Genomic DNA, 128,901 nt, shown 5'->3' with positions numbered 1-128,901 from the left:
TTCTAGAATCCATCTGGAATGTCTGTTTATAGAGCTGCTTGTGGTACCAAGTATTTTAACCTAGGTTCCCAAAGAAATGAGGCTGAGAAAAGTACTTGCCATCAAGAGTTTATTTTGGAATATGATTTCAAGGGAAAAGAATGGGATCTGGGGAGAATAAAACAAGGAAGGAGGACAATCCGATTCAAAGGGTGCTTTATTGAGTTCATCACTGCTGAGAGGAACTGGAGCTTTTTCTGGGGACTGAGGATTCATGTAGAATCAGCCACCTGAGGGTGACTTGAGTATTTTTCTACTGTTTCTCATGCCCTAGTAGGTAAGCTTGCCCTCTGCGATCTTACTGTGTTAAAATCTCTCATGATGATTGTGGATTTATATATTCCTCCTTGTAGAAGTATTGATTTTTGCTTCATGTGTTTTGAAGTCATATTAAATAGAAGCCAGAATTAGTGTATTTTGCTGGTGATATGAACTTTGACCTTCTTAGTGATGCTTTTTGCCTTAAATTCTATTTTATGTAATAATAGCTACCATGGTATAACTTAATTCCATTATTTCAATCTATTAGTATTCATATGTTGTACATGTGTCTCTTGTAAGTAGCATGCAGTTGGACTTTTTCATTTCACAATTCTTGTATTTTAATTGGAGCATTTACTCCATTTACATTTGATCTTAATGACATTTAGATTTAAATCCACTCTTCCTGTGTCTACTGTTTATCATGCCTCTGTCCCACCACCCTCTAGAGGTTTGTCTTTTTCAGTCATTCTATTTCTGATTCACTCTTAGTGAAAATAATACATTTTGATTCTTTTAATGGTCTCACAAAGCAAAACAGAGGCTTCCCGGGCGGCTCGGTGGTAACGAATCTGCCTGCCAAGCCAGAGACATGGGTTTAATCCCTGGGTTGGGAAGATCCCCTGGAGAAGGAAATGGCAAACCATTCTAGTATTCTTGCCTGGACAATCCCATGGACAAAGGGGCCTAGAGAGCTACAGTCCATGGGGTCGAAAGAGAGCTGGATATGACTTAGCGACTAAACAACGAAAGCAAAACATCCGCTGCTGACTTACCAGAGTCTAATGAGAATTGACACCCTTACTCTCTCCTCAGGCAGTGTGAGCACTTTAGCACACCTAAACGGAATTCACCTGCTTTGTGATTTGTATGCTAGTGTTAGAGTGTATTTTAGTTCTCGCTGCTGCTACTGCTGCTAAGTCACTTCAGTCGTGCCCAACTCTGTGCAACCCCATAGACGGCAGCCCTAAATATTTCTAACTCCACATTTATCACTTTCTTTACTCTCTAATCATTCTTGCCTCATTGAACTTTGATCAACTAGAGGATTGCCATTAGAATTTCTTTTGTGCAGGTTTATTGGTGATAAAGTGTGATTTTATCATCTGAAAATGTCTTTATTTATCTGGCTACACTGCACAGCATTCCGGATCTTAGTTCCCTGACCAGGGACAGAACCTGGGCCCTGGCAGTGAAAGTCTAAGCGCTGAGCTCCGACTTGGACCTTCCTTGAGCACATTTCTTCCCTGTCTTTGGCGTCTTCTCCCTCTGAGAAGTTTATTTCTCACTTTTTTAAAGGTAAGTGCCCTCCCCCACTTTTTTGGCCTGCCCTTAAGATTTTTCTCATTGTCTTTAGTTTTCTACTTTCATTACATTGTGGATTTCCATGTCTTTATCTTGCTTGACATTTGTATGGTCTGTTGAGTCTGTGGACTAAAGCTCTTCTCCGTTTCTGGAAAATTCTCAGGTATTATCCCACGCAAAACTGACTCCTCCCTATTCTCTCCTGTCCTTCTGGGACTCCAAGTAAACAGGTGGTAGGTCTTCTCACTGTATTCTTCAAAACACTTACTCTTTTGTTTATTCCCCGCTCCCCTGTATGTCTTTCCAGTCCTCATTCTGTATCACTCTTTCTAATCTATCTTCTCATTCACAAGCTCTCTTTAACTGGGTCTTTTACTGTCTCATCTGGGGCTAAACCCTCCCAGTGAATCCTAGACTTCTACTTAGAGCAGAGTTCACTTGTTTTCTCGCGTTTGGGGATACTAATATTTGAAACCTCTGTGGCTCTGTTTTGTGTTTCTGATTGTATGAAGTGTACTGTAATTGAAAATTTATAGAAATAATTTGAAGCCTAAGAGGATTTTTGTTTGCTTCTCATAGACACCTGGTGGGGGCCGGGTGCTTACAGATTTCAAGGTTTTCCATGTTCTCAATGACCCATGTGACATGAAGCCTGGTTAAATAGATTGACAGCTGGCTTAGTTCTGGTACCCTCTGGTTCCCAGGATATTAACCCTTCGGGTTCCAGACCCACGTGGTGATTTATGGGAAGGTTCCCGCCTGGGTAAGTCCTAAACATTGACTTTGTTCCTGTAGCCCAAATGCCGTGAATGTGCAGCCGTGACTCTTGGCTTCTTCCCTAGTTTGGCAAATTCTCTTGAGACAGAAATGTTGGTGGGGAATTCCCGGGAAGTCTAGTGGTCAGGACACTGCGCCTGCCCTGCAAAGGGTACAGGTTCCCTAAGATCCCGCATGTCACGCGACAAGGCGTGGCCAAAAAACAGAAAATTGGTTGTGGATGCTGCTGGCAGTTCTTCACTATATTAGTCGTTCTTCTTTGACTTAAAAGATTATTTGGTCCAGGCTTTTTGGTTGTCTTCTGTGGGAGGATTGGTATAAATTATTGAATATTCTCAGAGAAAGCAATCCACTCCAGTACTCTTGCCTGGAAAACCCCATGGATGGAGGAGCCTGGTGGGCTGCAGTGCATGGGGTCGCTAAGAGTCGGACATGACTGAGCAACTTCACTTTCACTTTTCACTTTCATACATTGGAGAAGGAAATGGCAACCTGCTCCAGTGTTCTTGCCTGGAGAATCCCAGTGATGGAGGAGCCTGGTGGGCTGCCGTCTATGGGGTTGCACAGAGTCGGACACGACTAAAGCGACTTAGCAGCAGCAGCAGCAGCAGCAGCTTTAAATATTCTATTATCAGAAGAAGAAAATCCCTCTGTTATCATTACTTCCTCCCAGAGCTCATGATGGTTAAAGCTCTCTGACAGGATAAAGAACTGTTTTTCTCTATTCTAGTAATACATCAAAACATGCATCTTCAATGTTGACAGTAACAAAGAAAAGTGAAAGGGAGATTTTAGATTCACCTCATTTTGCCTTCTTTATCATCATAATAAAACTGCAAAAGCTGTGATGTGAATAAAGCATTATGGTTAACAAATATTTTCTCGTGTTTACTTCAAAGTCCAATATTCCAAATAACTAACAAATACTTTCCAATAAAGATGGCAATCCCTAAACCACCCCCTTTTTTGGGTGTTAGTTCTAAAAGATCTTGTAGGTCTTCATAAAACTGTTCAACTTCAGTTTCTTCAGCGTTACTGGTTAGGGCATAGACTTGGATAACTGTGATCTTGAATGGTTTGCCTTGGAGATGAACAGAGATCATTCTGTCGTTTTTGAGATTGCATCCAAGTACTGCATTTCGAACTCTTTTGTTGACCATGATGGCTACTCCATTTCTTCTAGGGATTCCTGCCCGCAGTAGTAGATGTAATGGTCATCTGAGTTAAATTCACCCATTCCAGTCCATTTTAGTTTGCTGATTCCTAAAATGTTGACGGATGTCCTTTTCATTATAGGGGACTGGAATGCAAAAGTAGGAAGTCAAGAAACACCTGGAGTAATAGGCAAACTTAGCCTTGGAATGCGGAATGAAGCAGAGTAAAGACTAATAGAGTTTTGCCAAGAAAATGCACTGGTCATAGCAAACACCCTCTTCCAACAACACAAGAGAAGACTCTACACATGGACATCACCAGATGGTCAACACCGAAATCAGATTGATTATATTCTCTGCAGCCAAAGATGGAGAAGCTCTATACAGTCAACAAAAACAAGACCGGGAGCTGACTGTGGCTCAGATCATGAACTCCTTATTACCAAATTCAGACTTAAATTGAAGAAAGTAGGGAAAACCACTAGACCATTCAGGTATGACCTAAATCAAATCCCTTATGATTATACAGTGGAAGTGAGAAATAGATTTAAGGGTCTAGACCTGATAGATAGAATGCCTGATGAACTATGGAATGAGGTTCGTGACATTGTACAGGAGACAGGGATCAAGACCATCCCCATGGAAAAGAAATGCAAAAAAGTAAAATGGCTGTCTGGGGAGGCCTTACAAATAGCTGTGAAAAGAAGAGAGGCGAAAAGCAAAGGAGAAAAGGAAAGATATAAGCATCTGAATGCAGAGTTCCAAAGAATAGCAAGAAGAGATAAGAAAGCCTTCTTCAGTGATCAATGCAAAGAAATAGAGGAAAACAACAGAATGGGAAAGACTAGAGATCTCTTCAAGAAAATTAGAGATACCAAGGGGGACATTTCATGCAAAGATGGGCTCAATAAAGGACAGAAATGGTATGGACGTAACAGAAGCAGAAGATATTAAGAAGAAGTGGCAAGAATACACAGAAGAACTGGACAAAAAAGATCTTCACAACCCAGATAATCATGATGATGTGATCAGTCATCTAGAGCCAGACATCTTGGAATGTGAAGTCAAGTGGGCCTTAGAAAGCATCACTACGAACAAAGCTAGTGGAGGTGATGGAATTCCAGTTGAGCTCTTTCAAATCCTGAAAGATGATGCTGTGAAAGTGCTGCACTCAATATGACAGCAAGTTTGGAAAACTCAGCAGTGGCCACAGGACTGGAAAAGGTCAGTTTTCATTCCAATCCCAAAGAAAGGCAATGCAAAAGAATGCTCAAAGTACCGCACAATTGCACTCATCTCACATGCTAGTAAAGTAATGCTCAAAATTCTCCAAGCCAGGCTTCAGCAATATGTGAACCGTGAACTTCCAGATGTTCAAGGTGGTTTTAGAAAAGGCAGAGGAACCAGAGATCTAATTGCCAACATCTGCTGGATCATGGAAAAAGCAAGAGAGTTCCAGAAAAACATCTATTTCTGCTTTATTGACTGTGCCAAAGCCTTTGTCTGTGTGGATCACAACAAACTGTGGAAAATTCTGAAAGAGATGGGAATACCAGACCACCTGACCTGCCTCTTGAGAAATCTGTATGCAGGTCAGGAAGCAACAGTTAGAACTGGACATGGAACAACAGACTGGTTCCAAATAGGAAAAGCAGTACGTCAAGGCTGTATATTGTCACCCTGCTTATTTAACTTCTATAGCGAGTACATCATGAGAAACACTGGACTGGAAGAAACACAAGCTGGAATCAAGATTGCTGGGAGAAATCAATAACCTCAGATATGCAGATGACACCACCCTTCTGGCAGAAAGTGAAGAGGTGCTAAAAAGCCTCTTGATGAAAGTGAAAGAGGAGAGTGAAAAAGTTGGCTTAAAGCTCAACATTCAGAAAACGAAGATCATGGCATCTGGTCCCATCACTTCATGGCAAATAGATGGGGAAACAGTGGAAACAGTGTCAGACTTTATTTTTGGGGGCTCCAAAATCACTGCAGATGGTGAGTGCAGCCATGAAATTAAAAGACTCTTACTCCTTGGAAGAAAAGTTATGACCAACCTAGATAGCATATTCAAAAGCAGAGACATTACTTTGCCAACTAAGGTCTGTCTAGCCAAGGCTATGGTTTTTCCTGTGGTCATGTATGGATGTAAGAGTTGGACTGTGAAGAAGGCTGAGTGCCGAAGAATTGATGCTTTTGCACTGTGGTGTTGGAGAAGACTCTTGAGAGTCCCTTGGACTGCAAGGAGATCCAACCAGTCCATTCTGAAGGAGATCAACCCTGGGTGTTCTTTGGAAGGAATGATGCTAAAGCTGAAGCTCCAGTACTTTGGCCACCTCATGCGAAGAGTTGACTCATTGGAAAAGACTCTGATGCTGGGAGGGATTGGGGGCAGGAGGAGAAGGGGACGACCCAGGATAAGATGGCTGGATGGCATCACTGACTCGATGGATGCGAGTCTGAGTGAACCCCGGGAGTTGGTGATGGACAGGGAAGCCTGGCGTGCTGCGACTCATGGGGTCACAAAGAGTCGGACACGACTGAGCGACTGAACTGAACTGAACTGAAACCACCCCCTAGGCTTTATTAACAGTACCCCCCTTCTTTGCTCTAGATAGGTCAAAATCACACTTCCTGATCTTATTTATATACATGCTGTTACCAGCTATTTTTTCAAATTGTTACCCCTAAGTCTTCTTATGTATAAACACAAATTTCTCTATCCACATGCCATCTGACTTTAGACGGTCAACAGCATTGTGTGGCTTTATAATACTCATTTTATAGACACCAAAAGTGAGGTGTAAAGAAGCAGACTGCTCTCATTCCAGCTCCTGGATCCAAATCTAGGGTTCTTCCCATCCTGTCATTTCACCTGTTCACTGTGGGTAAATCAGCTCAAGGCCATCCCTCCTCCTCGTTTTCTTAAAGTCAAGTATGAAGGGACTTCTCTAGTGGTCTCCTGGTTAAGACTTCACCTTCCAGTGCAGAGGGTGAGTCTGACCTCGGCCAGAACACTAAGATCCCACATGCCTCCCACACACCTCCAGGACAAAAAATTAAACAAAAACAGAAGGAATATTGTAACAACTTCAATAAAGACCTTAAAAATGGTCCACAGCAAAGAAAAAAAAAAAAAGAAGAAATCTTTAAAGGAAAATGTGAAGGTGAGACCTTACAACCACTAGCGTCCCCCTTTTATTCTGATGTCTTTTGGGCTTGTTTAGCTGGTGGATTTTGTAGCAGTTACGTAAGAAGGCACAGGCAGAGGAGTGGGCGGGACTCTCTTTCAGTGGGCGGAATTCCAATCTGAGCCTTCTCTGCTGGGGCCGCCCTCATATCATTTGGAATAAATAATGATGGTTTAACCATTTACATGTTCTCTGCTACGCCCATTTGCGGAATGTTTTGTCATTTTTTGACAGAGAGTTAGTGTCTGCACATCCAGATAATGACAGCAGTATATGGAGCGGTTTGTCAGCGAGGTTTGTTATGTGGCTAATGCATTTCATGTCTTAGAGAGATAAGTTTTTCTTAAGATAAGAGAAGGAACAAGTGGAGCTCTGGAGAGTGCAATCTTCTTCATCCTTAGAAAACACTCGCACAGGTTCTCATTCGAGGAGGTGGTGGAAACAGTATCTGGCTTCAGAAATTCTGGACTGAGTTAAAGTCCTCTGCTATTAATTAGCTATGAGACTTTAGGAAAGTCGCAAACTTATTTGGAATTTAATTTTCTCTGTTGGACAATGAGGATGAAATGAGATGTTGCAGATTCTTTGTAAATTCCTGGAATACTATTCAAATGTAAATTATCAGCTTTTTATAACATCAATCTAGACACTGAATAGATTAGTGATGGAGGGCGGGGGCGGGGGAGCGTAATCAGGGGTGCAGCTTTGCTCATCTCCAAAGGAAGGAAAGAAGAGGTAGAGAAAGGAAATTAACGGTTTAGGGCACTTCTTTCGCCCCCTGTAATAGGTTTCCCAGGTGGTGCACTGGTAAAGACTCTGCCTGCCAGCGCAGGAGACACAAGAGACTTGGGTTCCATTCCTGGGTTGGGAAGTTCCCCTGGAGGAGGGCACGGCAACCCACTCCACGATTCTTTCCTGGGGAATCCCATGGACAGAAGAGCCTGAGGGCCTACAGTCCATGGGGTCGCAAAGAGTCAGACACGACTGAGTGACTTAGCGTGCAGGCACAGGCCTGGTCCAGCTCTATCTGTGCCACCGGCACAGAGACAGAAAACTGCCTAAGCAGTACTTCTTTGGGGTAATAGTGAAGATTTCCTGAGACATCTCATGAAAAAGTTAAGAGTATTTTGGATATTGCAGATGCTCAATAAATGCAAGTTCCAATCTTTCTTTCTAAGAAAGGAATTGCTGCATTTTTGAATTTAATTTTGTTAACCTTTTATCGAGGGTTCATTGATGGAATTCCATACGGAAAGGGAAAACTTAAGGAGAAAAATCTCTCCAGGACTTTTTTCTCTGTGATAATTAGCTGGGGGAAATAATGTGCCAATTAGGGTAAGAGGACAGTGAAGCTTAAATATTATCTGAGTAATTTTGAAAACTGTTTTGAACACAGCTTCCAGTTTGTTTCACAGTCTCTCTTCATCCTTGAGCACTCGAATGTAAAACATTCTTCCTTTCATGGATATGGTTTGCTGTTTAAGAGGAAAAAAAAAAAAAAAAAAGGCAAGCAAAATGATGTGTCACTGGCCTTCTTTCTGCCAGCTTCAAATTACCCCCATTTAACCCCAGAAGAACAATCCAAAGAGCAGCATCCTTCAGCTGAAATTTCAGCTTAAATGTTTTGATAGCTTTCCAGCTGAATTGTCATTCGTAAGCCTTTTAAAAATTAATTATTAAAACCATTTCCATTAGTCTTTTGCCTGGCCTTCATGCAATCATTTTTCTTGTGCTGTTTAACAAGTGACAAACCACCAGCATTAGCTATAAATACACGGCACCAGATATGGGAGAGAGGGCATATGACTCATGCTGGACTGTTCCCCAGGGCCACCCCAGTGATGACTGTATTCTGGGAAGTGGCGGCAGGTCCGCTCCTAACCTGCAGGCACATTCCAAGGCAGCCGGCCCTCTGAAAAGGATTCTCTTCTTTGTTCCGTCTGCTCCCCTGCTGGGTTCGAGGTCTTGGGACCCTTCATTCACCTGGTCTGCTGATAAATTCCTTCTTTTATCTGTCCATCTTCCTGCCCTTCCATCCATCCAGTAGACATTATTCATCACTTTATCAACCACCTGCCTAACACAGGAAGCAGAATATCAAATAACAATGTGTTTCTGCCTTGAAAAAGAGCATACTGCCACGTGGGTGAGTTGGACAAATAGGTGAACCATTACTGTGAAGTCACTTCTCTGGTAGAGGAACCAAATGAATGACCTGGAGGCCCAGACAAGGATGTCAGGGAAGGGTTCTAGGAAAAGTTCAGATCGAGGATAATTAAACGTCATCAACATAAAAAGTCTGGAACATGGGGAAGATTCCCAGTAGAATAATGTATGCAGAGGCACAGAACTGCAAAACAGAAGGACTCTGCAGAAGCAGACAAGGTTAGGTAGGAATGGCTAGACTGGAGAGTTCATTGAGGCCAGTGGCCAAAGATGAGGAGGGTAAGGAAGGCGGCCTTATGTTAGCGGCAGTCAAGTCAGGCTCCTCCCACGCTTCCAGGGATTAGATTCGGGGAGCAGCCTAGCTATTGGGCTCACAGGTGTGTGACTTATGTTGGGTTTTGATGAAAGATTTCTATTTCATTTATGTTTTGGCCATGTGGCATGCAGGATCTAAACTCCCTGACCAAGGATAGAACATACACCAAGAGCAGTGGGAGTGTGGAAACCTAACCACTGGACTGCCGGGGAAGTCCCTGAAAGTTTCCTTTGTTTGTCTGCTTTATTTTATTTTTAATTGAAGGATAATTGCTTTATAATATTGTGTTGGTTTCTGCCATACATCAACATGAATCAGCCACAGGTATACTTTATGTCCCCTCCCTCTTGAACCTCCCTCCCACCTCCCTCACCATCCCACTCCTCTAGGCTGAAGACTGGGCACTGGGTTTGAGCTCCAAGTGCATACAGCAAATTCCCACTGGCTCTCTGTTTTACATATGGTAATGTATACGTTTCAGTGTTACAAGATTTCTTTTTTTAAAGGATATGTTCCCTTATAAGAAATGTTTGAAAACCACCGGCCTAGATAATGAAGCATCTTGTGCTAAGTCGAGGGGCATGATCCTTGTCCTCCCGTGTTCAGAAGGTTGAATGATAAAGACTGTCTCATTTCTGCCTCGTTTTCCACAGGACAGTGACTCTCAACAGGAGGAGTGGGTCTCAACAGATGTTTAGATCAGGAAAAACCCATGGGCTGTTTTAACAATACACACTACAAGAATTGAAATCTGACAAAACTGGCTGGTAGAAGAAGCAAACAAACAGCAACAACAACAAATCAAAAATGCAAAGAAAACAGGCTGATAGAATGCAAGTTAGAATGTTACAAAGCACTGCTGGACAGGTAGGTGCAGGCAGGATGCAAGGCAGGTGCAGGAATCTATCTGCTTGGCAGCTCACGTGCCCTCCTGACTCTGGTAACCAGCAGAGAATGTGCAGCACAGGGGAATTTACCATCTGCACTTTCATTAGTCTTATGGAAACCATGAAAATTGAGCAGTTACAACACTCACAGTGCCTTACGTCCAGAATGAGGTTTCCCTTGGCTCAGAGTACCACTTTTACTTGGACAGTCGGGCTACCAGAACATGATTTAGTTCTCTTTAAAACCAGCGCTGAAAGAAATGAGAAATATACAGATATCTATTTTACAAGTCTTATAAACTTTGGCGGGGGGTGGGGGTGGGGAAGCCTTTAAAACCATATTAGAGCACATGTTATGATAAACTTCCTGTTTTCAACTTTATTACAGCTTTACAGTAGGAATGATGTTGGTGCTGCTGAAACATAAAACTCATCATCTACATCAGTCTTTACATTTCTCGAAGTATTCTCACATTGGTTGTTTTATACCCAAAACCCAAAAGGTAGGAAAGATGTAACTGGGGTTCAATACACTCATACAGTTTAAGAATGCGTAAGTGGACATCTCTGGTGGTCCGGTGGTTAAGAATCAGGGGACATGGGTTCGATCCCTGGTCCAGGAAGTCCCACGTGCTACAGGGCAACTAAGCCTGTGTGCCACAAATACTGAGCCCGTGCCCTAGAGCCTGAGTGCCACAGCCGCTGAGCCTGGGTGTTGCAGCTAATGAAGCCTGTATGCCTAGAGCCCGTGCTCTGCAACAAGAGAAGTCACCGCAGTGAGAAGCCTGGGACCCCAGCAAAGAGCAGCTCCCGCTCGCTGCAACTAGAGATGCAGCACAGCCAAAAATAAAAAGAAATTTAAAATAATGAAAATGCGTAAGTGCATATACAGTGCATTGTGTTAAGGGAAGAGGTTTACTGAATTCTACACCGCACCCAGGTCTATTGAATTCTACCCCCGTGTTTCAAAACCTCAACCCTTCTCCACCTTACATCAACAGCTATTTTATAAAGGATTTTCAAAAGGTACAGGCTTCCTGTTATAAGGTGAACAAATATTGAGGACATAATGTACAGCGTGCAGACTATAGCTAACACTGCTGTATGGCATATTTGAAAGTTGCTAAGACCGTAGATGCTAAAAGTTCTCATCACAAGGAAAAAATATGTGTTTCATCTATATGATACGATGGGTATTAAACAAACTGGTTGTGGTTATCATTTCACAGTATATGTTAATCACTATGCCATACACTGGGCTTCCCTAGTGGCTCAGTAGTAAAGAATCTGCCTGCAATGCAGGGGACGCAAGAGTCACAGGTTGACCCCTGGGTTGGGAAGATCCCCTGGAGAAGGAAATGGCAACCCAGGCCAGTATTCTTGCCTGGAGAATCCCACGAACGGAGGAGCCTGGTGAACTACAGTCCATGGGGTCCTAAGAATTGGACACGACTTGGCAACTGAACAGCAACAAATGTCAATTATATCTTAATACAACTGGAAGAAAAAATCGAAAAAAAAAAAAAGACTTAAGCAAACACACAAGTTGGTTGCCATCCCCATGGTTCTCTGATGTGGCATGTTGACCGCATGATGAGTGTTACAGTATAGGCTCTCTCCTGACCCTAGGGAAACGAGAAGAATCTTTTGCTTCCTGCTTGCTCAGTATCTTCCCCATCTACCCAAGCCCGTTTCTTGTCCTGGGATCAACTGACCACAGAGGCGGCGCACCTAGTGCATGCTGCCATTCCCAGGACACACTGCTGGCTCCACCTGGGAGGGAACCTGCTAACTGCTAACCATAGCTCCCACCTTCCCTTGCTGATAACGTTCATTCTTCTTCATCTTCTTAATTCCAGCTATCCTCCAGGGCCTCCTAAAAGTCCTGCCTGGTTCCAGAAGCCTCCCTGAACTGCTCCCCTGCCCCCTACACCAGTGTCTTCTTTCACTTACTTCCTCTACTGTTGCTTCTCTTCACCAGACTGCTTAACGTTTGGATCCTAGCTTTCTTGTATTGCAGGTGATTTCTGGAAGCATGTGTTTTGAAGCCAGAAACAACGGGTTTGAAGGTTAGCTCTGGATGAAACTGGGATTCAGTTTCCATGTGAGAAACAAGGAGAATACCTCATTAGACAAATCTGAGGACAATTAATACAGTGAGTTCTCAGCTGTCTGACCCCTACACCTAACACGCAGTGGGTGTTCAGTAAATGTTGAGAAAACGGCATAAGCTGTGTTGCACTCTTCTTTCATGTCTCGTGTAACCTTGTGTGAACAACAAAGGTAAAGCTAAATGAGTGTTCATTACTTTTCCTTATTCATAGCTGACAGCTCACCTCTGGTCTCAGAACCAAGAAAGCATGTTTTTCTTTCTTGTCCTTTCACAATTAAAATTAGCCCCCATCAGTGTCATCACAGTAATGATGGTAGTATTTTTATGACTCATCCACATAGTAGTTTACCATTTACATAGTATTATAAAAGATTTCTTTTTTTTCCTTTTAAAATGTTTATCTCATTTGATTCCCCCAGTAACTCCCTGAATGTAGGTAGGGAAGTGAAAGTGAAGTCACTCAGGCGTGTCCGATTCTTTGCAACCCCATGGCTACCAGGCTCTGCAGTCCATGGGATTTTCCAGGCAAGAATACTGGAGTGGGCTGCCATTTCCTTCTCCAGGGGATCTTCCTAACCGAGGGATCAAACCCAGGTCTCCTGCATTGCAGACAGACCCTTTACCATCTGAGCCACTAGGGAAGCCCTTAAGGTAGGTAGGGTAGGTATCATTAAATTTTATACACTAGAAGTCTGAATTCAGTATGGTTCACATTAGCACCACTTTACCCTAATTTACAAAGCATTTTAAAAACCATTTGCTTATTTGATGAGTACTTCAGATCCTACTAGTATTTAACTTTTAATACCTTTAAAATCATCTAGGTATCAGCAGACAATAAACTTGGCATGATCTCTATAACTGCTTCAAAGAGCAAAAATTTTTTAAAAGAAAACACGACTTACGTACATTAATTCAACTGTTAACCTAAATGGGCTCAGAATCCTGCTCCCAGCATAAAGGAAATTAACCCCCGAGAAGGACATGGCTTACTGTTTGTAAAAGAGCTTGTTTTATGAAGTCTCAGAATGTATGCTCCTCTCTCTCCTTACTCATCTAATTGCTCAATGTTAATTTATAGACTGACAAAACTGAAAGAGAACTTGGTATGTCTCTGGAATGTATACCACAGCCCTCATATCTTTATGAGAATCAGTTTCAAATTTCCACAGTTCAAAATAACTGACCCTACCAGCATGACCATACTCCCCACAGAGGGCCTGTTAAACAAGAATTTAGCATGACCCTGGGCAATTCATCTACCAAGGCCTGTTTCTTAACTGAGGACTTGAGGAATTTGAAGCAGCTGAGGTCTTTAGAACAATCATTCTAAAACTCCAAGATAAGCAGATTTGGTGAAACTTTATATATATATATATATTCGGGCTTCCCTGGTGGCTCAGAGGATAAAGCGTCTGCCTGCAATGCAGGAGACCTGGGTTCAATCCCTGGGTTGGAAAGATCCCCTGGAGAAGGAAATGGCAACCCACTCCAGTATTCTTGCCTGGCGGGCTACAGTCCATGGGGTCGCAAAGAGTTGGACAGGACTGAGCAACTTCACTTCATATATATATTAGTATCAATAAAGTAAAACCTTTTCATTTGTTTTACAAGACTCAGTCTGTACCATGCCCCATGAATGCGCCCGATCCTACCCGATCAGGGAAGCTAGCACTTGGATGGGAGACACCCATTTCCCACCCCTCGCCCCTTGAATCTCTCCTTTTAAGAATGAAAATCTGACAAACGAATCTTACCTTTCATTCCATTTGTTCTCAGACCTCACCACAATCCTAAAGTTCGAGATGTCCTCCATAGTAATCTTTTAGGTTTTACCTGTACTGTTGGGCTTCCCAGGGGGCTCAGTAGTAAACAATCCGCTTGCCAATGCAGGAGACACGGGTTCCATCCCTGGGTTGGGTAGATCCCCTGGAGGAGGAAACGGCAACCCACTCCAATATTCTTGCCTGGAGAATCCCCATGGACAGAGGAGCTTGATGGGCTACAGTCCGTGGGCTCACAAGAGTGGGACACGATATATCGAATAAACAAGCTGTACATTTACTCGTGTGTGTGTTAGTTGCCATTTCCTTTTCCAAGGGATCTCCCTGACCCAGGGATGGAACTCGGGTCTCCTGCATTGCAGGAAGATTCTTTACCATCTGAACTATAATCTTGATAGCTTGAGTTACACTAATAGTATCATTCTGTTTCATTCTTGCTATTTTTTTCACTTAAAACAGTTGGAGCTTTATTTATATCTCTATTCATTCATTTTAACTGATCTGATTTCAATGTATGAAAATAACATAGGTTATTTATTTGCTACATTTCTGCATGAGTTTGCAAGTTTTCTGTATAGGGCCAGACAGAAAATATTTTAAGCTTCACAGGACACATATGGTCTCTACGGTTCTTTACATTTTTTTCTTTAAATATGTTGTGTCAGGGTCCCCAAGATCACCCTCTAGTTCAGTGTCATAAAACTCAGAAAAGTGACTGACAGCTACAGTCTATAGCAAAAAGACAGTTTAAAATCAGTAAATGTAAAAGGCACATAGGGAAGAGTTCAGAAAACCAGGTACAAGCTTCCAGGTGTCCTCTCTAGAAAAGTCACATGGACAGCATTTAATTCTCCCCAGAGTGATGCGGGGCACACATGTAGACTTGTCAACCAGGGAAACCTGCCTAAGACTTCATGTCCAGGGCTGTCATTGAGGGTCAGTCCTCACAGGCATGGAGCACCCACATGGCTGACCTTAAGTCACTCAGCTCCTAAATCCTCTGGAGAGCAAACTGATCCAGCCATTCACAAGGCCCCTCCTGCCAGAAACTACTATTAGGATAAACTGTCTGATGTGATTCAGACCCCAGGCAGACACAGGTACTCAGGGAAGGTGGGTTATTTCAAGAGCTTAAAGGTTATCTCCCAGGGAAGCTGGCCAAGGGTCAGACTTACCTTTGGAATGTGCAGGATTGAGTAAGCCAGACTCACTAAGCCCTTCACTGCACACCTGTAAAGCCATTCTTAGCTTAGGGCTATAGACTGGATTTGACTGGAGCCTCAAGTGCTACATGTAAGTCACCTAGTTTTGCCCCTGTTACTTCAAACATTGCTGTTGAGAAACGTCCCTGTAGATGTCTTAAAGAATGAAAAAAAAAAAAAGAAAGGAAAGTGTTAGTCGCTCAGTCGTGTCCTACTCTTTGCGATCTCACGGACTGTAGCCTGCCAGGCTCCTGTCCATGGGATTCTCCAGGCAAGAATACTGCAGTGGGTAGCCATTCCCTTCTCTAGGGGATTTTGCCCACCCAGGGATCAAACAAACCTGGGTCTCCTGCATTGGTAGGTGATTCTTTATAGTCTGAGCCACCAGGGGAGCCCAAATAAGCACACAATATATTGTGGGAACAATAACATAAGTAACTTCCAGAAATAAAAATATGAAGTTAGAAATATGTGACTCTCTTTAGAAATCAATCTATAACGCTAGCCACTAGGATTTAAAAATTATGTGTTTATACGTAGGACTATAAAATCTCAGCCTTTCTTAATAAGGAAAGCGATTTTACAACTAGTGAACTAAATATAAAATCTGTTAGATACTAAGAGATTAATGCAAAGGTCTCAAAGAGATATTAAATTTGAGTCTATGTATTGTATCATAAGCAACAAGTTGCTCTGTTGTGTTTTTATGTGGATGTATGAACTATTTTGTTATTTTATTACATCTTTTTTTAAATTATTTATTTGGCTGCATAGGTGCAACGTGAGGGCTGTTTTCCCAAAGCAGGTGGAATCTTAGTTCCCCAACTGGGGGATTGAACTCATGTGGGATTGCTGGGTCATATGGTGGTTTTATTCTTTTTTTTTTTTCTCCTTAGTTTTCAAAGGAATCTCAATACCGTCTTCCATGGATGGTGGCTGTACCAAGTGGCAGTACCAATTTACATTCCCACCAACAGTGCAAGAGGGTTCTCTTTTCTCCACACCCTCTCCAGCATTTACTGCTTGTAGACTTTTTGATGATGGTCATTCTGACCGGTTTGTGGTGATACCTCATTGTGGTTTTGATTTTCATTTCTCTCAAAATGAGCAATGCTGAGCATCTTTTCATGTGTTTGTTAGCCATCTGTATGTCTTCTTTGGAGAAATGTCTGTTTAGGTCTTTTCCCCACTTTCTGATTGGGTTGTTTTTCTGGTATTGAGTTGTATGAGCTGTTTGTACATTTTGGAAATTAATCCTTTGTCAGTTGTTTCATTTGCTATTACTTTCTCCCATTCTGAGGGTTGTCTTTTCACCTTGTTTATAGTTTCCTTTGCTGTGCAAAAGCTTTTAACTAGGTCCCACTTGTTTACTTTTGTTTTTATTTCCATTACATTAGGAGGTGGGTCATACAGGATCTTGCTTTATGTCATTGAGTGTTCTACCTATCTTTTCCTCTAAGAGTTTTATAGTTTCTGGTCTTACATTTAGGGACCTGAAATATTTTTGCGTTAATTGACCTTTTGGGTCTTTCATGTATTACTTTTTTCCCCTTAATTCATCCTTTCTATAATCTGGACGCTTCCTTTGTCAGTTACTGGTAGACACATCGCAAGTTCACTGCAAGTTTGTGGATTGCTTTTTCATATTTAGTGTCTTTTGCAGGATTTAAGTTTCTACGTTTAATACAAACAGATGCATTTATCTTTCTATGCATCATTTTGTGTTACATTCAACTATTTCTTTGTAGTAGGTCATGATATTTTTCTATGTCTTTTTCTTTTCTGTCTTTCCAAAGTATTATTTTTTTCCCTTTTTTAAAAAATTATTTTTTTTTACTTTACAATATTGTATTGGTTTTTCCATACATCAACATGAATCTGCCACAGGTGTACATGTGCTCCCCATCCTGAACCCCATTCCCTCCTCCCTCCCCATACCATCCCTCTGGGTCATCCCAGTGCACCAGCCCCTAGCGTCCTGTATCCTGCATCGAATCTAGACTGGCGATTCGTTTCTTATATATTATACGTTTCAATGCCATTCTCCCAAATCATCCCACCCTCTCCCTCTCCCACAGAGTCCAAAAGACTGTTCTATACATCTGTGTCTCTTTTGCTGTCTTGCATACAGGGTTGTTACCACATTTCTAAATTCCATATATATGCGTTAGTATACTGTATTGGTGTTTTTCTTTCTGGCTTACTTCACTCTGTATAATCGGCTCCAGTTTCATCCACCTCATTAGAACTGATTCAAATGTATTCTTTTTAATAGCTGAGTAACAATCCATTGTGTACACGTACCACAGCTTTCTTATCCATTCATCTGCTGATGGACATCTAGGTTGCTTCCATGTCCTGGCTATTATAAACAGTGCTGCAATGAACATTGGGGTACACGTGTCTCTTTCAATTCTGGTTTCCTCGGTGTGTATGCCCAGCAGTGGGATTGCTGGGTCATAAGGCAGTTCTATTTCCAGTTTTTTAAGGAATCTCCACACTGTTCTCCATAGTAGCTGTACTAGTTTGCATTCCCACCAACAGTATAAGAGGATTCCCTTTTCTCCACACCCTCTCCAGCTTTTAGTTTGTAGACTTTAGAATGTTCTCAATCTACCGAATTTTTTTGTATATGGTGTGAGAAAGGTACATTAATTTTTTCCCACATGGACATGCAATTGTCCTAATGCCATTTATTGAAAACTCCTTTAAAACTATTGAGTCTGCACGCCTAGTGCTCTGTAATGAGAAGCCACTGCAGTGAGAAGCCCACTCCCCTTAATTAGAGAGTAGCCCCCACTCACAGCAACTAGAGAAAACTCGTGTGCAGTAGGGAAAACCCAGCAAATAAAGCCAAAAGAACTTTATTTTCCCACTTTGTCATATGAAGTTCTCATATATCTGGACCTTTATTCTACACAATAGATCTATACATCCCAAACTTGCACCACTAGGGCTGTTTAATCACCATGTCCTGTTGTCTTGCCTAAGATATAGGTGCCCCCCCTTATGATTCTCTTAAAAAAAAAACCCCAAAACTGTCTTGGCTCTTTGTCTTTCCATATTAAGTTAGGTAGGTTTATTGTATTCCATGAAAAATTTTGTTGAGAATTTTGCTTGGAACTTCAGTGAATTTCTAGATGACTTTGGCAAGAACTGACACTTTAATATATTAGCTTTTCCCATCCTGAAACATGGAATATTGCTTCATTTATTTTGGTTCTGCTTTTATATAATTCTTGCACATTTTTTACTAGGCATTTTACTAGCTGTATTATAGTTTTTACTGTGAATGAAACTCTTTTAAATATTACACTCTAAGTAGAGCACTAATTCTTGTATATTGCATATTCTAGCCCCGAATCCTCAACTTTCTTATTAGTTACAATACTTTTCAATTTTCCTAGGACTTTCAAATAAACAATTATATTGCCCACTAATAATAATTCTTACTTTACAATCCTTATGTCTATTTCTTCTAATCTTCCTGTGCTGGCCAGGCCCTCAGCGCAATGTGGAACAAGATGCACAAGTCATCCCTGTCTCACTGCTGACGTATCTAGTTACTAGTTACACCATTAACTCATCATGTTATTGTGGCACTCTAGATCAAGCTCCCTGACCAGATCGGAGCCCAGCCCCCTGCTTTGGTAATGCTGCAGTCTTTACCACTGGACCACCAGGGAAGCCCCAAACCATGTTTTTAGTGTGCACGTGTGTTATTAACTCGTGTCCAACTCTTTTGTGACTCCATGGACTGAACCTGAGGTGGGTTGCCATTTCCCTCTCCAGGGGATTTGCCCGACCCAGGGACTGAACCCTTGTCTCCTTCATCTCCTGCATTGCAGGCAGATTCTTTGCCCACTGAGCCAGTTACCATTTACCATATTAAGGAAGGGAAAGTTGCTCCGTTGTGTCCAACTCTTAGCGACCCCATAGACTATAATGGAACTCTCCAGGCCAGAATACTGGAGTGGGTACACTTTCCCTTCTCCAGGGGATCTTCCCAACCCAGGGATCAAACCCAGGTCTCCCAAATTGCAGGTGGATTCTTTACCAGCTAGGCCACGAGGGAAACCCATATCGAAACCATATTAAGGAAGCTTCTATTCATAATCCATCAAGAGAATGTTTCATTTGGCTGTTTCCCCCTATATTTTGGTCACGTCAAGTGGCATCTGGGATCTTAGTTTCCCAATCACGGATCCAACGTGTACCCCCTGCAGTGGAAGCACTTAGCCATGGGAATGCCAGGGAGGCCCTCATTTTGTTGATTTTTAAAATGAGTGCTGCGGCTTGTTTCCTCTTGCATTCATTGAGACGGTATTTTTCTTTATCCATGTGGCATGTTACATGGAAAGATTTTTCCAGTGTCTATCATTCTTCCATTCTGGCAATCAATTTTACTTTCCCACAGTGAGTGTGTTGTAATTGGTGAAAGTGAAATTCTACAATTTAACCATGTTCTTGAGAGACTGAACTGTATTACTTTTCCTTCACATACCCCATTTAACTTCAGCGTCACAGTTGAGCTTCCCCCTCCTTTAAAAAATTTTTCTACTACAGTATTTATAAAGGTGGTTTCTTGAATGTTTGACAGATCACATCATAAATCATCTGGTTCTGGTGGATTACTTGGGAGATTTCAAAAAACAGATTCGGTGTTATTTTACAATGATCCACATTTTAAAAAATATTTATAACTTCAAACTTATCTACAAATATTCACAGTAGCTTTGTCATTAAAAGAAAACACACACCTTAACCATGCGCGTGTGTGCTCAGTCTCTGTAGTCGTATTCGACTCTTAGTGACTACAGACTGTAGCCCGCCAAGCTACTCAGCCCATGGGATTCTCCAGGCAAGAATACTGGAGTGTGTTGTCATGCCTGCCTCCAGATCTTCCCAACCCAGGGATTGAACCCACATCTCCTGCTTTGCAGGTGAATTAACAGCTGAGCTACCAGGGAAGCCCCTATCTAGGTAACAACCTTAACTATATCCTTATTCATATCTTCTTTTGTATCAGCTTGTTTTACTGAAATTTGCCAGTATAAACTCTATCCTGGCCCCGTCACCACTGTTGTTTATCTACAAGTCATGTCCCACTCTTTTGTGTCCCCATGGACAGCAGCCTGCCAGCCTTCTTTGTCCACAGGATTTAGTTAGCTTTGAACTTTTTCCCCACGTTACGTGGCCTGTCAAATCTTTAAGAAACTTTCCTAAGTACTGTTGTGTTTCTCCTGACCAACATATAATGCTTTGTTAATTTACATACTAAATGTCAGAAGTTTTAATTGGTGAAATTAGTGGCCTGTAAGATTACATGGACTGGCCAAGAGTGGAGTTGCACACCTACCCTGCAAGAACAGGTCAAGAATCCAGCCTGGTCTGAACCCTCACCCTTTGGGAAGATGTCCTAATACAGGCCCCTGGAAGGTCCTCTGTCCAGCCACGAACAAGGTTTTGTTAAGGGTAACAGAATTCTGCTTCTTGAAGGGGATGTTTGGGTAAGGCAGTAGTTAGGGCATCTCAAAGGCAGAGAACAACTTCCTTAAGCCTACAGAAGAGGCAGTAAGAACTGTTTAATTAATCTGTGTTGGTGATGTAAGTTGCTAAGAAACTGTCTTCCTTATGACCTGGCTGTTAGGGGCTGATGGGAGGGCAGGAGAGTGTGTGTGGGGTGAGTGGGCATCTACCAAGGGTAGTACATGAATACACAGGTTTAGGTCAGCTCACAACTGCCACACCTATTTTCTCCTGCTTAAAACCCCTAAAATATATGTGTACTGGATCTTCCTTGTGTGAATCATTTTTTCCCACCTCTTTTAAGCTTATTCTTATTCCTGCCATTTCAAAGACTATCAGGTGTGTCTGATCTGTACAATAGTAAATTCCTTCCCAGTGGCATAGAAGAGAGGCCCCCAAGAGGGCAGACATCTGTTTTCTTCGGTGCTTCACCACCAGCACCCCACTGCACCCGCACATTAAGGGGGGGTGCACAGCAATTCCTGAGCTGAGCTTGGATGCTGGGAAAGCAAGACTGCACCGGACATTTCAGCTCTTCTCACCGGACCATTCCTTTCCCTCCCCCTAGTGTCAGGTTCAGAGGCTGCTGTGCAGAGCTCTGCACCCCGGTCCTGGAGGCTGCAGCACCAGCGGGGGTCTCAGGCCCCCTTCCCGCAACTGTCAGGCTCTGTCTCCCTATAAAAGCCCCACAGTTCAATGTCTCAGCCAAGATGATGATCCTGAAGGTCAGTGTCTCTTCCAGTTCCTCCGTGTACTGCTCTGTTCTCTCTTCACTTCTGGTAGTTGGGACTTCCTTTCCTTCCTTTTGCTGTTGGCTGTGCACAGGTTATATTTTATTTTGACATTTGAGTTTGGAGCTTTGGGATGGTTATCTTAGTTCAGTTGGCCTTTCCATTGAAATTCCTGGAAACAAACCACGGAAGAGGGTAGAACAGTAAACCGCCATCTTAAGCCACAATTCAGCAGTTTTCTATTACACTGCTGTAAAATTCACTCACTCACTGATGCATTCTGAAAAGCAGAACAAATGAAGAAAACAGAAACTGAAGTGTTAGGAGAAAATGTTTATTTAGTAAAACAGTACCAGTCGGGGATTTTAAGGGGTTCCTTTAAAACACGGCAACTGCAAAGTGATTTGGACAAAAATTTCATAGGTGACAAAGGTTCAGATACCATATGCACTATGCTGAAAGGCACCTAATAGCTTTATTTGTATCAGCAGTACTAAGAATAATTTTCCCTACACTTCCATCTTTTCTAAGGAGCATGCAATCAACAAAGACCTAGTCAGCTTTAATGTTTTGTGCGTGTCTCAAGTTACCACAATTAAACGTAAGAGTTACAGGATGGAGAGACCCGTATGTTTGTGTTGAGAAAATATTAACCTTTAATTGTACAACTTAATTCTCAGGTATGCCTTTGCTGTTCATTCTTCCCTACAACACTGGCATGATGGAAGAATAATTACTTGATCAACACTTACATCTTAGTTCTGTTTTTCAACATGGAACCAAGGGTACAATTAATTTAAACACCTTTAACAATAAAAAATTGTGTATTAGGTAAAATAAATAGGCTTTTTTTCCCCCAAGGGTATGGTATGAACTGAACTAACTCCGCTCCTGAAGTAACTGAGTGTGTTCTAGTAAGCAGGTCCAGGGTTGGCACTACATGACCATCGCCTCCGATTAGGTTATAACAACTCAGAAAAGACTTGAGACCAGAGTACCACCCGAGGACTCTAGCCCTGCACATCCCGGAGTCTATGTTTCTACCGTTACAAGTCACTGAAGCATGCCCACTTTGTAGAGTCAGACAGACAAAATAATTTGATCACTGTCATCTGGCGAGAAAGTGGCAGATGCTATAACGTGAACCCAGGGCCTTGATTCCAGGAGCAACTCTTTGGTGCTGCCATTGTGATGCTTTATTCACCAGGCAGTCATTTACTTACCTCAGTTTTTTTATAACGAAAACACTGTGAAGAATCAAAGTGAAAAAACTGATTAAATCCTTGGGAGTAGAGTGGCAATTAAATAACTTAAAAAAAGAAAGAAAGAAAGAAAGGTGTTTGGAGAATACGCCCAACTTTTTTTTTTTAATTTTGCTGCGCTGGGTCTTAGTAGCAGCATGTGAGAACTTTAGTTGTGGCATGGGAACTCTCTAATTCCCTGAGCAGGGATTGAACCCAAGCCCCCTGCACTGGAAGCACAGAGTCTTAACCCTTGGACCACCAAGGAAGTCCCCATGCCCAGGATTTTTGAGAATATTTCTACTGGACACCTTTGTTCCAACATTATCTTCTGAGAGAGGAGGGGACCTTATTTAAACAGGAATAAACTTTTTTCCCTCCAACAAAATTTATCATGCCAGACATAGAATTTATGAAGACAAATAAGCTTGTTTCTGTCCTCAAGGGGCTCATAATCTAAGTGGAACACTACACACGTAGATAAACTGGTGATGATTTTAGTACCAGTGCGAAATAGCACTACTAGCACCATAACGTGCTAAACGAGAAGACAGCGGAAGACATGTTTACGGCATGACGAGAACTCTCCCCCTTTCACCTGGGAGGCCCAAGATTCAGGTAACATTAGGACATTTGAACAGAGTTTTGAAGATCGAGTTATTTCCTGAGGGCTTAGTAGGGGCCAGATACTGTGCGCTAAGGGACTATCTGGATTATCTAATTAAATTACCGCTACCATTTAGGAGACAGGTAACCCCGTTTTACAGATGAATTCAGGTGGTTTAATCTAGGACTCAATCTGCTAAATATTAGCACTGTGAGCTGACACACACGAACGCACAGTGAAACAGGTCACCGGATGGAGTCACAGGGATACGGGGGTGTATACATCCAAATGTTCCCATTTACACAAACGGCTATGAACTCAGGATGCTGCAGGAGTTAGCCAAAGGTCACATGACACAGACAGAGATAACCCTTTTTCCTCTCAAGGGCTCTCCCATCCCCAGTATGATCACGTTTTCCTGGAAATGTTACTTTCTTCCTGCCTTTCCCTTTAGGTCCTTCCCTTTAGCTTTTCCCTTTTCCCATCACCAAAGGCCACCTCAAACCACGTGCCAACTTACCAAAGGGCGAAGCTGTTGAAGGACAAACGGTTGGACGGGGCTGGCCTACATCTAAAACAAGATATTTACTGTAAATACCAGTGTTTCATAAGCAATGATCTGCAAAGGTTGAGAAACAAGTAAAACAGGTTTGCCAACTTTTATGAGCACTGCTTCTCACACACTCAACCTGTTACACACAGAAGTAACTGCAAGGCATGGATTAAACCCCAGATAGCCACAGGACTCGAGAAGAGACTTGCACTCTACCCAGAGCTCTGCCTCCAGCCTGTACAGCCACAAATCCCTGTATGGCGTGGCGACAGCAGGTTTTCTAGGCACTTGAGTTCGCGTTCCTAACGTGAGCCCTGGGACTCCTCTACCTGCCCTGTCCAAGATGCCTGGGATCTGTTCAATCATTTTTTATACAAAAGCAAACAGTACGGACTGTTCATTCTGTTTGTTCAGTTTGAAACGAAAACTTTAAATGCTTGTGTGGAAATAAAAAGCTTAAATAACTTCCTTAGGGTCATAATAAAACTCTGCCAAGGGTCACAATAAAACTCTGCCATTCTTATTATGTATGCGGTTTTAAAAATATACTTTAAAGGTTCCAGGAGGATGACTATTGAGGCTGACTGTGATTCAAATGGGATGACTTTGTTCATGCTGGTGTGCAATTCTCATCTCCTGCTCTGGTTTAGGTTTAACATATAGATGGAGAGAGTGGTTATGCAGCATTGCTGGTACCACTGCATTTACTTCCCACATTCAAGTGAAGATCCAGTTATAAATCCTACTGATTTGAGAACTATAACAATATGAAGACCAACAAGAGCTGGAGTATCAGCAGGTTTATTAATAAGAGAAGGGCAAAAGTGAACATTTATCTGAAGGCACGGTTCTGAAAGGTATGAAAATTAGAATCACACATTTAATCACACACTCTACGTGCTCCATTCTAGACTGACTGTATACCTGAGGGTCAATTTCTCCCATGTATTTAGTTTTCCAATCTCTACAAATGTCTCAGACCCACAGCCTGCATCTCTGAACCACTTACGTACGGTACCCAGAGTGCCTGCTCTGAGCTCGGGAATCTCCATCACTTTAACTGTTTGTGATTACAAGCAACTTAACTTTTCTGAGTCCCAGTTTCCTCAACTGTAAAGTACACTAATAACACTTAAAGGGCTGCTGCAAGGGTTAGATGAGAACATTATGAAAGTATCTAATAAAATACTTGTATCATAAAAGGTGTTCCATATACATTATTACTGTCAGATGAATACTCAGACAGTAATAATGAAAGCTGTATTAAAATAAGGGACAACTTGAGGGGAACACCCAAGGTCAGGATTGCTGATACAAAGATAAAGAACTGACAGAACAGACGTTCCTTTTTACAAGAGTTTAAAAAAACTGATCGGAATAAATGTCTTAGAAGAAATCTTTACGTTAACTATAAATAAAATTTGAAATGATTAGAAAACATTCTGTGCATTCCTCAAGATTTGGTCCCCTCTCAGTATATAAAATACTGGGCCATGTAATCAACGATGGTATTTCTTAGCTTTGATGAAATACAGTTTCAAAAGATTAAACGATAATGTATTCAGCATAATGCATTTATAATATTGAGGGTGCAACAGGCCTTTCTAAGACAACAAAACCCAGAAGTTACCAAAGATTACGCAATGGTTTAAAATAAAGTTTTAAAAAACACATGACAGATTAGGAGGAAGTACTTGTAACACATATAGTAACCCAATCCAAAATATATAGCATTCCTAGAAAACAATGAGAACAAATTAACAAATCAAAAGAAATATGGGCTAAGGGGATGAACAATTAAACAAATAAAAACCAAAGAAAGAAAACCAACAGAAATGTGAAAAGATATTAACTTTGCTCTTAGACAAGGAAATGAAAATAAAGAGGTACTTTTTTGCAGCTATCAGATCAGCAAAAAACGAACAAGAATGGTAATGCCCCGGGGGCAAGCGTGTGAGGAAACAGGCACTCTTTTATACTACCAGCCCAAGGGTAACTTGGCACAGACTCCTGGGAGAACAATTCTGCAGTACCCTTAAGTATTTCAAATAGATGTGTTCCTTGACACAGCAATTATACCTTTACGAATGGTCTTGCAGAAATAATCACACAAAACATGCATCACAATACTGTGTATTTTGCAGGACAGCTTACAACAGTGAAGCACTGGAGCAACCTTTGCATCCACCAACAGGGAATCTGGTATATTTATATATGGAACTAAAAAAAAAAAAAATTACTTGAGACATAGATATGGAAAGTTTTCCAAAGCATGGAAAAAAGTACAAGATATGGTATGATTTCATGGTATAAGAAATCCCACATATATCACCAACATATTTGTGTGTAAAAACACAGGAGCTTGGAAGGATCACCATTATTAATACTGCAGGGTGTAAGAAAAAGGCAGCCAGTGGTATGTGACTGTGAAGAGAATATTTTTATACACTCTTCACGTTTAGTCTAAAGAATACAGAATGACCACATATTTAGAAAGTTATCTCAGAATGCAGGATTTACCAGTACCTATTTCCCAAACTCTGTTTCTCTTTCAAAGTCATACCTTTACTTGAAATAACCCAGTATTCTGGTTAATATGGTATTTTTTTGTGCTCCTATGTTACTACAAAATTTTAAACAATGATTATTATACATAAATAGGATATCTAAAACAATAATTTTCAGAAATATCTACAGAATAAGGGAAATTTATGTCAACATTAAGACAACTATATACCTTTAGCAACCTTTATACTTCTTCAGTCAAAGAAATCTTACAAAACCCTTATTTTTCCAGGGAATTTGAACTCCTATAAAAGTTTCATGAAGAACAAGTAGCAAAGAAATTTTTTCAAACTACTTTAAAAAAACAAAACAAATAGCCCCAATCCTATATTTAAGTAGCTTTAGACAGCACTTATGGACAAACACTGACCATATAGCTTAACAGTTCTAAAGAGTCACTTTGAAATAAGCAAGGAAAAAAGATTGGAACTTTTAAAAGCCAGTTATAATTGCATCTGGTTAATCCCAAAAAAGACAGCTAAGTAGATGAACAGGTTCTACTACTAAGATTTTAATTGATGGAACAGTTTTACTCAGCCTCACAGGAATAATATGCATAAAATTATACAAACATCCTCAGGACAGGTTCTCTTCCATAAAGTTAAAGGAAGTTAATGCTAATATTAATAAATAATCCTAATTTATATAGATATAAAAATCCTAAAAGTGAAACTGCTACTGGTTTCATAATGCCCTGGCAACTTAAAAGTTAAAAACAAAACAAACTAAATCCCGCCTTTCATTGAAAGCCAGAAAAAGCCAGAATTTGATACTATCATCTCTTTAGTTTAAAAACAAACAAACCTTAATATCAAGCCATTAATAATGAAAAGAGATCATTTAATTGCTTATTATAACTGTGCATAATATTTTCCACTGAATAATACTTTACCTTTATCAAAAGGTAAAACTGCTTTTTTTTTTAAAAAAAACAACAACTGAAATGAACAGACCTAAAAGGCAAACTCATGTGTATCAGATTCCCTATTATAAGTGACAGTCTTCAACTACTGAAGCCTATAGGAGACATTTGTTTGGAAGCATGGAATCCTACTATTGGGAACTGATGAGATAAGAAAGATGTAATGAAACCGGAAGAAGCTAAATAATTTAAGCCAAATGCATAGCAAATAATCATGAGGAGAGATAACAAATCTTTAAACTTGATAGAAAATAGCTGGAGTTTAATTTCAGAACATATCAAATATTATAAAAAATCCAACTGTATTATGTTCTCTATCAATCAATGAAATGAAAAATGACAACTGGAAAAACAATGGGGGAAAATGGGAACATTTTAACATTTACCCAGATTCTGTAACATTTGAAACTTATAAGCACATGTTCATCAGAAAAAATTCTAATAAATGTAGAGTTTTTAAAGAAATCAAGGCATGTATTATCTAAAAGGTGGGAGACAGCTCAGTATAACAGAATGCTTTATAGTATTAACTAAAACAAGATCAAGTGAAAAAAATTTTTTTGACTCAACTACAACTCAACTTTCACATAGAGCTTTTTCTAAGCGCTGAAGTGAGACAAAGCTGATAGCCCAAATTATATTACTATATAATCAGGAAAGTGTGTAATATAAAGATACAAACACAGGACTATCAAACAAAAGAAACAAGCAATAAATTAAAAAACTACAAATTAGGAATTTAACCTATAAGGCGTTTGGAAGCCTAAACCACAATGATATGCTAAATGAATGCTTTTTCATATTGGAGAATATGAAAGGAAAATTTTATATTTTATTCACTGAAGTTTAAAGATAAATTGATGGGGAACCTCCAAATATGCTTAACCTGAAAATATGAAAAAACACATTTCATAAAACTATCAGGTTATATGATGCTTCCATAATGCACTGTGATACTTCTCTTGAAGTATTATAAATTATTAAATAACTTAAGCATTTCACAAGTTTCAAATGAAAATGTGAAACTAACTGAAATATGTTTTACATCCAAGTACGTAACAGAGTAACTCTCACTTAATAAAAAGAAACTTTAAAACACACACACACACAAAACTTTCCTTTACTGAACAAATAGAACACAATTAGAAAGACAGCACTCACTTGTTCAAGAACAAGTCTCCCTGCCTGGACTTCATGGTTTTATTTAACTGTGACTTTTTCATAAACACAGGCATCTTCCTGAGTACAAGCGTCAAATGTGAACTGAAATTCTGAATGCAGGCATAGATAAGTTTATGGATACTTGCCAAGCTGTTGAAACAATATGTCCTTCTTCAGTACTTTTGATTCTGTGGCTGCTGTTTGCTTTGTTTTTCACCTATATAGAATGTGAATGTGTCGTCAAAAAATGAAAAGCAGAGGTAGTTTCACGCGGCTGAAAAACAAAGTTACAGAAAGTTAATTTTAAGTAGAGTGTTTTCAATAAGAGCATGAAATATGAGAGTATCATTTAAATCAAACAACATATATCTAGGACTAATTATCAGGTGTTAGCTTATCTTTATCTATAAATGTTTGGCACAACTATGCTCTGACAAAAAAGGATGACAAACATGTTTTTGAAATAACAATAATAATAGCTACCATTTATCAGGAGCTTAGTGTGTACCAGGAATTATTGTAACATTTGACTGCTATTAACTTATTTATAACATTAACCCATTTAATCTCATAACAATCCTACTAGGGACGTACTGTTATAATCCCAATTTAGCAGACTGAGGAAATGGAGAAATAATCTTCCCAAAGTAACACACCTAGTATGTGGTAGTACCAGGATATGAGTTCAAGAAGCTAGGCTTCAAAAAACTCTACCACTAAGTCACAGTGACTTCAAACCATTTCCATTAAATCGGAAAGCTGGTATCGTTTTTATTGCTAAAATAAAAATGAGTTTGATCTACTTTAAACAGAACAGCAATTATTCACTGAACACTTAAAATAGGCTATGTACTATTATTAGGCATTATGGCTGGCAGAACAACAGCTAGCGCGTTAGCATTTATCAGGACTTAATGTGACAGGCGCTGACTAATGAACCACTCTGCACTCATCACAGAGGTCTGTCCTTACAACGATCCTGTGAAGTGGATACCATACCTATTTTGCAGATGAGAAAAGCTCTGAGGTGTGAAGCAGTGCCTTTCCCTCCTCCAAATCACACAGCAAACTGTCCGGCACTGCCCAGGCGGCTCCAAGGGTCTGATGTCAGAGGCCCTGCTTGTCGGCGCACACCACAAGCTCCACACGGCCCGCACGCCACCACCCAAGTGAGGACATTCCTTGGCCCAATCCCCGAGTCTCCTGTCATGTTAGAGATACGAGAGCACAACTGCAAAGATATGACAGTAATGAAAGTTTACAGTAACTACATTAAAAGAAAGAAAATCAAGCCTCTGTGTACTATTTTTGCCAAATCCTCTATCCGTGTTAACGGTTGACAGTCCAAGTCAGCTGAAGTAAACATCCACCTCCCAGCCGACTCAAGTGTTACAGCTGAGTGTAGGATGTTTACATGAACTGGAAACTTGGTTTAAAGCAGGACTTACACAATCCTTTACCGTATTTGCACTGGTCCTTTCCTTGAGACTCAAATTTAAATTAAGGGATATATGACGAATAACTTATATGATTTTTTTAAAAAGATAATTTTGTAGAATCTTTTGAAAAAAGAACAGGAGGCACAAAGATTAACATGAATGAGGCAAAAGTCCAATCAAGAGGTATTTCTGAGACAAGGTTTAGAATCCAGGGGAAAAGGCACAAGTGATGTTCTTCTCGTAACTGGTGGCGATATAAGCAGACATCTCATGAATGTTCCAGACCTAAATGTGGCTGGGTTTACAGCCTTCCCTTTCAAACAAGCCAAACTGCATTTACAGGAACCTGCCTGATGGCTGGGATGGCGCATAGGGCATCCATTCTTCCTCAGGAAGGAGATTCCTGTTTCAAGTTGAAGACAAAGTTAGCAGCACACCTGTGAGGCGCTCAGGGCCCCGAAGCAGCCTTCTTGCCCCCAGCCTCTCCCCATCTCCTTCCCATGCTCCTGCCTCAGGATGTTCACCTCAGGAACACGTCTCCCACACCCTGACCGGGTCCTCCTCCTCCTGCCCGAGTGTTGCTAAGTCACCTCCCAGGAATCCGTCGTCTCTCTGGATTCCTCTGATTAAGAAAATACTACCACTGATACCTCTAGAAAGCACTTTAAGCAGCCCAATCAATATACTTGCCTCGAAGAGAAAAATCCTCAAACTTGGAAGTAAAATTAAATGACAGAATTATTGCCAGCAAACTCTAAAGTGATCTCTGGAATTTCGTATGCCTTCTGGGCCCTTTGGAACCTCCTGTCTCTTCAGGCCACTTTTCCTGATCCAAGATTAAATCAGGAGTTCTGATTAAATTCCCAAGTTCTTAAGATTAAACACACACATTTTTTTTTCCTCTACAAATATACTGTTTTTTGCTTCAAGTATTCCACCGCAACACTATTTTTTTTCCTTCTGCTTTTCTTTGCAAATATATTCAAACAGGTTTCGTGGGCTAGACAATGAATATGATGCTTTCTCTGGGAGAAAAGTGGGTCTCAGGTTTCCAACAAATCTTTTTCAAAACAAATTTTTGGATTACTATATGTTTTTAAGTTAGGGATTGTATGAGTATTTCTCTTCAATTGCTAATTGGGCATGGATACTGAACAGGGAGGGGTTCCCAGGTGGCTCAGTAGTAAAGAACCACCTGTCAGTGCAGGAGACACAAGAGACATGAGTTCCATCCCTGGGTCGGGAAGATCCCTTGGCAAAGGAAGGGGTAATCCACTTCAGTCTTCCTGCCTGGGAAGTCCCATAGACAGAGAGGAGCCTGGTGGGCTATAGTCCATGGGGTCACAAAGAGTCGGACATGACTGAACAGCCACCATACCACTGACCAGGGAGACGAACGGAAGATGAGCTCCGTGGTTCTGAAAGCCTAGACTTAGGACAGCAGCAATGGAGCACGTGGGCATTTAGGAGAAGCAAGCATCACCACAGACCTACTGAACGAGAAAGTCTCGCAAGGCCCAGCAATCAGTATTTTAATTAACAATCTCTCCCAAGTAATTCTGATACCTGCTATTATTTGAAAACCAACGCATTAATAACAGTGTTACCAAACATGCTGGAGAGCCAGAGCAAAGATAGCAGTGAACATCAAATTGTCAGGAAGTTTGTAATATGCTACAGAATGAAGAAAAAAGAAACCCACCCAACACCAAAACACCCACCACACTGTCCGCCCGTAAGGAACCAGGCTGGGGAAACTGGCAGAGACAACCTGAAACAGCATAGTTTTGAAAAGTGATTAAGTTCGGACTCACACTTGAAACTTTTTTCCTCCTGAATATGCACCGCAAATGTACCTCTGTTTATTCACTCAATGAATAAAGCTTTATCCAGAGCAATGGAGGGAGCCAGTCAGGGTAAAAGGGACTCCGGCACCAAGACCAATGAGGACCCGTCGAGCAGTGTGCTTTCAACAGAGAATATCTGCACACAAATGTGTCTAACTGGAAATGAACTTGCAGACACAATTTTTCAGTTTTGCTTTTAAAAAGTAATCCCTTAGAAATGTCAAAGCAAATGCTAAGGAAAAAAAAGCCTGTCATTTTCAGAATACTACTCAGCAACTAAAAATGTTTTACTTTCACTTTCAATCAAAATAATCTTCTTAGGACCTGTCAATAAAGACCACACACTTCTTCCTCAATACTAAGCTAAAATGTGGGGAGACAAGCTCTTACAGGTTTATTAGCAAACACTACTGCTCAAACATTTTAAAGCATTTGTCCTATACAGTCAATTGTTACACTGGCAGGTCATTTGGGAAGTCGGCAGTTCTTCCAAACTAAAACATAAAGAAGTCATCTGCAGACGACTTTTATAAGGTGGTATTCCAATACACAGAGGCAAGGGCATCCAGAATTAAAGCTGGCATGGCCTCTGATTCACCTCACCAGGGCAGAATAACATGGAACAAATGTTATATAGCACAGATTGTACACTAATCCTGCAGTCAGGGGTGAGGGGCTGGGCTGGGCAGAGGGTGACAGCTTTGTGCCAGACATGCATCCTCCTTTTAGCACACATCTGGGCTTTCATTTTAACAAGCCTCTCAAATCCAGCCAGGCAAATTATTAAACTGGGCAGTTTCTATCCATCTTACTGAATCTCAAGGCTGTGTAACACAACTTTTCATAGGAAACACTGTCCCTTGTCTAACAGAACAACCCTGTTAGCAGAGGACTCGTTCTACCCTTCGAGGGGACATGCCTCGGGCTCTCAGAGCCCAAATGGCCCCATCCGTTTGCTGCTATCTGGACTCTGAGGCCTACATTGGAGGGTCAAGGAGTACACAAGAAACCTGCTTTATTAAGAGCTCAGCAGGAAGGGACACTTGCTGCATGCGAATCATCAAGCTTGAAAATTATACTTCAAGTTGCAGAGCCACCTGTGTCTGAAGCAGCTCACCATCCTCCACCATCCTCCTCCCCCTCCTCCACGCTGGCCACGTCAGGCTTGTAAACTAGCACTCTGGCAAAGGCGTGTTTAAGAAGTGGGGCTGCTGTAGGAACACATCTGGGCAGCAACACGATGCCCCAAACTGTCACCTGCTCCTCTGCAGAAAGGTAAAAGGACATAGTAGCCCCTGCAGCAAAACAAAATCGCTGGCGCAGCTCTGTGCACGCAAGGTGCCCTACTTGGTGCTGATGGCCAGGAAAACAGATAATTATAAGGATATGATGTCCTCACTCTCAGAAAGCTTATGATCTAATCAAGGAAGATGTGCACGTAAAAAGTTACCAAGGGCTTTACCTTTTGGTTTAATTATGCACTGAGCCCTATACAGTAACATGTTCAGCAGTTTAATATTAATACATGATAAAAATACTAAAGCTTTACTGAAGAGAAAGGTTTCAATAAAACAGAAATGTTTCCCAGTGTCTACAAGACAAATAGAGGTAAGAAAGCAAATTTTCAAAACTCGGAGAAAGAGCTGTTGTAAAATTATACATTATCAACAGTGTGGATTGAATGTCGGCTGTGAGAAAAACCCTGTATTCTTCAGCTCTGTGGGGAAACCCCAAAAAATAGATTCAGTGCATCTGCTCACAAGGCAGCGACATGCGAATGAGGAAGAGAAAAGCCAAGCAGTGACCTGAGAATATGCAGGAAAACATACTCAATAAACGGAGACAAATATAACCAACGGTGAATGCTGTAAAAAGGCTGAGTAGTTTGAGGTCCTGCAAAAGTTTTTAGAGGACAGTTCTGACTAGGAGTTGTGACGTCACTCAGGGTGGAGAACAGGAAGCTAGGGTGGGGGGTTGTTGAGAGGCAAGAGACAAAGTTTATACACACATTTCTTCACTACAGAGAAAACTGAAAACTTCTAGGTTATATACTGCTGGGCGGTAGGGTGGGGCGGTGGTGATAAATTTACTCTCAAGAACGTCTACAGAATTTCTAAAGGAGGAAATCAGTCTTCTGAACTGCTGGGAAGTCAAACTCTAGCCTACTTGGAAAGGCAATAAAGAATGTGAGTTCACTGACAGGGTAAAAACAGAAATAAGAACCCATAGTGGAAAAAAAAAATTTTTTTTTTTTTTTAACAGAATTCTCTAAGGCCCAGCAGCAGCAGCAGCATCTTAAAGTCTGGAAGCTCGGCTGGCATCCGCTCCAGGATATCCTGTTTTGAGGAGAGCATCCCACACTACTCGGCATGAAACACGCATTCACACAGAGTACAGTGAAGGCAGAACCCCAAAGATTCCTGGTGTTCACCCACACACTTTACAGGCACCCCCAGCCCCGCTCCAATTCTACCTCTTAGATGTAATTACACTGAAATGACGTCTGCGAATAGCCGGTAGCAGCAAACATCTGACTGAAAGCTTAGCTGTGTGGTACAGCTTCCAGTCGGGGATGTTTACAACAACAGACTTTCTGCACAAGTTAACAGAAGGCATCGACACAAGTATTGCTGGTCACCATCTCTAAATGCTTGTTAGGCCTTTTAGTCCTGAATGCTATCTGTGACATTTGGGGACAAAAAAAATGATATGGTTAATGAAATTCATTAGCAAGAGATAAATGGTTTATCAACAGCAATTTTTCCTAAATAAATTAATTACAAAAGACAATATGCATTGTAAAGTTATCGTGGCAAATTAGTAACGTTAAAGATATGACCCAGTTATTCTACACGAAGATACACTTTCTATTTGATATGTGCAAAAAATGAAGTTTTCTCTCCCGGAACCCAGAGTTTCAGAATTAATAATAAACACACCAGAATGACAGTCCGAATAATCAGAGAGACCATACATGTGCCTGAAACAGTCTGAAGGTATGCCTGCTGCGCTGATGCTATCATTAAAAGGGACTCTTCCATTAACAAGAGCATCCTAATCTAGGTCGCTAATACAGTGGGTTCCACTGGCAGTGGATCTGTACTAAGACTAATACTTTCTTCGCCCGTCCCCAGCTGAGTTAGCTTAGAGATGCATATACAGTCCATGGAGATAACAAAGCAAGGTAGGTAATAAGAAAATGAACTCATGACCGTGGCTTTGTTTATAAAGCAGCAATACGTTAAAATCGTTTTGTAACCACACCACTTTCCTGAAAGACAGAATGAAGATTAGGTGACGTGAAAAAAATCGGCACTCCACCAAAACCAAGAGTTACTTTCATCTAAAGTATGTGAAGTTACTGTTTCTTAAAGAAAAAAAAAAACACCCCAGTTCAAACAATTATAGAGTATACAATTAAGTTTCAGTGATTTCCAAGAAATGAACAAACATACACAGACACCCTACAGGATAACTACTGAACACATCAATACACACAATTTTGAAAGGCTACTAATTTTCTAATTAATTTCTTTGAGAAACTATGGAGTAAGTGATTTCGGTCTTTGATATTTACTGTGGTAATATTTAACGTTGCTTTGTGAATTTTTTTTTTGCTTTAAATGTCATAAGTAACTACCCATTACAGAAACAATGCTAGAAATAATGAGGAAAGTGCATGTGGTCTCTATGGATACAAGATGACCTTCATTGTTTCTGAAGACAAATACTTAAAAAAAAGAACCCAATGGCTATTTCCAACAAAGGCTATTCAAGCTGTTCTACAACTGAAAATTTCCAGGTTTAAATTAGGAAAAAAAAAATTATTTCATGCCCAGGTAGGCACACGATACTTGACTAATTAGGATACTGCATACTGAGTTGCAATGAACCAGCGATTGCAAGTCTCTCCTTCAAACAATTTCCCTGTTTTTGTTTTTTTTTAAAGGTTGATCAAAAGACTGACATCTTTATCAGAGCTACCATATTTAATCCTCACATATAATATATAGAACTTTTCTTCAGGGTTGTTAGGGGATTTTGTCAAATGCTGTAATTTGTTTATGATGTGTTCTTGAAGACAGCTGAAAACTAAATGTACAGAAGTTGAATAATTAAGTATGTTATAATAAAATCAATTATGAAGTATTCTATAATTACAAAGTATCTAGACACACACTGTAATTACAATATGTAATCTATATTTCACAAATGTTCTTTTCGTTCTTGTATTCATCATTAAAAACAGAGTAAGCAGGTTGAATCTAATGAAGGTATAGCTGAGGCTAAAGATGAACACGTTTTGGTATGCATAACAACTTCCACGCTTGACACAAATCTATTTCATATTTGACAACAAACTGTTCTTACTCTTGGCATTAGCACAAAACAATACACTTCTTGTTCTATGAGGCTTATTTATTATTTACTCATTATTGCCAATTGCCATTGGGAACAGAGGCTTGAACGTGCTTTCACATGATTTCTCAAGTTAGCCGTATAACTAGAGTCCTGAGGTTAGTAGTAGAGCAGGTGTTTACAGATGAGGAAGACGGTACAAACTGGACAGGTGGTCTGAGCAAGCTCAGCCACTGACTCACTGACTGTGAGCCACTCTCAAGGAACCATCTACAAGGTGACCACCTCTGAGGACAGACCAGCCTGGCAAACTGAACACCAGACAACCAATGAGACGATGAAGAGGAGAGCACTGAAAAGCATGGAAATCGTCACCGTGACATCTGACGTCTGCATGGTGTGCTCACACCTCCCCTGTGGGTTTTCATGGTGAGCTCCGAGGGGCAAGCAGGGTGGGTATCATCATCTCTACTCCACTCAGCTTATATCGGTTCTGCTATAATAATGAATTATGTGTTCTCTGGAAGCAACTACCCATGTCAGATACTTTACGAGATTCAAACTGATTATCAAATGAAAGTTTACCTAGAAAACTTACTATAAAATATATATGTGTGTGTATATACTGATACATGTTTGTGTAAAAATGACCTGTTTTGACTTTTTTTTTAACTTTTCCCCCATTTCTGTCACTTCCAACAGGATGGGTTGTTTTTTGCACTGCATGATCACTGCTCAGACACACAAACACCCTTTGGGGTAGTCAGCGCTTAGGCTTACAAGGCAGAGAACCAGTTCCTTTCTCCACAAAGCTTAATAAAACATCATCAGATACTCACATGGTATATACACGGCTCAACCCCAAACCAGCAGCATCAGCACTACCCACAACACTGTAAGAAAAGTAGTTCTCAGGCTTCTACCCAAACCCACTAGATCAGGAATTAGGGGGAATCAGATGCAGAAATCAGTGTTTACAGGCCTTCCAAGTTGTTCTGAGGCACACTAAATTCTCCTAACCATGGATCTAGGTGGTACATAGTTCCAATAACATGGCCAAAGCCCACTGACAACACAGCCCTGTGTTAGGGCTTGTCTGGGACTGAAAGGGACTATCAGTTTTAATACCCAGACAGTCCTGGGCAGGCAAGGACTAATCTGTTACCTTAATCGCCATTACAGATCAAAGCCCAAAAAACTATTCATGTAAAAAATGGGGAAAAAAAAGGGGGGGGGGAGGGGAAAAAATGGATCAGTGATATTATGGACTGAACTCATGTTGCCTTTTGGGTGGAGAAAGGAGGTTACACTGAAATCCCAGGAAGTGTTAATGGCTAATTTAGTTTACCATTTCAGGGTAATTACGCATTTTCTCCATTACTGTTGTGAACAAAGAGAGCTTTCCATGAGAGGGGTGCCATATATCTACATATAACCACTGATTTGTTATGTACTTACTCGAAAAGAAAAGCTTGCCCAGGAATGCTTTGGACGGGAGGGACCTGGAGGTCCGGTGGTTAAGACTCTGCGCATCCGATGCAGGCAGTGCACGTTGGCTCCCTGGTCAGGGAACTGAGATTCCACACGTCCTGAAGCACAGGCAAACAAAACAGACGAAAAACCACCTGGGGGAGGGAGGGCAGGGCAGTGTTCTGGACAAAACGGTCAAACACTGTATTAAACTATAGGGCAGTCACAAGTTTGTATTTTTTTAATTTTTAAAAAGTTTTCAAAATTTCCTGGCTGCACCACATGGCATGTAGGATCTTAGTTCCCTGGCCAAACATCAAACCCCTACCTCCTGCAGTGGGCGCTCAAATTCCTAACCACTGGACTGCCAGGGAATTCCCTGTATTTTTTAAAATAAAATTCTCTGACCACTGACAGTGAACTGATGGCAGCCAGCTTCTTAGAGTCTCACGACTTTTAAGGATCTTTTTAGATTCTCAAAATACCATCCACTGAAGGTCCCAGGTCATAAACGGGGGCAAAAATCAGTCACCAGTGACACACGGCGCCAACCCCAAGCGTTAAGACCACTTGAATCAGGATAAGCTGAGCAGGTCTGTGGTTCCACAGCGCTTGGGTAAGTGCTGAAAGGCAGAGTCTCTTCAGCCAACAGGATGCAAGAGGCTCCGAACTCTGCTTTACAGACTTAGATAAACACCATGAACTGCACCCAAAACTGCTAACTTGCTTAGTCTGAGAGTGCTTTCCATGGCTCATGGATACCATCAGCCAAACTACAACACTGAAAATTTCCCATAATCCTGGATATGAATGCATCATGATGAGGCAGGTCACATTTCAACAAGTCGACTTTATTTTCAAAATCCACACCTGGAAGGACAATTGCCAACTTGGGCCTCGACATACAAGCAAAAGGAGATTTCAGCAAATAAGGATCTAAGACCCTAACTGTGAGCCTTAGCGACACAGAATATGTATACACACACACATATATCAGACATATCTCCACACGTGAAACCCAAGTGGGTGTCATGCATCTCACTGTGAATGTCTTAGTGTCAGAGCTGTTTCAGTCTTCGGAGATGATCCATGTATATCTACCAAGTTTTAAATTCTGTTTTCAGTTTTCCCTTTTCTAATAAGAAATCTACTTAAAGCTCTACTTGAGAAGAAGAGTCCTCTTCTAAGAACAAGAGGTATGAATGGCTCTCCCAGTCATTATCTTAAATAAGGTCTGCTTACATTGTGTCCTTACAGTCACACCTGCTCAGTCAAATCTTTGCACTTCTACTGATATACTGGCTGTGTGACTTTAAGTTACTTTACTCAGAACAAGTTTTTCAATCTGCAAAACTAGACAATCCTATAATGTGAAATTAAAAAAAAAACAACTCACAAAATGGTTGTGAAGTTTCAACAAAATTATGTGAGCATAAAAGCATATCTGAAATAATAAAGCACTGTACAGATGGTGACAGCAGTTTCAGGTTTGCATCCACATTTTCTTGCAAACCTTCCTCCCAAGTATGCATCTGAAAGACAGGACAGCCATGAGGATCATGGTCTGTGGGAACACGACAGGGTTCTACAGAATTCTCTTTGATGTGACATTCACTGGCCTGGGCAAAAAATAAAAACAAAAGAGCACCAACAACAGTGGCCTATTTCACACCAAACAGGGCTAACTGGGTCCATCCATCAGCCATCATAAGGACAATAATACTATAAACAATACTCTTAGTTTTCACGTTTAGGTTAGGAAAAGACTTCCTAAAGGTATAAAAGATAAGCCTGATTTTAATTATATTTTTCACGGCTAGTGGATTGGTCAGCCCGTGGCTAACCTGAATGCTACTAAATGGGAACAGCACCCACAGAAACACTGAAACGTATCCTGTGGGAGTGAAGACAGAGGAGACGCCCCTGACTGGCCTCCTGTGAGCCCACCCCTGCTTCTGAGTAGCAGCACCTCTGGCTGAGCTGCTCAGGCCCCTGGATCATAAACCCGCCAGCAGCCCCGGGCCCCTCACCCACAGCGGGATGCTCTGCAGCGGGCGGCTATCGTAGCTGTGCAGGTGGCAGAGCACCTCCTCGCCCGTGCTCGGCAGGTCACCGCCACTGTGCAGACTTGAGATTCCCATTACTCAGTTGAGTCCTGGCTGAGCCAGGCTCCACCTGGCCATCCCAAAGGTGGAGGGCACCGACCAGCACCTCTCAACAAACCTGTGACCTGTGAGGGGCAAACCTAGGACCTGTTTTGGGGAAGCCCCGGCCCAGTAAACTCAGGGCATGAGGGGCTGTTTCAGGCACTGATCTAGGTGTGGGGGGAACGGTGAATAAAATACCTGTTTCCATGGAGCACCCCTCTGAAGCAGGCTACAAGGCTGCATGAGGCATGTTAGGGATTTAAACACGAGCGCAGGCAAGGAGGGGCCAAAGGAGACTTTAAAGGCACGAGATTAGATCACTGTTTAAGAACCATCAGAATGCTGCTGACATGGATGACGACCTGGGGAGGTGGGAAGGATAGGGAACCAGCTGTTAAGACTGCTGCCACAGTCCAGACAAGCCATGAAGGCCTGTTTCATGATGATGAAAAGAAATAAGTAAAAGGTATAGACATGAAATTGACTTGTAAGTAAAAACCTTCATGGTTTCTTGGAGGCTATGTAACAGACGTTAATGGTTCACTGATAAATCCTGAATGTTTTTGCTTTTTCTTTTGAAATTTTCGGCTGAATCTCTGGTATTTGTTTTCAGAAAATGTTCTCTCTTTTTTTTCTATCCCTTAAAAGCGGAGGAAAAGATATAAATTCTAGGGAAAGATACTAGCTACCAGGATTCTAGTTCATTTTAGTCTGATTCTGGTTTTATAAAGCCTAGTCCTGAGTTGTTGGCTGTATCTTCTGGAAAGAGGAGTTTTAGACAAAAAAAAAAAGGCATGAACACTAAAGGGGGAAAAAAACAGCCATCAGCTAATTAATGGAAGGAAGTAGTACGTGGGGACAGAACAACTTAAAATTCAAATCAAGGCCAGTGAGCTATTTGAGAGGGAAGTCTGAGGATGAAATGACAGATTCCATTAAAGGTTCAAAAGACAGTGTGACAAAGTACAGTCAGGGGACGGAAGGAATAACAGTAACAGTTACGATCGTCTTCACTGTATTCCCAACAGACCTCATGGTGGGGCATGAAACCAAAAAGTGCTCCAGGCTGCGAAGCAGATGTAGGCAGGGAACTGAAAAGGGTGTTCAAACAGCCCTCAATCTGAGGCAACAAAAGGAAGTGAAGAGCACTCGAGTCCAAGGGGTCAATCGGGATGTCGCGGGGGAAACGTGTGCAATTTCTCATGAGAAAAATAATAAAGACCTCAACAACCCAATGCTGCCATTCTCAGCTGGGAGCAAACACGCACCTCCACGCTGCTGGAATGACGGGCACGGCGACGCAGGCAGCACGCGCGGGCACGCGAGCTTCTCGTCCATCTTCTGCGACGATCGCACACACGGTCTCCAGTCTCTCGCTGGGACAAAGGGATCACGTGCGCCCCTGACAGCACCACTCTGTGCTCCAACCACAGAGCACTCATCGTTTTATAAATATTTTCTGGAGTCGTCTTCTAATAGCCTGCTCTTAGGAAGTAAGGACTGGATAATAATTAAGAGCCTGAGCTTTACAGTCAGAACTAGGCCAGGTATTTAACCTGGTGACTTGACTTTTCTATGGCTACTCTCCCATCTGTAAAATGAGATTTTAAAACACCTATCTGGCAAGGGTTTTCACGAGGGCTGAATAAGATTACGTAACATTCATCAATGCTGAGCTCTGCAGCAGGTGTAAAATTAGTAAGCAATAAACGGGAGACAAAAAGGAGGGGAAAAGGCTTTTTACCTCCTCTTAGCATTCTTCCTCCCCCCCACCCACAGCTTTCCCCATTTTAAATTCTTTACATTTCATTTTTGGAAACCTTATTTATTCTTTCAGCCCAGTTCAAATGCCAAACTGTCTATGAAAACTGGCCACTTAAAATGTATGGCAGAAAAGCATCAATAATAGTTGATACCTCGTGCTCTAAGTGCCACACATATATTAACTCCTTTAATTCTCCTAGCACCCTGTGAGGGAAGTACTAGTATTATCCCCTTTTTGGAAAGAAGGAGTGTGAGACAGAAAGTAGTCTGCCCAGAGCAACACAGGAGCTTGGGGACCGGGCTCTGGACCCTGAAGCCCGGCTCCAGAGGCGGTTCTCCCCCAGCTACGTGCGGTTGCTGTCGCCGAGCAGGAGGAGTGATCACTGCAGAGAACTTCGGAGCTGACAGCGTTAGTGTTAGTATACCTGGGGACTGTTTTTCTGTACAGGCTAAAATCACTCACTACAAACAGCTTCTTCCAGTCATTAAAAATACCCCATAGCTCCGTTTCTCAATGTACACAAGATAGAGGAGGACAAACTACTATTCATACACAATTTGGTTTTACTGTTTTTTAGGCTGCTATTGTGGTTTAATCACTAAGTCACGTCTGACTCTTGTGACCCCATGGACTATAGCCCATCAGGCTCCTCTGTCCATGGGATTTTCCAGGCAAGAATACTGGAGGGGGCTGCCATTTCCTTCTCCAGGGGATCTTACCAAGTAAGGGATAGAACTTGGGTCTCCTTCACTGCAGGCAGCTTTTTTACCATCTGAGCTACCCAACTTGAGTTCCATTTTCTCAGTGCACACATCTAAAATTCTAGTTCCCATCTAGGGGACTAGGAGGATAATCGAGGAGATGGATAATAGAGATGGATCATTTTATCCCCATATGGAGAATGCCGTATCACCTACCACACTGGACTGTCAAAAATGGCTGTCATCTAACACCTGGGGCAAATACAATATAGTCATCAGGAGTTCATTAATACCCTCAACAACATATACCGTATTTGCAGGTTTTGATTTTATACACACACAGACACACACAAATACACACATATGATGGCAAAGATACTTTTTTGCAGATAAAAGATATTGACACTACTCTTCACACTAAGGCAAGCTCGGGGTATTTTTTTGTTTTCAGTTTTTTTGTCCACGCTGTGTGGCATATGGGATCCTAGTTCCCTGACTAGGGATCAAACCTGTGCCCTGCTGCAGTGGAAGCACAGAGTCTCAACCGCTGGACTGCCAAGGAAGTCCTGGTTCAGGAGAATGAAACTGAATCTTACCAAAAATAAAGACAAACAAGAACATTCTTTGTGTGGGAGACAAAAAGCTAATATCTTCCCTTTAAAATCAAACTTTCTAACACAGAATCAGAGCCAAGAATAAAACATACCCGCCCAAGGGATAATGTTTAGCTTTTACAGAAAATTATAAGCTCTTGAATGAGAAAGGCTTAACAGGAAACTACTGTTTCTTCACAATCAGAGAAGCACTGCTTTCTCTACCTGTTCTCTGAATGCATTTCTGGAGCCTTATTTTAAGACAGAGAGCATGGTGTAAGATGACAATGAACTTCATGTGCTAGTTTTCTTAGGAATGGCCACTCTCCCCACATAAAACACAGCAAAAAGGCAAATGAGCCAGAGTAAACCAAAAAAAAGAAAGTCATTGTTTCTGTTTAAGAATTTTTCAAAAATAAAGAACAAAATCTGCATCACTTGAGAGAGGAACTACATCAAGTTCAACTATTCTTAAATTAGTCTCTAAATAGGTTTCTATTTAAAATAAGACAAGCTGTCACTTACCACTGGCTGTGGGTCCATATTGAGCAAGTGGCAGGGGCAGAGCAGGGCTGTATCAAGACAAGTCTCACTGGTCAGATATGGACTGGTCAGACACAGCCTGACCTCGGAACTCACTACATTTAGCCCAGGGCTATGGATGGGAGGCAAGAAACCAGAAGAAAGGTCAAACAGCTAAGGCAATATAATGCTCACTGTATTAAAAGGTGGGCCGAAGCACCTCCAGCTCTGTAGGTGAACAGAGTCTGAACCTGGGGCCACACTTCACAGACGCGGCCATCGTAACAGGCTACGCTCCCATGGGCTAAGCTTGGCTTTACTGTGACATGTGACATGTATGGCAACTGCTTGTTTACTTGCCTGTTTCCCTATTTCCCCACTACGGAATGGCTATCTGATTCATTCCAATATCCTTAGTCCAGGGATAAGTGTAAAATAGCACAGGTATAAAATAAACGACCAACAGAGAAGGCGGCAGCAGACACTAAGAAAATTAATGTCTGCGTCTTTATGGCTCCATATTTTGTCTCAAGACTCTCTCACCTTAGATCAGGGGAGGATAACATAAACCAGGCTTATTTTTTTTTTATGTTTATGTAATGCGAACAATTTAACCTCTTTGGATGCAAGCTGTCTCTTCTATAAAAGGAAGGAATCGAGACCAACAAATTCTTAAGTTCACTGGTTCCATGATTCTACGCGGGAATCATATTCTAGTAATAAAGTCTGTTGATATTAATATTTGCCAAATGCGTCCATGTGGTCAATAATTATGCTGATATCTGACCCCAAGGTTGAGCCTTGACTACGATGCCAGTCAATTGCCACATGAGCTTGAAAGGGAAAAAAAAATCCCCAAAACACTATTTTTGAAAATACATGCAAGTATATAATAAATCTTAGTAAAATTGAGAAGATATAAAACAGAATTTGCTTTAGACAATACACACTTGGCTTTGACAGGGTCTGGCTGGGATCTTTATATCGGGGAAAATATGTAGTTTAATGTTTCTGAGGCAACTGGAAATCCAAGTCACACTGGAATATGCAGCAAGCTGGTGCCTCAGGGCTGGGCTCCTGTCCCCACAGGCCCATGGCAACAACGCCCCGATCAGGTCACTTCCCTTCTGAGAACCCGTCCAAGGCCTCCCCCATGCTTGGCGTGGAACGCGCGTCCCCTCTCTGATTCCCCCACTCCTCTGCACCAGCTTTTGGGGCTCCTCTCTCTTCCTCCCCCTGCAGAGGCTCTGCACTTTCTCTGCCATACCAGTTGTTACACCGCCCTTCACATGCCTGGTTCCTTCACACCCTCCTCAGGCGAGGTCTTGACTTCAATGTCATCTCCGCAGAGAGGTCTCCCCAGCCTGCCCACTTTGACGGGGCTGCCCCCACCCACGTCACTGCATCTCCCCCGCTGCTCTTCACAGTTCTTATCCCGACTTGAGATGCTGTCCTCTGCTCGTTCCTTTACTTGTTTATTGTCTACCTGTCCTGTCAGAGCCTGACGGGTTGAACCTTCATGAGAACAGGAACCCTGCTCATCCTTTTAACTCCTACAGTTCTAGAGCATCGAACAGTGTCTGCAAGCTTTTGGTGGAGAATCTGACAAACTTCTTGCAAAACTCATTCTAAAAAATGTAAATAGAAGTATCAAACATTTGCTGAATAAAATGCTAACAGTAATGGGAGCTATTATGTTTAAAAGCACGATTCCAGCCTCTTCACACAAAACTGCTCACTTAACTTCACAATGGCTCCATGGAAATCGATGTTATTATTCCATTTTACAGATGAGGACCTGAGGCTCAAAAAGTGAATCACAAAGCGAATGGCATAAAGGTGATGACTAAAATATGAGCCTGAATCTTCTCTCCCAAATTTTCTGTTTCCTTTCTGGGTATCAGTGCCTCTGCTCTGAAATTTTCTAGGTTCTAGACTTTAAATCCACCTACATTTTAAATCTTTAAAATATTTAAGAATTGTTATAATCCTATGATTAAAGAAAAATAAAAAGGATGACTCAAATAAGGTAAGACAAGATTATTAAAATGAACTTGCCATTCCTGTCAGATGATTCCAATAAATAAGAGAAGTGAGAAGTAATGACATTATGCAGTGTCTAAAATAATTTCTATTTTTATGTCTAAAAAGATGGAAGGTAATCCTAAACTAGAATGAAAAAACTGACACTTATCTGTTTAAGAGTAGTATAAAGGAGGCCAGTTAAAAGAAACAACAGGGAACTCCCAGGCAGTCCAGTTCTCTGTGCTTTAACTGCAGAGGCTCAGGTTCAATTCCTGGTTGAGGAACGAAGATCCCACAGGTTGTGTGGCATGGCCAAAAAATAAATTTTAAAAAAACAAAGAAGAAAACACCAACAGCATGCTAGTGAGCTAGCAACAATCGGAAACTGAATTTTTAAAAATATGAATAAAAATTTATAACGGCATTAAAAACATGAAATATTTAGGGACTGTAGTGGTTAAATTTTGTGTCAGCCTGGCTAGGCTTCGTGCCCAGGTGTTTGGTCAAACACTAGTTTAGGGGTTGCTGTGAAAGTATTCCACAGATGTGATTACCATGTACAATTAGCTGATGTTATGTAAAGAAGATTGCCTTCCACAATGTGGGTGGGCCACATCTAATCAGTTGAAGGCCTTCAAAGCAAAACACTGCAGCTTCCTGGGCAAGAAGGGATTCTGTGTCAAGACAGGGGCAGAAATCTTGCCTGAACTCCCAGACTCTGGGCCGGTCCTATAGATGCTGGACTCAGGACTGCAACAGCAACTTCCCTGCCAGCTGCAGCCTGCTGGCCCATCCCATGGATTTTGGACTTGCCAGCCCCCACAATCCTGTGAGCCAATTTCTTACAATAAACCTCTCTTGCTTTCTCAACCTCTTCTTCCCTGTCCCCCCCCAACCCCATATTATTCAGCCACTTCACTCCTACGAATTTATGTCCATGGATGTTCACAGCAGCTTTACTTGTAAAAGCCAAAAACTAGAACCACCACCCCCCTCATCAAGACGTGAACAGATACACAGATTATAGTATGTATCCTTCCAATAGAATATTTCTTAGCTAAAAAAGGAATAAACTATTAATACACACTACAAAATGGATGCATCTCAAAATAATCATGTTGAGTGAAAGAAGTTAAATTTAAAAAAAGAGTGCATCCTGTAGGACATGCTGACTAAACTAAAGAAAAAGAAAATAAACAGTAGTTGTCTGGGTAATAAAGTGGGGGGAGGTTACCAAGAGGGACTAAAAAAACTGAGGGGTGACAAATACGCTCAGTATCTTGACTACAGGTATGGTTTTATGGGTATAAACTAAGTCAAAGCTTATCAAATTATACACTTTTGATATGCGCAGTTAACTGTATAACAATATCTCAATACATTTTTTAAAGATATTTGTAATAAGTGTTAATTAAACTTAACAATGCCTTCCTCAGGAATTTCCTGGTAGTCTAGTTGTTAGAGGAGTCTGTGCTTTCAGTCCTGTGGCCCAGGGTTTGATCCCTGGCTGGGGAACTAAGATCCTGAGGTGGGGTGAGGTGGGGGAAGCCTTCCCAACAAGAAAGAATAACAAAGGCTATCTCCTGACTTGGGGTCAATTATCAACAGATAACCTAAGGAACAGTTTCTATCTTGAGTCAGCCTTCTTAAATAAGAATGATCTTTAATCTGAGAAGGGTAAATAAGGATTAAGGGGGGAGGGGGTAAAAAAGAATGAAAGAAAAAAATCAAAGCCAAAGATAGGAAGGAGATGGGAACAGAAGAAGGAACTGCTTTAAATTAATATTTATAGACTGAGAAAAATTATACCATAAAACATTATATGTATCCGAAAACTGGGTAATTTCCAAGGAATCACAAATAAGCGCTGTGAGAATGGAAGTAGAATCCTTGCAAAATCCTAGAACAGATTTGTAACAACCTGACTAATGAGGAACTGGCTTCTGAAACACTGTGTGTGTTCGCGGTCCTCAGCCCTGCTCCCTTTCCCTTCTCGGCCCTTCTCCTGGGTTCTGGCCCCCGTCCCTTACACACTCACGCCCTCTCAATCCTCGTTCCACTTCTCCTCTCACGCCACAACAGTGGCTGCAACCTTCTAAGGGGAATCATTAATTCTCTTTGATAATCTAATGAAAGCTACAGCTCAGAACAAGGTATATTTACAGAAAATTTTCTGCGTAATTTTTTCAAAGGTTTCAAGAGCTCCCCTGATCCCTGGCCATGCATCCCTGAGCTTCTCAGGTAAGGAAATTCCTCACAGAATCCCAGCCTGGGCTTCGTTTTTAAATGAAAACCCATGCAAAACCAGGTACACGCGGCAGTGGCAATGGAAAATCTGAATGCTGACAAATAAAATTCCAACAGGGCCGAGGATCTCATGATACTTTCATGGATACGTTGGGGAAATAGTTCAACTAGGCAGGTTCTTAGGTTACCTAGTGAATGCTAACTAATAAGACTTAGGAAGGAAGTTTCTAATGACTATTCTGTCAAAGCCCATCCTCTTGAACATTTGTGTTTAAAAAGGTGATTTGAACCAAGACACAGAAAGCATGCTTATCAAATTCTGGATAGAAGTTGTGACTGTGAGTAGCTGGACCTTAGACTCTGAATTTAAAACATATTGACTGATTCAGCCTAGAGATGAAGCAGAGTCAGGAAAGATCCCCAGCTTCAAAGACCTTTCCATACACATACTCTCCTCTTCCTCATCTACAGTAACTGATAGGAATTTACTGCACCCGCCAAGACTGCACATTCCTTGAGAACAAGGCTTAAGTCTTATTTATCATCAAACAGCGCCTTGAATGTCAGTATCACAGTCTGCTTGGGATACATGATGCCATGCTAACAAACAGCTCCAAAATCATGATGCCTCCAACACAAGGGTTCATTTCTCACTTACATTAGATGTCAACCATGAATCGGCTTCAGCTCTGCTCCATCACTCAGGAATTCTGTCTGAAGCTCCGTCATTCTGGGACCAGCCCCAGCTAAGGGAGGCTGGTTCCATGACAGAAGGAAAAGAGCCATTGGCAGAACCGCAAAACAGAATCTAAAACATCTGCTCAGACATGGGACATGCCACTTCCTCTAACACTGTATCAGTCTAGGAAAGCCAAGTGTCCAAACCTGATGTCAACAGAGTGTGAAATACAATCCTCTGATACAGAGGGCCCTAGGAGAGAGGCAACACACCCCGTGAACGACCACACAGTCCACCACAGCGCCCTCTGAAGGAGAAGGCGCTCGGGAACTGGCAGCACTAATTTACACAGCAAGCCTCATACACCACAGGGCGGATGCTGTCCTCGGTCCCGCTCACTAACGCGCCAGCCCCGCGTGGAGCCGGCCACATGGCAGGCAGTGCGTGAGTGAGTGACGCCGCTCAGTAGTGTCCCACTCTTTGCGACCCCGTGGACTGTAGCCCACCAGGCTCCTCCGTCCATGTGATTCTCCAGGCAAGAGTACTGGAGTGGGGTGCCATTTCCATCTCCACATGGCAGAGGACGCGCTAAATGCTCACTAAGTGAACAGTGGTTAAGATGAACGGGGGATCTGGAACCAAAACCCCTGCGACCAAGTACCACACCTGCCAATGACTGACTTAGCAGAAAGCCACTTTCCTGATTCTGGGATGGTTGCTGTAAAGATTAAATAAAAATATATGAGAGAGCACCATGAAAACTGTGCTCTTTTATACAAATGCTATATCTCTGGATAGTCAAAATGAGATAAAATTTGATTTAAAAAAATTCACTTAAACTTTCAGGGTAATGTAATACATTATATCCTGCATTTATTTTCAAAGCATCAACTTGCAAGTAAAAACTGAGAAAGCCAGACTTCAAGCAGTCCACATGAAAAAGAGATGACGTTTTAGTTGACCATAAGCTAAATATGATCAAAGGATAATGCTGCCGCCAAAAAATGTGATATGAATTTCAGGCTGTTTTAACAGAAGCACAGCATCCAGATAATAGCCTCATTGTCTTCAGCAATGGGCAGTCCACATCTGAGGCCGTCAGTCAGTTTTGGCCACTGTATTTTGAGAGGTTACTGACAAACAGACTTTGTCATGAGTTTAGCAATGTGCACGGAGAAAGGTCTTGTAAACCATGTCATGTGCGTATGGTTTGAGAATTAGGGCTTTTTTCCCCCCTTTGTGGCAAAAAGACTCAAGCAGGATTTAACAGTCACTTTCAATCATTTTAAGAGTTACTGTGTGTAAGAAGAGTTAAGTTTCATGTATATAGTGCCCTAGACAGGCAAAGACAAGTAAGTGAAACTTAAGAGGGGAACTAAATCAAGTTCAATAAGAAGTTATTTCTAACACTCAGAAACCTAAAACAAGGAAGGGTGCATGACACCACAGAGATGTTCTTGAGGTGATCCAACGGGAAGCCGTACAAATCTTACTCATTCCTCTAAGTAACCTAACAGTTTTGAGGCATTTGAAAATGTCCAAACAGTATTTCTCCTTCCTGATTAAATAATACTATCAATACTACTAACAACAAAGAACAAAAACTGAGGTAAGAAGTAAAACAAGAAGTTCTTTGGCCTGACAAATACAGAAAGGCATGCTGTTGAAGGAAATGAAATTTCAAGGCTAGATAACATTTAAACATGCACACAGCATCTAGGTCTGTACAGAAGAAATATGTTTAGTCAAAAACTGTATTTGTTTTAGAAGTTGGTTTTTCTTGTATGACCTAACTCACCAATTGCATGAAGGTGCAAGGGATTTGACAGTTCCTACAAAGGCCCTTGAGCAAAAATTTGCTAATGTTAAACTAGTGTTCAAATTACAAGACACTACTAGTGTTACTGACTGACTTGTATAAGGATTCAGACTTCCCAAGGCCAACAATCACACAGGATGCCACTGGCATTTAAAAATGGTCCCTCGTTAATGTCTTATTTTGTTTCCTTAATCTGTTCAAAACCCAGCACTTGTCCAATCTCATTCCCAGCTTCCAACTCCCAAGTACTCTGGTCTCTCTAATAGGTCATAAGTAGTAAAGATAAGTGCTCAACTTATCTTTATATCTTGGCCCCTCACCTTCAAATTACTCACAGTCAGCTCAAAATTACTGGTTAAATTTCTTTTTTTAATGAAATATTTAAAAAAAACTAATGAGGTTTTCATTATATTTTAATTGTTACACAAGAGAGGCAGTCACACTAGGCTGTAAGGATACACTGGATATTATGTTCTTGTTACAGTGAGAAGTGAATAAGCACTCTTTACCGAGTATCTTGCAAACAGATTTCTCTTTCCTTGGAAGTGTTCTTTGCATCATAAAAGGGCACACTGGACAGGATTTCGAGGCACACAGGATTTTCAGGGTACTGACACAAGTTACTAGCACCCCACTTCCTGTCCTCACTACAGGTACATGTGTGAACACTGAACTTAAAAAACAGGTTCACTGACTTATTAAATCTGTATGTGCCTTTCTGGGATATATGTGTTAGCTGCCCAGTGGTATTCTACTCTTTGCGCCCCCATGGACTGTGTCCACAGGCTTCCCTGGTGGCTCAGATGGTAAGTGAGTCTGCTTGCTATGCAAGAGACCTGGGTTTGATCCCTAGGTCAGGAGATCCCTTGGAGAAGGGAATGGCTATCCACTCCAATATTCCTGCCTGGAGAATTCCATGGACAGAGGAACCTGGCAGGCTACAGCCGAGGGTGTTGCAAAGAGTCAGACACAACTGAGCAACTAACACCAGTATGCATATATAAAGTCAGATTTTTAAAAAATCTATTCTTCCAAGACAAAAAAGTTAGGGCAAGTGTAAAGGAAAAAGCTGCATACCTATCATCCACCAAGAAGGGTGAAAGTTGAGGACTGACTAGGCACAGGTTAAGGCTGGTTAGGAACCTGCCACTGGGTTTCCTACAGTTGTTGCTCCTCCCCTCCTCTCCTGCCGGCACTGTCAGGAACCGCACAGGCCATGGGGACAAAATGCTCTGCTGCAGAAATCAGAAGAACAGTTTCGCATCTCATGTCAACCAGGGGACAGAAACAGCCTATACTCCACTGGGAAACGGGACAATGAGGCAGGAAGGAGAGAGTGAAAGTGAAAGTCGCTCAGTCCTGTCTGACTCTTTGTGAGCCCATGGACTATACAGTCCACGAAATTCTCTAGGCCAGAATACTGGAGTGGTAGCCTTTTCCTTCTCCAGAGGATCTTCTCAACCCAGGGATCGAACCCAGGTCTCCGGCACTGCAGGCAGATTCTTTACCAGCTGAGCCACAAGGGAAGGCCATAAGGAGACAGAACAGTAACTAACTAAAAGTGCTATTTTTATTTTAAATTAGATACTCACATATTAAAGAAATTGCCTTTAAACGATGGAAACGATGTACAATTTAAAAAACCGCTTAAGAAGCTGCTAGAAATTATAGCCAATATCTGTTGAATGTTTTCTGTGTATTGGGCATTCTTCTAACTGCTCAACATACATTAACTTGTGTTCACCCTTCATCACAGCCATATAAGGTAGTATGACTGAAATCCTCATTTTACAGATAAGAAAAAGGAGCCACAGATTAGACAGCTTGCACCGGATCACAAAGCTAGGAAAGGGATTGAGATTCAGGCAGGACAGCTCCAGGGCTCACTCTTACGGATAGGTTTCAGTATGTTAGAGGCTGCCCAAGTAGTGGTAAGAACACACCTGCCAATGGAGGAGAAGCAGGTTTGATTCCTGGGCCAGAAAGATCCCCTGAAGGAAATGGCAACCCACTCCAGCTTCTTTCCTGAGAAGCCCCATGGACAGAGGAACCTGGTAGGCTATAGTCCATGGGGTCACAGAGAGCCAGACATGACTTAGTGACTGCGCACACACATGCACAGCACTGTGTTAGACTTTGGCATCTGAGGGTCTTTTTGAATTTATTAGCATCAGTCACATAGAAAGAAACTTTTTCAAGACTGTATGGAATTATTATTAAAATGCTTCCACAACCAGCTTTCAGGATTAGATGACTGAAGCCAATACATTACTTCATTTAAATCACTACTACCTAATCTAATCTAACTTTCCATTTAATGTATCTTTTGGCTTCATTATACTTCTTGATAAGTGCATCTGGGTACTTCTTATATACTTAGCATTGTGCCTGACAAAATGTCACTAAGAGTACTTTTGCACAGACTAGATCTCTAATGTTTTACTCACATGAGTACGCGTTAAAGTAATTCTACTTCTCAAGTCCTGAATGCAATTATTCAAAAGACATTTGAATACTTAATGAACACCAAGCAGTATGGATATGAAGATAAATTAGATGGCTTCTGCTCTCAAGGAAAGCCACAGTTACAAAATAATGAAACAAGTGCTTTTGTGGAGCAATGACCAAAGCTCCAAGGAAACACAGTTCCTCAGCATGATGAGAATGAGGGTGGCTCCACGTGTTAAGACATGGAGATGGAAAAGAGCATTTCCTTCTTAGGGAATATCAAGCAATTTAAGTAGGACTACAATGCGAGGTTTCCAAGGAAAGCAAGGGAAACAGTGATAAGAGATGAAGGATGAAGCTGGAGCTAATAAATAAGCTGTGTAAGTCATAATAAAGACTCAAGCATTGCAAGGGTTTAAGCAGGACACTGATAAGGCCAAACATGCTAGCTATCACACTTTCTATTTTAAACAATAGCACCCCGATTTCATGAACTCTTACGCAAACGTCCACATTTAAAACTCATCAACATAAAACTGCGCTGGCTGAAATTGGAATGAATCTGCTTAGAATGAATCCTTTATAGAATATAGTTTCAAAACCACTGCTTTTCAGAAGAATTAATATAGCCACACAGCTATGTTTTATTTACTTCATGCCTCTCTTTACCAATGTGAATCTAACGTCTCAGGTGCCAGGATTCATTCTTAGTTTCTCTTCAATCATAGAATCTGAGGTTACATAACCTCAGATATGCATATGACACCACCCTAATGGCAGCAAGTGATAAGGAACTAAAGAGCCTCTTGATGAGGGTGAAAGAGGAGAGTAACAAAAGCTGGCTTAAAACTCAACATTCAAAAAACAAAGATCATGGCATCTGGTACCATCACTCATGGCAAACAGATGAGAAACAATGGAAACAGTGACAGACTTTATTTTCTTGGGCTCCAAAATCACTGCAGACGGTGACTACAGCCATGAAATTAAAAGACGCTTGGAAGAAAAGCTATGACCAACCTAGACAGCATATTAAAAAGCAGAGACGTTACTTTGCCGACCATCATACACATAGTCAAAGCTATGGTTTTTCCCGTAGTCATGTATGGATGTGAGAGCTAGACAGTAAAAAAGGTTGACATCAAAAAAGAATTGATGCCTTCGAACTGTGGTGCTGGAGAAGACCCTTGAGAGTCCTTTGGACAGCAAGGAGATCAAACCAGTCAATCCTAAAGTAAATCAACCCTGAATATTCATTGGAAAGACTGATGCTGAAGCTGAAGCTCCAACACTTATGGACACCTGATACGAAAAGCTGACTCATTAGAAAAGACCCTGATGCTGGGAAAGACTGAAGGCAGGAGAAGGGGATGACAGACGAGATGGTTGGATGGCATCACCAACTCAACAGACATGAGTTGGAGCAAACTGGCATGCTGCAGTCCATGGGGTCGCAAAGAGTAGGACACTACTGAGCAACTGAACAACATTAGGCCTTCAAAAATCAATAGCAAAGTTATAATATAGGAAAAGGAAGAAAAAAATGATCAGCTTTTTCATTTATGAGTTAAACTATAACGTAAGTGATTATCCTTTCTAACTTCAAAGTCAGGACTTATGGGTGGACAAATACTAGTGTATTTATGGCCACAGGATATTCAAAACTGGAACAGTTTTGGAAAATATAGGATATATGATTATAATTGGTACAATGTAATTTTTTAAATATCGGTACACTTGTTTTCTTAGTAGTGACTTTGTATCTGAAAATGCTTACATCCATCACTTGAGAATCTGCTCTCCCACCTTTTAAAATGTGGAGCTCCAAGTGAGAGCTCTGAAAATGATCTTCAGTGAAACTGCTTATCTTTCTCATGACCGTCTAAAATGTCCCCAGCAATAACATGTAAAACTGACTAATGATATGCATATGCCTCTCCTAGCAATTCACTACTCCTGACTCTTCACAGTGAGATATGCTCATTAAAAAAGCAAGATTACCATCCTACAGAAAAGGTATATAGTGATTAATGTTTTATATCAAAATAATTATATTCACTTTACACAATTTAATCAAATCCCTACAATCCTCTCTACCCTCTCCTTCCCCGCTGTGGGGAACATAACCACTTAAACAGTCTCGAGAATTTTTAAAGTATCATCCCCTTTATAAACAGACTGATTAAAAACAAATGTTCAAAACAACATTTAACACACATTAAAAGAAAGTTAAAGAATAAACTCACTTTTCTCTATAGGATATGACACTGGGAAGAAACCAACAACCATCCTCTATCTATCTATGGAGCATTAAAAGTTCCCTCCTAGCACCTGGCTCAAAGCCAACCAGTGACAATTAGTAAAAGGAGGAAGAGGGGACGGAAGTTCAGGATACCAACTAATTCTTCCATAAATCATTCGACCAACATGTACAGCACAGTCACTTCAAGCATATGTAAGATATAGTCCTTAAACAGAAATATAAACGTCTTTATAAGATAAACACCCTCTCCATATGATAAACTCAGTCCAAAACCTAGCATTCAATGCACCATTTCTGGGCACACTCAACACTCCCTAAATTTGCAAAAATAGCCAACTATTCTGCTATAAATTTGTTTGGGATGAAGATAACTCTCTTTGTTATAGTAAAATAAATGTTACCACATGCATTTTAGGGAAACAGTTTAATAAATTACTCACATATTTCTTTCAAATATAAAAGCTGGAGAATTTGTAATCATTAAGAACAAAATAACTTTTTTTTAAAAAAACAACAGCTTTTTACAAATGAAAACATACTTGAAAGTAATCCTACAAAAAGCTACAAAAAATCCTCACATGTAACTAACAATCAAAACAACACCCAATCTCAAACATTTAACTATATATTCAAGTAGAAAGTTTCAGAGTAAAATTTCCATCTCTTTCCCACTTAAGGGAAGTGTTTGAAAACTATCCCACAGACAAAATAGATATTTTTTAGAGACTGTACAACTACTATGTTGATTTCAACAATACATCGAATAAAGTTAACTTAGAACAAACACTAATAGTTAGGAATATTAAATTATATAGTGTTTAATTGTCCTTGTATTAATACAAAGAAGTTCATAAATTATCTCAAGATAAATCTGTATTTTTCCCAAGTTTGTGAAAACTGAAAAAACCCTTCTATTTAGACTAACTTCTGATTAAACAACATTCAATAACAGATTCAAACAGTCTCCCAGATGGAGGAGCTGGGAGAAAATAGAGGACAGTTTTTACAAAAGAACTTTGATGCTAAAGATAAGATGATCCAACACAAAAAACCAGTGTGACCAGAGGCTTTCCCAGTGGCCTTGTGATTAGGACTCCAAGCTGTCACTGCGGGGGGCACAGGTTCAATCCCAGGCTGGGGAACTGAGATTCCACATGCCAGGTAGTGTGCGACCAAGAAATCAAAATAAAAAAACCCAGTGTGACGGGAGTCTGCAAAATATAAACACTGAACAGTAAAACCCTTTAAGGAGAATGAGTAAAATGCAGTTTATGGGATCATCTATGACTAAAAATCTGAACTCAGCCTTTCTTATTTTTAAAATTTTTCTACAAATTTCTGCAGATTACAAGGTCTAAAAACTTTAAAAAATCCTACAGACTTAAACATCTTTATTATATTACATAATACCTTATACTTAAGAAGTCTACCAAACATTTAAGAACCCAATTTTATGTAAAGTATGTTCCACCGATTGCATTTTACAGAAGAAAAAAATTAAATGACATTTTAAAAGTGACATTGGGTTAAATAACGACACTAATAACATAAATCAGCCTTAAGTCCCAATTAAAATTTCTAATCATTACCCCTATTCTCATAGATCTCGGCACAAATATTTTTAAAATGCAGTAGTCTACTTATTTTTTTGCATGTACTTAAAATTTTTTTAAATTACATGCCCTCAATTATGATAAACCCAAGTAATGAAATTTTTACCTATGTTCTAAATTAGCAATCCTTGAGACAGTCCTTTGAGATTAAAAAAGCAAAACAAAACTTGAAAACATTTAACATCACAATTTCAATCTTCATTTTTATTCATTCGTTCAGGAGAGGAACTAAGAGCCTATATTAAAAAATTAATGGCATCATTCAAGCTGTTCCCTTAATTTTTATAATATTCAATTATGCTAAGAGCAATAAAACTGTGCCCATTATTCCAAAGTTGGGCTCTCAATCTATATTCAGCAAGAAAATAGTTTCCTGCTTTCTGTCTAATGCACAAGAACAAGACAAAAAACTACTAAAGTGCTCAAAAGATACTCCAACAACACTTATATACTCAATGCTTAGCTCTTAACCTTCAAATCCCTTCTCTAGGAATAAGATTTCTCTAAAGCTTCGGAGGAAGGGTGAGACTCTTACACAGCCAGGCATGAACAGCATAAAACAAATTTGATTAATTATCCTTAATTAAGTTTGTGTCCAGTTCCTCCCTTCCCCCTTTATCCCAACATAAAGTCTGAGCTAACCCATAAGCAAGTTCTACTCATATTAACTCACATTCCTTTTTTAAAAAAATGTCACCAAAGCCAAATGATTTTGGAATGAAAACTCCCCAAGGACTTCATTCAGTATCTCCTGGGATTCCAAATAAAACCCAACTGCACTAACAAAGAGAGAGAGAGAAAAAAAGCTCCCTTGAAAGTTTCAAGAGTATGCAGTTGTTCTTTTATCAAAATAGATTTTTCACAAGTGACCCAAATAGAATTACAGCTTAGGAAAATCAAACCTTTAATTCTGAAAAATAATTTGCACCTAGAGAAAAATTCCACGTAATGGTTTTCACTGCATGTGGACTTTAGACCAAATCTATTTATTTGGATTTTGCTGAAGTCTGGGTATAACCACTTGTTGGCCTTTGCTGCAGGACCACCGTCCTAGTGAGAGTATCTTACAACAAGCTGCTTTTGATACCTTAGTAACTGTACAACCTTGGGTAGGGTTCCAGACAAACCTGACCATAAAATTTTGGCATTTTAATTAGGTTTCAATGTACTCTGTAAACTGTACAGCACAAATCAGATGGCAATTTTTCCATTCGGTTAAAACCTTACTTAATAGGCAGCATATAAGTGGCACAACTTTGAATTCAGGAAACCCATAAATATTAACTTTGCCCCAAAACACTTTAGGGACAATTCAAGGAACACACTGATAAATCTTAACATTATGTCAAAAATCTGTTCTGAAATTGTTGTATGACAACTATCTTTTCAAAAATCAAATCACATTTGGTAAATAACATATAAAAGGGATAATTATTTGAAGGCACCCTTTAGGGAATCCTTTTTCTAAAATTTAGAATTTTCATGTAACAGAAGTAACCACTACTTGTTTTGTAATCTTACACTTGTAAATATCAAATTTCTTAAAGTTGAGCACAACTGCTTTTCAGGGCCAAATTCTTCCCAGCGTTACTGCGCTTCTCTCTCTCTTTCCCAAGTTTTAAAAATGTCACCCCAAAAACCAGCTGTTCATCTGTAGTAGAATATACAACACTAGAAAAGTCAAAAAATAAATTAAGTGATTCTTTAAAATGTGAAATAGAAATATACGGACTCCCAAAGACAAGTCAATGAACTATTTTTGGCAATGATCACAATAAATGCTGGATTAAAATGATTTTTTTTTGAAAAATCAAGCAACTCATATCTCAAATCACTTTCCCATATGCCTTTGTCACCTGGAGCAAACAATTGAAGAAGTTTATCTCCATGAACGCATGACCTCCACGATGGCACCAAGGTCAACGAGACTTACAGAAGCGGGGATATGCTGATTAAGTACTAATTTGCCCAGTTCTACAGCTCCCTTTAGACACAGAGAAGGAAGGAAGACAAACAAAAATTTATTTATCTAGTACAGGAAATGATGTTCTAAGTCGTAACATTTAAGTACCCCATTACAGGATTGTATACAGACATATGCCAGCAACTGCCATAGGAGTAAAGCCTAAAAGGGGCATCAGAGCACAGAACCAGGTACAAAAATAGCTGCAGAGAAAGAATTAAGATGGTACACTGAAAAATCCTCCCTCACATCTTGTACTGAAAACCTTTGGTATCCTGGCTACGGCTACTAGGACTCCATTTCAAAGTGAGAGCTCTCTCTTCATAGAACTTTTTGAAAATGATGAATAACCAAAGATCCATAAACAACCAAAGCAGCACCCATGTATTAGAAATGCTTAGGTAAGGAGAAAGTTTGTGTAACATATGCGGAGCCTGCCAATTAACATGAAATTCACCAGGTGTCCTGGCGTTCCTGATTCTTTACCAAAGACATTTCCTTAGCGGTCACAATCCTGCACCTTTTACAAACCAGAAATTTTCTTGGATGAGATTTTAAACTCTAAAGCACATTACCCACTTGGTAATCATCTGTTTAAGCTAGACTTCCACTCAAATCTTTATCATGTGAAATTACTCTAATGGAAATTTCCAAACAACTTTCAAACCTGGAAAGAAATTGTTACAGCTAGCACCTGATCTTTCGAAAAGTGACTGTGTGGAGAGCAACTGAACTATGGATGATTCGCTCCAACGTCTGGTAAATAGGTTGCATGCATTACAACAGCGGAAAATTAAAGAGGGAAAAAGAAATGAGCAGAAGCAGTGGTTATTCGCAATCAGCAGAGGACTGCACTGATAGCTCGCTTCCAAGTTACTTTCAGGGAAGCTCCTGATTGGTGGGTGGCACGGGGTCAATGTGATTACTTAACCCTGGCAGTTATAACTAAACTCCACTTTGATGGGCTCCAAAGCTTATTACCAAAAAAAAAAAAAAAAAAAGACGGCTGCTGGAGCATATCAAGTACTTCGGTGTCCTGCCTCTCTGTTTTTCTCGCAGAACCCGGAGCCCTGACACCTGAAACTCATCAGACAAACACCACTTCGTTTCAGGGCTTTAGGGTTTCGTATTTATTATTTTTAAAGTCCACTGGGCATCGATTCAGTTGGGTGGTGGTGATGGTGTGAAAGATTAACCCATTTCCTAACTCCTGACCATTCAAGCAGTTCCCTCTCTCCCAAGTAACTTTTTTTTTTTTTTAAACATTTAGTCCTAAAATAACCATCAGCAACAAACATCCAACACTGGCATGGCAACGTCCACGCCTCATACCCTAATGCTACCCACAGGCAGGTCTGTTCGTCTCCGGTCCCTATGCAGGGGTGGGCTCCCCCTCTCCCTTTAGTCCGGTCCAGCGAGGCTTCCCCCGAGTTTTGCTGTAAAGATCCTCCACTTTCGCTGCCCCGGGGGCAAAAAGCAAGGCGCCTCGTCCCCAGGACGGAGTTTCTCCCAACTGCCCGACAAACATTTCCTGAGAGCTCAGCGGACCCCCCCGCCCCGCGCGCACCTGGCCCGGCCCCTCGCCCCCTTCCCACACTTCACCCCCCGAGAGGGGCCCACTTGCCCTCCCGCCGCCGGTCCCCACGGCCCGGTCGCCCGACCGACTCCCGCCCGGCGGCGGCACTTCCCCGGCCCCGAGCGCCCGGCGCTCCGCGGCCGACCCCGAAGGGCAGGGATGCCAAACGGGGTCCCCCCCGCAGCCCCCCAAACCCGTGAGAGAGACGCCGACCCCGCGACGCCCCCCAGAGGCCGGGGACCGCGCGCCTGTCAGCACCCCCGGAAGGGGTCAGGCAGCGGGCTGAGCCCGCCGGCTGCCCGGGCCGCTCCTGACACCCGGTCTCCCCGCCGCCCGCCCCCCACCGCACTCACCTGGCGGACTCCGGCCGAGGGACCAGCCCAGGGGGTCGGGGGGGGTCTTGGCGCGGAGGCCGCGGGGCCTCCCACCCGCCCGCGCCCGCTCCAGCCGGCGCGCGCCCGTGGCTCGACGCGCGCCCGGAGCGCAGCGGGGAGGAGGGGGCGCGGGGACGCGCGAGCGCCGGGGGAGGGGGCGCCGGGCGCTGGAGGGGGGGGGTCGGGGGCGCGGCGGGAGCAGGGGCTCGGCGGCGTCGGCGGCGAGAAAGCCGTCTCGGCCGCGTCCGTCATGGCGCGCAGCGGCGGCTCCCTCCGGCCTCCCAGCTCCCTCGCCTTTAGTTTGACCTTTCCCTCCAGTGTGTCTGACGGAGAGCGGCGGTGCGCGCGCGTGTGTGCCTGTCTCTCTGTGTGTGTACGCGCGCACGCGCGCGCACGCGTGGGGAAGGGGCCGGGTTCGCTCCGCGACGCCTGACGTCACTGCTATGGCAACGGCAGCCCCGCCCCTTGCCTCCGGTTTTTCTAGTCCCGCCCCCCTCCCAGTGCACGTTCCGGGGCCTCACGTGCTCACTCACACGCTCACACGCACGCACGCACGCACGGACGCACGCTCGGAACGCGCGCGCCCAGATCGTTGGGAGGGGTAGTTGGGAGGTCATCGGGGCCTCCTTGTAGCGTCCCTGAGTTCAACCAATCCGGTGAGGAGAAGCCGAGGGCGGGGCGGGTTCGGCTGACGGAGCGGCGTGAAAAATTTCCCAAGGCAGAGCGAAAACTCTTCCTGAGCGACTGAGCATGCCCGGTGGTGAAAGGGGCGCTTAGCCCGGGGGTTTATGTGGGATGAGGGGAGGCGGTCCGGTAGTCCAGGAATGGGGGACCCAGGGAACCAGTATAGGGCTGCTCAACTGATGCCGAGCTGGGACTGCGCAGTGAGAGACTCAAGCAACCCTGGATTGCCATCTGGCCCCCGCCACTGTTGCTGTGTGACCTTGGGCGTGTTACTTACACACTCTGAACTGAATGTCTTGAGTCAAATGGGATTACTTAGTGGTTGTGAGGATTAAAAGAGAGCGTGGAAAACGCCTCACCTTTCATATGCTGCTGCTGCTAAGTCGCTTCAGTCGTGTCCGACTCTGCGACTCCATTGACGGTAGCCCACCAGGTTCCCCCGTCCCTGGGATTCTCCAGGCAAGAACACTGGAGTGGGTTGCAGTTTCCTTCTCCAATGCATGAAAGTGAAAAGTGAAAGTGAAGTCGCTCAGTAGTGTCCGACCCTCAGCGACCCCATGGACTTCCTGGTTCCTCCGTCCATGGGATTTTCCAGGCAAGAGTACTGGAGTGGGGTGCCATTGAGTAGACCCTAAATAGTATGGAGCCCACAGCCATGAATGAGGACAGAGGACTCGGAGATGAAGAGATTAAGTGACCTGTTCATTCTCAGGTAGAGGCAGAGACCCAGGCTTCAAGTTCAATACTCTTGCCTACATGGCTTTCCCTCAAGGAAGCGGGGTGTGGGTCGAGGGGAGGTGGACCACTAAGAAAAGCATCTGAAGAACTTCCTTTGCTCTCTGGGAATCTCTTTTTAATCCACACCAATGCCCTCTGGACAGCCTTGGTGCAGTTTTTGGAGGGCAGCTCTCTGGCTATGAATTTGCCTGAATAAGCACCAGAATGGCACTTTCCTCAGTTTCCTTGGGGAGCCTCAGTTTTTCCTAAAGTTGTGGTTAAAGTGTAAACACAGTAGCAAGGTCCTCCACAATTTCTGGCTACCAGAGGAAAGATTAACTCAGTTAACCAACATATACCCTGCATCCAATGAGTAGGCAAGAATGCCTTTCCAGCTCACAAAAGACCTGTGACCTCAGGTCTATGCGGGTACCCTATGATTCAGACACACTGGTGATCTCATTCTTCCATGTGCTTCTAGTCCTTTCTCTGACTTCGCTCTTAGTCACTAACTGCCTCGTGGTATTTCTTGAATGCTATAGTACTGTTTAACTCCATATTTGCTGTTAAGTGTTTAAAAGTATTTGTCTCCCTCCCTGTCTTAGAGTCCCCCCAAAATACCTAAGTCTGATCTGGGTAAAGGACATCATCAGCTTCTCAAACATGCTCTATACTCCCTACTTTCCGGAACTCAATTCACTGGAGCCTTTCAAGTTTCAACTAAAACGTACTTCTGTCCAAAAAGCTTTGCTGGATCTACTTAGAATGAAATAGTGCCTTTTTCTGAGTACTTGGTGCATTCCTTGCTTGGGACATTGTTCCTGGTAGACATTGTGTTCTGTGATCTGTGTCCCTCACCTAGAGAAAACTTCTCTGGACATCCACATATGAGTTGGCTCTTCCTATTCCTTGCTCTCATAGCATGTTATGTTGTAATAAGTCATGCCTTACCCATTCCTTTAAGGTTTGATTTATTCACCTTCTCCATCAAATGTAAAAGTCTGAAACTGCAAGAGGTTTTTAGCTCCACTTTGCATTTCCAGCATTAACCTCAGAACCATAACTACAGAATGACTAGCTGTTGAATGCCTGAATGGCTCCTTGCCTACTTCATAAAGTTCTTAGGGGCAGCTTTTGCTTTGTGTTTATATCTCAGAACCAAATATTTTCTGGGAAGTTATAAATCTTTGACTACTCTAAAATGCACCAGAAATTACATGGTCACACTCATGCAATGAAGGAAGGCCTTGGCAGTAGCAGAAGACACTGAGCAGAGCAAGAAGTAGAAGTTCACAGACTTCCCTAGTGGTCCAGTGGTTAAGAATCTGCCTGCCAGTGTGGAGGACACAGGTTCGATCCCTGGTATGGGAGGATTTCACATGCTGCAGGGCTGCTAGGCCCATGCACCACAGCTACTGAAGCCTGTACCCTCTAGAGCTTGTGCTGTGAAACAAGCCACCACAAAAAGAAGCCTGAGCATCAGAACTAGAGAGTAGCTGCTGCTCATTGCAACTAAACAAAGCCTGCACGTAGCTAAAATAACTTAAAAAACAAATAAACAAGAAACTTCCAAAGAAGAAGTAGGAAATCCAGAAAAGAAGAGGTCGTGATTTCTTACTAACTGCTGCTGCAGACCTAGAGAGATTTTCAAATGTTGTTAAGGATAACAGGCAGATTCCTCCAAGTGATACTGCTCCCATAAAGGAGAAAAGTTGTACAAAGAGGAGTCTTGAAAAAGAGATCAAGCAGTGTTTGCTTACTCTGTACTGGTAGCATTTGTTCCATGTGTAGTCCTGGTCTCCCATTGCTGTATTGTTTAACTCCCTATATGTGTGTGTGTGAGTGGATCCCTACCAGGCCTACTCCTCTTATTCCTCACGTGAATGGCACTGCCAGAGTTAGTCGCTCAGTCGTGTCCTACTCTTTGTGACTCCATGGAATGTAGCCCGCCAGTCTCCTCTGTCCATGGAATTCTCCAGGCAAGAATACTGGATTGGGTTGCCATTTCATTCTCCAGGGGATCATCCCGACCCCGGGATCAAACCTGGGTCTCCTGCATTACTGTCTGAGCCTCCAGGGAAGCCCATACACCCAGTGCATGCCAAATTGCTTCAGCAGTGTCTTTTTGTGACCTTAGAGATTGTAACCCACCAGGAAATCCCCTGTCCATGGGGCTTCTCCAGGCAAGAAAATTGGAGTGGGTTGCCATGTCCTCTTCCAGGGGATCTTTCCCACCCAGGGCGTGAACCCACATCTCTTATGTCTCCTGCATTGGCAGGCAGGTCCTTTACCACTAGCCCCACCTGGGAAGCATCCAGTAGCACAAGTCATTCTCAGTTTATCCCCACCTCCATCCTGTTAGTCTCTGAATTCCATAAAGTCATCCTTTTGAATGACGGGGATAGCCATGAACTGCTCCCCATGCCCTCAGCCTTCACAGGATCCCTCATCTGGACAAAACCCTCTTTAACTGGTGTCTTCACCTCATCTTGACTGGTCCAGCCCAACTTCGACTGCACTTTAGAGTCCAGAGAGACTTTTCTGAAAGGCAGAGAATTGACCATGTCATCAAATAGCTTAAAAATCTTCCATGGCTCCTCTGTTCCTCTTTGGGAAAAATGATCAAACTTCATCCTTTTTTTTTTTTTTAACGCTTTATCCTCAGCCAGTTTCTTCAGCCAGGTCTCCCACTACTTTTGCAAGAAATCTTTTGCTCCAGGAATGTTGAATACTTGTAGTTTCTCATACATACCTTGTTCTGTGTATACAAAGGCTCCCCTGCCTAGGATTTTCTGTCCACGCCCTCTCCACCAAGTTAATTGCATTTGTGCTTGCTATGTCTGTGAGGACAGCCATGCTTCATCCCTCTGGCATGACTCTTATTCAGTGGTATGAGTATACCTTATGTGTTCACATGTCTTATCTTCACTAGACTGTGAGCTACTTGAGGGCAGGGGTTTTGGTATATTTCATTCCTGTATGTAACTCTAACACCTACCAGGGGGACTTCCCTGGTGATCCAGTAGCTAAGACTCCCGGCTCTCAATGCAGGCGGCCCAGGTTCAACCCCTGGTAAGGGAATTAGATCCCACATTCCGTGCAACTAAAGATCCTGCATGCCACAGTGAAGATCAAAGATCCCTTGTGCCACAACTAAGACCCGGTGCAGCCAAATAAATAAATAACCACATTTTTAAAAAATGTTGGGTTAGGAAAAAAGACGCTGGGTAAGTGCCTCATTAGAAAGTGAGAAGAACGTTCAGTTCCTATCTGGAGGGATCTCTTGCTCCAGGATTTAGAGGCCCCTAGAGGTGGAGTGGGGCTCCCGCAGAGTTGCAAGCACACTCTCTACTGCGGAACACTCCTCTCTCTCTGGGAGAGTCAGCGTCTTTGACGAGAACATAGACTTGTAGGGAAAGGTGGTGAATGAGAAAGAAGTGGGAAGTGAGAGGCCGTGACTACCCAGTTAGCCGAGAAGCTCAATCGGTCCTGGTGGCGAACAGGGGAACCCGCTGTTGCACCTTCATAACCTGTTCAGACTGATAGACTGAGGTTACTGTGTGGGTAATGCGTACGGCACAACCCTAGGGGAAGCTGTTTCCATGGGTGTCTCTACGAATGACTTCCTCTGTACCGTACTCAACATGTAGCTGTCCTGATTGTGATATATACAAGGCACATCTCTGTCTACTTTGGCAATTTAAAGGATCCCACTTATTCTTTTGATAATACAAATAGATAAATATTTATCGAATGCCCACCAGTTTTCATCTCAAAAACTTAAATGACTTTTATTGTATAGAGTTATTTCTAAGGATCTGTACATATTTTGAAGTACTTACTAGACTGATAGTGTTACCATTCATTTATTAATTCTAATAAGCAACAATTGAGCAGCCAAGTTCCAGGCATGATTCAAGAGGTTGGATTCAACAAATGTGTTGAACAGTAACTATAGGTCTTATATAAAAAACTATAAATATTAACTGAGTCCTTCAAAAATAAAGAGTTTATAGGGGTTTCCCTGGTGGTCCCTGGTGGTCCAGTGGCTAAGGCTCTGAGCTCCTAATGTGCAGAGTTCGATCCCTGATCAGAGAACTAGATCTCACATTCTGCAGCTAGAGATCCCGAGGGCCAAAACTAAGACCTGGCAAAGCTAAATAATTAAATAAATAAATAAATAAAAATGTATGCATTTTTCAGTTTCTTTATGCCCCTTTACATATGAAGATAGTCTCCAAATTCTCCTTATTTCTCTTCAGTAGATAGACACTCATCTACTAAAACCTTGAAATGACATCTAATTCTTGCATTTCAAAAAATCCAATATACTAGGATGCCCCAGTGAATGGAAAGCTTTAACATACTTTTCCCCCACTCCTAGCTCTATCAAGAGAAGGGCCAGAAAGGTTAGTTGGCTTCTTTAAACGTCTCCTGGGAGTACTGGAGAAGCCACCTTTTGTAGAATAAGTTCGTGGCTACATTGTCCAGAAAAGAGGGTATAATCAGACTTGGATTCCTGAATCACTCTGTGGAAGAATGCTGATCTTCAACTACAGACATTTTGGACTGTTAGATGGGCAAGAAATAAATGAAAATGTTGGGGGGGGCAGTTATTTTTTTTAACAGTGAGCTTTACTCTATGGCTTCATTGGAAAAGACCATGTGGCCATATTTACACCCCAAATTTATTGAGCTGCTCATACAAGTAATATTACATTCTCCAGAACCCAGTTAAGAATGGCTCTGTATCCTTGCTTCCAAGTTTTTGATGGCCTAGCTATGTGTGACTGTCACTGCTAGAAAAAAATCATTATGTTCAATTCCAGAAGCCGATAATTAGGCCTCTCAGGAGAAACCAGTAGACACACACAAACACACACACACAGTACTACGTAGACTGTCAGGTAACTTTTACCATTTTAACTATTGTCTTTGTCTGCATCAGCACTCTTTTTTTAGAGCTATCTTTAAAAATTATGTATTTATTTTTGGCTGTGCTGGGTCTTCCCTGCTGCAAAGGCCCTCCTCTAGTTGCAGAGAGCCGGGGCTGCTCTCTAGCTGTGGTGTGCGGGCTTCTCACAGCAGTGGTTTCTCTTTTCGCAGAGCATGGGCTCTAGGGCGGAGAGGCTTCAGTAGTTTGGGCATGTGGGCTGAACAGCTGTGGCTCCTGGGCTTGAGAGCACAGGCTCAAGCCCAAGTGCACGGACTTAGTTGCTTTGCCACATGTGGAATCTTCCTGGACCAGGGCTCGAACCTGTGTTTCCTGCATTGACAGGTGGATTCTCATCCACTGCACCACTAGGGAAGTCCCCTCATTATTATTTTTTTAAGTCAAGAGGTTTAAAGAAGTCTGAAATAATAATCTTGACTATTCACAGAAACTCAGGAAGAATGAATGAGGTGACCCCAGGAAGGGAGGGGCCTTTTTGCGGATTGTCATCTCAGTCTCTCTGCACGGATGGTCTTGTGACCTCAGGTGGCATGCAGCACTGAACCAGGCTTCTGTGTGTGCATGGCCCTCCAGCTCCTCCAGGACTACTCTGCAGCTAGCTGGAGGCAGGGTTTGTTCCTGGGATTTTGTGCGTGTGTCGTGATGAAAGACTGCAGCAGGGCTGAGTGAACTATTCATTCTCCAGGGGATGGGGCTCAGGGTTCCCCCCCCATACTCCCCACCCATCCCCCTCCCCCACCCAGGCCACAATTTTGTCCTGAGACAGGCTGCTCAGTCTTTCTGTTGGGCTGGCAATTTGAGGGAAGCTAGGGGCCAACAGCCATAATGGACTAGAAACTAGGAAGGTGAGTGTTGTTAAATTACAATAACATCCACGCTTCCAGGGAAGCTGCAAAAGTCATTCCTGTCAGATGTGCTCAAAATCAACAGCCAAATTACTCTTGCCAAATGCTCTGAGCTACTGAAGAAAGCCGTGTACTATTTAAATGGTAGCTCCAACCCTCTAGTACCATGCCTGAATAATAATCATGAAAATTCTTATCAGTACCCTCTGTAATGCATGGTAATGATTATTTATTGATTGACTACCACAAGCAAGGTTCTCTTGCAAGTGCTTTAGGTGTGCCAGGATACTTGTCTCATAACAACCTTGCAAGGTTATAAGGAGTAGCCAGAAATAAGAGTTGTTATCCCATCTGATAGATGGGGAAAGAGAAATTCAGGGCACATAAGCAACTTGCTCAGTGTCACCGCAGTGGTGATATCAATTTGATTAAAGTATATTCTTTAGAAAAAAAAATAACTCAGGACTTCTCCATGGGACTTGCCTGGTGATACAATGAATAAGAATCTGCCTGCCATTGCAGGGGCACAGGTTTGATCCCTTATCTGCAAAGATCCTTTATGCGGTGGGCAGCTAAGCCTGGATACCACAACAACTGAGCCCGTGCCCATGAACCACAACTGCTGAAACCCATGCACCCAGAACCTAAGTTCCACAACAAGAGGAGCCACCACAGTGAGAAGTCTCTGCACGTCAATGCAAAGTAATCCCTGCTCACTGCAACTAGAGAAAGTCCGTGCAGCAATGAAGATCCAGCATGACCAAAAATATACAAATAAAACTTCTGTTTGTAAAAGTTAATTACAAGCTCAGGGATATTTTAAACAAACTTTTTACTGGAAAAAAAAGTTATGATGGTAAAGATTAAAAATCAAGAGGTAGCTTCATTAAGCAACTCCTATCATGAGTAATTTGGAATGAAAGGGTTTTTGAATGATCTCTACCTTAGTTTCCTTAGAGAAGAGCCAAGTTCTTAATAAGCATGTCTGCAAAAGAGGAGGAACCTGGGGCTGAATCTTATTTATAGAGGCAAAGGGTTATTTTTATTTCAACCTCAGAGTCTTACTCTCCTCTTGAATTCACCAGTTAATGCAGGAATAGCAAATGATGTGGAGATGAAGTCTGAGTTGTCTAGGTCCGACTTGCCCTACTGGAAATCCTTAATTTAGGCGTAAGGCAGGTTTATGCAGGTATATGCTGCCATATAATAGCTTTAGTCCACAGCAGGATTTCATAGTCAAGCTGTGGAACAAGTATAGGTAAATTACGTTTAGTATAGTGGTCCTTAGGGCTTCCCAGGTGGCTCAGTGGCAAAGAATCTGCTTGTGAATGCAGGAGACTCTGGAGACAAAGTTTTAGTCCCTGGGCTGGGAAGATCTCCTGGAGGAAGAAATGACAGCCCACTATGTATTCTTGCTGGGAAAATCCCATAGACAGAGGGGCCTGGTGGGCTATAGTCCATGGGGTTGCAAAGAGTCAGACACGACTGAGCGACTAAGCACACGCACTTAATAGTCCTTCAGGATCCCAGGGGACTAGGACTTCCACAGACACCAAAATCCACGAATGCTCGAGTCCCATATATGAAATGGCATATCATTTGCATTTGACCTACACACATACTTTAAATCATCTCTAGATTGCTTATAATATCTAATACCATGTAAATGCTATGTAAATAGTTGCAAATACAATGTAAATGTTATGTAAATAGTGCAGTGCATGGCAGATTCAACTTTAGCCTTTTGGAGCTTTCCGAAATTTTTTTTTTTTTCCAAAATATTTTCAACATATGGTTGGTTTAATCCCCGATTCAGAATCTGTGGCTAAGGAGGTCTGGAGGTCAATGGTAATTGATTTAATTAAAATGGGGCAAGTTTATAGCCGTGCTACAGCCTGCTCGTACTTGTTCACAAAGCTGACTGCACACAACGCTTCCTAATTCTGCATTTAGTGACATCTCATTGGTATTTTTAAATCAGCCATTGCAGGAGTATTTACCTTATGTAAATTGGCAAATGCTATAAATCAGAACTTTTATTCCCCAAGAGGTAGTTGTTAAACATTCACCAGAACACTACTGGGTAGATTGTATCATTTGCTCAAAAATATCTGCTGTCAGCTTAGAGAATGAACTTATGGTTGCCTGTATAAACTGCTGTATTTAAAATGGAAAACCAACAAGGACCTACTGTATAGCACAGGGAACTCTGCTCAGTGTTATGTGGCACTGTGGCTGCGGAAGGAGTTTTGGGGAGAATGGAGACATGTATGACTGAGTTCCTTTGCCATTCACCTGAAACCAACACAGTACTGTTAATCTGTCCTCGATCTTTTTCAGCATTAGGATCTTTCTCAGTGAGTCGGCCCTTTGCATCAGGTGGCCAAAGAATTGGAGCTTTAGCTTCAGAATTAGTCCTTCCAATGAATATTCAGGGTTGATTTCCTTTAGGATTGACTGGTTTGATTAAGTGACAAAGTTTAATTAAAACTCATTCTTGTACCAAGGACCAACAGAAGGCATGGTCCCTCTATGGAAACCTCTCAATGGATGAAGGTGGCACCCATTAAATCTTTTCAACTGGACAAAATGACTCCAGGAAAAGAGTATAAGTGTGGTTTTGCCACCGAAGAAAAATAAACTCAAAATACTTGCAGCTAAGTCTAGAGAGAATCATAACTAGAAAAGAACTGGGGATGTGGCCATTGGCACATAACGTTTGATTTGGGATTTTATCATTTGCAACTAAAAGCATTCTCTATAATAAACTGCATTATAGGTTTATTGGCAGGATAAACTGAGATTGTACACATAAAGCATTTAGCAAAAGATAAGAAATAGCCAAGAAATCTCAGTTAAAAGATTCAACGCTGGGATTCCCCTGGCAGTCCAGTGGTTAAGACTCTGCCTTCCAATGCTGAAGGGCGAGGGTTCAGTCCCTGGTCAGGGATCTAAGGCCCCACATTGCTGCAGTGTGCAGTCAAACATGAAAAAGAAAAAAGAGGGTCAAATTTAATAATTTCACAAATGGAAATGACCCTGTACTGGGTCAGTATAGTAGGATGGAAATAACTTGGGTTGTAGAATCCTATAGGGCTGAGTTTGAACCTCTGCCACTTGACAAGCTGAATGGCATTGAGCAATTCATATCCAAACAAATTCTGGGCCTTGGTTGTCTCATCTACATAATGGGGATAATATGATTTCCTTGTAATGATTAAAAGAAATAATAAAGCATGAGGCATCATTCTTGGTGTCTAGTACACACTGGGCACTTCTCTCCTCCTAAATCACCTGCTACCAGCACCTAGTTAGTAAGGGGGGTTTATTGATTTCTACCCAAGATGCTTGCTAATGAATAGTGTATGATTTTCTCAGTACTTGTTGTTTTGTCAGAATTTGAACACAGAAAGAAACTTAATTTGCTTTAGAAGGAAAAAGAATCACAACTAATAGCGACACCCATCTGTCCTGAGTAGTACAAAGCCCTGACTTGGCGAGACCATCTCTGACCATAAGGAGTTATCTATCCCACTCAACTCATAGTATTCCCACGGGTGACCTCTGTTGTCTAAGGATGGTCACTTGCCTACATCGGTACAATAAACTGAATTAAGGAGTATATATTCCAGTATATTCCATGTTTGGACTGAAGACGTCTCTCCCTTGCTGGCCATGAAGAAGAAAGCGCGAAGTTTCAGGACTGTTCCCTGCTGTCTTGGGACCGTGAGGGGCACCAGCCTTAGGCTGAGTCCAGACGCTGAGGACTGTAGCACATAGGAATGGAACAAACCATGTCTGTGACGCTGTCTTTGTGCTTGTAATCAGACTGCATCTAGATTCCCGTTCAACTTCTGGCTTTACAGTTACAGGAGGTAACGCATTTCCTTGTTTTTATGCCAGGCTATCAGTCAGTAGAAACTGATCAATGAGGAGTGTGCAGCAGCACCAAAGGGTAGGGTCCATGCCAGGGGTGCTGAGGGTCACAGACCAGAAGTCTAGTCACCTGGGTTCCAAGCTTGCTTCTACCTTGTACTAGCTGTGTGGCTGTTAGAAAATGACTCAGCCTCTCTCTGCTTCAGTTTCTGCATCTGAGAAGCAATGATAATAATAAATCTTATCTCATAGAGTTCCTGAAAGGATACATTTGCATAACACACAGTGCCTGGTGCACAGGGAGTTTTAATATAATCTGATGCTTTATCATGATCACCTCCAGATGCAAAGACCATTTAAAGATCCACAGAGTGATGCTGAACTGGAGCCCCCATTCTCTCCCTTTTCGTCCTTAACTCTACATCTCTTCATGATGTTGAGTTTTGTTCTCATTCCCTTTCCGGATCGCCTTTCCTTCCTTTGTCCCTTGCACTAGCTGTAATTGGCATTGATTTATAGCATTATTTGCGGTCTCTCAAAATAAGTAATTTTACATTTCTTCTTTTTAATTTACGAAGTCAAAGATAGAACATTTTATATTTGCTTCAAAAAAAAAAAAAAGAACATTTAGACTTGCTTTTTTTATATCCCTGTTGCATTCATCTGCTTGGCTTTGGTCCAGCGTTCCACTCTGTCAAAATCATTTTAAATCTTGACATTGTCAGTTATTGCCTTTGCCGTCTTTCCTGGCTTTACATCACCTGCCTTTTAAGCTTTCACCAAGCCCTTGACAAAACCTACAATTTAGGACTACTCTATCAGTTATCAGGTTAGGTGTATGTGGTGGGAAACTCTAAATCAGTGCCTCTCAAGCTTTATTGAGTATACGAATTACCTGGAGAGCTTGTCAAAACACAGATTCCCGGGCCCCAGAGCAGCTCTGTACTGGTGACAGAATCTGTGTAGAGATAGTGCAAACTAGGGCTATCCTAAATAGTGATGCCGAAGCTGAAGCTCTAATACTTTGGCCACATGATGCAAAGAGCTGACTCATTGGAAAAGACTCTGATGCTGGGAAAGATTGAAGGCAAAAGGGGAGGGAGGTGGCAGAGGATGAGATGGTTAGACAGTATCACCTCCTCAATGGACATGAATTTGAACAAACTCCAGGAAAGAGTGAAAGACAGGGAAGCCTGGCATGCTGCAGTCCATGAGGTCACAAAGAGCTGGACATAACTTAGCGAATGGACAACAACGACAAATCGTGGCTTAGTCAAGTTAATGGTTTATTTTCTCTTATGTTAAAGAAATTCATAGGCAGCTGATTCGGGGCTGGTACTGTGGTGTCAGAGCCTAGACCCCTTCTGTCTCCTTTCTGCTGTACATGGCATGCAGTTTCCTGTTCCAAAATGGTTGCTTGAGCTCCAGCCATTGTGTCCACTTTCAAGTCAGCAGGAATGATGAAGGAGGTGAGTCCACTCTTTTTAAGGATGTGTTCCAGAAGTCCATGGCATTTCCAGTTATATCTTTCTTGAGAAGAACTTGGTCATTTAGCCAAGTCACACTAGTTAAACTGGGTGGGGAGTTAGCTATGGGCTCCTGGTCACAAAAACTTTTTTTTTTTTTTTGGTTTCTTGTTTCTTGTAGGCAAGACTGCAGCCTCCATGTCCTTCCCTGAGTTCCAAAGGGTGAGTTCCAAACAGCTGCTAATCAAAGGAGGAGGAGCCAAAAAACCACAAGGCAAGATTAAAGGGACCTGAGAAGCTCATGGAGATTAGGAGACTGAGGCCCTGCACACACCCTAATCTTGTCCAAAATCCCATCCTGGAAGTACTGCTATAAAACTCACCAAATCCTCCTGAGTTGGGACACGTAGTTTTTTTTTAAGGCAGGAGCCTGCTGTGTCCTCCTTTTCTTGGCAAAACAATTGTTGTTCAGTCACTGTGTCCAACTCTTTGTGACCCCATGGATTGCAGCATGCCAGGCTTCCCTGTCCTTCACTATTTCCCAGAGTTTGCTCAAACTCATGTCCATTTAGTTGGTGATGCCATCCAACCATCTCACCCTCTGTTGTCCCCTTTTCTTCCTGCCCTCAATCTTTCCTAGCTTTTCCAATGAGTCCAGCTCTTCACATCAGGTGGCCAAAGTATTGGAGTTTCAGCTTCAGCATCAGTCCTTCCAATGAATATTCAGGATTGATTTTCTTTAGGATTGACCTGTTTGATTTTCTTGCAGTCCAAGGGACTCTCAAGAGTCTTCTCCAGCAACACAGTTTGAAAGCATCAATTCTTAAGCACTCAGCCTTCTTTAAAGCTATCCTTTTCTCCTCTAGCTCTGGGATTTGCTTCGGCACAGGTGCAAGGAGAGGCCGAGCTTTCAGTGACACTTGGGCCCATGAGATTGTGAAGGTCTTGTGACCAACCCCTCAAGCACATTCCAACCCCTGCTTGCAGTGGGTCAGCTTCTATTTGAAGGCCAAAGAAAGTCGTGTGACCAAGACCAAGGTAAGCGGTAGACTTGTCCCACAAGGGAGTAAATATTTTGGAATGCATTTTAATCTCCCCCAAGCCCGTAGGCAGATGCATTGGTGTGGAACGAGCACTAAACTGAGAACCAGGAGTCCTGAGTTCTGGGCCCAGATCTGCTGTTAATGGTTTGTGTGACCTTGGACACACTACTAATCCTTTCCGGATCTCTGAAACCTTTTCAGGCTATGGGCTTAAGAAGCTATGGCTTGAAAAAACAAGTCACTGCCTCTCAAACTTCTAATCTCCTCTCAATGTAGCTTAGTCTCTTTACTTATTCTGAGCAAAAATACACACGCTTTAGAGCCCCTTCACCACTGGACGAGGGGTCAGAATTCTGTTAATGATCAAACTGGAGCCCCGTGCCGCTGGTCTCACTGGTCACATGGAAGCTCAGGAAGAAATGAAGCCACTGGGAAAAACCACTGATGCCGTGACCTTCTGCTCACAGGGCCCCAGTGCAGGCCAAAGACAGGTGAGCTTTAATTTTAGTGATTTATGATAATGCCTCTGAGTGCGCGGGTAAACATGCCACGGTTTATTTTGCAGAATTAATGAAGTCTGATTAATCTTTCAGTCCCCAGCAGATTCTGTTCTGAGAAATGAAGCGAGACTGTCAGGCTTTTGTGTGAATTATGGAGGGAGGATTCACAACACTTGGAATCATCTGGAATCCTCACAAGGCGATCTTTCAAGTCCCGAACATCTCCGGGTAGAGGCTTTGCTGTCTTTAGGCCAGATGACTGCTGACTAGGGAGAGACCCTTCGAAGAAGACACTGCAGCCGCTGCAGTTGAGTGAGCTGTTACCACATGTCAGGCTCTCTGCCTGGTCCTTTGCATGCAGCATCATCCCAATTATTATAATGAGCACGCACTTTATTTCCACATTTTTTTTAAAAAGCTTTATTTTAGTTGGAGGATAATTACTTTACATTACTGTGATGGTTTTTGGCATACATCACTATGAATCGGCCGTAGGCATACATGTGTCCCCTCCATCCCGTACCCCCTCCCACCTGCCTCCCCACCCCATCCCTCCGGGCTGCCTTAGAGCGCTGGCTCTGGGTTTGCCTCACACATCAAACTCCCGCCGGTGGTCTCCTTTATATACGGCAATGTATGCGTTTCAGTGCTATCCTCTTAAATCATCCCACCCTCTCCTTCTCCCACTGAGTCCAAAGTCTGTTCTTTATGTGTGTCTCCTTTGCAGCCATGCACATGAGGTTGTCAGTACCGTCTTTCTAGATTTCACACCAGTTTGGTTCAGTTCAGTCGCTCAGTTGTGTCCGACTCTTTGCAACCCCATGAATCGCAGCATGCCAGGCCTCCCTGTCCATCACCAACTCCCGGAGTTCACTCAAACTCATGTCCGTCGAGTCGGTGATGCCAACCAGCCATCTCATCCTCGGTCGTCCCCTTCTCCTCCTGCCCCTAATTCCTGCCAGCATCAGAGTCTTTTCCAATGAGTCAACTCTTCGCATGAGGTGGCCAAAGTATTGGAGTTTCACCTTCAGCATCAGTCCTTCCAATGAACACCGAGGACTGATCTCCTTTAGGATGGACTGATTGGATCTCCTTGCAGTGCAAGGGACTCTCAAGAGTCTTCTCCAACACCATAGTTCAAAAGCAACAATACTTTGGCGCTCAGCTTTCTTCATAGTCCAACTCTCACATCCATACATGACCACTGGAAAAACCATAGCCTTGACTAGACGGGCCTTTGTTGGCAAAGTAATGTCTCTGCTTTTGAATATACTATCTAGGTTGGTCATAACTTTTCTTCCAAGGAGTAAGCGTCTTTTAATTTCATGGATGCAATCACCATCTGCAGTGATTTTGGACCCCCCAAAAATAAAGTCTGACACTGTTTCCACTGTTTCCCCATCTATTCCCATGAAGTGATGCGACCAGATGCCATGATCTTAGTTTTCTGAATGTTGAGCTTTAAGCCAACTTTTTCATTCTCCTCTTTCACTTTCATCAAGAAGCTTTTTAGTTCCTCTTCACTTTGTGCCATAAGGGTGGTGTCATCTCCATATCTGAGGTTATTGAGATTTCTCCCAGAAATCTTGATTCCAACTTGTGTATCTTCCAGTCCAGCGTTTCTCATGATGTACTCTGCATAGAAGTTAAATAAGCAGGATGACAATATATAGCCTTGACGTACTCCTTTTCCTATTTGGAACCAGTCTGTTGTTCCATGTCCAGTTCTAACTGTTGCTTCCTGACCTGCATACAGGTTTCTCAAGAGGCAGGTCAGGTGGTCTGGTATTCCCATCTTTTTCAGAATTTTCCACAGTTTATTGTGATCCACACAGTCAAAGGCTTTGGCATAGTCAAGAAAGCAGAAATAGATGTTTTTCTGGAACTCTTGCTTTTTCCATGATCCAGCAGATGACAGGAATCCCTCAGAAGAAATGGAGTAGCCATCATGGTCAACAAAAGAGTCCGAAATGCAGTACTTGAATGCAGTCTCAAAAATGACAGAATGATCTCTGTTCGTCTCCAAGGCAAACCGTTCTATATCACAGTTATCCAAGTCCATGCCCCAATCAGTAACGCTGAAGAAGCTGAAGTTGAATGGTTTTATGAAGACCTACAAGACCTTTCAGAACTAACACCCAAAAAAGATGTCCTTTTCATTATAGGAGACTGGAATGCAAAAGTAGGAAGTCAAGAAACACCTGGAGTAACAGGCAAACTTGGCCTTGGAAAGCGGAATGAAGCAGGGCAAAGACTAATAGAGTTTTGCCAAGAAAATGCACTGGTCATAGCAAACATCTTCTTCCAACAACACAAGAGAAGACTCTACACATGGACATCACCAAATGGTCAAGCCAAAATCAGATTGATTATATTCTTTGCAGCCAAAGATGGGGAAGCTCTATACAGTCGACAAAAACAAGACCGGGAGCTGACTGTGGCTCAGGTCATGAACTCCTTATTACCAAATTCAGATTTAAATTGAAGAAAGTGGGGAAAACCGTTAGACCATTCAGGTATGACCTAAATCAAATCCCTTATGATTATACGGTGGAAGTGAGAAATAGATTTAAGGGTCTAGATCTGATAGATAGAATGCCTGATGAACTATGGAATGAGGTTCGTGACATTGTGCAGGAGACAGGGATCAAGACCATCCCCATGGAAAAGAAATGCAAAAAAGCAAAATGGCTGTCTGGGGAGGCCTTACAAATAGCTGTGAAAAGAAGAGAAGTGAAAAGCAAAGGAGAAAAGGAAAGATATAAGCATCTGAATGCAGAGTTCCAAAGAATAGCAAGGAGAGATAAGAAAGCCTTCTTCAGCGATCAATGCAAAGAAATAGAGGAAAACAACAGAATGGGAAAGATTAGAGATCTCTTCAAGAAAATTAGAGATACCAAGGGAACATTTCATGGAAAGATGGGCTCGATAAAGGACAGAAATGGTATGGATGTAACAGAAGCAGAAGATATTAAGAAGAGGTGGCAAGAATACACAGAAGAACTATACAAAAAAGATCTTCATGACCCAGATAATCATGATCATATGATCAGTCATCTAGAGCCAGACATCTTGGAATGTGAAGTCAAGTGGGCCTTAGAAAGCATCACTACAAACAAAGCTAGTGGAGGTGATAGAATTCCAGTTGAGCTATTTCAAATCCTGAAAGATGATGCTGTGAAAGTGCTGCACTCAATATGCCAGTAAATTTGGAAAACTCAGCAGTGGCCACAGGACTGGAAAAGGTCAGTTTTCATTCCAATTCCAAAGAAAGGCAATGCCAAAGAATGCTCAAACTACCACACAATTGCAGTCATCTCACATGCTAGTAAAGTAACACTCAAAATTCTCCAAGCCAGGCTTCAGCAATACATGAACCGTGAACTCCCTGATATTCAAGCTGGTTTTAGAAAAGGCAGAGGAACCAGAGATCAAATTGCCAACATCTGCTGGATCATGAAAAAGCAAGAGAGTTCCAGAAAGACATCTATTTTTGCTTTATTGACTATGCCAAAGACTTTGACTGTATGGATCACAATAAACTGTGGAAAATTCTGAAAAAGATGGGAATACCAGCCTCTTGAGAAATCTGTATGCAGGTCAGGAAGCAATAGTTAGAATTGGACATGGAACAACAGACTGGTTCCAAATAGGAAAAGGAGTACGTCAAGCTATATATTGTCACCCTGCTTATTTAACTTATATGCAGAGTACATCATGAGAAACGCTGGATTGGAAGAAACACAAGCTGGAATCAAGATTGCCAGGAGAAATATCAATAACCTCAGATATGCAGATGACACCCCCTTATGGCAGAAAGTGAAGAGGAGCTAAAGAGCCTCTTGATGAAAGTGAAAGAGGAGAGCGAAAAAGTTGGCTCAAAGTTCAACATTCAGAAAACAAAGATCATGGCATCCGGTCCCATCACTTCATGGGAAATAGATGGGGAAACAGTGGAAACAGTGTCAGACTTTATTTTTGGGGGCTCCAAAATCACTGCAGATGGTGACTGCAGCCATGAAATTAAAAGACGCTTACTCCTTGGAAGAAAAGTTATGACCAACGTAGATAGTATATTCAAAAGCAGAGACATTACTTTGCTGACTAAGGTCTGCCTAGTCAAGGTATGGTTTTTCCTGCGGTCATATATGGATGTGAGAGTTGGACTATGAAGAAGGCTGAGCGCCAAAAAATTGATGCTTTTGAACTGTGGTGTTGGAGAAGACTCTTGAGAGTCCCTTGGACTGCAAGGAGATCCAACCAGTCCATTCTGAAGGAGATCAGCCCTGGGATTTCTTTGGAAGGAATGATGCTAAAGCTAAAACTCCAGTACTTTGGCCACCTCATGCGAAGAGTTGACTCATTGGAAAAGACTCTGATGCTGGGAGGGATTGGGGGCAGGAGGAGAAGGGGATGACCAAGGATGAGACAGCTAGACGGCATCATGGACTCGATGGACGTGAATCTGAGTGAACTCCAGGAGATGGTGATGAACAGGGAGGCCTGGCATGCTGCGATTCATGGGGTTGCAAAGAGTCAGGCACGACTGAGCCATTGAACTGAACTGAACTGAGCGGATGTTGGCAATTTGATCTCTGGTTCCTCAGCCTCTTCTAAAACCAGCTTGAACATCTGGAAGTTCATGGTTCACATATTGCTGAAGCCTGGCTTGGAGAATTTTGAGCATTACTTTACTAGCGTGTGAGATAAGTGCAATTGTGTGGTAGTTTGAGCATTCTTTGGCATTGCCTTTCTTCGGGATTGGAATGAAAACTGACCTTTTCCAGTCCTGTGGCCACTGCTGAGTTTTCCAAATTTGCTGGCATATTGAGTGCAGCACTTTCACAGCATCATCTTTCAGGATTTGAAATAGCTCAACTGGAATTCCATCACCTCTGTCATAGCCATGCTTTCTAAGGCCCACTTGACTTCACATTCCAAGATGTCTGGCTCTAGGTGAGTGATCACACCATCATGGTTATCTGGGTCATGAAGATCTTTTTTGTATAGTTCTGTGTATTCTTGCCACCTCTTCTTAATATCTTCTGCTTCTGTTACATCCATACCATTTCTGTCCTTTATCGAGCCCATCTTTCCATGAAATGTTCCCTTGGTATCTCTAATTTTCTTGAAGAGATCTCTAATCTTTCCCACTGTGTTGTTTTCCTCTATTTCTTTGCATTGATCACTGAGGAAGGCTTTCTTATCTCTCCTTGCTATTCTTTGGAACTCTGCATTCAGATGCTTATATCTTTCCTTTTCTCCTTTGCTTTTCACTTCTCTTCTTTTCACAGCTATTTGCAAGCCCTCCTTAGACAGCCACTTTGCTTTTTTGCATTTCTTTTCCATGGGGATGGTCTTGATCCCTGTCTCCTGTAATGTCATGAACCGCCGTCCATAGTTCATCAGGCACTCTGTCTATCAGATCTAGTCCCCTAAATCTATTTGTCACTTCCACTTATAATCATAGGGGATTTAGTTTAGGTCATACTTGAATGGTCTAGTGGTTTTCCCCACTTTCTTCAAGTGTGAATTTGGCAATTAGGAGTTCATGATCTGAGCCACAGTCAGCTCCTGGTCTTGTTTTTGCTGACTCTATAGAGCTTCTCCATCTTTGGCTGCAAAGAATATAATCAATCTGATTTTGGTGTTGACCATCTGGTGATGTCCATGTGTAGAGTCTTCTCTTGTGTTGTTGGAAGAGGGTGTTTGCTATGACCAGTGCATTCTCTTCACAAAACTCTATTAGCCTTTGCCCTGCTTCATTCCACATTCCAAGGCCAAGTTTGCCTGTTACTCCAGGTGTTTCTTGACTTCCTACTTTTGCATTCCAGTCCCCTATAATGAAAAGGACATCTTTTTTGGGTGTTAGTTCTAAAAGGTCTTGTATGTCTTCATAGAACCATTCAACGTCAGCTTCTTCAGCATTACTTGCTGGGGCATAGGCTTGGATTTCCATAATTTTGAACAGTTTGCCTTGGAAACGAACAAAGGTCATTTTGTTGTTTTTGAGATTGCATCTAAGTACTGCATTTGGGATCTTGTTGACCATGATGGCTACTCCATTTCTTCTAAGGGATTCCTGCCCACAGTAGTAGATATAATGGTCATCTGAGTTAAATTCACCTATTCCAGTCCATTTTAGTTCACTGATTCCTAGAATGTCAACATTCACTCTTGCCGTCTCCTGTTTGACCACTTCCAATTTGCCTTGATTCGTGGACCTGACATTCCAGGTTCCTATGCAATGTTGCTCTTTAAAGCAGCATCAGACCTTATGTGTTAATATGTAATATTTGTCTTTCTCTTTCTGACTTCACTCTGTATAATAGGCTCTAGGTTCATCCACCTCATTAAAACGGACTCAAATATGTTCCTTTTTATAGCTCAGTAATATTCCATTGTGTATATGTACCACAACTTTCTTATCCATTTATCTGCCAATGGACATCTAGGTTGCTTCCATGTCCTAGCTATTGTAAATTGAAGAGCACCCACTTCCATTTGGATAGATATCAGCTCAAGCCCTGGTCTCACAATTTAAAAGCTGAGTGACTTTGAGTGTGTAGCTTGGACCCTGTGCCCCTCACCATATCTTCCATCACCAACTTCTCTGCTTACCCAAGTTCTGCTACATGGATCATTCCAGCATGTTGACCTCTCACACTTTAGTGGGAGAGATAAACATGTAAATCGCAAATAAAACTCATGAACCCACGGGTGGCTCCATGCTGCAGGCTGAAGAATTCAATTTATCTATTCTTACAACACTAGAGCTAAACGTCTCTGAAAAGAGCTGGAGGTTATAAACGCTCATCTCAGAATTTGTGCTGGCTGTTATTGAGATGCACATGTGAGATGGAGGAGCTTATAACAGAGTGGGGAGGGCCTTGTGATAGCAATCAGGAGAGCTGAATTTGAGTCCTGATTCTGTTGGATCAAAGTGTGTGATTTGGGAAAAAGTCATTTTTCAAATCTCAGTTCCCTCACTCATCAAGCCAAGAATGTTAATACCTGACTTTGGCACAGACTTCTTGCAGAGATCCTAGGAGGTAAAAGCTACCGATGATCACCAACTCCATTGCACAGATGGGGAAGTGGCACAAAAATGCAAGAGACGGAACAGAAGAAACACTGGCCTCCAACCTTGTGTTGCGCCACTATTCCCTGTGCTCACTCTGCTCAGTGATGCTGGCATATGGTCCCTCCCTTAAATAAGCCAAGCTCATTCACCTCAGGGCCTTTGCTGTTTTCTCTTCCTAGAATGTTCTTTCCCCAGATCTTCATGTTCTTCAAGGTTGGCCCGTTGCCCCTCAAGTCTCAGCTCAGACATAGCTTGCTCAGAGGACATCCATAGACACCCATCAGAGGTGTCAATTATTGTATATTAATGCGTACATATGGAATCCTTCTCTCAGGCTCCCCTTAGCATGTTATATTGCTGTATTTTCACATAGCGTTCTCACTTCCTGAGATTATCTTATTTACTTGTTGGCTTGTTTTCCTTTCTTTCTTTTTAAAATTTATTTATTTATTAAGTTTTTCTGGGTCTTAGTTGTGGCATGTGTGGGTACATGCTAAGTTGGTCCAGTCCTGTCTGACTCTGCAACCCTATCGACTGCAGCCCGCCAGGCTCCTCTGTCCATGAGATTCTCCAGGCAAGAGACTGAAGTGGGTTGCTGTGCCCTCCTCCAGGGACTGAACCTGTACCTCTTATATCTCTTGCATTGGCAGGCGGGTTCTTTACCACCAGCACCACCTGGGCAGCCCTGTGGCATATGTTTTTTTTTTTTTTTAAAGCGGTGGCATGTAGAATCTTTTGTTGCAGCATGTGGGATCTAGTTTCCTAATCAGTGATTGAACCTAGTGAGTTCCTCTGTGTTGGGAGCTCAGAGTCTTAGCCACTGGACCACCAGGGAGTCTCCCATTTTTCAATTTTTTTTTCTTTCTGATATTGATTTTCATCATTTCCATCCTCAGACATTCATGTGGAGCTTGTTGTACACTGAATGTTTGTGTCTCTTCTTAAATTCATATGCTGAAGCCCTAACATCCAGTGTGGCTGTATTTGAACATGGGGACTTTAAGGAAGTAGAAAAGGTTCAGTTCAGTTCAGTTCAGTCGCTCAGTCGTGTCCGACTCTTTGCAACCCCATGAATCACAGCACGCCAGGCCTCCCTGTACATCACCATCTCCCAGAGTTCACTCAGACTCACGTCCATCGAGTCCGTGATACCATCCAGCCATCTCATCCTGGGTCGTCCCCTTCTCCTCCTGCCCCCAATCCCTCCCAGCATTAGAGGCTTTTCCAATGACACTGCAAGTGGTGACTGCAGCCATGAAATTAAAAGACGCTTACTCCTTGGAAGAAAAGTTATGACCAACCTAGATAGTATATTCAAAGGCAGAGACATTACTTTGCCGACTAAGGTCCATCTAGTCAAGGCTATGGTTTTTCCTGCGGTCATGTATGGATGTGAGAGTTGGACTATGAAGAAGGCTGGGCGCCGAAGAATTGATGCGTTTGAACTGTGGTGTTGGAGAAGACTCTTGAGAGTCCCTTGGACTGCAAGGAGATCCAACCAGTCCATTCTGAAGGAGATCAACCCCGGGATTTCTTTCAAAGGAATGATGCTAAAGCTGAAGCTCCAGTACTTTGGCCACCTCATGAGAAGGGTTGACTCATTGGAAAAAAGAAAAGGTTACTTGAGGTCATAAGGATGGGTCCTTGACCCAATAGAATTAATATACTTTTAAGAAGAGTCACCAGGACACTGACTCCACCTTCCCAGTCCCCCCTCCACCCCTTCTCCCTCTTTCTCTTCACGTGAAGTCACTGCAGGAAATTGATTCTAAAAGCGAGGAAAACAACTCTCACCAGAAACCCAGACTTCCTAGTCTTCAGAACAGGGGGGAGAAGATGAGTGGCTATTGTTGATACCACTCAGTATACGGTATTTTATTATGGAAGCTTTTGCTGCCTAAGATGGAGTGTATTAGTGCATGCTTCTTGAGCTGAAGTCATAACACACCGCCGTCCCTGTAACGGGAGAAGAATGGAGTGGAGGCAGGGTGGGACCATTTCCAAAGGGTGATGGAAAAATGAGCCTCGTCAAAGATAGTAGGTGTCTAGAGAAGCACAGGGGGTAAACTTATCTGTTTATTATATTCTTTAAAGAGAATTTTTAAATTCTGAAAATTTTTTTACCTTTATTGAAATGTAATTGACATATAAGATTGTGTAAGTTTAAAGTCCTCGGTGTGTTGATTTGACACTCTTATATGTTGAAAATGATTATTCCCCTAGTGTTAGTTAGCACCTCCATCACAGCAAGTAATTACTGTTCCCTTTTTGTGATGAGAACATTTAAGATTGCTCTCTGAGCAACTTTCAGGTGTATACTATAGTATTATTAACTGTAAGCACCATACCGTACATTACTGTACATTAGTTCCCCAGAATTTATTCATCTTATAACTACAAGTTTGGACTGCTTTGACCAACATCCACCGCCCACCCCCAAATCCCTAGTGCCTGGTAAGCACCGCTCCACTTTCTGTTTCTATGAGTACGGTTTTTATAGAATCCACAGAAAAGTGATATTGTACAATGTTGTCTTTCTCTGCCCGACTTAGCATAATGCCCTCTACTTCATCTCTGTTGTAAAGGCAGGACTTCCTTCTTTCTTGTGGCTGAATCATATTCCATTTATCTCTATCTCTGTCTATGTCTGTATCTCCAGTCATCCCCATTGGTTTCCATGGGGATGTGGTTCCAGGAGCCCCCATGTGTACCAAATCTTAGGATGCTCCAGTCCCATGTCAGCCCTCCGTGTCCATGGTTCTGCATCCATGGATTCAACCAACCATGGATCATATACTTTTTGTTGTTGTTTAGCTGCTCCGTCTTTTGAGACCCCATGGACTCCCTTGTCCACTGGATTCTCCAGGCCAGAATTCTGGAGTGGGCTGCCGCTAGTACTGTACGTAAAAATGTCTGATGTCTCGTCTCACATATTTTCACTGTTTTGAGAGATTTGCCCCATCGAATACTGCTTAACTTAAATGACTATTCCCTTCTTGATCATTTAAGTGAAATTGTTTTTCTAGTGACAGTGGCCTTTTATCTTGTACCTCATCTTAGACATAGGGTAGTTTTTGTTTGTTTCGATGGGGCAAATCTCTCAAACAGCGAAAATATGTAAGACCATACATCAGACATTTTTGTGTACAGTACTAGTGGCAACCCAGTCCAGAATTCTTGTCTGGAGAATCCCATGGATGGAGAAGCCTGTCGAGTTACAGTCCATGGTATCAGAAAGAGTCAGACACGACTGGGTGACTAACACACACAATAATGATGTAATGAAATTAATGAAGATTCACTACTTAAGTTGCCAAAAGAATTGTTGCTCAGCTTCTACAGATATTTAGAGGATGGTCTCAAGAGTGAACAAAATATGGCTTCTTAATGTGTGCAGAAATTTTGCTGAAGGAAGGGAATAAAGTGAATGATCTGGGGGGGGGGGAATGCATTAACTGGCTTTGATTATAACCCGTGGTAATGTTCATGGTAGAAAACAGAGATGACTTCTCTAAATAAGGTCTCTCGGTCCGTGACACAATTCCGGTACTCTTGTCTTTGAAGTCTTCAAAGTACTGGATATTTACCATTTATGCCATTTCTCTAACAACTTGTGCATGTGATCCCCACTTAGAGATGTGGGTTCGAGTCCCAGCTCTGGCACTTAGGAGGCTGAGTCAGTTAGCCACTGTTCACATCTTGTGGTACTTCCTTCTAATCTTTGCCCTATGCATTTTTCATTACTGAGATATTATTGCATAATTTTGCATCCTGCCTTTCTCACCTAAATTAAGCTCTTCATGTCTCCATGTTACTGAAAGCTCTCTTGTTTTTAAAGATTTTTTTTTTGATGTGGACCATTTTTAAAATCTTTATTGAATTTGTTACAATATTGCTTCTTTTTTATGTTCTTTTTTTTTTTTTTTTTTTTGGCCCAGAGGCACGTGGGATCTTAGTTCCCTGACCAGGGATCAAACCTGCACACACTGCACTGGAAGGAGAAGTCTTTCTTAACCACTGGACCACCAGGGAAGTCCCCAAAGCTCCTCTTTATGTTTTAGTTTCAATGACTGCTTATGATACATTTGCATGGACATGCCATGATCTTCATGTCCATTACTCTGCTGTCAGAGCAATTTTGAACAGGAAATGGCATGATTAGATTAATGCTGGTAGCTGTCAAGAGAGTGGTAGCAGGTTGGGAGGGACCAGGGTGACAGAGCTACTTTTATTACGTGATTATTATTGTTGGTGGAATCAGAGCAGTTTTGCGGAAGAGGACCCTAAGGATCTTTTAGTCCTATGCCCTCCTTTTATGGTTGAAGAATCAATCAGAGACTCAGACAGGGAGAGTGACTTCACCAGGGTCTCCCAGCCTCAGCCAGGGGTCCCTAACACTCAGTCCAGTGCTCTTTCTAGTCCGGTCCAGCCTGGAATCACAGCCAAGTGGTGGCTGAACGTCATCTAAAACCCATCCCCAGGGGACTATTTCATTAGCAAATAGAGATCTAGTCTTGAAATATATTTGGTGGTTCTTTTTTTTTTTTTTTTAACAAATTGTCAGTGTGATTAGTAATTACTGGCTGCTGGCTGAAAATAATTTCCTGCCTACCCAAACAAAGCAAATTAAGGAGAACAAATGATGTAACCCTGTTCAGGAAAAAAGGAAAAAAAAAAGCCATTGAAACGTTCCCCAAAGAGAAGAAGCTATTATTATCCCAGACTTATAAATGGGAAGATGAGAATAGGAAGGCTGGACAACTTGTCCAGAGTGATCAGCCCAAATTAGAAGCCAGAGTTCCTGATGGCTACCCAAGGACAAGACCTCAGCTGACAGTCTGGCTTTGTCGGCTACCGGGAAAGCCAAGTTAAACAGGACGTAATTAGGGGCAAAATTCCATGCTTTCTCCTGCTCTGTGACCCCCTGACTGAGAAGTTCTTGCCAAATTTCTTGGCTGCTCTATCAACCTTCTGACCCCCATGCAGTCAGCAGGATGAGGCAGAAACATCAGGGGTGAATAAAACTCTTCCACTGCTCCCCAACCACAGCCCACTGGGCAAGTGGCTTCATCTTTCAGACCTCAGATGGCCCATCTGGAAAGGGGGATAAGAGGTCATTGCCCGCCCAGTTCAGTGATCCAACATGTAAAGTGAGAGTACATTCCCAAAACGCGTTTGCCTGGGCTCCTCAGCCGGCAGGTGATAGAATGCCCATTTGAAAGAGGCTAGGCAGGGACTTCCCTGGTGCAGGGCGCCCAGGTTCGATTCCTGGTTAGGAGACTAGATCCCACATTCGGCAACTAAGAGTTCAGATGCCGCAAATAAAAGATCCTGCATGCTACAACTGAGATCAGAGATCCCACATGCCGTGACAGAGACCCAGAGCAGCCAGAGAAAAATAGAGACTTAAAAGCAAACAAATGAAAACAGAACAAGAAAACCCCAAAACAAAAGAGGTTAGGTAAAGGGAAAATTTACAGCAAGAACTTGGTATCAGCAGTGAGAACCTTTCCCTGCAAAAGTTAGGGTAATAATTGGGACTTCTCTGGCCGGCCAGTGGTTAGGACTTTGCATTTCCAAAGCAGGGGATGTGGGTTCTATCCCTGGTCAGGGAACCAAGAGCCCATGCTGCCTGGCATGGCCAAAATAAATTAGGATAATAATAATAATAGGATTTGCTTCCAGTTCCTACTAGACAGGAAGCTCAAGCCTTGTATAACTTACCTCATTAAATCCTGGTAAACTACGAGATACCACATTTTATCAATTCTACTTGGTACTGGAGTCAACCAAAGCCTTATGGCCAGGATACCATCAGATAGAACTGCAAGGCTGGATTCTCAAACTTGAGGCTTCCACTCTTCTGCCTTCTGGGTTTGAGGAATGACAGATAGGCATTTGTAAAGTGCTCACGTCCTGGCATTGTGACAATTTTTTGAGGGAGGTATAATTATCCCTGATTGGCAGCTGAGAAAAGCGAAGCTGCCTCCACATGAGAAAAGTACGTGTCCCATCTTGGGAGTTTGGATTCAAAGGAGCAGGCGCATCATGTATGCTGTTCCTTATGGTTTGGGTTCAAACCCAGTCAGTGCGCAAGTGTGTCTGTGACTGAAAGGAAAGCAACTTGACCTTGGTCGACTTACTCTGAAGACATGCAAGCTGAGGATGGTGGTTTCTTGGGCTTTGAGTTTAACTGTGTGAATTATTAATAAATGGATGTTTTCTGAGCAGTCTCTGTGAGGCCCTGCACCGCTCAGTCACGTTTGCCTCCTCCTTTAAGACTCACAGCGACTCTGTGGGATGGTGTTATTTCCACTTAACAGATGAGGAAACTGAGGCTCAGGGTGTTTAAGATCATGGAGATAATAAACAACAGAGATGGGGTTTGGATCCACAAACGTCAGATTCTGGATTTAAGACACTTTCTAGTATTACTTAGTGGTTTCATTTGGAATCAGCACTGGAAACCTCTAGGTCCCTGGTTAATGAGAACAAAACAGACCACAGAGATGCTTCATATCCCACCAAATTTCAGAAGATCAGACTGGAAACTTAGCGGTCCTTGAGTTCTGGGGAGGGGTTCCAAAATGCTTTGACACTTCTCTCTGAAAAAAATGCGTATAACACAGATACACAAATTCTTGCTTACAAGTCTGGGGGAAAAACTGCCCTGTCCCTCATTTCCTCATTTCCTGAATTTAGTATAATAGAAGGAAGTAACATAGGATACTTCCCACTAGACTATGAGTTCCTGAGTTCCTATCTTAGTCATGGTTCTCTAGAGGAACAACTAATAAGGTATGTGTGTGTGTATGTGTGTATCTATTCACCCACCCATCTATCTATTTCTATCTAGCTGCCTATTTATCTATCATTCTATTTTTCTGCCTATCTATTTATCTGGCTTTATCTATCTACCTACCTGCCTGCCTACCTGTCTATCTCTCTGGAAGCGGAGAGTTATTTTAATAAATTGGCTCATGTGATTGTGGAGGCTGACAAGACCAAAGCTTGCAGGACAGGCAGGCAGGCTGGAGACCCAAGAGAAAGAGTCAATACTGTGGCCTGAGTGCAAACGCATCTGGAGGCAGAATTTTCTCTTCTTCCAGGCACCTCAGTCTTTTCTCTGTCTTCAACGGATTGGATGAAGCCCACCCACATTACAGAGGGTCCTCGACTTTGTTCAAAGTCTGCCAATTTGAATGGTAAGCACATCTAACAAATACCTTCACAGCAACAACTTGATTGATGTTTGGCCAAACATCTGGGCTCTATGGTCCAGCCAAGCAGATTCATAAGATTGACCCTTGAAGCTCCTCAAAGTCAACCCTGAATCTCACCTGACTCTGTGTTTCCATGGCTAGACACTGTGCGCTGCGCAGTGGGTACTCAGGACATGCACGTGTATGAAAGAGTCAAACTCTAAGCTCCCAGGATGACCTTGGAGGAAGCAAGGAAAGAGAAAGAATATTATGCTCAGCCCAGAAGAGTGGACGTGAGTCTCAGAAATAACTGGGCATCCTTGCAGAGTTGTGGATTAGGGAGGTGAATGTGGCAGTGACTCGCAGAGACCTTGTCAAAGGTGTGGGCGCCCCATGACCTTGCAGGGGTGTCTCATCAGAGCAACCCTGGCAGGGAGTCCCACCTGCTAAGAGCTGCAGAGCGAGGAGGAGGGCTGGACTGGGGCCCGGCTGTCGGGAGGTCTGGTCCCCGTGCCATCTCTGCCATCAACAGGCTGTGTGCCCTTGGCAGGCTGCCTCACCTCTCTGGACTCAGCCCTTGCTTCAGTGGTTGGGTCAGCAAGTGGCCATCGGTAGGTAGGATCCAGGCTGCAATGGGGTTAATTGATTTAGGTCAATTAAACTGAAAAATTTTTAAAGCAGTTTGTTCCATCCCTGGGTTGGGAAGATCCCCTGGAGAAGGGAAAGGCAACCCACTCCAGTATTCTGGCCTGGGAAACCCCTGGGGCAGAGGAGCCTGGTGGGCTACAGTCCATGGGGTTGCAAAGAGTCGGACACAACTTAGTGACTAAACAAGAAGAAGTAAATGGCTGATATTAAAAAAAAAAAAGTGGATAGATTTCACACAAAAAAATGGCTTCTATGGGAAACTGCAAAGGGCTAACAAGTCTGGGCCTGACTTTACTGGGTGGCCAGAGCAGCCGACCAAAGCTAATGGGCTCTCTCCTCTGTGGCAGAGAGCCTGCAGGCAGCCACCAGGCAGCCCTGAGTGGCACGGCCGTCATTGCTGCTTCTCTATTACCTGCCGGAGTGAGGTAGCTTATGTGCATCTCAGAGGCAACACTCCAAGACCCAGAGCAGCACTGGAGTAGGGTGAGCACAGGGCTGGGGCTGACCCAGAGTGGGGCAGGGACAGCGAGAAGGACCAGCTTCTCTAGTTGGTTGCCGGCTTCCAGCCAGGACAGTACTGGAATAACTTTTCTCTCATTTTCTCTCCTAGGAGTTCTTATGGGACATGATTTTGAATATGCATCTCGACACCTTCAAGAGTTTGGGAAGGGACTTCCCCGGTGATCCAGTGTTTAAGCCTTCGCCATCCAAAGCAGGGAGTGTGTGTTTAACTGCTGGCTGGGGACCTAAGATCCCACATGACTTGGGGCCAAAAATCCAAAATATATTGTAACAAGTTCAATAAAGACTTTTTAAGATAATATATTGTTAAAAAAGGAGAGTTTGGGAAGATTTTGTTTGTCTCCTGAGATTATTCAAGTTTGAGGAATGCGGACTGGCAATTCATACACAAGCTTAGCCACAGCTCTTCACTGTATGAGGATGCCCAGGATGTGACCTTATTACCTGCTGCAGGTGACCTTCTGAGTCCTCACTCTCCTTCAAAGATCTATAATTGCTCAGTGAGAAGGACATTTCCAAACTGCTGTCTTTGGTGATGAGTGACAGAAGGCCCACGCGAAACAGATCAGGCACAGGGGAAAATGTACTAGAAAGACTTTCGCTCATATCCCGGGGTAAGAACTTTGGGGGAACGTGGGATTATGGCTCTGATCTCGAGGAGTGTAGGTTACATTTGGTTTCTGCGTGGAAAGCACTTGAGACTTGGAGGCAGACAAGCCCGAGTTGTCGTCCACTAGCTTAGCTAGTAGTGTGAAGTCTGAGTTTTTTCATCTTTAAGACAACTTCCTTCCTTGCAGGCCTGTTTTGGAAATTAGCACAATACTTGGCAACATCTTGGCACACAGTAGGAGCTTAAGGTATGCTAGCTGTGGTCGTTATTATTCCACTACCCAAATGGGGAGCTTAGAGGTGCTGAGGGCCCCGTTGTCTGGGGCTCTGGGCAGGGTTCAGAAAGGAGATGGACTTCAGCTGGGTCTCGGGGGGTGGGGAGCCACTCGGGAGAGGACACAGTGTGTGCAGGGGTGAGGCAGGGGCCAGGTCACTGCGTGTTCGGGGGACAGGGCACACTGGCCTGACTGGAGAGTTGGGTTCACACGGGGGCAGCTGGTTAGAACAACACTTGGCCCTTGTGACAGCTGGTTAGAACTGCCCTGTAATCCTCGCTGAAACACCCTCCCCTTTGCCAAGTGGAAATTGGCATCCTGTGCTCTGGCCAGGGACTCTTTCTCCCTTGCCTGCGTACATGCAGCCTTGGGCAGTGGACCTGATGAATTGTCCTCATTCTCTGCCAAGTATCCAATTAAGAACTGCAAGCCTGGCACTGGTATTTCTGTGGAGCTGGCCTTCAGAGTGCGTCCAGAGAGTGGGTCAGCCAGGCTGGAGGAGGGCAACGTTCAGGGTCCACGGGGACCCTCTGAGTTGGAATAGCTGCTGGCCAACTTCTTTCCATCTCCGTCCAGACTTGAGGGACTCGGGTTTCAGAGCAGGGCTTAGACACCTTGGGGCCCAGATCATTTTCCGTGGAGGCGCCCAGGAAGCCATGCAGTGCCTACCAAGGTCAATTCCGGCTTTCATTGCAGGAAACGCTGCAACTTTTCCAACAGGTTGCAGCTCTTGTTTGCAAACTTCCCCGGGCTGGGGTGGGGTGGGGGAGGGGAGGAAGGTGGGAGGTTGTTGGGGCGGGGCTTACTGACTCCTATGGCTGCCGTTCATTCTGTCGGAAGACTTAGCAATTTGCAAGTGTTTCCTTACACTGAATTATGAACCGACAGCCATTCTTTCCTTGGGCTGATTTCTGTTTCATTTTTATCTCACAGTTACAAGGGTGGATGACATTATCTTAATAGCTCTTAACAGAGTCTAAAATCTAGGAGAGACGTGTAAATAAATGATGTAGTGAAGGGAGGGGGGAAGCAATGAAGGGACTGAGGGGGAAGGAGGAAGGGAGGTCCCGGCTGAGAACAGCCACGTCCCTCTCAAGGCTCCACACTGGACATGTGTCCTCAGGGTCCCTTTGAGGCGAGGCCAAGAGGGAAAAAAAAAAACAACACTCCAGTCTTGAGACAGGATACCAGGCCTGGTGGAGCCGGCTCTGTAGGATTTCCCCCTTAACAACCACCCGTTTGCTTTTTACTCTCTGCCAAGCAAGGAGTGACTCCCTTGCTTTGTGATGGGTCTTCTTTCCCTCCATGGGGTGAATGAGACAGTCCCTGTCCACAAGAAGGAAACAGTCCAGTGGGGAAGAGAGATCTGGAAAGGAAAGCAAGCAGACAGGAGGACACGGAGGGATGAGTGTCTATAGGTACCAAGAGGAAGATGAGGGTCTTTACCCACCCTCAAGGGTCTGCCTTTCCCACCGCACCCCCACTCTGGGCCATCTCCTGTACTTTGCAGATAAGATCAGTGGTTGCTGTTTGTTTTAGCTTTCTTGGCTGCACTGCGTGGTGTCCCCAACCAGGGATCGAACTTGGGCCCCTTGCTTTGGAAGTACGGTGTCCAGTATGAAGTTGTAACCACTAGACTACCAAGGAAGTTCCAGTCAGTGGACGTCTTATCTAATCTCTCCTGTTTCTTTTTTTTTTTTTTCTAAGTTTTATTTTAATTTTAATTGGAGGACAATTACTTTACAATATTGTGTAGGTTTCTGCCTGCCATGCTAATCTTTCTTATTTTTACCTGTTCTCGGTCAGCCGTACTTTTACTGAATAGTCACCACACCGGGGTCTGCACTCAGTCCTTCTCATGGATGACTTCAGTTGACTGCCTACCCTCAGTCCTGTGGGTACCCGCCAGGCACTGCCAGGGGCTGGCATCTGAAGACGTTACGGCTGCACCCTTGAGCCCACCTTGGGGCTGGCCCTCACAGCCTCCGTCCCTGTGTCTGGCTGACCACCATCCAGCTCCCCAACCTCCTGCCTCAGCCTCAAGCTCGCCGAGCGCACACCCGCCTCGCACGCTTGACACCAGCCTCGGTCTGGAATCCCCTTTAAGGACATTTGTGAGCCTGGCTTGTAATTCAGATCTCAGCTCAAGTTTCTCTTTCTCTGAGAGATACCCTCACCTTCCACATCCAGGAAACCCAGTCCGTCTGCCTTTCTCTTTCTCTCAAAGGAGAAGAAACCAAGGAAGGGCCCTTTCTTAAGAGGAGGCTGCTGGAGTCTTTACAACATCCCATGCTCAGAAACCCCAGAGTCAGGGATGAAGCCTCCAGAGCCCGAGTCTAAAGGTCCAGTTTTACAGGTGGAATCTGGTGCAGAGAGGGACAGGGCTCCACTCCCATCTGGAAGGGGCTGTCCCTGATGACGGGTTTAATGCCTTTTCTCCACCTTCTAGCGCTGAGCATTAGCACACTGGCCCTCGGCCCTAAGCCCAGCCTTTTGTTCTCTGCTCTGGGATGCTGGGACTGGGACCCTGAAAGCACAGTTCTATCCCCTCCTGCCCCTTCCTGGGCTCTCCAGATTAAGTTCTTCAGCAGCAGGTACAAGAGGGCATTGGTGAAGATACAGGAAGACGGTCTTCTTCATCTGTTCCACCTCGAAGCTGTCACAACAGTTGACCCCAGGAGTCACATGGGTTCCAGTGACAGTTTCCACACCCCAGGGGCAGCCTCAGCGCACCCTCAACAAAGAAAGGCCCCCACTAGCCAGCTGCAGCCCTTTCCTTAGACACGCATGTTCCAGCCCCACGGGGCCCCTCCTCGCCCTCCAAGAAGCTTCAAAGGGTTGGTAACCCTGGCCTCTACTTCCATGTCCCAGCTCTGGGTGGGCTGCTTCTGCAGCCTGTGACTCGGTGATGTCTCAGTGTCTCCCACCTCCTGCCCCCTTATTTTCTTTTCAGTTCTCATACTTGGCTGATGATTCTTTATACCAGCATCTCCTTGTTAAAGTGACTGTTAGAATTTCTGTCTGCTGATGAGACCCTGAGATGTACTACTTCTATCTATTTCATTTTTTTTTACTGGGGTAGGGTTGCTTCTGTCTGGAAAATTCCATGGGCAGAGGAGCCTGGTGGGCTGCAGTCCGTGGGGCTGCAAAGAGTCAGATAAGACTGTGCAGCTGAACACGTACAAAGTTGCTTGACCATCTTGTGTTAGACTCCTCTGTGTGCGCTCAGTCATGTCAGACTCTTTGCCACCCCGTGGACTGTAGCCCACCAGGCTCCTCTGTCCATGGGACTGGGGATTCTCCAGGCAGGAATACTGGAGTGGGTTGGCCATGCCTTCCTCCAAAGGATCTTCCTGACCCAGGGATCGAACCTGCCTCCCCTGTGTCTTCTGCTTTGGCAGGCAGATTTTTCACTACTGAGCCACCTGGGAAGCCCTAGTTTCTACTGTACTACTTCTTAATTTCCAAGTATCGTTTAAAAAGCCCTTTTGCATCCCTTTTCTCCCCTGGTCCTCATTTCCTTCTCATGAAGCAGGACTTGTTCATGTTTCCAGGGAAACTAAGGCCAGGCATCTCAGGCCCATCAGGTAGTACGTGGTGGGGCCAGAACTTGACTCCAGGTCCTCTGTCACCAAGGGCACTACGTGTCCTTCTGGGGCCTGGCTGCTTGACCTAGTTACAAGGGAAAAATCCAGGATTCCCACCTTGACTTGTGAAGCTGAGGTTATTATGTGCCTTGTTACAAGCAGTATAAAACCTATACATTAGGGAATACACTCCTTGGAAATAAAAAGGCAAGAACTAGAATTTGTTAGTAAGTGCCCATGATAAATTCCAAATGGAAGAAGACATCTTCATAAAATAGGATTATTCTACGAGGCTTACAGTGCTGCAGGGACTTTACTGTGAAAATGATGTGCCTTCTTGTTTAGTTCTGTTCTTGTCTACATGACATTGTAATGGTTGTATGTTTTACATCAAGTTATTTCAGTGGTGTGCTTTTCTATACGTCTTGTATTTATAGGAGTTTTGGAGTGGATAAAGAATATGTGGGTTTATCCATAGTATTGTACCAGGGAGCAGAGTTTCTCCCTAGTTGGATAGTCTGTTGAAGTGACTGTAAGCTTTACGTTGACTGGCCATTTTAAAAAGTTAGAATAGGGACTTCGCTTGTGGTACGGTGATAGGAATCCGCCTGCCAATGCAGGGGACATGGGTTCCACCTCCGGTCCAGGAAGACCCCACGCTGTGGGAAACGAAAGCCCATGCACCGCAACTACTGCGTCTGTGTGCTGCACGTACTGAAGCCGGTGTACCTAGGGCCTGTGCTCTGCAACGAGAGTAGCCCCCACTCACCACAACTAGAGAAAGCCCGTGGGCAGCAGCAAAGACCCGGCACCACCAAAAATAAATAAATGAATAAATTTTCAAAAAGCTAAAATAACCTGGCAAACTTACAGGGTATTTACAAGATCCCCAGCACTGCTCTAAGTACCTGCTGTATATTTGCTTACATAATTTCCATATACATAACAACCCTAAGATCGTACTGTTATCTTTTCAACTGATGTCATTAAGCTCAAGGAGGTCTCGGAACTTGTCCAGGGTCACGCGGCTGACAGATATGAGAGCTAGGGCTTGATCCCGTGATACCTGGCTCCAGAATTCTTGCTCTTATTCATTAGACTGATCCTGCTTTCAACTTCACTCTTTTTTTTTTGCATGTGCAATTGCCAGCATAGAAACGCTACACATACAAACCTGGAAAGCGAGGCTGATCCAAGTCTGTAGAAAGTGCAATCGCAGTGTTTCAGTGTTACATTGACAGAGTGCTGCCAGCGTTGGCAATCCCCGCCGGTGCTGGGCAGGGTGGCGCACACGGTGTGTGCCTCATCCCGGTTGTCTGCCTCATGTGGGATTTTAAGTGTCCCGACCAGTGATCACACCCACGCCCCTTGCATTGAAAGTTAGACTTACCCACTGGACCACCAGGGAAGTCCCAGGAATTAGTGTTCAATGGGAACAGAGTTTCAGTTCTGGAAGGTGAAAAATGTTCTAGAGGTGGAGGGTGATGATGCTTGTGTAACAACGGGAATGTACTTGGTAGCACTAAGTCGTATGTTTAAAATGGTAAATTTTATGTTATGTGTCTTTTCCCACAATTTAAGATTATATCTCACCTGCTTGCAGTGCAAACCTTCCTGTCAAGGGTAAGCAAGGCATTGTTTACCTTATGCTCACGGGTTCTGATGGGAGACTAGCTGGGTTCAAATCTGGGCTCTAGCTGTGCGATGCAGTGGTTAGCTCTCAGCAATGCCACTTAAGCTCCTTGAGCTGTAGTTGCCACATTTGCAAAAACCAGGATAATAATAGGACCCAGCTTCTAGCATTGTTGGGAGCGTTGAGGGATGGGACACGTGGAAGGTGCTGAGCACTCATGCCTGACAAGGAGGAAGCAGCCAGTAAATGTCAGCTGTTGTTGGTACCTGATAAAAGATAGCACCTACCCCAGTGATCCTAAAAAAACACCCGATACACACTCATCATTATGCGGAACATAAAGAACATAATTAAGAATCTTGGCAACTGAAATGCAGCATATGGTTTCATACCTACTGTGTGATCATAAGAACAAACAACTTGTTCTTTTCCCTTTGGGTTAGTATTCAAAATTAAGGGAAAATTGCCCACAATCAAGTCTGGGCATGATGAAAATGGGTCACAGTACAAAGCCTTCCACAGTCAAATGATTCAATTTGTGTGGAAGCGGCCAAGCCCCAGCACTGGATCATCCTCTTTTTGGCTCTGTCCAGCTTACAGGCCCTGTTCCCCTCTGAAGCCCTGAGCCCTTCTTGAAGGCCTTGGGATGTGACATCTGACATCGGGGGCTGATTCACCCTCTAGTACGTCACTGTCCTGCTGATGCAAAGAAGGCCTTTCTGAGCACCCAGAGGATTAGATTCATGTTGCCGTGAGCACTTTCAGGACATAGACGTTCCCTAAACACTAGGGAATATGTTTACAATTTGAGTTCAGTTCAGTTCAGTTGCTTGGTGGTGTCCAACTCTTTGCGACCCCATGAATTGCAGCACGCCAGGCCTCCCTGTCCATCACCAACTCCCGGAGTTCACTCAGACTCACGTCCATCGAGTCTGTGATGCCATCCAGCCATCTTATCCTCTGTCATCCCCTTGTCCTCCTGCCCCCAATCCCTCCCAGCATCAGAGTCTTTTCCAATGAGTCAACTCTTCACATGAGGTGGCCAAAGTACTGGAGTTTCAGCTTTAGCATCTTTCCTTCCAAAGAAATCCCAGGGCTGATCTCCTTCAGAATGAACTGGTTGGATCTCCTTGCAGTCCAAGGGACTCTCAAGAATCTTCCCCAACACCACAGTTCAAAAGCATCAATTCTTTGGAGCTCAGCTTTGTTCACACTCCAACAATTTAAGTATTCAACTGTAAACACCACCCACAGTGGATTACAAAATGTGGTCATGTAAGCATGAAGACACCCAGGCCACCTACGACCTGAGTGGGTGGGTGCTCAGTTGCTAAGTTGTGTCTGACTCTTTGTCACCTCATGGACTGCAGTACACCTGGCTTCCCTCTCCTTCACCATCTCCAGAGTTTGCTCAAACTCATGTCCATTGAGTCAGTGATGCCATCCAACCATCTCATCCACTGTCACCCCCTTCTCCTCCTGCCTTCAGTCTTTCCCAGCATCAAAGTCTTTTCCAATGAGTCAGCTCTTCTAATCAGGTGGCTAAAATATTGGAACTTCAGCTTCAGCATCAGTACTTCCAGTGAAAATTCAGGACTGATTTCCTTTAGAATCGACTGGTTTGATCTCCTTGCAGTCAAGAGTCTTCTCCAACACCACAATTTGAAAGCATCAATTCTTCTGCGCTCAGCCTTCTTTATGGTCCAACTCTCACATCTGTACATGAGTACTGGAAAAAAATCAAAGATTTGACTACACAGATCTTTGTTGGCAAAGCAGTATCTCTGCTTTTTAATACACTGTCTAGGTTTGTCAGACCTTTCCTTCCAAGAAACAAGTGTCTTTTAATTTCATGGCAGCAGTTGCTGTCTGCAGCGATTTTGCAGCCCTCAGTACCATCCCCTGAAGGAAAAGTGTGTCCATCAGAAGGTTGCCTTGGCTACGGGTTGTGGTGGTGTTTACTCAGCCTTGGAGGTATGGAAAACAGAGTCACAGAGCCAAATATTGTCAGGACCAGCCCACCTCTCATCAGGGAAGGAGTCATGCCTGGGTCTGTTCGTTAACCCATGTCCATGGTGGAGGTGGAAACGCTAGACTGTGTAAGTCTGACACCACTGTGGCTCCACTTCCACGCTCACCAAACCTCCTTCACAGACCTATATACAGGGAAATAATGTATTGGTTGTATGAACTCAAGTATTCTTTTTTTTTTTTTGGAAATTAATTTTTATTTGAGTTTATTAATAGTTGCTTTATAATGTTGTATTAGTTTCTATTGTACAGCAAAGTGAATCAGCTATACATACAAATGTATGCCCTCTTTTTTGGATTTCTTTCCCATTTAGGTCACCACAAGGCTCTGAGTAGAATCCCCTGGGTAGGTTCTCATTAGTTATCTATTTTATATGTAGCAGTCTGTGTATGTCCCTCCCAATCTCCCGATTCCTTCCACCCTCACATCTCCCCAGTTGGCATCCATACATTTGTTCTCTATGTCTGTGTCTCTATTTCTGTTTCGCAAATGAGATCATCTGTACCATTTTTCTAGATTATTATTATTTTTGTAGATTATTGTTAATGCACATACATGCGTTAATATACGATCTTTACTTTTCTCTTTCTGACTTCACTCTATATAATACCCTGTAGCTCCATCCGCATCTCTGCAGATGACCCAATTTCATCCCATTTTGTGACTGAGTAATGTTCTATTTTATGTACATACCACAGCTTTATCCATTCCTCTGTTGATGGACTTTTTGGTTGCTTCAATTGGACTCAAGTATTTCTGTTCTCATGTGTGGTAGGCAGAATAATAATATTTCTTCTCCCAAGATATTTATGTTCCAATGCTTAGAACCTGTGACTAAGTTACGTTACATAGCAAATGCAAACTGAGGTTGCAAATGGCATTAAACTGGTCTTAGAAGAGGGAGATTATCCTGGATCGTCTGGGTGGGCTGCATGAGATCACAAGGGTCCTTAAAGACATTAAACAGGCAGGTGGCAGCATCCCGAGGTCAGAGCGATGAGATGTGAGAAGGATTCAGCCAGTGCTGCTGGCTTTGCAGATGGAGGCAGAGGGTGGCACGCCAACGAATGCAGCCGCCTCTAGGAGCTGGAAAAGGCAAGGAAGCTGAGTCTCTCCTGGAACCTCAGTGGGAATGCAGCCCGCCGACAGCTTGATTTTAGCCCAGTGAGTTGAGGGCTAGACTTCTGGCCTACTGAACTGTAGGATAATAAATTTCTGTTGTTTTAAGCCACTCAACGTGTGGTGATTTGTTACAGCAGCAAGAGGAAACTAATACACCATGGCAGTGATTTCTCGACGTAAATGAATAAACTGGCATTTTGATTTATGCTTCCATCTCAGTGTATGTGGTTTAAACTCTCCACGGACTGACAAAAATCAGATTTCTGACTTCACAAAGGTAAGCAGAGTCAGCTCCTAGAAGGCCTCTCCACTAACAGAGTGGAAGATTAATTTTCATTTATTGAGAAAGTCTACGTGTTGAGCGCTTTCAGTATATTTCCTAGAATTCTCTCTACAGCTCTGTGAGTTAGGTATGCTTATGCCCATTTAATGGGCTGCTCTGGTGGCCCAGCAGTAAAAGAAACGGCCTGCAATGCAGGAAACCAGGTGGAAGCTGCAGGTTCGATCCCTGGGTCGGGAAGATCCCCTGGAGACGGAAATGGCAACCCACTCCAGTATTCTTGCCTGGGAAATTCCACGGATAGAGGTGCATGGCAGGCTATAGTCCTTGGGGTTGCGAAGAGTCAGACATGACTTAGCAACTAAACAACAACATGATGAGATAATTGTGGCTCATGCTGGATCTGGATTTACAGATCATTTACAGTCTGAGTGTCCCTAACATACATGCCTCGCTGCAGTGCTAGCCTAGACAGCTCCATCTTTCAGAGAGCAATCCTTCGGGTCATGCCTTCTCAGTAAAGGACCCGGGCAGAGGCAGGACAGCATGAAGTTCCCGTCTTCATGTTCAGCTGGGGCTTTTATGTTCCGTCCAGAGAAGGGGTTGGAGTGCATCCCACATATTTTATTATTTGTAAAATGCTGCCTGAGTAATTCCGGACACTCTGTGCTAGCTGTTTTACACACTGCATACAGTTCATCACACTGTGAGTTCTGTTGTCAATGACTGTTATTGTTATTTAAAAGTCTTTATCTGGCTGCATCGGGTCTCAGTTGCAGCACTGGGGATCTTTGTTGCTTCCTGTAGTTTCCCTGGTTGTGTCGCTAGGGCGCAGTAGCTAGAGCAAATGGACTTAGCTGCCCTGAGGCATGTGGGATCTTAGTTCCTCAACCAGGGATCAAACCAGCATCCCCTGCATTGCAGGTGGATTCTTTACCTTTGAGCCACAAGGGCTGGAACCCATCCCCAAGAACTAGGTTCTAGCACTTGCCCTTCCAGCTGTAATCCAGCCTCTGCATTCCCCACGGCACTCAGTCTGGACCCTGGCTTGGACGAGGAGCCCTGAAGAGTTTCCTGAATGAAGCTGAGGTCGTGCATGAGGGAGAGAAGCGTGAACACCTCTCCTCGTCTTCCTGGGGTTTTGCTGGGTGATGGCAGGAAGCACTTGCTGGGCTTTCGTCATCAGTACCCAGTCATGGGTATTCACGTCTGGAAGGCTTCCATCACTTGTGTTCTCAAGTCGTTGCAGAAGTGGCTCACAGGGGCCTGGCAGCTTTGCTCCGAATTTTCCATCCAGATAAGCAAGTAAGTGGAGAAGCCCCTGATTCCAGCCAAACTACAAATTACTTGTCTCCTTCCCAAAGCAAAGAGAGAAAATGTGTCCTGAGCTGCAGCCTGAGGGAGTCAAGAGCAGGGGCTTTGGGACCAGCATCTTCCTTGAGTTCATATTTTCATTTTTCTGTTGGGTTTGAAGAGACCTGGGTCTTATTTCTTTACTTATTTTTTAAAAAATCAGAAAGATTTTGTGTATAATTGTGTATAATTGGTAAGCACCCACCTTTTTAAAAAAAATCTTTTATTTATCCTTTTATTTCTGGCCTCATTGCATGGCGTGGCATGTGGGATCTGAAGTTCTCAACCAGAAGTCAAACCCATGCCCCCTACATTGGATGCGAAGAGACTTAACCCCTGGCCAACCAGGGAAGCCTCCTGGGTTTTATTATCATGCGTCTCAGCAGAGCTTTCATCCTCATCACCTTCCCCACTCATGGTGTGTGTGTGTGTGTGTGTTAGTCATTCAGTCGTATCATTCAGACTCTTTGTGACCCCATGGACCATAGCCTGCCAGGCTCCTCTGTCCATGGGATTCTCCAGGCCAGAATCCTGGAGTGCATAGCCGTTCCCTTCTCCAGGGGATCTTCTCTACCCAGGGATAGAACCCGGGTCTCCCACATTGCAGGCAGATTCTTTACCGTCTGAGCCATCAGGGAAGCCCCCTCCCCACTTATGGTAGGTCCAGCAAATTCAGTTCAGCCCCAGAAGCCCTGACTGTGTGTCTGCCATGTCTGAACCCTGAGTAGTGCGGCGGGAACACAGAGATGGCCGGGAGAGTCTTCTCCAGGGACGACAAACTCTGGCCGGTGACCAGCCGAGGAGGAGCCAGGATAAACAGAAGTGTTTGTTCTCTTCGAGCGGCTGAGCAGGAAAGACATGCTGGAGAACTCACAAGGGGGGGTGGGGGGCCTGGGTCAGATGTCTCCATGTTACCCCCATCCTTGCTGTTCCCCCAGCTGCACGGATAGAAATCCAGTTGAAGACGCGGAGGCCAGAGCACGGGGAGGTGGCGGGGTCCCCAGGACCTGGCTTCCAACCCAGTCCTCACCCCTTCCTCCGCCTGTGACCTCAGGTGCTCTCCGCAGTGTCTTGGAGCCTCAACTTTCAGCTGGCTGTGAGCTCAGGGAGACTCCAAGGCTGGGATGCTCAGGGCAGCATCCTCTGTGCCCCTGCAGGTCAGACAGCCCTGTGGGGGCCAGCTTAAGTGCCGTCTCTCTGTTGCTGTCTGCTCGGTTCAAGAAGAACTGGGCTCGGTCACCCCAGGGGAAATGCCTGCGTGGATCCCGGAGGAGAGGGTTTAGCGGCCCGAGCTCTTCATCGTTAGCCTCCCCAGGGGGACGCGTGCCTTGCCCGCTTGTCAGGCATGGAGCTGATGGATGAGAGGGGAGGGCAGACCGCCCTGTGGGTCTCCCTGCAGGAAGGAGGCTGCCCTTGGGGACAGCCACCCACTCAGCCATGGTTGCACAGCCTCCCAAACTCTGACCCATGTCTGCCAGTGTGTCCGAGGAGGGGGTTGGGAAACTCATTTTTGGGGATGCCAAGTCGCGCTCTGGTCCCGGGTTCGGAGATGGTGGGCAAGGAGTCTACCTGGAGGGGGAACAGCTATAGATTCCAGTGGCTTTCATTTCCTTCCTTGTTTCTCTCATTTTATTTTGTTGCAGCAGCGGCTTTCTTTTCGCTGCCTCTGAGAAAACCCTCGGGAGAGGCTGGCCTGGGGTCTTCCCAGTAAATGCGCATCTGGCTCTGGGCTGCTGTGATGGATAGAGGCAATTTCCCCGCGAAATCGGCTGCAGTATTGGCAGTTGCACGGGACATCCATTACATTCCTGCAGAGAGAGAGCTTTTCCAGGGCGCCTCAGGATGGAGCGATGCCGCTCACGATGGGGGTGGGGAAGCAGAAATAACCTAAAGGGAAAGGCGTCTATTTTAATTTTTTGCAGAGCTGCGTCTCCTGCATATGGGTCCAGCCCACTCTCGTGAAGTGGCTCCTTTTGGAAAATAAGGGGACTTGCAAACGGCTTTGTTAAAGGTAAGGACGCAAAGAGAAACAGAAGCTCATGCAAACAGAACCCAGCGCTTCTATGTGCACAGGCAGGCCCCTTGATCAAGGAGCCCTTGGTTTTCATCGGAGACCAGAGAGATACCACTGATCAACATGCTGGTTGCTGATGCTTTAAAAGCATTAGGTACTTTAAGTTCATGATGTAGATATTATGATTATCATCCCCATTTTGGGGCTTCCCTGGTGGCTCAGATGGTAAAGAATCTGCCTGCAATGCAGGAGACCTGGGTTCGATCCCTGGGTTGGGAAGAGCCCCTGGAGGAGGAAATGGCTACCCACTCCAGTATTCTTGCCTGGAGAATTCCATGGACAGAGGAGCCTGGCAGGCTAGCCCATGGAGTCGCAAAGAATCGGGCACGACTGAATGACTGACACTTCCATACTTCTTTCATCTCCATTTTACAGATAAGAAAACTGAGGCACAAGGCAATGAGGTGACTTGCCCAAAGTCATCTCTTAGTAGGAAGAGGAGCCAGATTCAAACCCACGCTCTCTGGAACCCACGTTCACGTTCCTAATGCTCTTTGCTTCTGTCTCTTGCTCATCTTGGGAAGCCAGACAACTCCCAGAGCTGTAAGTGAGTGGCACGTTAGCTGGCTCTTAAATCCCAGATCCTTGTTTGGTGAACTTGTACTTTTCTCCAGACTCCTTTTTAAAAAAAACTTCTAATTGAAGTGTAATTGATTTACAGTTATACAATCTATTTACAATTTATTGATTTACAATTTATAATTGATTTATAATATATAATTTACAATATATAATTGATTTTCAATATATAATTTGCATTTTTATATAATTAAATGATTTACAATATAATTGATTTGTAATATATAATTGATTTACAACTATGCAATCAATCCCTGGGTTGGGTAGATCCCCTGGAGAAGGAAAAGGTTACCCACTCCAATATTCTGGCCTGGAGAATTCCATGGACTGTATAGTCCATGGGATCACCAAGAGTCAGACATGACTGAGCAACTTTCACTTCACTTCATACACCTGTAACCATATGTATTCTTTTTCAGATTCTTTTCCCTTACAGGTTATTATGTAATACTGAGTTGAGTTCCCTGTGCTATATGGTAGGTCCTTGCTGGTTATCTATTTTACATTTTATATCTGTTTTATAATAGTATGTATATGTTAATGCCAGCCTCCTCATTTATTCCTAAACCTTTCCCTTTTGGTAACCATAAGTTTGTGTCTGCAGACTCACTTCTTCTTGAGCCTTGACCTTCTTCCTCTGTATGAAGTCACCTCACTCCCGCTGAAGGGCAGGGTCTGCGGTGAGAATGCAGAGCGTCTGGTCCAGGGCTAGCTGTGGGCTTCATCTCGGAAGCATCTTGGCGTCTTGGGAGCTTGGCTTGGCGTCTGGGAGCTTGCTCTGATCCGGGCTCTGGGGATGTCCCTGGCCTTTGCGTGCGCCTGCTCAGTCACATCAGTTGTGTCCGATCCTTTGTGACCTTATGGACTGTAGCCCACTAGGTTGCTCTGTCCGTGGGGATTCTCCAGGCAAGAATACTGGAATGCATTGCCATTGCTTCCTCTGGGGATCTTCCCGACCCAGGGACTGAACCTGCATCTCTTATGCCTCCTGCATTGACAGGCCGGTTCTTTGTCACTGGGAAACACCTGGCCTTTAGGATCCAGCCATTTACCTGGGGCATCGGACAGTAAGTCAGCACATAGAAACCCGGGTGAGCGCTCTAACTGGGCGCTACAGCTGGCTCATGGGCGATGGGTGTGGGTTTTGAGTTGGATAACCAGGTGCGGCCTCTCCAAGAAATGACATTGAAACTGAAAATGAGTGGCTTGCAGGGTCTTAGTTCCCGGACCAGAGATTGGGCCTGGGCCCTCAGCAGTGAAAGCTTGGAGTCCTACCCACTGGACCACCAGGGAATTCCCCCAAACTGAGATCTTAAAGTCAAAATGGAGCCAGCCATGGGGTGATCAGAAGGAAGGGCTCCCATAGTCTTTAGGATAGGGCTCAGCTGTGAGTGGCTGCAGCCATCCTCATGTTACCTAATGGACCCAAATCCCTCTGTAAGTGAAGTGAAAGTTGCTCAGTCGTGTCCGACTCCACGACCCCATGGACTATGCAGCCCCTGTAATTCTCCAGGCTGGAATACTGGAGTGGGTAGCCTATCCCTTCTCCAGGGGATCTTCCCGACCCAGGAATCGAACCAGTTGTCTCCTGCACTGCAGGCGGATTCCTTACCTCTGAGCTATCAGGGAAGCCCAGTTCCCTCTTTGATCCCCTGCAAATGCCAAAACCATCCCAGGTTTAATCAAGAGACCTATGTTTATTCAACATAATTAGCTCAAGAAAGATAATCCAGGGGACCTAATGCCTTCTTTTCTCTGTGTAGCTACTCGCATTTTCTAACTTATGATTTTGATTTCTGTGTGTGCCTAATTTTATTTTCAATGATTGACCTGGATTTTAGGTTTTAATAGCCTAAATATCAAATTTTGTTAGTTCAGCTATACAGTTAAGATGCTCTTACTCTTTTGCTCTCAATTAACGGATACTATTCAACAACAGGAGAAGGCAATGGCACCCCACTCCAGTGCTCTTAAAAACAGAAAGAAGGGAGGCCGTTCCAGGGAGAGGAACCTGCACGAGGGCCAGGGCCCCACCGTGGGGGCGGGATGGGTGTGTGCGAACCAGAGGTGGAGCAGGGGGAGGGTTGGGGAGTGTGGCAGAGATGGGGCGGGGAGATGGGGGTGCAGGGCCTTGCAGGTCACAGCGAGGAGCTGGGACTTCATTTAAGTGCATGAGGAAGCCGTGGAGGCCGTGAACACTGCAGGGACTGGGTCATATAAGATGCTGGCATTTTTCAGACACTGGCCCCTCTACTAGGGTGCCCATGGAAGCCTCCCAGGCCAGTAGTGTGGCCCGAGGGTTGGAGCTCGGGTCACACAGTGAGAATGGCTATTCCATTCATCCTCTTGTTCTTCATTCATCACCCAGCACTTTGCTTGGCACGAAGGATACAGAGTGGCCTGGGGTATATCCTGGTCTCCAGCAGCTCCTGCTATGGGACACAAGGAAACAGTCAGCCCACCTCTGGTGGCAGAGGTTAAAAGTCAGCTTCTGGGAAGGGCACAGGACAGAGGTCTTTCCCAAGATGCACCCAAGACAAACTAGAAACAGAGTAGTTCTCTGACTGTTCAGTTCAGTTCAGTCGCTCAGTCGTGTCCAGCTCTTTGCAACCCAATGGACTGCAGCACGTCAGGCCTCCCTGTCCATCACCAACTCCCGGAGTTTACTCAACCTCATGTCCATTGAGTCGGTGATGCCATCCAACCATCTCATCCTGTGTCGTCTCCTTCTCCTCCTGCCTTCAATCTTTCCCAGCACCAGGGTCTTTTCCAATGAGTCACCACTTCACATCAGGTGGCTAAAGTATTGGAGTTTGAGCTTCAGCAACAATCCTTCCAATGAATATTTAGGACTGATTTCCTTTAGGATGGATTGGTTGGATCTCATTGCTGTCCAAGGGACTCTCAAGAGTCTTCTCCAACACCACAGTTCAAAAGCATCAATTATTCGGAGCTAAGCTTTCTTTATAGTCCAACTCTCACATCCATACATGACCACTGGAAAAACTATAGCCTTGACTAGATGGACCTTTGCTGGCAAAGTAAAGTCTCTGCTTTTTAATATGCTGTCTAGGTTGGTCATAGCTTTCCTTCCAAGGAGCAAGCGTCTTTTAGTTTCATGGCTGCAGTTACCATCTGCTGTGATTTTGGAGCCCCCCAAAATAAAGTAGTCACTGTTTCCTCATCTGTTTGTCATGAAGTGATGGGACCAGATGCCATGATCTTTAATGTTGAGCTTTAAGCCAACTTTTTTACTCTCCTCTTTCATCAAGAGGCTCTTTAGTTCTTCTTCACTTTCTGCCATAAGGGTGGTGTCATCTGCATATCTGAGGTTATTGATATTTCTCCCGGCAATCTTGATTCCAGCTAGTGCTTCATCCTGACCAGCATTTCGTATGAGGTACTCTGCATATAAGTTAAATAAGCAGGGTTACATTATACAGCTTTGACATACTCCTTTCCCAATTTGGAACCAGTCTGTTGTTCCATGTCCAGTTCTAACTGTTGCTTCTTGACCTGCATACAGATTTCTCAGGAGGCAGTTCAGGTGGTCTAGTATTCCCATCTCTTTAAGATTTTTCCACAGTTTGTTGTGATCCACACAGTCAAAGTCTTTGGTATAGTTGGTAAAGCAGAAGTGGATGTTTTTCTGGAAAGCTTTTGCTTTTTCGATGATCCAACAGATGTTGGCAATTTGATCTCTGGTTCTTCTTCTTCTTCTTCTTCTGCTGCTGCTGCTGCTGCTGCTGAGTCACTTCAGTCGTGTCTGACTCTGTGCAACCCCATAGATGGCAGCCCACCAGGCTCCTCTGTCTCTGGGATTCTCCAGGCAAGAACACTGGAGTGGGTTGCCATTTCCTTCTCCAATGCAGGAAAGTGAAAAGTGAAAGTGAAATCGCTCAGCTGTGTCCAACTCTTAGCGACCCCATGGACTGCAGCCTACCAGGCTCCTCTGCCCATGGGGTTTTCCAGGCAAGAGTACTGCAGTGGGTTGCCATTGCCTGGTTCCTCTGCCTTTTCTAAATCCAGCTTGAACATCTGGAAGTTCATGGTTCGTGTACTATTGAAGCCTGGCTTGAGAATTTTGAGTATTATTTTGTTAGTGTGTGAGATGAGTGCAATTGTGTGGTAGTTTGAACATTCTTTGGCATTGCCTTTCTTTGGGATTGGAATGAAAACTGACCTTTTCCAGTCCTGTGGCCACTGCTGAGTTTTCCAAATTTGCTGGCATATTGAGTGCAACACTTTCATAGCATCATCTTTTAGGATTTGAAATAGCTCAACTGGAATTCCATCACCTCCTCTAGCTTTTTTGTAGTGATGCTTCCTAAGGCCCACTTGATTTCGCATTCCAGGATATCTGGCTCTAGGTGAGTGATCACACCATTGTGGTTATATGGGTCATGAAAATCTTTTTTTTGTATAATTCTTCTGTGTATTCTTGCCATCTCTTCTTAATATCTTCTGGTTCTGTTAGGTCCATACCATTTCTGTCCTTTAGATTGAGCCCATCTTTGCATGAAATGTTCCCTTGGTATCTCTAATTTTCTTGAAGAGATCTCTAGTCTTTCCCATTCTGTTGTTTTCCTCTATTTCTTTGCGTTGGTCACTGAGGAAGGCTTTCTCATCTCTCTTTGCTATTCTTTGGAACTCTGCATTCAAATGTTTATATCTTTCCTTTTCTACTTTGCCTTTCGCTTCTCTTCTTTTCTCAGCTATTTGTAAGGACTCCTCAGCTCCTCAGACAGCCATTTTGCCTTTTTGCATTTCTTTTTCTTGGGGATGGTCTTGATCACTGGCTCTTGTACAATGTCTCAAACCTCCATCCATAGTTCTTCAGGCACTCTATCTATCAGATCTAGTCCCTTGAATCTCTCTGACTGTTAAGAAACCTTAATTAAAATAACACGAATCCTTAGAATCCAGTGGAATCAATACTAACAGAAACACTATGTTTGTCGGATGTTGGGGACTCAGAGAGAAGGCGGTCCTTGGAGATGAGGAGGAGAAAGGGTTGGGGGAGGGCCATCTCAGCAGAAAGAAGAAGGTGCTTGGCCCTGGTGTTCTGGATCCTCTCGGCTTCCCTGGTGGCTCAGCAGTGAAGAATCTGCCCGCAATGCAGGAGACACAGGAGATGCAGGCTCGATCCCTGGGCAGGAAGATCCCCTAGGGAAGAAATGGCTACCCACTCAAGTATCTTGCCTGCAGAATCCCATGGACAGAGGAGCCTGGTGGGCTACGGTCCGCGGGGTCACGCAGAGTCAGACCTACGGAGCACGCACACACTAGGGAGCATGTTGAGGTCAAATTTGGAAAAAATTCCTGTTTTCCCTTCCTACAAATGTTACAGCCTCACATTTCAGCTAACACCTTCTTCTGGGGAGAGGCATTAGCAATGCTCAGAACTAGCCAAGTTTCCCAGCAGCTATAAACTTACAAAGACCTTGCTGACAACTGGACCTGGTAAAGAAAAACCTAAACCAACTTTCTTCCATAAATCCCAATGAGTGTTATAGTGCCCTCTGGTGGTGCAAAGTGAAATGACAAACCAGCTGGTCTCAGAGGAAAGCATCCGATTGTTCTCTACTCTGTTTGCTTAGTACTAAATGTATTTATTGTGCTTCAAACTCATGCACCCACCATTTGCAGACCTGGCCAGCGTCGTCTCTTTCATTATGTCTCCTATATTTACATTGGCAATAACTTCTACCTCAGTTCAGTTTTCAGTTGCTCAGTCGTGTCCAACTCTTTGTGACCCCATGGACTGCAGCATGCCAGGCTTCTTGCCCTTCACCAACTCCCAGAGCTTACTCAAACTCATGGCTCATCGAGTTGGTGATGCCATCCTACCATCTCACCCTCTGTCGTCCCCTTCTCCTCCCGCCTTCAATCTTTCCCAGCATCAGGGTCTTTTCCAACGAGTCCGTTCTTCGCATTAGGTGGCCTGAGTATTGGAGCTTCACCTTCAACATCAGTCCTTCCAATGAATATTCAGGACTGATCTCCTTTAGGATGGACTGGTTGGATCTCCTTGCAGTCCCAGGGACTCTCAGAGTTTTCTCCAGCATCACAGTTCAAAAGCATCAGTTCTTCGGCACTCAGCTTTCTTTATCGTCCAGTTCTCACGTCCATACATGACCACTGGAAAAACCATAGCCTTGACTAGACGGACCTTTGTCGGCAAAGTAATGTCTCTGCTTTTGCCTACCCCATCCTTATTACTCATCCATGCGTTTTTACTTACTGGTTGAGAAACTATATGCTGGGCTTTTCAACTTGCCCTGCATTTGAGGTACCTGTGAGCCTTTCTCTGTCTTCCCAGGCACGACAGAAGCTTCTGGAAGGTGGAGAATCAAATTGAGTCTCTCTGTGTTTGAGAGCGGGGATGAACATGAATTAGAACCAAACCAAATGTGGCCACTTGTACCTTCAAGAGGGGCGTGTGTAACACTATTTACACTAAAGGGTATAGACACTTCTTTTTTTACGTATGTTTAAAAATTCTCATTGATGTATAGTTCTCTGCCCCGCTCCATCGGCATATGGGCTGCTGGGTTCCACTGTGACTTAGGGTTGTGGTTGTCAAGCCTATTATGGAGCTGGAGAAGACGGAGGAGAACAAGCAAGTTAAGATGCCACATGGTTTATTTTTTAAAAAAAGAACCAGATTAAGCTTTTTTTTCCCTTAAACAAATGTTCCCCAGATTGTTGCGTTTATGGAGGAGTGGATTTTTGGAGGTGCTCCCTCCCCCCTCCACCATCTCCGCTGACACCATCCTCCCAAGCCATTTCAGGAGCTGTTAATCTAAGCTATTCGCATTGTGCTGGCCCAATCACTGCTTTCTTCTTTCCTCACAGATTCAAATGTTCTGCAAGAAACCTCCAGGCCTTCTGCTAGAAGGTTTCTTCATGCGGAATACAAAACAAGAAGGGTCTAGGGTTCTGTCTGGGGCAAGAGGATTTTACACAAGGACAAGAAGAAAATAAAAGCCACCCTTCTCCCATTTTTCTGTCTTGCCTCTTCTCTCAAATTCTTGGGGGAGATTGTCCCAATGTGGGGCTCAGAATAATTTCATTTACATTTCAAACAACTCAGAATAAGGCAGATATCTGAGATGTCCCTAAAGAACATTTACTGAGCATATAGTGTGTCCAGGATTGGGTATCCAGGGATGGATAAAACAGAGTCCGCTCTTGAGTATCTCAGAGTTCGGGGCGGGGGGACATAAAGATGTATGATTAAGGGAGATGTTGCAGGTGCTATGAAAGAGAGGGGCTTCCCTGGTGGCTCAGATGGTAAAGAATCTGCCTGCAATGCAAGAAGTTGGGGTTCAATCCCTGGGTTAGGAAGACCCCCTGGAGAAGGGAACGGCAACCCACTCCAGGATTCTTGCCTGCAGAATCCCGTGGACAGAGAAGCCTGGCAGCCTACAGCCCATGGGGTCGCAGAGAGTTGGACATGACTGAGCACCTAACACTTCACATTTCATGTCTATTCCACTAGGTGTTAGGTCCACGGGGTGGGGATTTTTGCCTATTTTGTTTCCTGACCTATCTCCAGAGTTTAGAATCGTGCCAGGTGCATGCTTAGCCATATCGGACTCTTTGCAACCTCATGGCCTGTAGCCCGACAGGCTCCTCTGTCCATGGAATTTTCCAGGCAAGAATACTGGAGAGGACTGCCATTTCCTATGCCAGGGGAACTTCCCAATCTAGGGATTGAACCTGCATCGCTTGCGTCTCCTATATTGACAGGCAGATTCTTTACCACTACACCAACTGGGAAACCAGACACATGGTACCTCTTAGTAAATACTTTCTGGATGAATGAATGGATCACAAACAGGGTGAGAAAGTGGATTGGGAAGTTAGCCACCCACTGCAGTGTATCCCTGTCCCCACCAGACTGTCCCTTGACCGCAAAATCTTGTTCCATCACCGTCTATCTTCCAAATGCCAGAAGAGTCTCATAGGTGTAATGGATGTCAGGTCTTCCCAGGTGGCACAGTGGTAAAGAATCCCCCTGCAGTGCATGCAAAGCAAGAGATGCAGGTTCAATCCCTGGTCCTGGAAGATCCCCTGGAGAAGGAAATGGCAGCCCACAGCAGTATTCTTGCCTGGGACATCCGGTGGGCAAAGGAGCCTAGCAGGCTACAGCCTGTGGGGTTGCAAAGAGTCATACACGACTTAGTGATAAACAACAACAACAATGGATGTCGGTTCAAGGGCATCTTCTTTGAGGAGGAAGCTTGTGGCGGATTCTTGGAGCAGAAACCGAAGGAAAGGCAGCCAGACCCCAGCTCGGTGGGTGCTGATGGAGTGCCTGCTGGTGGAGGCGCTCTGCTTGCTTTGCCCGCCTCATCACCGCCTGTCCACCCTTCTTGGTATCGGACCTTTGACCCAGCTCCATCCTGGTACATGTTGTTGGGATATCACAGAGTCAACTCAGTGATTCATACTAAGATGATTAATGAAGCACTATGATGTGTCATGGAGCTAAGGCTTAGGCTTCAAGGACTCACGGGGCAAGTGGTCCCAGTTCTCATGGATCCATAGCCTCGTGGGGAGACGAGTAAGCATGGGCTTAGATTTTAAGTGCTGCTAATGGTCAGAGAAGGCTTCCTGGAGGAGGCGTCACCTCATCTGGCTCCTAAGGAATGAGTGGAAGTTGAGAGAAGAGGTGGAGAGTGCGAGGATGAGCATTCCAGGCAGAAGGAAGAGAAGATGCAAAGTGCTGAAGGCAAGAGAGAAAGGAAAGATACACAGCTATCATTTATTTGCTTAAAATCCTTCAGTGACTCCCCATGTCGTCAAAATCTGGTTCAAAACCTTAAGCGTGTTTCCCGGGGCAGTTCTCTCTAGAGAGGAAATGAGACAGGAACCCACCTATGAGGATCCAGTCAAGTCCTTGTCATTTACCAGCCGGGAAGTTCTCCACCTCCACTGTCCCCACCTCGTGACAGATCTCTGAGCTTGTGTTCTAAGTCGCCTCAGTCGTGTCCGACTCTGCGATGCTCTGGACCGTAGCCCCCTCCGGCTCCTCTGTCCGTGGGATCGCCTAGGCAAGCAACACTGGAGAGAGTTGTTATGCCCTCCTCCAGGGGATCCTCCCAATGCACGGATCGAACCCTGGGTGTCTCTTACGTCTCCTGCATTGGCAGGTGGGTTCTTTACTGCTCATACCATCTGGGAAGCTGAGAGGCCCTCCAGAAGCCCTCTATAAACATTGCCTCCCTGTCATCATCTTCTGTATTCCCTCATCTTCTACAGAGATTGACATGAAGAGGGTACACAGACACCTCTCCCAAACAACCCCGTCAGGGACAGTGGGATCCAGGTGCAGACAGATAGGACCGGAAGAGGTGCGACACTTTTCCTGATGAGGACAACCACCGGAGCAGTCTGGCTCCTCTCGCCCAGTTTCTTCCAGCATCTAGAGGGTGTCGGTCCTACCTGAGCACAGGTGCCACCGTTATAATTGTTATTATTATTATTGCTGCTATCATTTGGTAGTGGTTTGCTATTACCAGTACTATCAAGCTGCCATCTTTGGAGAAGCAACAACTAAATTTCTTCTAGTTTTATTTAAAGATTCACTTGTTTGCTTAATTGAGGTATCACTGATTTACAGCATTAGTATCAAGTGTACAACTTGGTGATTTGATTTGATATAGATTATAATCAGTTTAAAGTTACTATGAAACACTGGCTGTATACCCTGGGTGCATTGTGGTTTTGAAATTTGTATTTAATTGTTTGAACATCTTAACCCCCTTCTCCTATCTTGCCCCTCCTCCAGCCCTCTCCCCACCAGTAACCCCTAATTTGTTCTCTGTATCTGTGAGTCTATTTCTGTTTTGTTTTATATACATATAACTTATATTATATGCCATAATTATAATTGCATTTATATTATATAAACATAATAACATAATTTCCATGTATATAAGTTTATATATGTTTTTATATACATATAAATTATATGTATACAATTATATGTAATTACATATGTATACAATTGTATATATGTATGAAAGTGAAAGTTGCTTAGTTGCATCTGACTCTTTGTGAACCCATAGACTGTAGCCTGCCAGGCTCCTCTGTCCATGGAATTCTCCAGGCCAGAATACTGGAGTGGGTAGCTGTTCTCTTCTCCAGGGGATCTTTCCAACCCAGGGACTGAACCCAAGTCTTCCAGGTCTCCTGAATTGCAGGGGAATTCTTTACCAGCTGAGCTACCAGGGAAGCCCCCCAAAACACATATATATGTATACAGAATACTGGAGTGGGTTGCCATTGCCTTCTCCAGGTAATCTTCCCAATCCAGGGATTGAATCCAGGTCTCCTGCATTGCAGATAGACGCATAACCATCTGAGCCACCAGGGAAGCCCAATAATTACATATATGTATATACATATACATATACATATGTATATGGTGGCTCAGATGGTAAAGCGTCTGTCTACAATGCGGGAGACCCGGGTTCGATCCCTGGGTTGGGAAGATCCCCTGGAGAAGGCAATGGCAACCCACTCCAGTACTCTTGGCTAGAAAATCCCATGGACGGAGGAGCCTGGTAGGCTGCAGTCCATGGGGTCCACTATGAGTCGGACATTACTGAACTTAGGTTGTATTATTTCTAAGCTAAAAGACAAAAAAAATACACATATAAAAATGTATATGTTTATATATACATGCATATATGTGAATATTCCCCTGGTAACTCAGTTGGTAAAGAATCCTCCTGCAATGCAGGAGACCTTGGTTCAATTCCTGGGAAGGGAAGATGCAGAAGATGCAAAGGGCTGAAGGCAAGAGAGAAAGAAAAGATATTTAACCCTCCTTTCTTGGTTTAAAATCCTTCAGTGACTCCCCTATGTCTTCAAAATCTGGTTCAAAAGCTTGAGTGTGTTCCCTGGGGCGGTTCACTCTGGAGAGGAAGAAAGACAGGAACTCAGCTATGAATGTCCAGTCATGTCCTTGTCATTTACCAGCTGGGAATGTCTCCACCTCCACTGTCCTCATCTTGTGACAGATCCTGAGCTTTTGTGCTAAGTCGATTCAGTCCTGTCCGACTCTTTGCAATGCTCTGGACCTGGGTGGGAAGATCCACTGGAGAAGGGACAGGCTACCCACGAGCCAGCACTCTTGGGCTTTCTTGGTGGCTCAGCTGGTAAAGAATCCGCCTGCAACGTGGGAAACCTGGGTTCGATTCCTGGGTTGGGAAGGTCCCCTGGAGAAGGGAATGGCTACCCACTCCAGTATTCTGGCCTGGCGATTTCCATGGACTGTGTATTCCATGGGGTCACAAAGAGTTGGACACGACTGAGTGACTTTCACTTTTCATGCATATATGTATTTACACATATAAAGTTTTTGTGTATGTGTAAATTTTATGTATATAGGCTGTGCCACAGGGCTTGTGGGATCTTAGTTCCCTGACTAGGAATTGAACCCACACCCTTGACAGTGAAAGTGTGGAGTCCTAACCATTGGGCTGCCAGGGAATTTCCTATTAAGTAGTTTTAAAATGGCAACTTTCTCAGTCTCTCTTTATTGCTCTATCCTTTTCTCCCTCCCGCTTATGATTACCTTTTTTTTAATATGGAAAATTTCTAAACCTGTGTGACAGCTGAGAGAGACGTATAATGAACTCCCATGGATCCATCAATCAACTGCACAGATTATCACGATTTTGTCAATCTCATTTATCTGTACTCCATCCCTCTTTGTGTTTTTCACCCCATGCTGGGATATATTAAAGTAAATCCCAGACATCAAATTAGTTCATCTACAAATGACTCAGTATGTATAACAAAGTCTTTAAAAAAATATAATAATGGCACCATCATTACTCCTAAAACTTAAAAATGACTCCTTAATATCATCAAATAGAGAGGTTTCAAATTTCCCTGATTGACAAAAAACTCTTTTCACAATCGCTTTGGTTTGAATATGCCCATATATTGTATTTATTTGATTTCTAAGCTTCATTTAACCTCAGATAATTTCTCTCAGTCTCTCACTCCTTTGCTCGCTCTTACTTGTCAATTTCTTATTAAAGAAACTAGGTCAATTGTCTTCTAGATTTTTCCATGTTCTCTATTTGATGGATATAACATATTTCTTTGTCTTCCATATTCACTATAAGCTGGTAACAGAACTAGAAGTTTGATCAGATTCACATTCAACATTACGGTAAGGTAAACTGACAATTTTTTTCACTTTGACCCATCACGGTTTTGCACAGGGTACAGTATTATGCAGGTTAGGGAACTCAGGCAAAAGGCCCGCTGGGGAATGCTGCTGAGGTTATTACGAGGCTGAGTCTTGCTTGAGCAGGGGCTAGAGGCTCCTCTAGGCTAGTGACGTAGAAAAGAGCCACTGCTTACAGATGCTCCTGGGCAGAGGGAGCAGAATTAAGGAGCCTCTTCTGTCTCCTCCTTGGACATGTCTGCTCAAGGTCTCCTGCAGACTGCTTGTACTGGGGAAATGGAGGAGCTTAGAACCTGGCACAAAAATCCCCAGCAATAACCAGGCCTTTGAATGACGACAAGTACCCCGGAAGGTCTTTTTTGATGGAAGATAACAATACGCTGACTCAGGAGCACGTGTTCATCATCATTTGAAAGTTTTCTTTAGCCTTAGACTTTCTCCCACCACAGAACCTGATCTGAGCATGTGTTTGTGTGGTTTCTTTAGAAAAGTGACCCGGAGGAAGCAGAGGGGGAATTTAGAGGAGGGAATCAGGGAAGGGGAGGAAAGCAAGCAGGTGAGCAACCGAGCTGGCTGAGCTGGCTGAGCAACCTGGAGCTCAGTTTCGCTGAGGACCCTCAGGAGAACGCTATTGAATGCATTCTGGAATTTTTAGCTTGAGAGATGAGAATGAGAGTCTTCGTTATCGGCTCTCACCTCCCATGCATGAAGGGTCTACACAGGGGCATCCATGTGTACCTTCCAGGGTAGTACACACACAGGATGGCTGAGTTAGTCTTCAAATGTGGCCCCATAATAAGCTGAAAAAGCAACGCTGATACAGAAAATGAGCGTTACATGGTACAGCAAAGGTGAGGTGCTGTCCAGGGGGACCTGCGTGCTGCTGTTTGCTATGGGAACGCCTGGAAAAAAGTGGGTCAATAACAGGCACCTAAAAAAGATGCTCAACACTGCTGGTAATTAGAGAAATGCAAATCAGATCAGAACTACCTTGAGGGAAATTCCCTGTGGTCCAGGACTCTGTGCTTCCATTGCCGAGGGTCCGGGTTCCATCCTTGGCCAGGAAACTAAGCTTTTGAAAGCCATGAGGAAAAAAAAAAAACCTACAATGAGGTGCCACGCCCCTCAACCCCAAAGGCCAAAATGGTCACCATTAAAAAGTCTACATATAATAAATGCTGGAGAGGATGTGGAGTTAAGGAAACCTCCTGAACAGTTGGTGGGAATGTAACTTGATACAGCCACTGTGGAAAACAACGGGGATTCCCGGGGGGTGCTAGTGGTAAAGACCCCGCCTGCCAAAGCGGGAAAAGTAAGAGCTGTGTGTTCAATCCCTGGGTCGAGAAGATCCCCTGAAGGAGAGCATGACAACCCACTCCAGTATTCTTGCTTGGAGAATACCATGGACAGAGGGGCCTGGGGGGCTACAGTTCTTGGGATTACAAGGAGTTGGACAGGGTTGAAGTGACTTAGCATGCATGGAAAACGATATGGAGGCTCCTTAGAAAACTAGGAATAAAACTACCATATAATCCCACCGCTGGGCATATATCCTGAGGAAAGCACAATTCAAAAAGATACATGCGCCCCACTGTTCATTGCAGCACTATTTGCAATAACCAAGACGTGAAAGAAACCCAATAAGCTGCTGGAAGATGCCTTTGGTGACTGTCCTTGGATGGAACTTTGAAACTGGCTGCATAGTCATGCATTTAACCAAATCTGTTCCCAGTACTTGTCACCTGGTAAACAGTGGGTCATAGCTAAATTTTCACTGGATGGATTGATGAATTATTTCAACCTAATTATAATGTTGATAATAAAAGCCAGCGTTTGTGTTCTTGGTATCTGTCAGTCACTGTGATTTATATTAATTCTAGCTAGTGCTGTATGTGTGCGTATGTATATATACATACTAGTATGTATGTTGCTCAGTCATGTCTGACTCTTTGTGACCCCTGCCAGGCTCCTCTGTGCATGGAATTCTCCAGGCAAGAATCCTGGATTGGGTTGTCACTTTCTCCTCCAGAGGATCTTCCTGACCCAGGGATTGAACCCCAAAGTCTCCTGCATTGCAGGCAGGTTCTTTACTGTCTGAACCACCAGTGCTGTGTAACGAACTCACAGTCATTACTCCCATTGGACAGATGAGGAAATTGAGGCTCAGAGAGGTCAGGTGATTGTCCTGAGGCTGAAGCCAGCATGTGAACCCAAAGCCTTGCCCCTGAACATCTGGGTGTCCAAACTCTCAATGGGAAGGGCTACAGGTTATATTTCCGTGCACTTTGCCAACTTGTAGAGTTTTTTTTTTTTTTCTGCGTATGTTTTGGGCCCTCCATCAAGTGAAGTCACTCGGTCGTGTCTGACTCTTTGCAACCCTGTGGACTGTAGCCCACCTGGCTCCTCTGTCCACGGGATTCTCCAGGCAAGAATACTGGAGTGGGTTGCCATTTCCTTCTCCAGGGGGGTCTTCTTGACCCAGGGATCGAACCAAGGTCTCCTGCATTGCAGGCAGACGCTTTAACCTCTGAGCCACCAGGGAATAATTTCTCTTATTTCACTGATGACTTGCATTTAAGTCAATGACATAGTTCCCTAAGGTAGAAAGAGTTACCACTTTGCTCTAAAGCACAAATTTCCAAGTAATCAGGAGGGAAGATGCTTGAGATCAGGAACTCTTAGTTGGGTTCTTGGAGGAAAAATTCTAGACTGACATGCATATAGCGTGCTGCTACCTACACCACTGGTGCACTTTCTGGGAGCATAGATGCACAGACTTCACCAGACTCTAAGTATGTGGATTTCGAAAAGCTAAGAACGATGGCTTCAGGCGATTAAAACTGGCTCTGTCAAGAATTATCCTGATGGATATAATTTATTCCCCAGAATTGCCAAAGAGAGAAAACAATTTTGAATATGTGGCAAAAAGGGGGCAGGATTGCTAAAGTTGAACTGACCTGATACAAACTGTCAGGCTCTGCGCTCTCTCTTTTTCTAGCTGCTATCAGATCGTGTTGACTCCTTTGTGTCATATGGCTCTTCCCCCATGAGACAGGGGCAGAGTTCTACTCATAATAGATTTTCTGAAGCGTGGCTTGGTGTCGGGCACATAGAAGGAATGTGAATATGTTAGTGAAACTGTTAGATCTGGGAAGCAGCGGGCCTTTCTCTAAAATTCGATTTCCCGTGTAAAATGAGGTCGGTCCCTTGTGCTTTCTGAGTCTCTGCTCATGGGGAGATGAAGGTGTCGTCTTCTAGTCCACCACTAGGCGGCGCTATTGGCCCGCGGTTGGGTTCCTCCATTGTCTCCATCTGCTCTGTGACAATGCATCATTCAAACGGATGATTGCTACCAACAGTTAGACTTACAATGTAAAATGTCACATAAAAATGATCACTAACAAATGGGGTGTGGCAGGTGATTAGCTGCACCCTGGTTCCCTTGTACCTGAATTTTTTTGGGGGGCGGCAGGAATGGTACCTGCAGGGTCAACATCGCGTGTTCTACGCTCTGAAAGGTTCACAGATTCCTTGTGAAAACCCACAGGTTGCTGCCAAAACTATTTCAAAGGGATAGGCCTTCCTCGCTCCACATGCTTATCATGAGGAGGATGGAAAGTGATCCTTCTGCAAGCCGCACCTATTTCCAGTCTGGATTTTAGTTTAGCAACGTTAGATTGTGTAACCTCTAACAGTCCCCTCTGGAGAGATGTGCAGGAAGTTTTCGGTGTGCGGTGGATGAAATCGGCTTCCAGCATCCTTGCTTCCCCTCTGTGGTCCTGCCCTCGCCCAGACAGCCTGCCTCCCTCTGGGGGCCTTGCTCTGAGCTCTCGCCCCTAGGCGGCAGCATGGCATAACCAGGAGCACTCTGGAGCCTGCGTCAGGGCACTGGGGTTCTAGCGAACGCTGCTTTTGCCTAGAATTTCTGCTGTGTGATTTGGGGCAAGTTGCTTCCTGTCCTTTAGACACTCTTTGCTTCCTCGTCTGCAAAATGGAGGGTTAATACCTGCTTTATCTGGTGTGTGAAGGCGCTGCATATAATTGTGATCTGCCTTTGCAGTGGGAGGCATTTAGAAGATTAGAAAAACCCAGGTTCTAGGTCTTAATTTACTTTGTGGTCTTGGGCAGATCTCTCTGGGCCTGAACTTGCTGATCTGTAAAAGACAAGGTTGGAACTGGTGATGCTTTAAACCTTTTCCATTCCAACCTTTTATAAAATCTACCTGTCTTATGTTTTACATGTTCACAGCCTTGACCTGGAAAGCAACCAGGTAAACTAAAGAATTATGGAAGCAAATACATGAATGAGTAATTAGGATGCCTGGCTTATTCCTCTTATATAGTTTGGTTTTTACCAGGAGACGAAAATATGCATGTTCCTTTCTTTTCCTGGTCTGCTGGTCTTACCATTACAGCTCAGAAACCACCACCCCTGGCCCCCAAGCCTTCTCTAATATCCCTAGGCAATGTGAAGCCTTTTTGATTCTCTGAATGCTCATTGCATCTCAAGACACATGTATGTCTTTGAATTGAATCTTACTTTTTTTATTGCTGTTGTAGCACGGTGTTGTTGTTGTTCAGTGGCTAAATCATGTCCGTCTCTTTGTAACCTTAAGGACTGTAGCATGCCAGGCTTCTCTGTCCTCCACTGTCTCCCAGGGTTTGCTCAAACTCATGTCCATTGAATCGGTGATGCTATGTAACCATCTCGTCCTCTGCTGCCCCCTTCTCCTTTTGCCTTCAATCTCTTCCAGCATCAAGGTCTTTTCCAATGAGTCGGCTCTTTACATCAGATTGCCAAAGTATTGCAGCTTCAGCTTCAGCATCAGTCCTTCCGGTGAATATTCAGGACTGATTTCCCTTAGGATTGACTGGTTTGAGCTCCTTGCTGTCCAAGGGACTCGCAACAGTCTTCTCCAGCATCGCAATTCAAAAGCATCAACATAGCATATTTTAGATAAAACATTTGATTTTATGATTATGTGTGCATGCCTGTCTGTCTATAAAGCAGACATCTGTAACAGGGCTGCCAATAATTTCTGAGCTCTCAACAGATAGCACAGGGTTTGGCACAGGGTAATTGCTTGAGAAGAGATTTGTATGAGTGGAGAGAGTAGATGAGAGAGAGAACTGACAAATGAGTAAATGAATGAGGCATTTCTAATCATGGGTTTCAGGGTCCCTGGCCATGCTATGGATGGCGATGGATTTAGGAATCATCTGATGCATTGGGCTGCCTCTTCTACCAAGTCAGATGAAAATCCTTTTTTTCTGCTGCCTGAACAACGGATGTCAAGGTCATACATTTGCCATCCCAGGCTCAGTCTTTTTTTTTTTTTTGTATTGTGTGTGTTCAAGTATAGAGTTCATGTTCTCTTTTATTTTCCTTGAAGGTTAAACTTTTGCTTTTTTTCATCTGTAAAGATGTTTTAAAATCCCATCTTGAAGCTTTAAAGATTTTTCTCACAGCAGCTAGATATAGATATATAAAATCCATCCACTTTACAAATGAAAATGATTGATAAACATCAAAAAAGTTATCTGCATCGGATAATAAAACCCAGCTCAAGTCTCTATTTAAAAGCTCACTCCAGGAATTTCACTGAAAAGGCAGGTTCCTTGGAAATTCAGAGGTAGGGATTTTAGGAAAGGGGAGAATTGGTGATGGGGAATACATTGGCTGCAAAAACAGAAGCACAATGTGAGAGTTGTGGGTCAAGTTTCATTTGGGGCAAAATGAGGACTATAGCCTGGGAGCCAGCAACTCAGGTAGCTCTGAGAAAGAGCTCCAGAGAGGTAGGCAGAAGGTCAGTGTCGTAGATGCTTCTAGTGAGGGGGGTACATGCAGCCGAGAACACATTTTGACAGAGGCTCACTGCTCACTGCAAGGAGCAGATGTCACTGTTAATGATTTTAGTGCTTTTTCTAGATATGAGGAGATGCAAAAATTGGGCTCGTAAAATCTTCTCCTGAAAATATCTATCGAGGCAGACCTGTTCTGCCATTTTTCTCAGAGCACAGAGTGCCTCCTTCATTTCTGATCTCCACCCTGAACTCTTTGCAGAGGATGTTGACGGTCAGCAGCTCCAACAGTTCATGATTTAATCCTTGTAGAAGTAGATGGCAAGTGCCAATCTGTAGCTGGAAGAAGAGAACATCATATTTACGTAAAAGACATCCTAAGTACTTTATATAGGATATACCATTTATCCTCCCTCCTGCAAAACAGTTAGCATCAGCCTTAGTTTTGCAGGGAGAGAATTTGAGGCTCTGATATCTTTTTAAAATTAAAAAAACTTTTTTTTAATTATGAAAGTATGACAACACATTTAGAGGAGACTTGGAAAATATAGAATTAGGTTACATATAGTTCCACTATACATTACAATTATTGTTAAAAGTAGATAAATGAAGATTTTATAGTTGGAGTTTCAATATCAGACTCTCAAAAATTAATAGAATGAATATACAGAGAAGCAGAAGGATAGAGTAGACCTGAAAAGCACTATGAACCAATTCAACATAATTAAGATTTGTACAATTTTTACACAGCTGCTGCTGCTAAGTCGCTTCAGTCGTGTCTGACTCTATGTGACCCCTTGGACGGCAGCCCACCAGGCTCCTCCATCCCTGGGATCCTCCAGGCAAGAACACTGCAGTGGGTTGCCATGTCCTTCTCCAATGCATGAAAGTGAAAAGTGAAAGTGAAGTCGCTCAGTCGTGTCCAGCTCCTAGCGACCCCATGGACTGCAGTCCACCAGGCTCCTCCATCCATGGGATTTGCCAGGCAAGAGTGCTGGAGTGGGGTGCCATCGCCTTCTCCTTTCACACAGAAGTAAGATACAAATTCTATTCAGGTTCCCATAGACTGTAAACTAGGAGACACTGGAACGTATCCAGGGTCATGAAACAAGGTGCAAAAATTTCATGGTCTAAAGGTATTTAATCTGTCTGCAATGTGGGAGACGTGGGTCCAATCCCTGGGTTGGGAAGATCCCCTGGAGGAGGAAATGGCAACCCACTCCAGTATTCTTGCCTGGAGAATCCCATGGACAAAGGATCCTGGTGGGCTACGGTACCTGGGATCACACAGAATTGGACATGTCTGAGCAACTAACACAAAGATATTGAAATCATACAGGGTCTGTAATTATACTAGAAATCAATATCAAAAGATTTTTGAAAATAACCCCCATATTTTCAAGAGCAATGTGACATTTACCAAGAGGCTCTGATACCTTAAGCAAAGTGCCCAAAGCTGCGCAGGCAGCTGCTGTTCCTGGACTCCAGTCAGATTTCTGAAATGCAGACCCCTCCTCACTCTGTGTGATCCCATCATTGCGGAACTCTGGGAAGAGACCTTGGCAGGATTTTTATGCAAAAATTGATTTCATCTCACATTTGTAGGTTTCTTTTGATCCCTTCTTGCCCAAGGCTGAGTCTTGGCATAACTTTATCACCCATAGAGGTTAAGAGTGAGGGCTGGCAGGTATTGCTTCTTTTCTTCAAAGTTCCAGATATGTTTCTAATAAGCAGCCATGTTTAAAAACACCTGGGCTATATGACGATCTTTTACTTTTATCTAATTTGTTTCATTTTTCCTATTTCATATTTAGTGCTCCCATTTTATTTAGTTTACATATTATGATTTATCCATCTCTTCTTTTTTTGATGTTCTTTCTCAAGCCTAGCTTTTGTGTGTGTGTGTATATATATATACATACCATATATATTATTATATATAAATATATATTTTAAATATATAAATATATATATATTTTAGAAAACTTAAGAATTTTTGCCTAACTAAAACATTTATGACATTTTGATTCCACTTATTTGACTTTGTATGAATAGAATGCTAGATTTCTATTTTTTAAAAATAGATATGTAACAAGCAACAGAGTTTTACTGTATAGCACAGGGAACTATCATCAATATCTTGTAATAACCTATGATGGAAAATAATCTGAAAAATAATCTATGTCTACAAGTAAAACTGAGTCACCTTGCTGTGTACCTGCAACGGTGTAAGTAAACTATACTTCAATAAAATATATATATTAAGAAAAAAAAAGTGAGGTCTGGGAAGTCAAGCAGACACGGTGTCAAATCCCATCTCTTGGAACTTTCCTGGTGGTCCAGTGGTTAAGACTCCATGCTCCCAATGCAGGAGGCAAGGGTTCGCTCCCCGTTTGGGGAGCTAAGATCCTGTATGCCTTAAGGTGGGGCCAAAAAAATAAGAAGTAAATAAAACCCAGCTCTTCTACTTACTAGGTGTGTGGTTTTAGACAAATTACTTAACCAATTCTTGATTTCCTTTCCTGCACACTGAGGATTCTAATGTTGTCTTGGGCTTCCCCGGTGGTACTTGTGGTAAGGTATCCACCTGCCAGTGCAGGAGATGCAAGAGAAGTAAGTTAGATCCCTGGGTCAGGAGGATTCCCTGGAGGAGGAAATGGCAACCCACTCCAGTATTCGTGCCTGGACAATCCCATGGACAGAGGAGCCGGGGGGCTACAGTCTCTGGGGTCACAAAGAGTTGGACATGACTGAGTGACTGGGCCCAACGATAACATGTTGTCCACTTCATAGGGTTGTTTTGGAGATTATGCGACACAACGGATGTACTTAGAGGTGTACCTGGATAGGGTGGTGCTCAATGTTCACAGGATGAGCCATTGAGAGACTAATGGGTGTATTGTCTTTTCCCCCTTTGCTTTGGGGCGGATTCCTCTCAGCCCCACGTCTAGCCCAAGAGAAAGTCCTGTCCTTCCTCAGTTTATTTTGATCCTCTAGAAATGGCCTTTAATAAGCACTTCCATCGAGGATGGCTGTTGCTATGAATGGCACCTCCTGGGCCAACACAGTGGAGTGCTGTACCGTGGACCACTTGTACAACGGTTCCCTGGGGCTCTGGCTCTCTCTGGGCGGGGGAGGAGAGTATGTTCCCCTTCCTAAGAGAGAGCGGAAGGCTTCGTGTCTTAGAGGGACAGGCATTCCCTTGCCCCAGGATGGAACTGACCAGTGGATGAAGGCTCAGTTCTTTCTTGGTGGAGCTAGGGGCGGAGGCTGAATCTTCAGAGGGGAAAGAAACAGGGAAACAGTTCCAGCGAAAGAGCATAGAGATTCCTGGGCCACTGAGAAGAAGGTGAGTGGATTACTGAGGCAGCGGGACCTGGAGCTGGAGCACAGCAGGGGCGCTGGGCGGACGAGGTGTGGGACTCCTTTAGTGGGGGACCATGGCTAGAAGGCTCCCCATCAGCCTGGCCAATTCGAAAAAAAACTTATTTTTTGATTGGAGGACAATGACTCCACAATATCGTGTTGGCCTCTGCCACAGAGCAACACACATCTGCCATGGGTACACGTATGCCCCCCAGCCCTGAACCTCCCTCCCACCTCCCGCTCCATCCCGCCCTTCGAGGTTGCCCCCGAGCACTGGATTTGAGCTCCCTAGTCATACAGCTAACGCCACTGGCTCTCTATTTCGTGTATGGTAACATGCGCGCGTCCATGCTGCTCTCTGCATTCGTCCCACCCTCTCCTTCCCGCCCCCCCACCCCTCCCCAGGTTCCACAGGTCTGTTCTCTGTGTCTGCGTCTTGATGGCTGCCCTGCAAATAGGCTCATCAGGACCATCTCTCAAGATTTCACATACATGCTTTGATATATGATGCTTGTTTTTCTCCTTCTGGCTTACTTCACTCTGTACAATACAGCCTGGCCAAGTTTTTCTTAACTTTCTCTCCTTCCCAAGTGGTGGCTCTGCCTTCTGCCGCCGACTCCCTCCCTTTGTCTTTTTCTGGTGTTTCCTCTATTAAGTATTGTGCTCATCTTACAGTATTTGCTTCCCAGAGGACCCAAACTAACACATCCATTGTGAAGACTCTGTGGATGATTTCCACCCCTGAGTTAAATGGTGTATTTTCCTATAATAAAACGGCTTTTCACGTGTTTCGTTTATTTACCTTTATAAGGAGCTATGACTTACTTTTTCCCAAGGGACCTAACATCACATAGGTCCTCAGTCTGCTTTATTTTCCTGTTTAATTTTTATTTATACACCTCCCTCCAGGAGCACCCTGGCCCCTCTCTGCTCTGGAGTGAAGGTCCTTTGGGCTAGAATGCTGTTCTCTCTACCTCTTTTCTTGGCCTATATTAGATCTTCCGTCTTCCTCTTGACTTACTTGATTTCCGTCTTCCTCTTGACTTACTTTCATGAATCGCTGAAGTCCAACTTCCAGTAACTTCCCAAGAAGGGATACAGAGAAGATAATTTTTGACTCTGCAACTATCTATAAATGTCTTTATTTAGCTTATTCAGTTGGAAATGGCCTGATGGTGTTCTGATTCCAATTTCCTTGCATAGGACCTCTTTTTTTTTTTTTTTTTTTTCTGTCTGGAAGTTGCTAAGATCTTATAATAGTGTCTTAGTGTGGGTCTTATTTCCTTTCCTGTGCTGAGCATTTATGGCCCTTTTCCATTTGAAGATTCGAAAGTTCTGAGAACAGGAACAATGCAAAGTCTCATTCCTAACCCTGTCTGCTGGGCCACCCTTTCTTTTCCCAGAGCACTGTTCCCAGTTAGTCGTGTATCTTTTGGAGATCGGCCATGGACATGCGGACGTTCACACTATTAACTTCTCCTCACTCCATTAACAAGTCTTTGAAAACATCCCTTTAAGAGCATCACAGTATTCTAATAAGTGGGTCTACCATAACATTGATTTAGCCAGTTCACTCTTGTGAAATTCTGGGCTTCCCACATGATTCTGGTAGTAAAGAACGCATGCCAACGCAGGAGACATAAAAGACGTGGGCTCAAGGCGTAGGTGGGGAAGATCCCCTGGAGGAGGGCATGGCAACCCACTCCAGTATTCGTGCCTGGAGAATCCCACGGACAGAGGAGCCTGGTGATCTACTGTCCATGGGGTCACAAAGAGTCAGATACGGATGAAGCGACTTAGCCCTGTGTCCACTTTTACATTGCCGATCGTGATGTAACAAGAGTACACATCAGATTATTATATTCTGCTTTCCAAAGTGTGTTCACGTGGGGGATCTCAGTTTTACATTAGAGTGGAAATAGTTTATGTGGTTTCATATTCTTTTTCCCCTGTGGACTGTTAGAATGGGACCCCATTTTCACTGGTGATGAAGTGTGAACGCCAGGGAACATTTGGCTGTCCTGTGCCCACACGCTGCATTCAGAAATTCCTTTCCTGCAAATCACTTTTTGCTAAAGGGAGGCTTTCTCACTCATGCCAGATGACATCATCTCCAGGCCCAGCTGTCCACAGACACTCAGAGCTGTGAGATTTGGAAGTCACGATTTCCCAATCCCTCTTCGAGCATCCAGTAACACAAAAATTACACACCTATTTCTTCTTCTTCACAAGTTCTGAATGCTTAGAGAATTCAGACACTTTGAGAATTCTGCTCTCAGTGAGGTCTGATGCATGCAGGATAAGCACCATCTTATATTGGTTGGAAGGTTTCCCTCTATAAGGCATTTTTCTATCTGGAAGCACATCTGATCTCCCCACCCCCGCTGCAAGTTTTCAGAGCCAGACTTGTGGTTCCTCCTGGTGATTAAATGGTCGCACAGAGGGTCATGCTCACATGGTGACTTCAGGGCAGAGCTAGGTCTTAACCCTGGTTTTCCAAGAAAACTTAGAGCTGATTCCACTAGGCAACATCAGTTCAGTCGCTCAGCCGTGTCCGACTCTTTGTGAACGCATGGACGGCAGCATACCAGGCTTCCCTGTCCGTCACCAACTCCCGGAACTTGCTCAAACTCATGTTCATTGAGTTGGTGATGCCATCCAATCATCTCATCCTCTGTTGTCCCCTTCTCCTCCTGCCCTCAATCTTTCCCAGTATCAGGGTCTTTTCCAATGAGTCAGCTCTTCGCATTAGGTGGCCAGAGGATTGGAGTTTCAGCTTCAGCATCAGTCCTTCCAATGAATATTCAGGACTGATTTCCTTTAGGATAGACTGGTTGGACCTCCTTGCTGTCCAAGGGACTCTCAAGAGTCTTCTCCAACACCACAGTTCAAAAGCATCAATTCTTCACTGCTCAGCTTTCTATATGGTCCAACTCTTACATCCATACATGACTACTAGAAAAACCATAACTTTGACGAGACTGACCTTTGTTTGTAAAGTAATGTCTCTGCTTTTTAATATGCTGTCTAGGTTGGTCATAACTTTCCTTCCAAGGAGTAAGTGTCTTAACTTCATGGCTGCAATCAGCATCTGCCATGATTTTGGAGCCCCCCAAAATAAAGTCTCTCACTATTTACCATCTATTTGCCATGATGTGATGGGACCAGATGCCATGATCTTTGTTTTTTGAATGTTGACTTTCAAGCCAATTTTTTCACTCTCCTCTTTCACTTTCATTAAGAGGCTCCTTATTTCCTCTTCGCTTTCTGCAATAAGGGTGATGTCATCTGCATATCTGATGTTATTGATATTTCTCTCCGCAATCTTGATTCCAGCTTGTGCTTCATCCAACCCAGCATTTCGCATGATGTACTCTGCATATAAGTTAAATAAGCAGGGTGACAATATACAGCCTTGATGTACTCCATTCCCTATTTGGAACCAGTCTGTTGTTCCATGTCCAGTTCTAACTGTTGCTTCCTGACCTGCATACAGGTTTCTCTGAAGGCAGGTCAGGTGGTCTGGTATTCCCATCTCTTGAAGAAAGTTTCACAGTTTGCTGTGATCCACACAGTCAAAGGCTTTGGCATAGTCAACAAAGCAGAAGTAGATGTTTGTGGAACTCTCTTGCTTTTTCAATGATCCAATGGATGTTGGCAATTTGATCTCTGGTTCCTCTGCTTTTTCTAAATCCAGCTTGAACATCTAGAAGTTCACGGTTCATGTACTGTTGAAGCCTGGCTTGGAGAATTTTGAACATTACTTTGCTAGCATGTGAGATGTGTGCAATTGTGTGGTAATTTGAACATTCTTTGGCATTGCCTTTCTTTGGGATTGGAATGAAAACTGGCCCTTTCCATTCCTAGGGTCACTGCTGAGTTTTCCAAATTTGCTGGCATATTGAGCAGTTTCACATCATCTTTTAGGATTTGAAACAGCTCAACTGGAATTCCATCACCTCCACTAGCTTTGTTCGTAGTTATGCTTCCTAAGGCCCACTTGACTCTGCATTCCAGGATATCTGGCTCTAGGTGAGTGACCACACCATAGCAGTTATCTGGGTCATGAAGATCTCT

At 43.6% G+C, this 128,901-nt stretch overlaps 3 long non-coding RNA genes across 5 annotated transcripts; 1 reads left to right on the top strand and 2 right to left on the bottom strand.

The window, feature by feature from the left end:
• Positions 1-7,238: 7,238 nt before the first annotated feature.
• Positions 7,239-25,126, bottom strand: LOC138446162 (uncharacterized). The gene is made up of 4 exons (XR_011259163.1): positions 23,824-25,126; positions 10,246-10,347; positions 8,610-8,804; positions 7,239-8,202 (listed from the first exon to the last, which is right to left on the bottom strand). It is a non-coding gene; the product is annotated as an uncharacterized lncRNA (long non-coding RNA).
• A 2,451-nt stretch (positions 25,127-27,577) lies between these two features.
• On the bottom strand, positions 27,578-60,723 carry LOC138446161 (uncharacterized). Of its 2 annotated transcripts, XR_011259162.1 has the most exons (4): positions 60,334-60,723; positions 37,608-37,774; positions 29,504-29,735; positions 27,578-28,778 (listed from the first exon to the last, which is right to left on the bottom strand). It is a non-coding gene; the product is annotated as an uncharacterized lncRNA (long non-coding RNA). The 2 variants fall into 2 exon arrangements; XR_011259161.1 differs by lacking the exon at positions 37,608-37,774 and having other exon boundaries at positions 60,334-60,652.
• Positions 60,724-74,061: 13,338 nt separating this feature from the next.
• Positions 74,062-90,209, top strand: LOC138446160 (uncharacterized). Of its 2 annotated transcripts, XR_011259159.1 has the most exons (4): positions 74,077-74,430; positions 74,533-74,746; positions 88,633-88,728; positions 89,984-90,209. It is a non-coding gene; the product is annotated as an uncharacterized lncRNA (long non-coding RNA). The 2 variants fall into 2 exon arrangements; XR_011259160.1 differs by lacking the exon at positions 74,533-74,746 and having other exon boundaries at positions 74,062-74,430.
• The last annotated feature ends 38,692 nt before the right edge of the window (positions 90,210-128,901 follow it).

This window comes from Ovis canadensis, chromosome 9, assembly GCF_042477335.2.
Source record: "Ovis canadensis isolate MfBH-ARS-UI-01 breed Bighorn chromosome 9, ARS-UI_OviCan_v2, whole genome shotgun sequence".
Classification (NCBI taxonomy): domain Eukaryota; kingdom Metazoa; phylum Chordata; class Mammalia; order Artiodactyla; family Bovidae; genus Ovis; species Ovis canadensis.
Note: the sequence above shows the minus strand (reverse complement) of the source record. Positions and strands in the feature narration are given on the sequence as shown.